The sequence below is a fragment of the Anolis sagrei genome, chromosome 1 (assembly GCF_037176765.1).
Source record: "Anolis sagrei isolate rAnoSag1 chromosome 1, rAnoSag1.mat, whole genome shotgun sequence".
Taxonomy (NCBI): domain Eukaryota; kingdom Metazoa; phylum Chordata; class Lepidosauria; order Squamata; family Dactyloidae; genus Anolis; species Anolis sagrei.
The window spans coordinates 134713459-134857637 of record NC_090021.1 but is presented as its reverse complement, the minus strand read 5'-3'; the positions used below and the strand labels follow the sequence as shown (position 1 = coordinate 134857637).

The 144179-nt window shown below is 39.2% G+C and overlaps 1 protein-coding gene and 1 pseudogene across 2 annotated transcripts; one reads left to right on the top strand and one right to left on the bottom strand.

Moving 5' to 3' along the window:
- Positions 1-62945: 62945 nt before the first annotated feature.
- Positions 62946-63376, bottom strand: LOC132762019 (small ribosomal subunit protein uS11-like; annotated as a pseudogene).
- Positions 63377-97736: 34360 nt separating this feature from the next.
- Positions 97737-139339, top strand: WDR35 (WD repeat domain 35). Of its 2 annotated transcripts, XM_060787288.2 has the most exons (28): positions 97737-97878; positions 101056-101173; positions 101947-102018; positions 103932-104024; positions 104771-104899; positions 106257-106387; positions 107414-107579; positions 107742-107887; positions 108416-108541; positions 110970-111155; positions 111928-111960; positions 112586-112646; positions 113977-114121; positions 115065-115134; positions 115288-115341; positions 117813-117922; positions 118917-119127; positions 120812-120892; positions 121014-121150; positions 122022-122225; positions 123187-123333; positions 125728-125860; positions 126813-126923; positions 128358-128522; positions 130453-130593; positions 131921-132077; positions 136377-136617; positions 137933-139339. In XM_060787288.2, the coding sequence occupies exons 1-28, from the start codon at positions 97855-97857 to the stop codon at positions 138084-138086; spliced, it is 3546 nt and encodes a 1181-aa protein (XP_060643271.2). In that variant the 5' UTR covers positions 97737-97854; the 3' UTR covers positions 138087-139339. The 2 variants fall into 2 exon arrangements, with proteins under 2 accessions (XP_060643271.2, XP_060643279.2); XM_060787296.2 differs by lacking the exon at positions 111928-111960.
- The last annotated feature ends 4840 nt before the right edge of the window (positions 139340-144179 follow it).

The window sequence follows — 144179 nt, the reverse complement described above, 5'->3', positions numbered from 1 at the left end:
CAAGGGTTTAACCAGAGGTGGCCCTAGGTAATTTTCAACGGTAAGCAAACAGTATTTTGGTGCCCCCCCCCTCCCCCAACCAATCACGGATATATATTTTTCTGTTCGTCGTGGGAGTTCTGTGTGCCATATTTGGTTCAATTCCATCATTGGTGGAGTTCAGAATGCTCTTTGATTGTAGGTGAACTATACATCCCAGTAACTACAACTCGCATATGTGCCCCTGGGCAAAATCAACTATACTGCAAATGCTTACTTTGCGTAATGGGTTGAGCCGCCCCTGGGTTTAACCCATTGTGCCACCACAGCTCCATAGAGTACAGCTTGACACGGTTCTGGATGATGAGTTATCGTTCTAAAATAGGGATGTAGCCTTCTAGATATTGTGAGACTGTAATTCATATCATGATCACTCACAATGGTCAGTGGGTGTTGCAGGCTGAATAAAAGACAAGATCTTGGATTGGGAGATGAATCATGATTTCCAAACAGGCACAACTGTGACACATTTCCACAAAACAACCACCCCTGAAGTTGCTGTACTCCCCATACATTTATTGGCTGGTGAATTTGTCCACCAAGGTTGGGAGTTTGGTTAATATGTGGTCAATATGGAATTTTGACCTCTGAAATGACTAAAAAGTGGGTTATGAAGGTATTTGTTGGTTAGCACCCATGAAAGTCAATAACAATATAGCAGCCAAAATCTGGTGGGCCTTAAGATATCTACCCTTGTAACAGGCTTGGTAAATTGATTAAAAAAAACAACCATATAGTTAAAGTCCAAGAAGAATGCTTCAGATTTTGCAGAATTCTCAGAATGTTTAAAAAGCCATTCATTTGCTTGTAAAATATTCACACAGTACACATGAGTATATTTAACCACAGAAATAATTTCATGAATTTTCTCATGTTTGGAAATTATAGGATGTGAAAATGCATTTCTATATATGTGTTCACATCATTTCCATAATAACCTAATAATGTGAAGTGGCACAAAAAGAGGTGGCTGGAAGTAGAGAAAGAGAGGGAGGGAAATTTCTGCATAAATCTGTGTATACATCCTGCACACTTTGCATACATTTATTTTATATTCTTTGAAACAAAATAGCCTTTTCCTAAAGATTTTAATACCAAATATACAAATTTGTGCATGCATCTCAAACCATTTGTAAACCAAAGTATAACTATGTTATAGCCCATACATTTGCAACCAGTGGAGTGCCGCAGGGTTCCGTCCTGGGCCCGGTCCTGTTCAACATCTTTATTAATGACTTAGATGAAGGGCTAGAAGGCATGATCATCAAGTTTGCAGACGACACCAAATTGGGAGGGATAGGCAATACCCCAGAAGACAGGAGCAGAATTCAAAATGATCTTAACAGATTAGAGTGATGGGTCAAAACTAAAAAAATTAAGTTCAACAGGGACAAATCCATAACACTCACTTAGGTAGAAAAAATGAAATGCAAAGATACAAAATCGGATATGACTGGCTCAACAGCAGTACATGTGAAAAATATCTTGGAGTCCTCATGGACAGCAAGTTAAAAATGAGCCAGCAATGTCATGTGGTGGTGGTGGTGGGGGGGGGGGGGAGCCAATGGGATTTTGGCCTGCATCAATAGGAGTTTGGTCTCTAGATCCAGGGAAGTCATGCTACACCTCTATTCTGCCTTGGTCAGATCACACCTGGAATCACACAATTAAAGGGAGATGTTGACAAGCTGGAATGTGTCCAGAGGAGGGTGACTAAAATGATTAAGGATCTGCAGAACAAGCCTTATGAGGAATGGCTCAAAAATCTGGGCATGTTTAGCCTGAAGAGTAGGCTGAGAGTAGACACGATGAGGGTCATGTATAAATATGTGAGGGGAAGTCATAGGGAGGAGGGAGCAAGCTTCTTTTCTGCTTGCCTGGAGACTAGGATGCGAAACAATGGCTTCAAACTACAAGAAAGGAGATTCCATCTGAACATTAGGAAGAACTTTGTTACAGTGAGATTTGTTCAGCACTGGAACTCTCTGCCCCAGAGTGTGGTGGAGGCTCCTTCTTTTGAGACTTTTAAGCCAGCACTGGATGGCCATCTGTCAAGGGTACTTTGAATGCAATTTTCCTGCTTCTTGGCAGGGGGTTGGACTGGATGGCCCACAAGATCTCTTCCAACTCTTTGATTCTATGATTCTAAGTAGAGTGCTTTACTTTAAAAAAAAAGTGGTCACATATAATCCTCACGTTTTTCTATATGGGATTTGCTGAGATCATTTAACATTTATTAAGTTCCATAGGAATATTTTATTATTTAATAAATGATAAATTCCAGCATTTGTGGCAAGACAAGAAGATTACAGCTTGTTTGCTTGTTGCTGTTCTTACCGTTTTCCGATGTGCACCAGACAGAAAGCACTGCAACCATATTTGATTTCCATGCTATTTCTCTAAGGCAGTTTTATCAGAAAGCCAAAACCACAACTTAAATTACATTGCTACTGTAACTGTGGAGTGCTGGGAGGAATAGCATGTGTGTGAAAACAGCTGCCTGCTGCTGTATTGAGAAGACATCTGTGCTACTTTGCCATGGATTTCCTCAAAATACTGGTCCAGTAATAACTGGGATTTGGAGAGCAGGTAGACAGGGAGCAGTAGCCACTCATGTCTCCTTGCCAACCCTGCAGAATTATGCCAAATCTGAATTATCCAAGCCCAGTTCCATATAACAGCTGCCCTTTTTACTTCTTCCTCAAATGCCTTCGTTTCAAACGTGTAGTGTCTAAGAGTGTGCATTGCACAAACTCACAGGAAACTTATGATAAATCATTCGAAGCCTCAGTGCTCTCATTATTTGCAGTATGGAGACACAATCCTACTGTACATATCAGAGTTGTTGCAACTGGATGGCCCCCCACAAGGGTCTTCCTCCAGGGACAAACCAAGAATGGGCAACTTGGAAGTCCCTGAATAGACTTAGAAGCGGAGTGGGCAGATCAAAAGACAACCTGGCAAAATGGCACTACCTAGAAGAATCCCAAAACTTGTGTGACTGTGGAACAGAACAGACAACTTCTCCCATCTTAGCACAGCAGTTTATTAGATAAATGTCCAGTTTTGCCTATGCCACAGTACCTGAGCAATGCTGACAGCCACAACTAGTAACCTTCTTGGCTGAAAAGGGATTGAAGCTCAGTTTTTCTTGATGCCTATCTGACAATTGAACAACTACACTATCCCCAAAAGATGTGCAAATGTTTAGGCAGTGTAGATAAATGTGCACATAGGAATTTGGGAGATCCAGGTTAGATCCCTCTGCGCCCATGAATCTCTCAGAGTGGCCTTGAACTAGTCATTCTCTCTCAGCCTGGCTTATATCACAGGATAGTTGTAAGGATAAAATGGGGGCAAAGAAAGCCATGAATCTTTAGCTCAATGGAGAATAGCCAGGATACAAATGGATCTAATATGGGTCTTCCAGATGCTTGACACTACTCCCACTAGCACTTCCCTATTCTTTGTTTTGTCAAAAAGGTGATTCTAGTGGGTTGATATAGAAAACTAGTCAGTTGTGCTTGTGCTAGGGCTTGGTAGATCACAAACATGGAAGCCCAAATTCGACAGCTACTGAGAAAAAGTGAGCTTCAGCCAAGTTAAGGGATAGAAGTCAGAGTTTCTGCAGCTTTTTTGTTTCCAAATTGGGAGTGCAGCCATTGACTATGCACCTCCTCAGATAAGACAAGGTGTAAATTTTACATCTCACTCTTCACTCAGTTTATAATCTCCATCTAGGGTGTTAATCTAACTGCGGACATGACCACAATATCTAGCCAGATATTTTTGTCTCTTTTTTTCTTCTCCATCTCCTAATTTTTTTTTTTGTACTGACAAAGCCAATGAAAAGTTGTCCCAAATATGAAAACTGACATTTTTGTGACATTTTGATTGCTCTTTCCAGACTTTTGTTGCATGTAATGGCATACACTAAAAAAATTACAGTTCAGAAAGTTATAATTCACAGCTCTGTGTTGGAAGACTGACCAGTTTCATTTTCTTTCCTCAGATAACAATGAAAGCCCTTCCAAGTTAGTCATCTTGAAAACCTTGCCTTCAAAAGAAAACAAACCAGGGTTGTTCTTAACCTTTTCTTCAGTCAGACAAAAGAGAGGATAAAATACCAGTTCTTTTCTTTCTATTTTGTGTTTTCTCTCTCTCAGCTGAACATGCTCAACAACTGGCAGTTCTTAAATTTAGACAGCCTTGGGGTAAATGTGAGAATAAGCTGCAAATTAAGCATCCCTTGACAGATGGAAGTTTGCGGAGTGAGAAAAACCAGATCCAACCCTTAGCACAGTGCTGACAGGTGAAGGATTACACCATCTTTGGGAGTGAGAGCCACGTGTTTTAAGTAGTCCATCACAAAGGAAAGGGGGTACATGCATCTGATAATCCCCAACTCCCTTCCACCAGAGTCGTGATTTATTACCAGACACACTGACTGAAGTCAAAATATTGACTGCATCTCACACCTCAGAGACTCAAGTCCTTACATAGGAAGCTGTTCGCTATTTTCTTTGAAGTTATTAGAAGTTTGTGGCTTTTTTGTACAAACTGTGGCCACGCAGCTTGGATTCAAGATGGTAGTTGTTATCACTACAACATCTAAAGACATCAGAGGTGTCCATGCATGTCACCTAGTCATCATGCTTTGGTAGGATAGCTATGCATTTGGGGATCATTAACAAGTCCTTCAACAGAGGGCTTTAAGCTGGAGTTTCAGGGCTTTAGTCAACAAAATGAGGCACCCACAGTACAAAGGGACAGAGAAGCAACACCTCAACAATATTTAGGGTGCATTGATACCATAGAATAAAGGCCATTTGACACCACTTTCATTGCCATGACTCAATGCTATGAAGTCCTGAGGAGTATATCCCTAACTCTATATTTTAACTGGAAATGTTGGGGGTCATCTTATATGCCCAGTTGTCTTATATGCTGGAATATACGGTAATTGCTATGCCAAGACTATTTGGTGGAGAAGCCTGAAGGCAAATGTCAATTTTACGGGGAAATACATAGTTACATTATTTAAATTCAGTAGTTTCATTTGATATGTTAAGAGAACAGAAAGAGATGAATGCTACTTTCTGATTGTCGGCTCTGCTTGCTATAAATTTAAACTGTCCCATATTACTGTTTTTAAAAACTGGCAACACTATAGACAGCCAAACTATTTCCTACTTGTCCTCATGATAAACTTGAAACGAAGTTTCCTGAATTAACTCGATGTCTCTGGTATAATAACCCACGTCAAAGAGGAGACCTGTTGTAAACATTCTGCTTTGTTTTGGCCATAAGGAAACTTGATGCCCAAAGTTGTGTGGCTCACAGAAGCAGCAGCATGTGTACAGAAACAGGACTGGACAAGTTGTAGCTATGGCTTATTTTATCATTCCTCTACGCAACTCATCAGCATTTTAGCCTGCAGATGATATCTCTCTATAAGTGGCTCAGACTTGTATTTAGGCCTTGAGATCTTGACATGTTATCCAAAAGCAATGGCAGAGTTCCTTTCATGCCACCCAGTTACATACAACAGCTGTTTTCTTCATTGGGACATGATCAGGATATTAAGATTTTTAGTTAATCATGTCATTCCCAGATGTGGTAACATGCATTTTTGGGATTAGATTTCCAGAATCCTCATTCTGGGAATTATTACAATTTTGTCTTTGATCTGGTAATGTATAGCAAGTAATTATTAATTTCATATTTCTGCACACATTTTTCCTTCGCTATCTCTAAGCTAGAAATGGGAAGAACATTTTGAAACCATTTGGAAAATGGTCAGAAAACATATTTTTCAGTTGTTAAGAAACCCTGATAAGAAGATAAAACCCTGGCCTGATTATTAACTTTGTAGATAAAGGTTTTCCCCTGACATTAAGTCCAATCATGTCTGACTCTGGGGGTTGGTGCTCATCTCTATTTCTAAGCCAAAGAGACGGCATTGTCTGTAGACACTTCCAAGATCATGTGGCCAACATGACTGCATGGAGCACTGTTACCTTCCTGCCAGAGCGGTACCTATTGTTCTACTCACATTTGCATGTTTTTGAACTGCTAGGTTGGCAGAAGCTGGGGCTGACAGCGGGAGCTCATGCCGCTCCCCGGATTTGAAACTTTCAGTCAACAAGTTCAGCAGCTCAGTGGTTTAAACCACTTTGTAGTCAGGACTTATTCTATGCAAAATTTGCATGTAAAGGTTTTAGACAGAAAGTATTTTTTTTCTGTAGGGGAAACAATAGCTTTGGTGCAGAAAATGCTATTTCCTGGTCAGAAAATGTTGTTTTCTAGACAAAAAATGCCATGAGTAAACTTTGCACAAAATGTCCCAAATAGCAAATAGTATGTGAAAACTGCCACAGTTTTCAAGAGTCTTCTCACAACAAGAAGAAAACTGCTAAAATTCCCCATTGCTTTCTTAAAGAAGAAAGTTAGGGAAGAGTTACATCTCTACCATGAGCAGCATCTTTGTACAGTACATTTACTTCAGCCTCCTCGTCCCAGATTCTGAATCACTGCATATCTTTTCATGCGCGGGTGTTCAAGTGCTGCAAATGTACAAGCTTGACAAGCTGGATTAGTAAGAGTGTGTCTCTGCCACAGCTATGAGAAATTCCATTCTTGTTTTAGAATTGCCCCCACCCCACTCAACCTGGCATTTTTGCAATGAGATCTATGGGTGTGGTGTTATAACATGTTTATGGGCTATGAAGTTTTGGCCTCCCCTTTCTGGTTTTGTGCAGAGAAATTGGAAACAGAGATGCTCAGTTTAACGGTCATTTTCACAAACCTCTGTTTGTATTTATATGTGTGCGTGCATGCATGTATTATAAAAAAGAGCGGGGGGGGGGGGGGGAACCAATAACACCCGGATCTCCTTCCATTTTAGCTCCTCTGTGCCAGAAAGATCAATTCATCCTGTTAAGCCGAGGAATATCCCATTTCAACAATATTGACTGCTATGCTTTGACTAAATTATGCATCCAATTACTTGTTTGGGGTGGGAGATTCTGCCACCTCCACACCCACATTAATGATGTCATCTTGCTTCAGTCAGAAGCACAGCCTGAATGCATAACTTTTTTGACTATGTTAGTTGGCTATTGTATGCCAAATGGAATATTTTTGGAATTCAGGTCAAAACCTTTGTTGAAGGTTTTTCATTAGTATTGAAAAAGATCCATACTACTTGTTTCTATAAGACATGTGATGAATTAACTGTTCCCCCAACTTCTGTTGCAATGGAGGGATTCCACTTACGAGCACTGCCCAGGTTTTGTACTGACCATTCAACATTCATAAAGCAATTTGTTACCCCTCCATTCCTTCTTCTCTGTGTGTGTGCATGCCTGCATACACACATGAATAACAGCAATATTACATGCAAAAATTAGAAAACTAAAATTTAATTTGCCTTAAAAATTGCAACAAACCATTCCAAACTGTGCAACAAATTCTCCATATCTTCAAACTGCTATAGCAACATGATGATATTGTGGCTAAGCCTTCCTATGGCAAACACCATGTTGCCATAGAAAAAAATATATAAAAACAGTGGGTTGTTGTAGGTTTTTCGGGCTGTATAGCCATGTTCTAGAAGCATTCTCTCCTGATATTTTGCCTCCATCTGTGGCAGGCATCCTCAGAGGTTGTGAGGTCTGTTGGAAACTTGGAAAATTTGGTTTATATATCTGTGGAAAGTCCAGGATGGGAGAAAGAATTCATGTTTGTTGGAGCTAGGTGTGAATGTTTCAACTGGCCACCTTGATTAGTATTGGAAGGCCTGACAGTCTTTAGGTGTGCCTTGTTACTGCCTGGGGGAATCCTTTGTTGAGAGGTGATTAGCTGTTCCTGATTGTTTCTTGTCCAGAGTTTCCCTGTGTCTGAGTTTTGTTCGTTATTTACTGTTATAATTTTAGAGGCTTTTTAATACTGGTAGCCAGATTTTGTTCATTTTCATGGTTGAAATTGTCCACATGCTTGTGGATTTCAATTGTTTCTCTGTGTATCCTGACATGGTGGTTGTGAGAGTGGTCCAACATTTTTGTGTTTTCAAATAGTATTATGTGTCCAGGTTGGTTCATCAGGTGCTCTGCTATGGCTGACTTCTTTGGTTGAGTTAGTCTGCAGTGCCTTTCATGTTCCTTGATTCATGTTTGGGCAATGCTGCTGCATTTGGTGGTCCCTATGTAGACTTGTTCACAGCTGCATGGTATACGGTACACATTCCACAGTTATATAAACTTCACTTGCCTGGTTTCCAACAGAGCTCACAACCTCTGAGGATGCCTGCCATAGATGCAGGTGAACGTCAGGAGAGAATACTTCTAGAACATGGCCATACAGCCCGAAAAACCTACAGCAACCCAGTGATTCCAGCCATGAAAGCCCCTGACAACACAATGCAAAAACAGTTTTCATGGCAAGAATACTGGGTTGGGTTACCATTACCTTCCCTAGGGATCGTATTTTGTCTGACCTCTCTTCCAAGGCCTTCCCTTCTTGGGTGTCCCTTCACAGTTCCACTCATGGCATCATTGAAGTGCTCAAGCTCCAGCACCGCAACAAGGCAACGATCCTTTGCTGGAGAAACAGAAGACACAAAAGAGATTATTTACACGTATGTGAATATTATTACACAAACACACACAAAATCACACATATAGCTTTACTCATAAGAAACTAAACAATAATCTGAAGAAGAAATTTGATTTTTAAACATTCAGTCAAAGAGGATGAAGAGGTAGAGAACTGTTAATTTTGGAATATTCTGAACATTGGGAGCCAAAGCAAATGGGAGTAGGTGTATAGCAAAATATGTTCCCATTTATATCAAAGAACGGGGTCTCAGTGACCATTCCATTTCTTTTAACCAGTCCCTTTGACAAGAGCTCGCTAAACAAAATCTGCTTTTCCTAATGAACCATTATGAATTGTGACCTGTGATGAACTTGTGTGATGAGGCCATAAAATAATGTTACCGCTGAACAGAGCCCCATACAATTCCAAAGAGCAGGACTACATAGTCGACCACTTAAAAGAAATTGGTGGTGCCTAGGCCATTTATAGACAAAATATGGGTATATATGACCAAGTAACTACATCTTGTCTTATTTCACATTGTTAAAGCATGTGATATTCTCTCCAGGAAATTAATAAGTTTATGAAGCAGCTGTTCCATCTCCTAGGTTTAAAAAATAATACTGCAGTTGTAAACTACAGATTACTGTTTTTGAGGGGCGTAATCCCCTTAAAATTGGCCTTTCCCAGTTTTAATGAGAGAGGCTGTCATTTCATGTTGGTGCATCAGAGAACAACAATATGTGCAATTGTAGACCATAGAAAGACATGTTAAAATGATAATTGCTGATATTGCTGACCATTTATTATTGGTTTAAAAAATGCAGAGCTGATGGCAGATCCCATATTGGGCATTGTTAGTACCTAGCAAAAGACAGAATCAAAAAAGCACATGAAAAGATAACAGTCTTTTAAAAGGATTCCATTCTCATTGGGAGCACAGGGACAAAATCCATGGCTAAGATCTTTGCAAAGTATATACCAAAAGGGTTGTTGTAGGTTTTTCTGGGCTATATGACCATGTTCTAGAGGCATTTTCTCCTGACATTTCGCCTGTATCTATGGCAAGCATCTACCTCTGAGGATGCTTGCCATAGATGCAAGTGAAATGTCAGGAGAAAATGCCTCTAGAACATGGCCATGTAACCCAGAAAAACCTACAATAACCCAGTGATTCCGGCCATGAAAGCCTTTGACAATATATATCAAAACTCATTCACTCATGTGCCCAAGGATTCTGTCCTAGATTAACATTGGACTACATAATTCTTGGACACCATAACACATTAGACCCTGAACTAAGGGCATAGTATGAAAAATTAATATAATATGAATAATTTGTCAGTCCATGGCATAGGAAGGAAATAAACAAACCTGGAAAAATAACAGCAGTAGTTAAAATTGTTAGTAATTCTGTTTTCGTACCAAAAAAAGATTGGGGTTTACATTAAATCAACAGCAAAAAAAAAAAAGAAAGAAAGAAAGAAAGAAAAAGGAAATAGCATATAGATTTTTTTTTCCCTACTAGCTTCCCATTCTTCTAGAACTTAATAAACCGTTCTGCATCATTCCAAACCTTCAGTAACCTTTTGTGCCACAGAAAACAAAGTGAAAAACCGAGAGATATTTCATCAGTAATGATTGAGGTGCACAGCATCATCTAAGGATTAATGGTTGCCCAGAAGTGGATGAGCTCTGGATGGATCTCTCAGACATTTGCTCCAGATACCCATTAATCCCCCAGAAATGTTCTGCACCAGGATAACTATTACGATTATAGGCGTAAAGCAAGTAAGTGCTATTGACTATAAGGGTTTTTAACTACGATTTTGGGACATTTCAGAATAACTTGTGCCTTAGTAGGGATTACATGAATCCCATTTCAGCAGTGTGCTTATCGTAGGCAATGTAATATAAATTTAATGTTTTCCACTGGAAGTATTTTTCTTTATGTTGCATATAAAAATAATGTTTAAAAAGAAGTGATGGTGGTTTCTGCTCCCTTGTGATACGGCCATGTTTGTCCCACCTTTATGAAGTCAAAAGCAAATGTATTGTTGAAGGCTTTCATGGCCGAAATCACTTCGGTTGTTGTAAGTTTTTCGGGCTATATGGCCATATTCTAGAGGCATTCTCTCCTGATGTTTCGCCTGCATCTATGGCAGGCATCCAGGAGAAAATGCTTCCCGACCATAGCCACATAGCCCAAAAAACCTACAACAACTCAAAAGCAGATCTTTATATTTTATGAGCAGTGCTGCTATGAGGATTGGTGTCACCAAGTGTTGGTAATTTATAATGTCACTCTTATGGACCTTTTTCCATACTAAACCATAGCATAATATTGTAGCTAAAATACTAGAATATGCAAGTATCAGTATCCTCCATGCCTCCTACATCCTGAGTTTCTGTACAGCATTTATTTATTTATTTATTTATTCACTGTATCTTTATACCGCTCTATCTCAAACTGGAAGGGTACTCAGAACGGCTTCCAAATTGGCAATAATTCAATGCCACATTAACATAAGACAAAAAATACAATATAAATTGTGTGTTAAATAATGAAAATCATAAACTACTAACATAAATACATAAATAAGATGTTAAAAATGATACATAGACTAAAAATCATAATCCAGAAGTCGTTCCAATCACATTGCTATTCACTTTGTAGCTATATATAGCCTTGCACTATTTTTTTCCCTAAAGGATAGGAGGGAGGGGGCCGATCTAATTTCACTGGAAATTAGATTTTATTTGGGTCTTTGCTCCTGATGTTGCCCAGTGAGTGCAGCAGGAGCAGCAGAAGTGAAGCACAGCCTGCCCACAAAATAACAGTGAAGGATCCAGACATTCGTAATGTTCAGTTTGTGCATTCAACAGCAGGAAATGTGTATCTCAGCAATCCTAACAGCATATTAAACCCTTATTTACATTCACAAAACAAACAGGCCACACAAAAACCACCCCCCACACACCAATTGCCCAATGCTCCACTAATGTTCAAGTGACTTCAAGACAAGAGCCCCTTCAAACCTTACTCCTGCATAGAAGAACAATAGGGCCTACACAAAGTCTGGGAAATTTTACTTTTGAGGGAAATATAACTTTCCCCATCGCTTAGCCAGCATGGGAACCAGCTATCTTGGCTACAGGATTCTAGGAAGTATAGTCCAAAAACTTTCTTTTCCAAGTTCTGAGAAGATGGAGTCAGCCTGTACGGTCCCATCCCATTACCAAATTTCCGTCCTCATATAATCTGCATAATGCCCAAACAGAGCGTCATCATGCTCCTCTTTTGTAGATTCACTCGGCTTCATGGTAGTACACTGAATGATTGAGAGAGCTTTGGATGTTTTGTTTTACAGAGTTGTTCTCTTTGCCAGGAATGAATGTTTCATGGATGGTCAAATGGGATTCAAATTTCCATCCATTCCATACTGTCCTGACAAGTTTCATGAGAGTTTACCTTTCATGCAAAATGATTAGAAATCGCAATAAGGATCCAAGTGGGAGTCTATGCATTTCTTTAAAACAATCATTGCTACTTCTTTAAGTAACATCTGCACACTTTGAATGACATGCCTCCGCCCTTGAAATCATAAAGAAACTCCCCTTTCCTTGTTTTATTGCCCCAGTTGAGGCAACGGATATCTCTTCCCCTTATCAGCATGTCCAATCAACTGATTTGTAAGAGGAAACGTCTGGGTCTAGTGATGAATGTAAATCTGGACAGCAATGGTAGCTCTGCATTCTTGCTCTAGACATTTCCCACTTTGACAACCTACAAGGAAAAGCAGCAAAGGAAATGCAAGACATCTGTAACAAACCCAGTGAACATGCTATTGATTTGTTTCCCTTGCTGGTGTGGTCCTGGTATCGGGCTGCTTTCTCTAGAGAAATGAGTTAAATAAACAACTCCAGTAGAGAACATGAAATTCCACTTCCATTCATCTTCTTGATTTTGCAAGCATCACATTCTGCAAACCCCATGCCAGCAAAGCTCTTGGATCAGGCCGTGAATTCTTTTGGATCCTTAAGGGAGGAGATATCCGAGCTGGCCAAGAATCTAAGTGGAAACCGATGACAGAAACTGACATTAATCAGCTCCACAGTATGTTCTGCCCAGCAGGTTTCTTCCAATAAATCAAAGCCCTTCAAATCTAAAGGGCATTTAACCATTAGAGAGCAACTGTTCTTTGTGGTCTGGAGCAGATACAAATGATTAAGTTAATATTTAATTTAAAAATACAAGCACTCTATTTATACCGTGCCCATGAGCATAGCGTGCACTTAAGCATATGCACGCACATACAAACAGTCCCCATACCCTGCTTGCAAAACTGGTGGCCTGATTTGAAATGCAGGGTCCGTTCATCAATATGGCTTGGTTCCTTAATCTCACCACGGCTTGCCACCATCACTGGAGAAGAGACATTTGTTTTTAAATGCATTTCTGGGTCCAACCACCATGACAGTCACAGTTAGTCAAATGCCAAGGTAACACATGCCATCAGGGCCCCAAGGACACCTGTCCCTTGAACTTGATCCTCCTTTTCATATCATAATATGCTTGTTCCCTAAACATTCAGACAGGCTGACAACAGGAAGGGAGAGTGAGAAGGAAGAATAGGGGCTCTTCCACATAGCCATATAACCCAGAATATCAAGGCAGATAATCCACAATATCTGCTTTGAACGCTGACATATAATCCAGTTCAATGTGGATTTTATACAGCTGTGTAGAAGACGCCCAGGAGATACTGTAGCCTGCAATTTTAGTGAACTGAATTAGCTGAAAATACTTTTTTTCATGTCAGGAGCAATTTGAGAAACTGCAAGTTGCTTCTGGTTTGAGAGAATTGGCCGTCTGTAAGGACATTGCCCAGGGGACGCCCAGATGTTTTTTGATGTTTTACCATCCTTGTGGGAGGCTTCTCTCATGTCTCCACATGGGGGGCCAGAGCTGACACAGGGAGTTCATCCATGCTCTCCCCGGATTCGAACTTGCGACCTGTTGGAAAAAGGGTTTAACCCACTGCACCATCAGTGGCCAAAACATCTGGGGACCCACAGGTTGAGAACCACTGTCATAAGCCTTCTCTACAAAGAGTGCTTCACAAATCCCAGGATTCAAGAGCTTTGAGCCATGGCAGCTAAAGTTCTGGCAAGCTGCATTAATTCTAGAGTGTATATGCACCCTTGGTCTTTCTTTAAAGACTACATCAATAATAATGTTGGCCTATTTTGTCCAATCCCCTTCTGGAAGGATGATACCTCTGTCCCACCTTAAACTCAATCCTCTAAAGTTGTATCCCATGTACGTAATTCCCTCCCTTAACTGTTATCAATGTGATTGCTAAAGAAAAATGCAAAAGGAAAAAAGAATGACAAGCCTGGATCCAGCCCATCAAGCAGTGGTGTCTAGTAGCTTCCATATCAGAGGGCCAAGGAATGTGATTCGGGTTGTGGTTTGAATCTTAAAGAATTGCTCCAAATTTTTGAACGCTGGTCTCAAAATAGTGTCTGTAGTATTGAGAGCTCACATACACATACACTCCATGTGTCTTGGGATTGCTCAGTTCTAGTGCAGAATCAGAGCCTACTAACATATATTTTAATGATTGTATGGAGAAGAATAGTTGATTTAGTAGAATTATTTTGTTTCCATGCCATACTTTCCCCCCTACTCAGCCCCTACAATGAGATTAGCGTGACCATTTAATCCACGAATGCAGAACGTCTGAAAGGTCCAACATGTAATCAACCCCTTGGGCCCCAGGCATTCTTTTCCCTTCATTGCCTTTCTCTGTGAAGTTGCATCTTGCATTGAGAAGTCGGGTGGAGGAGAGAATCAAAATACAAACAGAAGGCCAAAGTCATAAAAAGAAACTGACATTTAAATGCATGGGATTTTCTGCTGGGAAATGTCATTAATATTTGCAGATGTTCATTGAGAAATCAAATCACATCCAGATATTTATATAGTATGAATGTTTTTGGTGTGCTCTGAAACCATTCTGTGCCATAATAGGCTTGTGTATTGCAGAGGTATGATCCTACAGAGATGTTTAAATGTCAACCCCACAATCGTATCAAAATGGTTAAAATCATGCAAGACCAAGTGACTGAAAATACATGCAAATACCCTCCATCTAATCATTTCTTATTAGGTTTGTAACTCGGCAGTGTCCGAGTTACAAACATCTGACTGTCAAACGACCCGCAGTTAAGAATGGGGGGGGGGTGAAACAACAAAAAATGAAAGAAATCTACCCCTTGGAAGGAAAATTCACTTTTGTAAAAGTGATCATGGGGAAAAGATGTCTCCACTGAAGCTGTAGCACCAATCTTTGTTTCCACAACAAGCACAATTTTTCAAAAATCAAGTTATCACAGGGACAGAAAGTGAGGTGAAATCTTCTGAACAGGGGCACAGATAGCAAAACAAACACCACTGGGATGTTAACCCCTATACTATCCAAAGCTAATATATATGTATATTTGACTGGAGTTACACTTTAAAAATGTACAAATTCAACAGAAGAATGAATCTACCAAACCTATCTTATTCATAACTTGGGGACTGCCTGTATATTGGATGTGTTCAGTAAATAAATAAAATATATAAAAACTGGCAACCAGGACGTCATTTCAATATGCCAAACATTCTGCCCCACAAAGTGCTTGTCTACTGACAAGAATAATGAGGGTGCAAACCAGAGTATTTAGTCCCGGTGCAGCCCTGCCTTCACACTCCTGACAATAAAGCGGATTGAAGTAATGTTAATGTCTACAGATTTCCTTGCTCAAATCTGCAATGGCACCATTTTTGTCCCCTTCTTCCCAGGGTTGTCATCATCTTCATGGCAAAGCACCTACACAGAGCCTTGTTGGCTCTGATATCACTTGCTCTGGCACCTGAGTGAGGCATTCGACCATATGTGATCTGTAATGAACTGTATCAGTGTATTCTGTTTTGAACAACCCTCGTCTGGGATACTTTATTCAGTTCTGTCACCACTTTTCAAAAAGAATATTGACATGCTGGAATATGTCTAGAGGAGAGCAATAGAATAATAGAACATCTGGAAATGAAACCCTATGAAAGTAGCTCATGAAACTGGGCACATTTATCATGGAGAATAAAGAGAGATGTGATAAACTTCTTTAAACATCTAAGAGATAAAATTGAGCATTTTCTCTGTTTCTCCAGGAACTAGGGGCCTCATAACATGGAGGTTCTTAAGAGTGGGGGCGTCCATGGGACAGCAGAGCAGAGCCCTGCATTGCCCCCTTACCATCCCAAGTGAAAACCCAATTGTCCCTGCCTTTATCCCTGCTGTCCCTGGCTTACTATATGGGAACACAGGTAGTCTCAGGGATGTAGCTTTGCCCACTGCTGAGACACAGGATGGAGCCCCACTGGATGTAGCCCTGTGTCATGTGATGGGCTTTGTCCTGGCTGTGTCTCAACAGTCTCCTAGGACTGAGCTTTTTACCCATGTGATGACGTCCTAGGATGGACTTTATCACATGGACATGGCAAATCAGCATAGAAATGGGATCTTTGGTGATAGTTCCTATTGCATGTGATTGCACTTTCACTGTGCACTTTCACTGCTTCACTGTGATTGCAATTTCCTTAATGGAATTGTGGCAGCAGACCTCATATCATCAGAGTGTTGCAGTTGCACAACACTTAGTGAGGTATGATTTTGTGAGTAACCATACTATTAAGTTGATGTTTTAATTGCACCGATGATGAGGGAGGGCAGCATGCAATAAAGTTTGCTGTTTTCAAATGACATTCCAAATAAACAACAGGATAATAAGAACTTTTCAACAGTGAATAGACTGCCTTTGACAGAAGATGGACTAGAAGGCCCTTTCCAATTCTATGATTCATTAACCAATCTAAGTGAGTATCTATATTATTAGAGTTACTGCAGTTTGACACCACCTTAGCTGCTATAGCTCAATGCTATAGAATCATGGCATTTGGAGTTGAGAAATGCACCAGCACTCTTTGGCAGAGAAGGCCTTGTGGCACTATAGCATTGTGTCATGGCAAAGTGATGTTAAATTGTGCTAATTCTGTTGATGCACCCTAAATGATTTTCAGTATTCCATACTGATACAATATTTATATTTATGTTTTCTACAATTGTGTCATAATTCATTTTAATAAGCAAACAGACATTTTCTCTGTATATATTCAATAAATACTATAAGGTTACAGTTACATTTTGAAATTAAAAACAGATCTCATCAGAGTAATGTGATTTGCAGAATTCCAACATCTTCTTCCAGCATACTTATTTGTTATTAATGCTTTCCCATTTATAATTTAGGCATGGCTTGCCACATGTATCACTAGAATACAGGAGCTGCAGATACACTCCTTGGGTCATTGACATTCATTGGTCTCTGTAGCTTTTACAAAGAATCATAAGTACATAAAGACTGACAGTCTTCCGGACTGCAAAAAAAGTAAATTTCTTTGTGGTGCCAAAGTAGCAGATTGAATTCATGCAGCCCACAAGTCAAAGTCCTCCTCCTGTGAAAGAAGTTGCCTCCACAGAGCAAGAAACTGAGGAACAATAGGATTTTCAAAGCTCAAACACTGTACATCTGGAAGATATTGGAATCTCTTCTCAACCTGCACTAACAGGGCCAGATTTTTGATATAATATTTCCTGTAGTGATGCAACAATATAAGAGCATTCAATGGGATTAAGAACATGTAGCAGATGTCTCTAGCATTTTATAGAAATATATCTTGCTATCTACTCTTTGTGCATGATTTATTGGCATAGGTTCTACCTCACTACGGCTATGAAAATATATTTCTGGAAGAAAGCATTTTAATACTTTGGGATCAAATGAAGGAAGATGATATCTCTGGAAAATTTGGAAGACAATCCAGCTTCTCATTGACTATAAATGGAGACCTAAACAGAAAGAGGCTAAGTGTTTGTGATTTGGTACATATGCACAAGTCTGGATCAATCAAATCAATCAGTACCTGGCACTCAGGGTCATAGTCTACCTTGGGAATTTGTTCTATCCACAGACTCAGTTTCCCTTATCCAAAAATCCTTGGGGCAAAAAAGTTTTGGATTTTGGATTTTTTTCATATTTTGGAATACTTACTTACTTAGGCGATCCCTCGTAGTCCGAGGATGAGTGCAGTTTGGCACCACTAACTGCAAGGGTGCAATGCTATGGGATCCTGGGAGCTGTAGCTCTAAAAGATCGTTCACCTTCTCTGCTAAAGAGGGCTGGTGCCTCGCTATACTAAAATCTCAGGATCCCAGAGCATTAAGATAGGGCGGTGGGTCTGTAGGTGACAGTGGTGCCGTATTCTTGATCTGTATCGTCTCCCACAGTGAGGGTATCGGTTTCCAGGTGGAAGGTGGTCCCAGTCGGGGTTGACTTGCCACGTCTTCCTCTTGGGCACATTTCTCTCTTTCGCCCTCCATTCGTGCCTCTTCAAATTCTACAGCACTGCTGGTCACAGCTGACCTCCAACTGGAACACTCAAGGACCAAGGCTTCCCAGTTCTCAGTGTCTATGCCAGAGTTTTTAAGGTTGGCTTTGAGCCCATCTTCAAATCTCTTTTCCTGTCCTCCAACATTACATTTTCCGTTCTTGAGTTCAGAATGGAGCAACTGCTTTGGGAGACTGTGGTCGAGCATCCAGACAACATGGCCAGTCCAGCGGAGCTGATGGCGGAGGACCATCGCTTCAATGCTGGTCGTCATTGCTTCTTCCAACATGTTGACATTTGTCTTCCCAAGAGATATTTTGGAATATCTGTATTTGCATATACAGCCAGCCCTCCACATCCAATGGGGTTAGGGGCAGAGGAATCACGAAATAGTGGTCTTTCAGTGCAGCTCTGTGGTTAATTTCTGTTAGACATTGATCACAGAATCATGCTGGAGGTCCTAGAGATTCCTAGAGATTCCTAAGGAGAGCATGTTAATCAAATTTGCAAATGAAGAAATACACAAAAGTGAAATCCACAAATGTGAAGGGCCAACTGTACATAGTTAATGAGGGATAGAGGGGAAAGAGGGCTAGTGACATGTTCAGACCCCGGGGCACCTAACCCCAGTCTACCATTGCTAGGAGGAAGGCAAATACAAACATATCTTAGGCATGTGCTTTTGGTAGGGAATCCTCCTTTCTTTCTCTTTTCCCCTTCACTTCACATTTATCCACTTAAAAAAAATAGGGATGGCTACCTGGATCGTCTCCAAGTGGCTGCTTAAATATATGTCCGCCAACAAAATCCCTGGCATTCGGCATTTCATTTTAGTGAACATGGGATGGCACTACTGTCTGTTTGAGTTAGATGTGTCTTAAATAAAAGATCCCAGAGCTCGGAATATTAGGTTTGAAAAGTGATTTGGAAATGTTGTTTGTTGGAAGTTAGAAGGATGATGTACTAACACAAACACTAATAATGGAAGACCTTTCATACAGCGAATTAGCACTAAATTGTTTTGCAAAATCCTTTTATAATTGTGTTACTTTTCCCTTCTCCTCCCTGTGTGTGTATGTGTGTGTACCAGAGAAATTGAGAGTATGTGTGTTTTGAATTATGCACTGGCTTTTCTCCTGTTCTTTTATTTGCAAATTCCATACACATTGATGTGCAATCCTGGCCATCATGGTGCCCACTCAGACATCAGCATTGGTACCTGTATAACCAGCCCCCTCCTTCTTCCTGGCCACACAGGCACCTCTACTGACATTAATAAAGGATGTCTGGGATAGCTTGTGTGACTGACTAGGAGTGACAATGATGGTAAAAAAAGTGAGATATGATGATGATGATGATGATGATGATGATACCCCACTCTTTCTCTCCAAAAGGAGACCCAAAGCAGCTTGGGAATGTCTGTAACAGTCCAGCAGGGCCAATGAGGTCTCAGTTTTCTTCAGATTAATTTCAGTTTAGTTGAGGCATCATTTGGACAGGTCCTGCATTTTGGGCCTGTATGGAAGGGCCGCTAGTCTCTGAAGCAGCAAAAAATAAGCTTGCTTTATCTTCAATGTGATATTGAAAATGACATTTATTTGCTTTAAAAAAAATGTGTATCTCTTAACAGAGCTTTGAATATATATATACAATACTGGCCACTGTCATTTCTTTTATTTTATCTGTCTGATATCTGAAGAATGCAGGAGCAATTTTATCCAAAAAGCATTGACTCCAGTGAGACTGCAAACTAAGACCACAATTTACTAGAATCTTTATTTCATGGCATTACACAAACTGAGACCGGCTTAGTCAATGAGCAGGACAAACTGCTCACTGAACAGCTGCTCTCAGGGGACAGTTCCTGATAGTGAATGTTGGAGGGCTGCTCCACTGGAACCCACAGGTTTTTTTTCTGTATTGAAAAACACAGGGCACTTCCAGACAGCACTAAATCATGGATTTTAAAAAGGAGCAAAAAACTCCCAGGACTTCAGAAGAGACCTATTGGTCCCAAGATTTCTACTTCCATTGTCCAGACTTGATGCTTTGTTGAGGGATTTACAGGCTCCCAAGACGGCTGCCATGGGACTTCCACCAAAAATTTCAGTGGGCTTAAAAAAAACGTAAGATGCGAAGATGCAAAGATGTGAATCATTGTATAAGTTCCGTTCCTGGGCTATATAAGCTGCAGAGCCATCTCTGCAAACAGGGTGTTGTTCCTGTGGTATACATATCTGTTCCTGGTTGCTCTTCTTGTGAAAAGATGTACAACGTTGACTAGGGGGCCACAACTTTGTCTTGGCCAGAGAAAAGGTACCCTCCACATGTTTCATAAAGTTTCTGGCACACAAACAAAGTTCTTGCCTTCTACTCAAGTGTCACCTTCTTTCTAGGAACTGACTAATCAGGAACAAACATCTAAAACCCAGAAACAAACCCAGATAAAAAATCCTGTGATTTTTGATTGCAGGGACAGACATACATGCGAAGATTCGCATATTTGGCTCAAAACCGCAATATTTCCACACCTGGAAATGTCACAATGTTTGCCTTTTGTAGTGATGCTTCCAGGGAATGGCATCTGACCACCCTTCTGTTTGGAAGCTCCTGGGATAAATGTACTGTCTGGACAGGCCCACGACCATGTATATTAGAATCTCAGTCCTGTATACCACACACTAGTTTACAATTTTAGATGTAATCAAGGCTTAGAAAAGTTAATATTTACATTTCAAGATGGCAGTCTGAGTTATGCTATAGTTTGGGGTAATCTACAGGATTTTTTTTTTAAAAAAACTATTGTTTTCAAATTACATTTAATTAATTGAATTGATTTATGTCCTTTCTTTTTTTTACAATGGACCCAAGTTAAAACAAAATAGAACTACAAACCTGAAAAAAAAACACAATTTAAAAGATATATTAAAATGCCTTTGATTTTAAGATATACATTTTTTTAAAAAACTCATTTGATCATTTTCATAATTCAATATATATTTATAGTAGGAGCTATGGTGGCACAATGAGTTAAACTCTTGTGCTGGCTGAATTGCTGACCTGAAGGTCAGTGGTTTGGATCTGCAAGACAGAGTGAGCTCCCGTCTGTCAGCTCCAGCTTCCCATGTAGGGACATGAAAGAAGCTTTATACAGGATGGTACCATATCTGGGCATCCCCTGGGCAACGTCTCTGCAGACAACCAATTCTCTCACATTGGAAGTAACTTGCAGTTTCTCAAGTTGCTTCTGACACAATATATATAGTTATAGTGATATTATTTGTATTTTGTTGTCTTGTTGATAATGTAATAAGCTGATCTGTGGACTATGGATTTTTTTAAGGCAACCTAATATTTATCCAAGTAACATGGAATACAACACCACAGTAGCTGAACCCACATCACAGGAATAGTGCATGAATGAGTCCATCTCAGCACCTGAGGACTTTTCACTAGATGACTCCCAGCTGAATGAGCAAAACTACCTTTAGCAAATCTTGCTGAGCTGTTTGATCTGCAATGACTATTTCACACATGCAAATCATCACTGCCAATCCTAATTAAAAAGGCATGTGTGAGTTCACCTTTTGTCAAGATGCCCATAGATTTGGCATCCAGTGATCTTTTTTAGTCATCTTGTTGTGGAACTCTTAATAAAACCAAGACTTATGGATGTGGATTATGAAATGGCTCATCTACATCTCTGCATCTAGAAAGGCAAAATGAACCTCAGGGTATATCAAATCACATGCTCTGAAATTAAAGACCTATGCGTTCTTCGAGCCACAAAGAAGAGTGTTCTGGTACCTTATGTTTGATATCATTTCCCTACAGTCCAAAGGATCAGGAAAGAAAAACATGGCACAGGAAAATATATGTTCATATAAGACCATATAGGAGCCATGCAGTATCTCACCCATAGGACACCTAATGTGCAATATGATGGTTTGAATATGATGTAAACCTCAATATATAGAACTCAAATTTACTGAATGATTTCAGAAATCAGTACCAAATTTGATTCACACAGGGGCAACTTACCTCATCTATTTGCTTGATCTGTGCCCTTCTATGAATGTATAGCTATGAATGTGCGTAGCACATTCATAGCTATACATTCATAGAAGGGCACAGATCAAGCAAAGAGATAAGATAAGTTGCCCCTGTGTGAATCAAATTTGGTACTGATTTCTGAAATTATTCAGTGAGCTCCCCGACCACATAATCTATTCAACCTTTACCCACCTCCCTCATCACACACACACACACACACACACACACGTGAGTGACCACATATACAATCGCCTTACCTGGTCATTACTATGGAAACAAATACAATTTCCTACATCATATGTATATACCATAAACCTCCATGCACAGAATTATATGATGATGATGTTATCCCATTCTTCTGAATGCCAGAATTATGCAGGCAATCATATGTCTGCCAATCTGTGTGCCTATTGTTCCATTGTGCATTGAAGAGTGCAAAGTGGCAAATAATAAGACTGTGACAGTCTTATTGCTCTGTGATCTCAGTGAACTAAGTTAGCCGAAAGTACTAGAAAATAGTCAAATACTGCACAAGAATGGGAAACCACATATACAATAGTTATTCTGGAAGGCATCTAGTTGTCCAACTAGTTCAACTGTTATATAACAAGTAGACTAAACTTGTTATGTAACAGTTGAAAAAGGACAACCACATGCATAAGTGGGCATGCATGCATGCATACATGCCAACAGGATTTCAGCCCAAAATGTAGAAATATTTATTATCCATAATCCTAATATAGACAGTTCTCATAAAGATGTTGATTAGCTCTCGTGTGCATCAGCTCTGTTCTTTCATGCCTCTCTCTGATAAAAGTGGATTATAAAAGGAGACATCTACGTCACTTCATCTAAAAAGTCAAAGTGAATGTCAGGGTATATCAAACCATATCCTCTGAAAACAAAGAAAATATTTGTACGTATTCATGTTAAGCAAGCATGTTATGTTACAGAAAAGTTCTAATAAAAACCACAAAATATCATTTATGGAATATTTTAGACCTGGACTTGCTGTATTTATAAATTCCAGTTATTAGTTCCACACTTATCCAAACACTGGACAAAAGCTAGCATTCATTTTTAGTACATTGTTTTAAGGACAGCCTCAGTGGCCTGAGGCCCAGGGATTTTTATTGATAATGAGAAATGTTTTGTCGAAGGCTTTCATGACCAGAATCACTGGGTTGCTGTGAGTGTTCCAGGCTGTATGGCCATGTTCCAGAAGCAAATAAATGTTGTTCTTTATTATGTTTATTTTATATGATTTATGTAATGTGTTTGTGCAATGTATCTGTTTATTGTTTACTTGTTTGGGTTGGGAGGATGATGCTGTGCTTGTGTATTATGGAATTTCTGTTTTTTAACCATGTGTGCGCCGCTTTGAGTCCCATCCATAGGAGGAAAGTGGGATGATGATGATGATGATGATAATTCTTTATAATCAAGTTCAATTGAAACCAAATAAGCTCACCTCACTACCTCTGAGGATGCTTGCCACAAATGCAGGTGAAACGTCAGGAGATAATGCCTCTAGAACATGGCCATATAGCCCCCAAAAAACGTACAACAACCCAAATAAGCTGTATTTATAATCAATGTCCATTTTGTCTTCAATCAGGGGCTAAATCTGGTGAGGAGTCTACCAAAGGAAGCATCAGTTTAATCAGGAAGAGAGAAATCTCTCCCCTTATTTGCATTCTCCATATAGACAAAAATGTGCTAACAAGACCTCAAGTGACATCTTAAAGAAAGGAATTTCTGCTGTGCTTACCATGCTGCAACACCAGTACCATATTATATTTAGGGGTTAGGGTATAATAGCCAGATGTTTAAGGTGATAAATAGTTTGGTGGGAAGACAGAACCCTGCAGACGTTTTCACCCAGAAGAAGGAAATTTAAATCTAACTGCAACCCCATGTTCATATATTTAGAAATAATCCTACTTGAACATAATAGAACTTGTTATGTGCCTTGAAATCATTTCTATCCTATGGTGACCCTATGGTTTGCCTTTGCCTGAGGCTGGGAGAGCATGCCTTGCCCAGGGTCATCCAATGAATTTTCATGGCTGAGTAGGGAATCAAACTCTGATCTCCAGAGTCATAGTCCAATGCTTAAACCACCACATCATGAAGGTTCACTACAGCGGACTTACTTTGCAGTAAAATATGCAAATGAGTATACTATTCATTATGCAGATCTGCTTATTGGTTGGTTGGTTGGTTGGTTGGTTAGTTTCCTCTAAGAAAGTGTGCTAATTTCATGCTTTTGCATTTCCATGAAACAATTTGTTGCCTTGCAACCTGTCTCACAAAGATTGTTATTGTGTGCAGACAAGTTGTATCTCCTTCATGCAAATACTCCACATTTTCCAAAATTTAATCGTAGTTCTGTGCCAAAATATCTTCAGCCACTAACCAGTATTGCTGACATTCATAGCAATGTGAGCACAGCATTTTCTTCTACTTCAATCTATACTAGCCACAGAGTCACACTAGTTATTAACCATTGTGAAAATTCAATCATAATATATTGTTATCTAAAGCTCATCTCATTCTATCCTGGGTTGCAACAAGAATAGTAAAATGTCTCTATTTTCAAATGTCTGTGGGTCCTTCCACACAGTCTAGAATATCAAGTCAGAAAATCCCACAATATCTGCTTTGAACTGGGTTATCTGAGTCCACACTGCCATATATTCTAGTTCAAAGCAGAAAATGTAGGATTTTATTCAGCTGTGTGGAAGGGTCCTAAGTCAGTGCTACTCAAAACAGTAGTTTGTGGTTCAGTGCCAGTCCTTAAGCCCCAAGAATCAATAGCAGCCAATGGGCACAGATGTGATACCGGCCTCTGGCACATGGGATGGGACTGGTAGTCCCCCACATAAGTTGGTTTAAGAAACTCTGTTCTTGATCACTGTAACTCATATGTCCAATATCATCATCTAAGGAAAGATGTAAAGCCAATTACATCAAAGTTATACTAAGTGATAGCTCCCATGTGGAAGTTTCAAAAATATGCAAAGAGAATTTTGCAGTACATGAAAGTGAAGAATGGGACTGTTCCCTCTACATTTAAGAATAAATATTTTCATTTATATGCTGGGAGACCAACAGAGATGGAGCAACAAAATGAAAAATGGTTGGGCTAAACCAGCACGAAGCACTGAGATAATAACTCAAACAGTAAAGTTTTGGGTGTGAGAAAACTGCAAAACATACACATCAGGAAGTTATGCTACTTATTAATATTTGGCATAACTTGTGGTCTGTGGTTGGTTTGGAAAACATTACTATATGCATCATGTTAAATATTGCAGTGCCATCCAGAGTAAATACTTTTACATGACACACCCATGAAAATGTGTATGTGTGTGTGAGAGAGAGTCAAAACGAAGCAAAACTGTGTGTCTAAGAAAGAAGTATGATATATTCCATTCCAGGAGACTGGCTATATTTGGCCTGTGGCAATAAAAAAACAAAACAAAACACAAACCAACCTACCCATAATGTTAGAGACTTACCTTACAAGGAATTGGACTGATTATTGTTGTTGGCAGCATATTTAGACATTGCTCATGTAAGTGGAAAAGTGATAAATCTGGTTACTCTTGTTCAGTGGAACATGAAGGTATGGCATTTAGTTTTGATTGACAAATTGGCTGAACAAATAGGTATGTCTGATAATCATGGCCAAATACAATTGGACCTATTTATTGTTAGACAAGATGTGCTTATTGCTAATGTCAGTTTCTGAGTACACATTTTTCAGATCAACGCAGATGTTTTTGGAAGGCTTAAAATCCAGCCTGATTCTCGTCGTTGCTGTTGTTACTGCTTATTTTATTTCTTGTTGCTTCTGTGAGAATCTTTCTTAACAGAAGACAAATTGAGCCTCCCTTATTCAGAATTCTGAAATCCGAAATACTCCAAAATCTGAAATCTTTCCACATGGGTAGGTGAGATAGTGACTAGTTTGTTTTCTGACAGTTCGGTGTACACGGACTTTGTTTCATGCACAACATTATTAAAATATTGTGCCAAATTACTTTTAGGCTTTGTGAATAAGGTGTATTTAAAATATGGATGAAGGTCCTGTTTAGACTTGGGTCTGATCTGATTTCTCATTATGTAAAGGTAAAACGTCTCTCCTTGACATTAAGTCTAGTTGTATCCAACTATGGGGGTGGTGCTCATCTCAATTTATAAGCCAAAGAGCCAGTGTTGTCCGTAGACACCTCCAAAGACATGTGGCCAGCATGACTGCATGGAGTGCCCTCAGAAACAGTACCTATTGATCTATTCATATTTGCATGTTTTCAAACTTCTGGGTTGGCAGACGCTGAGGCTAACAATGGGTGCTCACCCCATCCATGGATTTGAACCTCTGACCTTTTGGTCAGCAAGTTCTGCAGCTTAGTGATTTAACCCCCTGCGCCACCATGACCCCCTATCCCATTATGTAAATATATGCAAATACAGATGTTCCACAATCTGAAAAAGCCAAACTCCAAAATACTTCTAATTCCAAGCATTTTGAATATGAACAAACAACCTCTACATCTTTTGCCCTGACTGGTCTTATTAGCATTAATACTTTAAAATTAATTTAGTGTCATTGTTATTATTTCTTTAGGGAAATGTGTTTCAGTAGAAAAAGAAAATCCTTGTGAAAATTATTAGAGACAGATCTGTTATAGTTATGTGTTATTTAGATAAGGCCTTACCACATTTGAGGTATCATGGAGATTGCAGAATTAATGCAGTTTGACACCACTTTAACTGGCATGGCTCAATGCTATGGAATCATGGGATTTGTGGTTTGCTGAGAAATCAGCACACTTTGAGAAGGCTAGAGATCTTGTAAAACTATAAATTCCATATTCCATAGCATTGAACCAGTTAAAGTAATCTGAATCTGTATTACATATTTATTATTTGACTTCATGTACAAGTCAAAGGCAGGTTTTGGGGCCAAATGATGTATTTTAATTTGACCCATGGATCCACAGAGAAACTACCAAAACTGCCTGAGGAAGCCACCTGCCTCTGGCTACTGCTGCCATTTTCTAAACTTATTATACAGTGCAGATGCACCCAGAGTCTATTTGATGAAGGAGCTACTAATTTCTAATCAAAGCAAGTCACAATCAATCCATTAAGAGGGCATAGTTTTTCTCCCATTAAAGTCACATGGAAAGACCGTTGCTTTTAAGTGAATGAGGGTTTTGTGTGTGTGTGTGTGTGTGTGTGTGTGTGTGTGAGTCAGGAGCGACTTGAGAAACTGCAAATCGCTTCTGGTGTGAGAGAATTGGCTGTCTACAAGGATGTTGCCTAGGGGATGCCCAGATGTTTTATTGTTTTACCATCCTTGTGGGAAGCTTCTCTCATGTCCCTGCATAGGGAGCTGGAGCTAACAGAGGGAGCTCATCTGCACTCTCCCCAGATTTCAACCTCCAACCTGTCAGTCTTCAGTCCTGCCAGTACAAAGGTTTAACCCATTGCGTCACCCAGGGGCAATTAGTGTGAAACCTACCAATTACAAGGAAATGGCCTTAATAGAGTACCTCTGATTTCATAAGAGACTTGTTTTGCAAGTATTTCTGGACAGGGTTGCTGTTAATTTTCCAGGCTGTATGGCCATGTTCCAGAAGCAGTCTCTCCTGACATTTCACCCACATCTGTTAGAAACTAGGCAAGTGAGGTTTATATATTTGTGAAATGTCCACAGTGGGAGAAAGAAGTCTTGTCTGCTTGAGGAAAGTGTGAATGTTGCAATTGGCCACTTTGATTAGCATTGAATGATCTTGCAGCTTCAAAGCCTGGCTGCTTCCTTCCTGGGGGAATCCTTTGTTGGGAGGCGATTAGCTGACCCTGATTGTTTCCTGACTAGAATTTCCCTGTTGTTCTTTATTTACTGTCCTGGACATTTCACAGATATATAAACACCACTTATCTAGTTTCCAACAAATCTCACAACCTCAGAGGATGCCTGCCATAGATGTGGGTGAGACATCAGGAGAGAATGCTTCTGGAACATGGCCAGACAGCCTGGAAAACTCACAGCAATCCAGTGATTCCAATTATGAAAGCCTTCGACAACACATATTTCTGGACGGTTTCTTGTTTTAAAATTGCACATAAGGTCTTATGGTTTCTTCTGATCAATATGTTTCTTTTTTATTATTTTCAATTTACATATTCATAAAAAACAGTGAAACAAATCTGTATACATGTATATATACATGAACCAATACAATACTTCCTAACATCTATAAAATATTTGTATTTGGTTATACCGTCCCCTCCTCCCACTCCTCCCAATTTAGTAACTTTCTGTTCCTTGGGTTGGAGACATTCATATATAATTCCGTTCTTCCTTCCTATTACATTGTTTTTTATTCTTCTTTCTGGCTTGATATTTATTACTTAAATATCTCCTAGCCCTACACAGATTCGAACAGGTTAGATTATGAAGCCTTCTATAGAAGTTCTTATGGTTTCTGTCATATTAGAACTTATGTGTGTCCTAAAACTTGTTGTGTCCCATAATTACTGGAAGCACTGCTGGAAGTAGCAGTAGGAAAGCTTGGGCTAATGCACACTGATTCAAAGACCCTGGACTGGTATTTGTATCTCTACTATCTGTGAATATTCTTGTCCATTACTTTTGTTAGACTGGAAGGAACAGGCAGTAGAGTTTTAAGGAATGCTCTGCTGACATCTGGTGGAGGAATATTGACACTTCTACATATTTACGGGCAGAGCTTGGAAAAGTTACTGTTTTGGATTACAACTCCCAGTGCCCTCAGTTACACTTCTTCTATTCCTACCTCATCCAGGGCTTTATCATTTTACCTCATCCATTTGGCCTGCCCATTCTGATCGATTTTATATTGTGTTAATTTGCTTTATTTTATTTTACTACTGTATGCATTTTATTTCCGATGCATTCTGTATTTTATTTTGCTGTATTGTATCTTTGGGCTTGGCCTCAGGTTATCTGCTCCAAGTGCCCTTTGGGGAGATGGTGTGGGGTATAAATAAAGATGACTATTATTATTATTATTATTATTATTATTATTATTATTATTTTACTGACACAAAAGCACAGTATGTCACAGCAAACGCTGGATTTCATATCAAAAAATCACAAGTTGAACACTTCCAAGCGTCTAGGACGGTGTGATGTATTTCCAAGTAAGGTGGCCTTTTGCAGTTGACAGATCGTGATTTTGTCGATGTTTATTGTTTCCAAATACTGGCTGAGATCTTTTGGCACGGCACCCAGTGCGCCAATAACCACTGGGACCACCTGAACTGGTTTATGCCAGAGCCTTTGTGGTTTGATTTTGAGGGTCTGATAACGGCTTGTTGTTCTTGTTGTTTTTCCTCAGTGCGAATGTCACCTAGTTTGGTATGGCGACATCAATAATCCAGACTTCTTTCTTTTCCACAATTGTGATGTCTGGTGTATTGTGTTCCAAAAATTTGTCAGTCTGGATTCGAAAGTCCCACAGTGTTTTTGCATGTTCATTATTATTATTATTATTATTATTATTATTATTATTATTTCTACTTAGTTTTTCTAGGAGTTGTAGTCAAATGCCAAGTTCCATTTGGAAAGAGAATGGGAGACTTAGAATTTTGTTTGGATTTCCAGACTTTTTTTAAAAAAAGTATTGGTTGCTATACTCTCTTGCAATCCAATTCTATTTCTTGGAAATCCTGCCAGTCCTGTTATGGTCAATGAGGCTTACTTTGTTCCAAGCAAGTAGGCACAGTACTGTAACTTTTGTTATCCAAGAACTTTGTTCACAATGCACAATTGTAGCACTTTGCTAACACTTCTAGGTGCCATGGCTCTATGAAATCCTGGGAGGCATTTAGAATTATTTACCACAGATGGCCGCTAGTAGTATAATTCACACTTCAGAATCATACCACTATTATTCCACTATTGTTCAATTTTAATTGCCATGCTTCCATTCAATAGAATCTTGGGATTTCCTGTTTAGCCAGGAAAGTCTAATTTGACTAATTACAAATTCCAGAATTCCGTAGGAAGTAACCATAGGAGTTAAGGTAGAATCAAAGTGCTATAAATGTGCACCTGCATTTACAAGATCTGAGCAAGGTTACTGATAACAGAGTGACTTGAAGAGTGGATTCTGTTTACAAAGGTGATCATGAGGATTAAGGAAAATCTATGAACTGCAGGAGCCCCTGGTGGTGCAGCATTTTAAACCGCTAAGTCGTAGAATTTGCTGACCAAAAGATTGGAGTTTCAAATCTGGGGAGTGGGATAAGCTCTCGCTGTTAAGCTCAGCTTTTAACAACCTAGCAGTTCAAAAACATGCAAATGTGAGTAGATCAATAGGTACCGCTTCTGCGGGAAGGTAACAGCACTCCATGCATTCATGCTGGCTCCATGATCTTGGAGATGTCTACTGACAATGCCGGCTCTTCAGCTTAGAAATTGAGATAAACACCACCCTCCAGAGTTGGACACAACTAGACTTTATGTCAAGAAGAAACCTTTACCTTCACTTATGCACTGCTATTTCTATACAATAGGGGTTTTTTTATTTAAAAAATCAGCCTTTGTCTCTCTTTGTCTTCTGACTGTGATTTCTCTTCCATTATGGACACACTTCTAAATATGGAAGAAATATCTCAATATTTTTTAAAGTTCTATTTGGTTAGTCCTAACTAGAATAGACCCATTCAATGAATTATTTAATAGTAAGCCAACACATAGTTACATCCCATTGATTCAATGGATCGACTTTAGAGAGGCCTAAAAACAGAATTTGAGACATTATTTCTTGGAACCAGAGAAACATTTGATTTTGGTGGCATGGGAAAGACAATTAGTGTGTGAGTTGTATTATTACTTTCTCTAATAATATTGTATATATTGTCCAGAACCCTTTATAGCTGCTATGACTGTAAAATGGAGAGTTATGCACTTATGACTATTACAAATTCACAATTTCTTCTTAGCTCCTAGTTTAGAAACTATGTGGGACCATGTAAGTCCCTCAGTCCTTACTTCCCAGGATGCAACTGCTGTAGTTGATGGGAATCTGTTTCCCTGTTAACTGGAAAGCATCTGTCTGATATTCCCACCCACCTTCGCATGAGCTATGAAAGGGATAAATGCAAGCGGTTAGTGTTTTTGCCTGTCACACTGGACATTAGTCATGGGAGAGAATGGATATATTAGATAGCTACTCCCCAAGCTACAGGGCAACAGACTCCTGTCGATCACAGAGGCTGCTTCTTGAAAAGTTGGGCTTGAAGTGGTCAGCTGGGATTCACTGTGTAGCATTGTAACTACTGTGTTTATGCATTATAAATCCCATACTGAATTCCTGCCAATGTTTTTACTATTACTTTTAAGTTGTGGGATTTTTAAATGAAATGGGAAAAGAAACACAAATATTTTAGCAAGTAGATAGTTGCACTGATATAATTAAATTTACATACCTGACTGTTAAGCATTAAAAAACCTATATGCAAAGTTAATGCTGCTTAGAGTTGTTTAAATGCTGTGCAAAACCCCTAAATAAACTGCTGTTTTAAGAATAGCAAAAGTGAGAAAACCCATGTGGCAATGGATTTAGCACAACAATCAAACAGTAAGATATCTTGAGTTATTTGTAGTGTAAAGGTGGAAGTGAAAAGGCTACATTTATTTATACAGCCCTTTTTAATTTAAAAAGCTCTATGTTGTGTCAATCATAAAATCAGATACTGCCACAGTAATTGTTACAAAGACTGTAATTGAGAAACATCAGCTGAGATTAGGTCAAGACAAGCAGTGTTTGCAGACAAAAGTCTGACTCTTGTTTCAGTGACAAGTTAAATAACACTCTGGCATGAGACAAATAAAAAACATAAGATTTCTTACCTGCTTTGGGAAAAGAATGTTGACAGTGAGCAGCATTAAGAAACATTATAGGTGGCATTGTTCAAACAGCTGGAGAAACAGAAGGAAGCAAGTGATTGATAGATCAAGACTATCGGAAGTGGAGATTGGGATTTGATAATGCATGATGGAAAGGGGAAGCTTTGCAAAATAACAGAAACTCACTATAAGAGCTGAGAAGAACATTGTGAGAGAGGATGTCAGAGAAGGAAAGACATATCAGAAAATGAGCCAGGAGAAACAATCTTTTTCTTCCTTTTAAATGCTGCATTATCTACAACAGCACATTATTTGAGAGACCTCACTCAAGATATTGCATTACCATCCCCTTTATTTCTTTCCGGCCTCTTTCTAAAATGGACGGGAGGGGGGCTGGGGGTTCATCTTAGGTACAAAACCCTAAAACCGATTCTTTGAACAGTGTCTTCAATCCACGGGCTATTTCAGCCTTTGATACTACATTTAACCATGTTTGTTTAATGATTTGTTATTTATTTACCCTATTTATACCCCACCTTTCTCTACCCTGAAGGGGACTCAAGGCGGCTTACATATGGCAATTATTCAATGCCTTAAACACATATGACATTAAGCTTGAAATCCATTGAATTTAAATTAATACATATTAAAAATTTAAAAATTACATTCAATATTAAAATCACATCATCTAAAAATCGTTGTCTGAATATATTATGCATATTCCTTTTCTCCTTTGAATAAAGAAGCTGACCTGGTTTCGGAGCAGAATTGTTTCACTGGCAGCTGAAAAAGATCAGGCCTACTTCTGCAAACTAATACAGAGCCTTTACTAATGATGAGAGGTGGGCATCTCAATCTACTGAATCTCATGAAATTAAGGGCTTTATCACATGAGATTGATAAAGCACAATTATGGCAGGATAAAAGCACCTCTGGGTGGCACTTCTCACACAGTGCCATGTCTCTCCCATAGTTACATTATGTTTGACACCTGATTGGAACATTTCTTTTAACTGATGGGAGAAACCTGTTAATGAATCCAATTTCACTGTTCTTCTGCCACTCTGATAATGTCCTTCCAGTACAGTCCTGATATTGCAAAGCAGAGGAAGACTTCACAAAAATACCGACACTGTATGACTTCTCAATTGCATCAGAATAGTTGAGAAGGAACAACAGGGGGGAAAAATAATGCACATGTGCTGGGGTGGTCACACACGGGTGGAACCGAGGCTGTGCAGAAGACTGTGGGAATTTGCGTCAACAAAGAGTCACCATTGCACAATTGTGGCAAGGTCCAAAAGAGATCATTCCAATCACACTATGTTTCCATTTGTTCGAACAGAGTGGCTCAACAGGCCCCCAAGACTCAAGATAAATTTTGGGGAGTGCACTGTGTTCTCAACACATGAGTTATCCTTTCCAGATCTTAACATAGTGCAGGCTTCCAAACTGATGCAATGCCAAAGAATGAGTGGAACCACAGACCTTTCTTCATCCAGCCAAAGATGATCTATTAATAAATAAATAAATCTTTCTATATCTAACATTTCAGCCACACAAACAGAAAATTTAACATGAATGGGAAAATTTAACATTAACGGAATAGCAACTGTTATACCTCTGTAAGTGACAGAAAAAATGAACAGGAAAACTTCCAAAAGATCCTACAGTGTGTTAGACATTTAGTAAAGAATAGATGAAGCTTATCGTCTTGTTACTGATATGGGCCAAAGAATTAATGGCAGTTAGTAAAGGGTACCTGTAGACTATTTTATCAAAGATTTCAAAAAAGAAGTTTGCAGGTTTATGCAAACATCAAAATTTTGTCACTACCTTAACATCCCAGTTAAGACTGCAGATGGGTGCTCACAGAAAGTTCAAAAAGACTGAGTTTATAAGGCTTCAGTAAGTTTTTGTACACAATCAATCAACAGGGTTCATACATTCTTGTTACCACACAATATTATAGATGCACTCCGATGATAGTAAGTACCTCATCAGATGGAGCTTGGTCTCTGTTTCTATACATTTCGAAAAGGAAATCCCATGGATCCCATCAAAAGACACATTGTGGAGATCCATATCTCCACAACGTGTAGAAATGGGTGGATTTTAAAGATGGGGAGGAATTGACTCCACTCATCTCCTACACATAGAAACACTTAAAACGGGTATATTTCTGTGGGATAGGAAATTGTAAATTTGCCCATTTCAGTCAATTTTCTGATGTTTCAGTGTGGGCATGCCCCCAATGCTCCTTCTGCCACCATTGCACCTTGCCCAGGGCTTTCACTAATTCAGCAGCACCATTGGCAGATACTCAGATACCTCACCTGTTCTTTACTGATTGCATATATTTTCAATGAGGCTTATGTCTAAAATTTGTTGTAGAAATCTTCCAAAAAGCCTGCTTCATTCTCTACCAGGCCACTGAACACTTCCTTCTCATACTGCAACTGAACAAAGTGGTTTACCTGCAAATACAAATGGAGGACCTGCCCTAACACTAGAAAAATTGATCCAGCTGCCCCATGGAAAGGCATACATTTTTACAAGTCTTTTATTGCTATAAATTTTACAAGTCTTTTATTGCTAGGGATGGGCAGCATTTGTGAGGTTTTTGGTTTGTTTGTTTTTTGCCACAAGAGACGAAATAGTTTGCCTAGCTTTGCCTGATGTGCATTGGTCATTGAGCTATTAAATATCATGGGATAGACCTGTATATCATAACAGTGTCCACTCTATTGTAACAGTGCTTATTTAAGCAAGCTACAATACTATACTTACTCTGCTATCAGCAAGGCTTATAGGAGTTATTTCTATGGAGATATCCTTAATGTTATATTGTTCAACCAGAAGCAGGAAGCACATGACCCACCAGATGTTGTTAGACTGCAAATCCCAGAAGCTTTTTTTGGAGGTTCCAGTAATGAAGAATGTTGGAAAGCACATCTACATCTGGAAGGCCACGTGATCACTACCTCTGTTTTTACCACATATCTAACTTCTCAGTGGCTGAATATGAGATAAATCCCAGCTCAGTATGAAAACATTACATTTGTACCTCGTGAAAATAAAGACTTCATTTTCCCAGTCAGTAAGTGATAGGAGACACATTTTTACTTGTGAAAGAATTCAATTTTGTCAGAATTTGGGGGAAAAACATGTGATTATTTTTCTGTCCTGCTTCCAAGTCAAAATGTTGCATTCTTTACCAATAGTCCTCCACTCCCCACTGGTGTGAATCCTAGGGGTGCATTAAATAAAATGCTCCCTGTTGTAAAACAGATGGGAAAGTATTTTAGAAGGTGCTGGGTTTATTTATGGAAGCATGAAATTGAATTTAGTAGGTGAATTTTGCCAGTATGAAATGTGAACTCTCAAAAGAGGAAGTGGATTTTTATTGCTTATTTATTTTATTACTGAATCAGCTGCCCAAAACTGTAGAATCCTTCCTCTTAGGAATTGTTTGCTTTCGAGCTCTGAACCACAACATCTTGACCATCAGTCGCACATAACATCTGCTGCCAGAATTTCAACTATAAGCATATGCTTGGTTGTCTATCGTTGCTGATCTTCCGCAGAGTTATACAAAAAAATGCTCTGTGTTTGAAATCAGTTTAAAACAATGTGAACTGATCTGCTTGAGCCAAAAGAAAGAACGTTTCTGTTCACTTCCAGCCGTTGACAGCAAGCTGCATCTCAAATGGGGTAAAAACTAGATGTCCAAAAGAGTTTTGTGGAGACCACAGATGAACTGAACTCATAGCTGACCTTATCTTTCTTGTTACCAAACATCCGGACAGAGGTTTCGGTTATTATGAGAGAAGGAGCAAGTCTTGAAAAAGCCACACAATACTTTTCCTTTGTGTGATGCCCCAAAGGGGGAAAAAACAGAGCAAAACAGGAATGCTGTTTCATGAAAGCCAAATGCACAGCAGTCCTTATGAATCAGGAATGAATCAACAGGTGGGACTGGAGTCGGATACTGAAGAAAGTCTACAATCCTGTATGTGTGTTTTTGGGAATAAATCCCATACTAAGTCAAGTGCAATTCCCTGTTAGTAAACTGAAAAATCTTTGTGAGGGCCAGCTCTCTTATTAGGCAAAGTACTGGAGCTGCCTCAGGCTGCTGATATTGGATGTTATGAAACAGCAGAAATTGTTTATTATTTGATCTATTATCATTTCATTTTTGCTGCCAGGAAGGAAGAGAAAGGCTCCTAGGATTTGCTGTCTCATGTGCCAAAATAATCTGACCAATGCAACATGATTTTTCCCTTATAAGTTGCTTTTATGAAGAGTCAATCTAATGACATGCTAAAGTCACCCATCCCAGTGGAGAAGATTGTGTGCTGGGCCTTGCTGCTCAGTTACAGATGGTTTCATCATGTCAATTTATTCAATTTCATTAAAACAACCTTCAGGCTCTGTTTTTTCTGCATGAGATTTCTTCGATGGCCACATCAGATATCTTCAGCAGAACTGTTTTCCAATAGCCTGCAAACTTAGAGATTGTGACGTTTCAGTACGAGATATTCTTTTCTGACAAGTTTGTCACATTTCCTTCCTTCCTATTTTTCCATTTCCTACATCTGGTGTGAGGTTGGGCAGTTGGACACATCTAAATAATACTGCAGGATTAATGTAGTTTTGATGACTGGACCATCAAATATCATGTATAGTATTTGTTTAATTATAGTTTTATAAATTAGCTTATTTTGCGATGGCATCCATATTATTTATGGATGTGGGGAGACTCAGGGCGGCTTCCAACCGGCACATATTCAATGCCTACAATTAAACACAATAAAATACACAACAAAACAGTAATTATAAATAGTTAAAAACATTGAGCTAATGCAATAAAATCTACTAAAAAAGAAAGCCAGCCTGGTGGCCATTGTCTTGCCGAGTTCTGTAATTAAAGACTCCATTCAGCTTATGACACTTTGTTTTAGTATATTTACATATGCAATATTGCCTAAGTTCTAATGCCTGGTATTTTTCCATGCCATAGCTGAAAAATCACTTGCATGGTGCTTTTGGATGGCGGTTTTTTAGAGATATCTTGTCATCAGCTCAGAGTCTACTTGAGAGATGAAGGTCACCAGCATGTACATTGTCATTTCACAGGTGGAGCTCAGTTTCTGTTTAGCAATCCCATTCTGCTCAGTAGTGTAGCACATATTTTACAATCTCATCAGATGCACTCTTCTCTGCGTCTTCTCCCCATTTCTCCTCACTGTCAAAATAGAGTTCATCACATGTGTGTGTGTGCTCTGGATAGCATAGGGAAGGGTTAACACCCCTGTGGTGTTTGCTTTGCTGTTTCTGTCCCTGTTCAGAAGGTTTCACCTCACTTTCTGAAAAATTCGGCTTGTTGTGGAAACAAGGATTAGCGAGAAAGCTTCAATGGAGACCTCTTTACCCCATGATAACTCTTCCAGGAGTAAATTTCCCTTCAGAGGGGTAGGTTTCTCTCACTTCCCATTGTCTCATCCCAGTTCTTATGAGTTGCCTGTGAGTTGGATATTTGTAACATAGGGAATGCATGTACATTGCTAACATGTAATGTGCTCTATTACTTTTTTTCTGGCAAGTAACCTGTAACAATTGCTTTGTATAAAGAAAGGCTGATTTGTTAGGTTTAAAATGAGTATCCCCATATTCTGAATCAAATCCTCAGTCAGAGCCATCAGCCAGAGTCATGAGGAAGAATGGAAAAATCATGTTGAATGTTTTTAACAATCTGAGCTATTTCTATTTGGAAGAATGTTTTATACAGATACAGGTTAGAAACTCACCCACTGCCCCTTCAAAAAAACAAAAAAAAAAAACAAGGAAGATTGATGTTAATCTTATCTAAAGATATAACTCCTGCCGCATCAGGACCAATTAAAACATATTTTGGACCCCCCTTTCTTTCCTTTTGTATAAAGTGCTAGTTTAGCTTTGATAAAACTCACAGCATCTTCCAAATCTGGTATTTCACTCCAACACTGGAGAAAGTTTCCTTTTTAGTCTGAGCCAAAAATACTTCAGCAATTCGCTATAGATGGTCTTGAAAAGTCCTGTGTTTTTAAAGAAAACCTTTTAAACTGAACCTGAAGTCCTGCTTTGTTTCATTTCTCTTTGAACTGATTATTACCACTTCACAAAATCTTGAAACATTAAAAAGAGCTTTATAAAAGAAAACATCTTGTTCGTAACACCCAGAAACAATTAGTTTTCCCTGTAGGAAAAAATGTTTTCAAAGATGAAATGAAATGTTCAGTCATTCAAAGTGCAATAAATTAAAGCATGCAACTGGGAAGAAATAAAATAAACATAGGCCTGTATCTATATATAGAAAATATGGACAGGTTGTGGAAACTTCGTGGCACAAAGGCAAGATATGGAAGCAAAATACGATTATTGGGTGAAGCAACATTGTTCAAGCCATGACAGCGTGATTGGATTGTGCTAATTTAATGAGGTCAAGAGAAGGTGGCGAGACTATACAGAAGATCTGTATAGGAAGGATAATAATATTGAGGATAGTTTTGACGGTGTGGTGAATGAATTAGAACCAGACATCCTGAGGAGTGAGGTTGAATGGGCCTTAAGAAGCATTGCTAACAACAAGGCAGCAGGAGACGACGGGATCCCAGCTGAACTGTTTAAAATCTTAAAAGATGATGCTGTCAAGGTGATGCATGCCATTTGCCAGCAAATATGGAAAATACAAGATTGGCCATCAGACTGGAAAAAAATCAACTTACATCCCCATACCAAAAAAGGGAAATGCGAAAGACTGCTCAAACTTCCGTACAGTGGCCCTTATTTCTCATGCCAGTAAGGTAATGCTCAAGATCCTGCAAGGACTCCAGCAATACATGGAGCGAGAGTTACCAGATGTTCAGGCTGGGTTTAGAAAAGGTAGAGGAACGAGAGACCAAATTGCCAATATCCGCTGGATAATGGAGAAAAGCAGGGAGTTTCAGAAAAACATCTACTTCTGCTTCATTGACTATTCTAAAGCCTTTGACTGTGTGGATCATAATAAATTGTGGCAAGTTCTTAGTGGGATGGGCATCCCAAGCCACCTTGTCTCTCTCCTGAGGAATCTGTACAAGGACCAAGTAGCAACAGTCAGAACTGACCACGGAACAACAGACTGGTTCAAGATTGGGAAAGGCGTACGGCAAGGCTGCATCCTCTCACCCAACCTTTTTAACTTGTATGCAGAACACATCATGCGATGTGCGGGGCTGGATGAATGCAAAGCTGGGGTGAAAATTGCTGGAAGAAACATTAACAACCTCAGATATGCAGATGACACCACTCTGATGGCCGAAAGCGAGGAGGAGCTGAGGAGCCTTCTAATCAAGGTGAAAGAAGAAAGCGCAAAAGCCGGGTTGCAGCTAAACGTCAAAAAAACCAAGATTATGGCAACAAGAATGATTGACAACTGGAAAATAGAGGGAGAAACCGTGGAGGCCGTGACAGACTTTGTATTTCTAGGTGCAAAGATTACTGCAGATGCAGACTGTGGCCAGGAAATCAGAAGACGCTTACTTCTTGGGAGGAGAGCAATGTCCAATCTCGATAAAATAGTAAAGAGTAGAGACATCAGACTGGCAACAAAGATCCGCCTAGTCAAAGCCATGGTATTCTCTGTAGTAACCTACGGATGTGAGAGCTGGACCTTAGGGAAGGCTGAGCGAAGGAAGATCGATGCTTTTGAGCTGTGGTGCTGGAGGAAAGTTCTGAGAGTGCCTTGGACTGCGAGAAGATCCAACCAGTCCATCCTCCAGGAAATAAAGCCCGACTGCTCACTGGAGGGAAAGATACTAGAGACAAAGTTGAAGTACTTTGGCCACATCATGAGGAGACAGGAAAGCCTAGAGAAGATAATTATGCTGGGGAAAGTGGAAGACAAAAGGAAGAGGGGCCGACCAAGGGCAAGATGGATGGATGGCATCCTTGAAGTGACTGGACTGACCTTGAGGGAGCTGGGGGTGGTAACGGCTGACAGGGAGCTCTGGCGTGGGCTGGTCCATGAGGTCACGAATAGTCGGAGACGACTGAACGAATGAACAACAACAACAATTTAATGAGGAAGAGGACCCTTGTGCTGGCTGAACTGTTGACCAAAAGGTCAGCGGTTTGAATCCACAAGATGGGGTAAGCTCCCATCTGTCAGCTCCAGCTTCCCATGCGGGGACATGAGAGAATCCGCCCACAGGATGGTAACACAACTGGGCATCCCCTGGGCAACATTTCTGCAGATGACCAATTCTCTCACACCAGAAGCAACTTGTAGTTTCTCAAGTCGCTTCTGACATAATAAAAAAATTAATGAGGACTGGATTTTAGTAGTGATGCTGTTCTTATTTAACAGCTGCTTATTAGTGTTGTTGTTACTATATTCATGCACCATCTTGAGAACTATACCATGAAAGTGCTGTGGAAAAGTGACAGAAATTTAACAGAAGAAAAGATAAGACACATGGACAGAAACTATTTGGGTTCTTCTCTGCAACTGTAGGGATGAAAATCATGGTACAAATTACTCTTTAAGACCATATGTTCTTTGGAACAGAGACATGTTTTTATTGAGTAAAGTGTCATGTGCACCACTGTCTATATATATATATATATATATATATATATATATATATATATATGCACACACACACACACACACACACTCAGGGGCAGCTCAACCCATTACACAAAGTAAGCATTTGCAGTATAGTTGATTTTGCCCGGGGGGCGCTCTTGGGGGGAAAACAGACCTTGACGTAAGCGTGTTGTAGTTACTGGGATGTATAGTTCACCTACAATCAAAGAGCATTCTGAACTCCACCAATGATGGAATTGAACCAAATATGGCACACAAAACTCCCATAACGAACAAAAAATATATATCAGTGATTGGTTGGGGGGGGGGAGCGCTTACCGTTGAAAATTACCTAGGGCCGCCTCTGCACACACTACACACACACACATACTGTATATATATGTTCAACTATTTTTATAATAGCAGTAACAATAAATGAATGGATAGCAACTGGTATTGTAGGTACAGGACAGGTGGGTATGCAGATAGATGGATGAATTGATGAATTATTTAATTAAAATACATTTATTCAGTTAAAATTGTGTTCATAGAAACTTACAGGAAAAGCATACATTTTTATTATGTTTTTATAATTTAATAGTTAAAAAGGAAGGAAGGAAGGAAGGAAGGAAGGAAGGAAGGAAGGAAGGAAGGAGGCTGTTGGATTGAAACTGGCTTCACACTTCCCAGCTTGGGGTCATTGGCTTTCTAGACTACAGTTCCCAGAAAACTCCAACCATGCTAACTCAGGGATTCTGGGAGTTGTTATCCAGAAAACCAGAAACACTCTTCTCAACTGATGCTATTATTTCTAATGCAACTTCCCCTCTTGACCCACAAAGGCTAGCTTTAACTTTCTTGGGGAGGTAAACTTGTGAGGAGTGACAGATCTATGATGGCCAGGAATGTGAAGAATGGGAAGGAGGGAAATTAGGGATGTATGATGGTTTGTCTTTGGAGCTCCTACAGATTCCACCTGGGATTCAAATCAACAAGAAGAAAATCCAATTTGTTTTGTTTTTCCCACTCAATCAGGTTTTAATTTGTTATGACTGAATAGCATGCAGCACAGTTGTTCCCAATGAACTTTTAGGCTCAATTCCATCTCTGGTTTGATTTTCCCTGGGATATTGCTGGCTTCTGTTTCTCCACTTCAGGAGTAAGTCCTAATGCTGGAGTTGCATGCAATGGTTAGAGATGGTGATTTAAGGAGTAAACGTGCCAGTGACTTGGGGAAAGAAACTAAGATTGGACATTAATTCGGGGTTCTGAGCTAATCTAGGACCTCATCACATTGATGAGGTGCAGCATTGTGATTTGCCAGCCTCTGTAGTGAATTTGGGGGGGAGGGGCAGTGGGGCAATCCTGGTGCCCTGGAGCCCAACTCACTGCCAACTGATGCTTCTCCATCGCATGTGGGGAAGCATTGCCATACGGCTTCCCCCAGCGCTAACCCTGTTGTTCCAAATGGAGCACAGGGAGGCTCCCATGTTGACAGCACAGTGTCCTACCACATTTCTGTCCCAGTTGACCCATGGAGCCCCACCAGAAGTGAGGTTACGTTGTGTGATGGGTGGTGTGGTGCTCCATGGGTCAACTGGAGCAGAAGCATCCTAGGACACTGAATTTCTACTGTGTGATTAGGTCCCTAGCTACATCTTAGAAGGCTGAGAAGACTAATGGGATGAAAAAGAGGTGGAGAAACATTTCTATCAGTTTATATCATACAAGGGCCAGGAAAAATAGAGGGAGGACACTTCAAATAATTCAAACTATATAACCCTATTACTACTGCCCATTGTGAGGGGTTCGTCATGTTGCAGTGTTGAGCATTGCTGCCAACACTAACTCTTGTGGGCAATAGCTATAGGTTTCCAAGAGTGTATTTTCCTTGTTCTGTCTGCTTTGCTTCCTCACTTACCACCTCATCATTTTGGGAGGGGAAAGCATAAGTGACCATCCCTTTAAGAGTAGAGAATCACTCCTTTTATATTGTCAGCAAACCCCTTTTGAGTTCTGCCTCCCCATCACACTCACATGTGGAAACTTAAGAGCTCACAATAGATTCATCTTACATTCATTACATCTCTCATCTATATTTTTATTTCCTACTTTTCTCTGCCTATATTGTTCTCCCACTTTTTATATAACTTCTTTTCCATTTTAGATTTTAATAAAAATAAATTGACAAAAAAGCGACATAGTGACATATTACTTATTTTAAACTGAAGCTATAATTGCATTTAGAGAGAAAGTTGGCATAATGTCATGAGTTTCAGCTATCACCTTTTCAATTAAACAATATCTTCTCAGTTTGTAAATATTTTCAAAAGCATTTATTAAAAGCTTTCATTTCATCTCACAGTTATCAGACTCTGTTAAAAATTGACAATGGCTCTGATTTATGTTACACATGCCTTTGTTTCATTTCAAAAGACTCAAAACAACACTGCTATTCTTATAGTGAGGATCAGCCCTACCATGTCGAGTGAGGCAGCCATCGAAATGCAGGGTGCCATATTGATCACCCTAAACATTATATACCACAGGGTTTTGGCAAAGGGTCACTCTTGAGGTGTGCTACACCACTGAATTCCTATGCTACTAGAAACAGGACCAAATAACCGTTGCAAATCTATGGCCCTATGAGTCTACTTAATTATAATTGCTACTGATTTGGACATATTGAGGAAGAATGCTTGATTGAGCAGATATGTGGTAAGGTAAAGGAAAAGTTATCCCCTCGACATTAAGTCTAGCTGAGTTCAACTCTGGGGGGTGATGTTCATCTCTATTTCTAAGCCGAAATGTCCATAGACACATCCTAGGTCACATGGCCAGCATGACATGCAGATATGTGGAATGTATTTTGAAAATCTATCTTTAAAAATCCAGGAAATGATTCTTCTCAAAATGTCCAAAAAAGCATGTTATCCCCCTGCATAATAAATAATGTTCCATATTAAACATGGAGTCAACAAAGTCATGTGGCAGCTAAAAAAGCCAATGGGATTTTGGCATGCATAAGTAGGAGTATAGTGTCTAGATCCAGGGAAGCCATGCTATTCCTCTATTCTGCCTTGGTTAGACCACACCTGTGTCCAATTGAAGGGAGATGTTGACAAGCTGGAAGGTGATCAAGGGTTTGGAGAACAAGTCCTATGAGGAGCAGCTTAAAGAGCTGGGCATGTTTAACCTGCAGAAGAGAAGGCTGAGAGGAGACATGATGAGGGCCATGTATAAATATGTGAGGGGAAGTCATAGGGAGGAGGGAGCAAGCTTGTTCTCTGCTGCCCTGGAGACTAGGATATAGTACAGTGGTTCTCAACCTGGGGTCCCCAGATATTTTTGGCCTACAACTCTCAGAAATCCCAGCCAGTTTACCAGTTGTTAGGATTTCTGGAAGTTGAAGGCCAAAAACATCTGGGGACCCCAGGTTGAGAACCACTGATATAGTACAATGTCTTCAAACTACAGAAAAGGAGATTCCACCTGAACATTGGGAAGAACTTCATGAAGAGAGCTGTTCAGTAGTGGAACTCTCTGCCCCAAACTTTGATGGGCTCTCGCCCTTTGGAGGCCTTTAAGCAGAGGCTGGATGGCCATCTGTCGGGGGTGCTTTGAGTGTAATTTTCCTGCTTCTTGGCAGGGGGCTGGACAGGATGGCCCATGAGGTCTTTTCCAACTCTATAGTTCTATGATTCTATGCAACCTGTTACACAAAAAGAGCATCAATATTTTCATTTGTGCTCTAATTTCCAGAAGAATTTTCACTATGACCTTGTTATCTTACTAATGAACATCTTATAGGCAGTCATTCCTTGCAACATGCTGTTTCCAGCTCTGAGCAAATATGCTGTTTTATACAAAACAGATAAGGCATTATTTGCCAGCTATGACCTTTATAGAAAACAGTTATGTAATGGCATAGTGGGCATTTGTTGTAGAACAGTCATGCTTTGTTCATTCTCATTTTTCGAGTTCAGGTTTTCCCTTGCATCACCTTTTTTCCAGTATTGAAAAAAAAACCTGATTTTAAACCAACAAGAGAAGAACAACTTTACAGTCTCCCCAAATGACCCACTGCACAGCTGTTCAATTTTTTTGGCTGTTTGTCATTGGTGTAGATTGCTTTAGTCACTTCTTTCTTTGTGGTTTTTATCCCTTTTTCACAGGAAGCAAGTATACTAGTTTACTCCTTCCCTTTTCAAATAATGTTGCCTTTACCTCTATCTCCCTCTTCACCGCTGCTTACTTGTAGACTCAAGGGTCTCCTTACAAAACTGACATTGCAGCAAAGGGAAGAGAGAGCATATAACCATTTTCCCTCTCACAACAACCAAGGTCCTGATAAATCTCTCTGTCCCTCTCTATCCCTGTCTCTGCCTCCCTCTGGCCTCATTATATGGTCAGTGTAGACTCATATAATGCAGTTTAGTGCAGTAGATGAGATCTGAAACTTCAGGGTTCAACTCTCATTCATGGAAATCCTCTGAGACTTTGGGCATGTTACACATCTCAGCCTCAGAGAACAGCAACAGCAAACCATCTTTTAACAAATCTTGCCAAACAGATCCCATCACATGTTGTTCTTTCTTGCCTTGTCTGCCAAAGTCATCAGTTTTCAAATTAATCACACAAGCAAGTACAGTTCCTGTCCACTCCATTAAAAAAATAACATTGGGGAAAAAACTTTTGGGATACTTGACTTTCTGCTCCAATCCTGCTACTCTCGAGGAGACACAAGGCACTGTTCTTAAGACAGACCCCCCCCCCCCCCACTTTCCCTGGGCTCCTCTCCTGCCCTCTCAATCTCATTATGCTCAATCATGAAAGTCCGAAAGAAAGTTTAAAAGCTAACAATAGCCCAATTTTGAAAACCAAGAAAACTATGAAGGAGGAATGACAGGAAAAATAAAGTGGCGATAACCTTAAAATGTTGGTATGACATCTTGCATCTTTGCTGCTTCATAATTATTGAAATACTTTTTAATATACACTTTTAAAAGGTAATTCACAATTGCTGGTGTGCCTAATGAAAACAACTGAATTCTACTAAAAAGGGAGAGGAGGAGAATTCTGCCCGCTGGCACCACTTCAGAAAGTTTTATATCCTGTAATAATCTTGTCCTATCTTTTCCATCACCATCATCCTCCATCACCATCCTATATTTTTATCCCACTGTTTCAGCCAATCACCTCCAAATTCCCAAAAAGAAAAGGGAACCATCAGCATTCCTCATAGTGTTTCGTGTTTTTCTTTTCTGGTTATTCTCAACATTGGGTGGGAAATATTCTTCGCTCCATACTCTGCTGTTCTCTCCCACCTCCCGAGCCCACTACCATTTTCTTTTCCACAAGCATTGTACATTTGACCAAATGGACTCCACATCTAAAGCATAACCATTTAAAATATTTGTGGGTTCTTTTGAACTTTGGCAGCAGTGGGTAGCTCAAAATAAAAGTTGTGTTACAGCACATATATCACTGCCATCAAGCAAAAACAAAAAGGTTTTGAAAAAGAATCTTAACAGTCAATTGATATTTTCACTGAAAATTCAGATTAATGGCTGAATTTAAGTAATGACAAAAAATACTGTATATACACACATACACATATCCATAAACTTCCTGGATGGTAGAGTGATGCATGATCTAAAACAGACCAAGACAAGACTGGGGTCATGTTTACATCGCCATAGTTATGTGAAGTCATGGCCTACATGCTGATTACATGTCCATCACACGGTGCCTTTGGAAATTGTCCAAACTGTTTTCCACTCCTGCCAAGGCAAACAGAAGCATTTCTGAATTACGCAGTCCCCTTATGCAACTGAAATAATCTGTGGGAAGGAAGAGGCACTGACTACCTGCCTTGCAATTGACTGCCAAAAAGAGAAGGAAAGGAAAGTCTCATCAAAGAAACTCGTTTGTTTCCAAGATGAAGAAGGATTTAAAATGTCTGTGGCAGGAATGATGGGTAGGAATGTTTAAAGGTGGACATGAACTTTTAGGCATATGCTACTCACAACACAGATAAGGATGCCATACACAGAGTTCTTATTTGTGGATCACTAGCTTTGTGCACCTTGACTTAACTCAGAAAATCCAGTCCTAGTTCTGGATTTGTGGTGGGTTCCCTCTGTAAGTGGCAGAGTTTGGAAATGTTAGACATTTGGACTACAGCCCCTAGCACTCCATGCAGGTAAAGTTACTTTTCCAAACTCTGATATATGGTCCTTGCATGCTTATCTGGCAGTAGCAGGAGACCTGAATGGTTCGACATCCACTCCAGAATGATGCTGTATTGGAGCCATGGCTATCAAAACAGCATTTAGATCAACTCAGCAGGGCCCTTTCACACTACACAATTATCGCTCTATGCTTCTACTTTAGCTGTGATTGTGGTGGCCTAGTCTGGTGATCTGGAAAATAAAGTAATGAGAAAATGTTGGGTAAACAGCATTTCTTGTTGTTTCTTTGTCAGTGTTGATCTAGAGATTGTCCGGTTTGCCTACTCTGGAACATGCAACATATAATTTTCCTTCTTTAGGAACCCCTTTCAAATCAATGATGCTGTATCTGTCATATACATGTGTGTGTGTGTGCACGCGCGCGCGCGTGTGTGTGTGAATCATATATATATCTATATATATAGCTGGATGGCTCTTTGTCAGGAGGGCTTTGATTATGTTCTCTTGCCTGGGTGAAGGGAGTTGGACTGGATGGCCTTAAGGCAGCCTTTCTCAACCTGAGGATCAGGACCCCTAAGGGGATGCAAGGGGGTGTCAGAAAGGTCTCCAAAGACCACCAGAAAACACAGTATTTTATGTTGGTCATGGGGGTTCTGTGTGGGAAGTTTGGCCCAATTATATCATTGGTGGGATTCAAAATGCTCTTTGATTGTAGATGAACAATAAATCCCAGCAACTACAGCTCCCAAATGACAATATCAATTTTTGAGTGACAATCACTTCTTGGGTTAGTAAGTGTCTTGTGGCCAAATTTGGTGGCAATTTGTCCAGCGGACTTTGAGTTATGATGTCACTCAAAACAAACAGAGTGTAGATCGATAGATAAATAGATAGATAGATAGATAGATAGATAGATAGATAGATAGATAGATAGATAGACAGATAGTTGGAAGGGGTGCTGGTTGAACAGGAGGGGGGATATCATGACTAAAGACAGTTTAAGAAGCCCTGCCATAGAGGACCTACACATTTTCAGAGACAACATATTACTGAGATGCATGAATAATCAAATCCACAAACACACACACACACACACACACTGCAAATTTACCATGAGAGCTTCAGGTCAGCTGAGAAGGAAACAGAAGAGAGAAGGGGGTGGTATATGATGTCCTCACCGCTGATAACCAAGAACTATGGCCATGCTGACCCTATGAAATCTGGTTCTGCTATAACACTGGGCATTGGTTTCCATTGCCTTTTCATACTGGACTATACAGTGATTAATTGGGCTATAAATAGCAAATTATCAACAGTCTAGATCTGCCTTCCAAAGAAATTGTGATTCCGTTCTGAAGTCTCTATTACTTTTTACAGCTGTGCTTCACTTTTTGTCATTCTCTTCCCCTGATGTTAATATTTGACAGAACCTGCAATGAAAGCACCAAGCCTATACTAACAAGTGTCAATTTGGGTAAAGGTGGAAAACCAATGCGATACGGGATGTTTTGTTTCCCTTCCATGAAACCAGATCAGCATGACCATAAAATAAGATTTCTCAGATTGCTCAGATCCAACCAACTTGGAATAAGGGAAGCTTTCCTTAAGCTCAGAGTCTATCATGCACATTTGTTCTGTGGCATCTGTAGTACCAAATATTCCTTAGAAAACCCAAAGAAGCCTCCAAATTGCCTATCCGTGTTTCTCAGGTAAATGGAGCAGCTGAGGATGTACTATAAATGGTGCAGACAACAAAATTTATGAAAGTTCGCTTTTTCAGCCTATTCTTCATTCAAAACATCTGGTTCAATATTGTGCCAAAACTACATTACTGGCTGTCTCGCTAGCAATTACAGGCACACCGTATCTGGACATCAAATATGAACCAGCTGCACTGCATCACTGCTGATCCATCTGTTGAACCTGCAATGCCAGGCAATGGTTTTGGCTAACAGTTTGATTTACACGCAGTTGAAGTCCAGTACATTTTAAAATGCTTCCATTTAGCCATGTTTTTGAGACAGGTATATGGGGGAAGGGGGAGAAGAAATGTTTCAATCAACACCACTACTTCCATTGGAACTTAAGACAATAAAAAGCTAGATGCTAGATGTGAGATAGATGTTTATAGAGATAGATGTGTGTGCACATGCCATAGTCAACATGCTGCTCCCACTGAGACTCCACCCCATTATGTTGTGGAGGATCTATGCATGAACACTTAAACCTGAACCTGAGTAGACATAGGCTTTTTTACTTACTCACTCCCACCCATTGTAAGCAATCTGCATGTCAAGATATCTCCACATCTTGCTGTATGTGTACTAGATGTGTCACTGCAATTTTAAAACAAGCCGTTTTACAATTCCCAAACAAGCAATTGGACCCTACATGTCAAGTACTACTGCATAAAACAGCAGTGGTCTTAGTCCAGTTATCACTCTGTGGAGAGGAAATGCCTGCTCTCTGAGGATTCAGAGATTGTTAGGTACCATCAGGCAGTCTTCAGTGGCTTCAGTGACCAAAAAGGCCCATTTAGGAATTCACCCATTCACATTGGAAATGCCGTGGCAGGTCAAATCAATAGTGGTCTCCAAGCTGTGTTGTCTACCACTATCTCTAATTTTCTTTTAATTAGAAATGCAAAGGATTTTAGCTAGAGCCAAGATTATTGACTAAATTACCTGTTTCCTACCTCTTGAGACTTATTCCAAAGCGTAGCGTACTCTTCATGGCTCTGGGATCAAGCCTCAAAAAAGAACCATAGTACAATAGATTAACTAGAATTGTGCAATGACTACAAAAATGACCTGGATTATGATTGCAGATTGCGTGGTTTTATAGTGATAGTTATGTTTTATAATATTTTAATGTACTTAATTTTGATTTTAATATTAATGTATTTAACTCTATATTGTTATTTAGGCATTGAATTATTGCCTATCTGTAAGCTGCCTTGAGTCCCCTTGGGGGTAGAGAAAGGCAGGATATAAATATAATAAATAAATAAATAAATAAAATAATTCTTCAGGAATTCATATATCTCTCTAGCTTGCGATACATTTCAGAGAATTAAAAAACATACAAGCCCACTTTACAATAATACATAGCTAAATACATACAGTTGAAAAAGTGCACAGGCTCTGTGTTATCACATGCTGGGCCTGAAATAATGTCTGTTTACAGGACGTGCTCTCTGTATGCCCAACAGGACTCCAGGGTGTCTCAGCTGAAGGGCCCTTTAGATTTCCCAACACAGAGTTCAATTGAGGCTTGAGATAAGTTCAACAAAGTTTTTTATTTGGGCTTAAATCTTCAAACAAATGAATTAAACACTTTATAACCTTGGAAAACCAGTAGCTTCCTCAATCTGCCAACAAGGGGCAGGCAACTGGTGGTAAACTGTTCCTTTTTTCCTTAGGGAAATCCTTTGACCCCTCCCTGGGCAATCTCTCTTTACCTTGCTGGCGTGAGGCCCCTACTCCCGGCACCAAGATGCTTTATGGATAGCCTGAGTGGTCCCTTACCAGGCAAGGTTCCTGTAGATTTGCCAAGCTGAAAGGTGTCCTTTAGTTTCTCCACGAAGGCTGTAGGAACTATTTCTTTAACCCCCAGCAAAAGTTGTGGAACTGTCCTGTTGTCCAGCAAAGGCTGTGCTGTATTCCCCAGCAAAAGCTGTGGATCCTTCCCCCCCCCCCCCCCAGCAAAGCTGTGAGAAATGAAGCCTTTGTGCAGGTGGGAGAGAGAGACCCACACGTCCTTCTGTTAGGCTTCCAACAGTGAGACTGAACAAAGGTCCTCCTTTCCCTCCAAAATCCTGGGGAAAGGGGCGGGTCTAAAGATTCTAACGATGATTGCCAAGCTGTTGGCCCTGTGATTGCAACCTGAGGGAAGCTACCTTATTGCAAAATGCATGGCTTAAATAGATTCAGGCAAACTAGCAGAGCAAGAAAAGGAATTCAAATCTCCTGGCACTACTGTGCCAGAACAGGCTCACCTTACCCAGTGAGGAAAATGTATGCAAAATTGTCTGCATTTTGGGAACAGAGGTGGAAAATGAATGTGCCAGAAGAATGTGCCAGAAGTGTTGCAACCTGAGATAACCAAAGAATAGAGTGACAATGTAGAAGGGAGATATGCAAAGAATGGACTTCTTCACATCCCTGTGCCATAATATAAATTCAAAACCAGTGTCCCAAACCATATTAGCCTTTCAACACCCCCCCCCCCCCTCTTCTTCAAGGATATAATTACTTTCATTAGTATATAAAAAATACTCATACACAATGTGCCTCCACAGGCTGGGTCCATCCACATCACCAGGATTCGGATTGAAATACCACAAGTATTAATAATATGGCTGGGCCCTGCATGAGCCATAAATATTACAACATAGACCATCCCTGTGTGCTTTCTAGTCCAGGGATGATAATCCACCCGCTCACCACCCCATTTCATGTCTTGGACATGTATCAAATGTGATTGTTCTCTTCATCCAAAAATGTAGAAGGTAATTCATCACCACTAGATTTAATTAATCAGCGCAGAACATGAATCATCTAACAGTGGGTCCTGATTCTAGACTCTGCATTCCTCACTGGAGTGGTAGATCAGATTTCTTCATGGGTTCCTGCTAAACTGAAAACGTTGCACACTCTGTGGATGGTGGTTGGGGAGGGGAAGGATTTAAATCTAGTCATGCTTTTGGGATCTTGGAGCAATAAGTCATTTGAATGCTAGTGCTTCACATCTGGAAAAACCGTATCAGCAGATATACCTTAACATGGTCAGCTAGTGTACTGTGTTGAAGAGCCATGCAAATTCACATAACAGCACCCCAACAAAAGAATGGTTTACAGAGAATGCAATATCCTCCCAACTTCAAGTGAATGGCATCCCCAAGAGCTGAAACAGCGCCTGAAGGTAACTGACACTCTATAAATACCAACTAGACAGGTCATAATGCATCTCTCACACTCCTGTGTGCAGTATGTTTTCCTTATCAAGAGATCCCTCAAAGGAAAAGTACAAGACAGAAACCGGACTCTCCATTCCTGCTAGGATCAACAGAAAGTGCATCCCCACTACCACTTTCTGCCTCTCCAAACTTTTACTCTCCTGCCTCTTCCTATGATCTGTGCTGGCTTCTTTCCACTCAGCTGTTATCAGCTTTCCTTAACAAATAGGCTCTTTTAGCAGCCTACATTTCTTCTGCTGTTCCACTTCTTGGCAGGTTTTCTCACTCCCTGAAGAAATGCTGCATTCTTATAGATCAGGTGACTTTACATGCACAATCTGTTAAGCCGTGTGCTCATAGAAATGTCAGCTTTATGTATATTTATGAATGATAATGTTTTCATTCCCAGTTTGTGGAAAGGGGTGGCATGTTTCTTCCGACACATGCTTTAGCAAGACAGATTGTAGTCCCGGATAGCCAAATCATTGGAAATAATTGAAATTTCCAAATCAATGCATGCAGCCAGAAAGGAAAATCCCCATCGCCACTCCAACTTACACTTTAGCTCTGCAGAGAATTTACTTGCCTTAAAGATATTTGATCCATAAACCAGGAAGTGTACATTTTATAAATAAATAAATGTCATGTAATGGGAGTGTAATTGACTAAAGCAAAAGATCTTTCAAGACACATTTCCATTTTCATTTTGAAGTTAAGCAAATTTCTTGATACTGTACATTGCCTGCATGACAGGCTGTTTGAAAGCCATCCTCAAAAGAGAACGATACCTTCATTGGCCAACCATAATGGAAAAAATCACAAAAGCCTGCATGTAGTATTTTCTTCATTTTAGTTGGTTGATAAAAGCAGTGTATGTGTGTATGTGCATATGTGTGATTTTTGGATTTGTTGGAGATAACATATAGACATCAGGGCCAGAAGCTCATCATCCATAAATTTGTCTAATCCACTTTAACTCTTTCAAAATGAGGACTGGATGTCTTGTTTGCTTAGCAGTAGATTAGCTAGTGTCAAGGGGTTATCTGAAAGATTTGTGACTATTCTTCTGCTTTTCTACATTTGAGGATAAATAGGTAAGGGGGAGGCGAAAACGGAATACATGTTGTTTCATCTGAGAGATGTGTATCATTATTGCTATGTGCATGGAAACACACTTCCAAGCAATGAAATATCTCAAGGGTTCCATATTTCTCAAAAAGAAGGTCACTTGTGATTTATAGTTTACTTACACACATTCTGCACATAGTTGAATTTCAAATTGAACCCTCATTCATGTGATGGCAGGCCTGAGCCTTTGGGGAAACTATAATGTCTGACTTTACTCCGGGGCTATCTGTATACCTTCTGTTAAGACTAAGACTCTTTAACACATAGAGGCACTTTAGGCAAGGTGAAAAGATAACCAAGATGAATAAAGGGTTAACTCCACCCGGGACTATCATAAGGTAACTTAAAACAATACATTACAAAAGGAGATTTTGCTGAGTGTAGTAATCTCTCTGGGGTCTTTGAAAGCTTCCCGCCTCTGCTGCAAAGTGATGGTTATAAACTGTCTCAATCTTTTTTTCTTGTGAAGCATAAGCTGGTCATAAGCTTCTGTTGTCCATAGGACTGGTGGTATAAAAACCCTACTGAATGCAGGTGCTAAGGATGCCTGTTTGAATTGCTTGGGCCTAGGATTACCAGATAATCCCAAGCCTAAATCACAGTAGCTCTGCTGTAGAAAAAAAGGAGTCCAGCAAAGAGCTCTATGCAGGATGTCTTGTCCAAACTACAATGACCCTATACCCTGAAGGCACCAGATCCTGTCTGACCTTGGAATCTGAGCCTGGTCAACCCTGGTTAGTCTTTGGATGGGAAAGTGCCAAAAATACTAAGTGCTGTAGGCTATGTTTCAGAGAAAAGGACTAGCAAAATCACCTCTGAGTGTTCTTAACCTAAGAAAACTCTACGTAATCCATGAGATTGCCGTTGTCAACAGGTGACTCAAAGGCACATACACACATGAATGAGAGATACATCTGTTGTCCTTTGGACTGGTGGTATAAAAATACTACTGAATGCAGATGCTAAAGATGTCTGTTTGAATTGCTTGGGCCTAGGATTACCAGATAATCCCAAGACTAAATCACTGTAGCTCTGCTGTAGGAAAAAAGGAGTCCAGCAAAGAGCTCTATGCAGGGAGATGTCTTGTCCAAACTACAATGACCCTATACCCTCAAGGCACCAGATCCTGTCTGCAAACTCAGAGCCAACCCTCCTTTTATTGACTCAATCCACTTGTACCAATATTAAGCTGGCCACCTAGTTTATCCTAGTTTATCTAGGATCATACATCTTTTTTTTTTTTTTTGCAGTATGGGAAATGACTGAAGACACCAGGAAAGAAAAAGACACTTGGGAACGTACACCGATAGAGGAGTTTGGCACCTATTCAACTAACCAAGCACATGATAAATAAAGGCATTGATCTCCCATATATTCATGCTTTCTTGAAAAGTATTTGGAAAGAACAGCTGTTTCACTACAAACTAGTGCAGTTTAGGCCACATCACTTTCTGGCAGTGCCTACATCACTTCCCTGAAATTTTTAGATTCAATGCTTCAAGATGGGTGGGGAATAAATCAGTTTTGACTCAGCACATAATACGATAAACTCCGAGTGTAGACAAGACCCAAGAGACCCATTTCAGCAATGCATTTGCAATACATAAACATCATGTGGATTTAGGATTTCCAGACATGTGTTCTAATTTTTATAAGTCATTCAGTGACACTAGAAGAACTCAGTTGAACAGTATGAACTCTGTTTTGTTTTCTTTTGTTTTTTCAGAGGCAACCAGAATTTACTTCTGCAAAAGGAAAATATTGTTCTGGGTATTAGTGGTGGTGGTGCTGATTGTGGTTGTTTTTGCTTTCATGGTGGACAAATTGGGAGGGGAAGGAATTTGCTTCATTGCAAAATAACCATAAAGTACTTCAATCAGAATAATTCAACAGAGACTGGACAACTGGACAATTGCTTCAATCTATGCTGCAGTGCACATTGGCAATGCACATTTTGTGAGCATCATGGTTTTGAGTAGTCTTGAAACCACATGAAATGATCAGTGTAGATGTGCCTACAGTTTCAGTGTAGATTTGCCCTGTTACTCTTAGCAATAGTTAGATGGATTTTCCTCTTGCTGTTCTGTCTGTTCTTGTCTAAGAGAAACAATAAAGATCTTGGAGTGGTGTATCTCATCATCACCAGTGATCACTTGTGTCTGAGTCTGACTGCCTTCCAAGTGTAGGATCTTGGTGGTGGGTCCATAGGTGGCTGTAGAGACCTATTCTTGACCTGCATGTTTGGGGGGGGGGGGTTGTTTGTTTGTTTTTTGTTTGTTTTTTTTTCAGCGAGGCCACCGATTTCCAGATACAAGGCAGTCCTGGTTAGGGTTGGCTTGACACACCTTCCTCTTGACACATTTCTCCCTTTTTCCCTTCATTTGTGCCTCTTTGAATTCCATAGCATTGTTGGTCACAGCTGGCCTCCAGTTAGAATGCTCAAGAGCCATGGCTTCCCAGTTATCTGTATCTATACCACAGTTTTTAAACCCATCTTTAAATCTCTTTTCCTCTTTACCAACATTCATAGAATCATAGAATCAAAGAGTTGGAAGAGACCTCATGGGCCATCCAGTCCAACCCCCTGCCAAGAAGCAGGAATATTGCATTCAAATCACCCCTGACAGATGGCCATCCAGCCTCTGTTTAAAAGCTTCCAAAGAAGGAGCCTCCACCACACTCCGGGGCAGAGAGTTCCACTGCTGAACGGATTTTCTGTTCTGAGTTGAGTGTATAGTAACTGCTTTGGGAGACAATGATCGGGCACTGAGACAGCGTGGCCAGTCCAGCAAAGTTGATGGAGGAGGATCACCGCTTCTATGCTGGTACTCTTTGCTTCTTCCAGAACATTGACATTTGTCTGCCTGTCATCCCAAGAGATTTGCAGGATTTTACAGAGGCAACGCTGATGGAATCATTCCACTTTTGAGTGTGACATCTGTAGACGGCCCATGTTTCACAGGGTTGGGAGGACAATGGCTTTATAAACAAGCATCTTGATATCTCTACAAATGTCCCGATCCTCAAACACTCTATACTTCATTTGGAAAAATGCTGCACTCACAGAGCTCAGGCAGTGTTGTATTTCAGTACTGATATTCACTTTTGTGGAGAGGGGGCTGCCAAGGTAGCGGAAATTGTCAACGTTTTAGAATGTAATAGCATTAAGCTCTCAGTAATGTGTGGGAAAGGAAGCCCTTAATCTACATCATTGTTCTGTTATTTGTTTAATCACACTCTGAGCCTCAAGCTGGTTCCAGGATTTCCTATGTGATCATCTGTAGCTTCCTCAAAACTGGTTTGAAACTGCAGTGTAGATGGTGCTTCAGTGAAAGATCTTGATGAAACTGGAAAATCAACCTCCCACAATTTCTTGTCCTCTGAATTTTGGACTCTATCAACCACAGAGCCAGACAGCAGGATGGCTCAATTACAATATTGCATGCTTTTGTTCATACAAAACATGTAAGGATGGATTTTCTAGAATGTCCTGGCTGGATATAAATAGCCCATTCTAGTTTTTCTGGTTGTTGTATGGGGAGGGGTAGAAGGCCATACAAAACATCTTGAGGATACTAGTCTGGGGAAAGCCCATATAACCTGAAATTAGGGTTCAGAGAGACCAAGGGAAAGGAAAATATGAAGCATGCTGCAAGGTAAAAATGCAGCTAACACTCACACACCTACTCAGCTATATTTATCTTTATCAGTACATTTCATAATCATATTCATAACGAATTAGTGTTGTCTGTGCCTTCAGATAATTTCCAATTCATTGTGATCCTAAGGTGAAGCTATCTCAGTGTTTTCTTGGCAAGATGTGTTCAGAGAGGCCTTTACCCTTGCATTCATCTGATACTGAGTAAGCATGACTTGCCTATGGTCTCTTAATAGGTTTCTATGGCCAAGCACGGATTCAAAATCCTGTCTCTTGAGTCCTAGCCAATCCTCAAACCACTGTACTATGCTGGCTCTCTGTAGGTTATTATTATACACTACTGAAATTCTTTGTGAGGTCTCATTTCTTTGCTACTGCACTCTTATACTAACAGTACCATAAAACAGGATGAAATAAACAGTGATGTAATGCAGAATGGAAGGTAAGGCTCTTTGGTGGATTTAGCTTGTCTGAGGATAATAGAAACCAAGAAAATACTGGCTGAGATCCTGCATCAGGAAATATGGCTATGGAGACAGAGATCTCCAGAAGATGCCAACTGAAGTGCATCCAGCTGGAAAAGAGCTGGACATGCCCCAGCCATTCTCCTGCTGTCCAACAACATGGAAATGAGTGTTTTGTGTGTGTGTGTGTAGTGCAAGTGCATTGCTTAAAAGGTAGGTTTGGAGAGGGCTTTGTCATTGTATGGTTGGAAGAAAACTACAACTAATGTAAGAACTATAAAAGTGAATTGCGATGGCATGAGTCAGATTTACACCGCAATAACTGTTGAACGGGCTGCCAGCTGATGAATCTTTGTCCTGATGTAGTTTTAGAAGTGCCATGAAGAAGCCAAGGAGTTATTGCTTTGGAATCTGAGGAGACAAAAGACCAAATTTTAAAGCACTTCCTTAGATTTGTTTTTGTGATATTGCTGTTGTTATTGCTTCTGCTGCCGCTTTTAAATCAATGATTTCTTATTCCTGAAAATGTATGGTGAAAGGACCATTTATTTGGACCCATTAGTCAAAAATAGATGAAACTCAAGTTATCCATTCCAACAAAGCTCCGAATCTAAACCTTTGTGTAACTCGCATCCAGCCCACTATAATTATCCTAAGAAAATGCAGGTAATGAAAAAATAATAGGAAAAAAGTCAGGAGTTCTCTAATCTAAGGAAATTATATTTTCAGTGGTGATATTTATTGCCATTTGTTGAGGCCAATGCAGCACGGAGAGAAATCCCCCCATATGAAATTGGGGTGAGGGTGGGGGGCAAGATGTTGCCACCACATGAAATCTAACTGAAACAAGTAACCACTGGTTTCCATCAAGACAAGGAAAATAATTCCATTTGATCCCTTCCCCTCCCTTTAATATATTATGAACAGTTTAACAAACAGTTGAAAGATTTGTTTCAACTCTAGGAGCCACAAACCAGGTCCGATTAAGCCTAAATGACTTTACTGTTAATTAAAAATCAGCATAATTTATGGCACATCCAAGACCCTTAGTTGGGCATCATTTACTGTGTGGGCCATTCAGTGCTCTCTGTTTATTCAAACATTCTTACGGATTACTCAACTGTTAAAGTATTTAATGTCAAGCTATTCCACAATTTAGTTGTGTTTCATGCTCGCTTGCTCTTCTTTAGCATATTTTCAGCTTGCAGTTTCTGCAACCATAAATATATCAAGATATATTAGAAGCAGAGACTTTATCTCCCTGAGAGCATTAGGGAGTACCTTTCCCTTAGTTCAGGAGACAAGAAAAATCATTGTGTTTTTTTCCTCCTTTGATTTTGAGATTTGATTTATTAGGGTTACTTTCAAAGCTTCTGTTTCAACTGCACTAACTCCCTGAGGTTTTTTTTTTCATGAATAACTGAGATTTACTCACTCTGTTTGTGGGCACAGATTTATACACACAGTGCATTTTTCCAACTCAGTTGGGCCTTTTAAAAAAACAGGAAAAGAGATATATTAAGTACATTTCTCTGAATTAACAATTAACTGGCTGGAGCCCAAATTAAATTATAGTGGTTTGAGGAATGGACTTCAAGTAAAATTAAAAATGACTGCATTCCAACTCTTTCCTAATATAATTTTGTAAGCAAAAGTCACTTTGCTAAATAACAGGTTTGACATTCAAAATAACTTAGAAGAAAAAGACAGATTTGAGTTTTTGCTTTTCTGGTACTGAATTCTCAGTCAGTAATAGTTGGGATTGGAAAAATATATAGGAGAGCAGCAAAAAAATTAAAATAATTACTCATCTTCAGATTTTTATGGCACATACAAGTGATTCTCAAGCAACAGTGAATAAATTTCTGATGCTCAGATTTTAATTTTCTGAGCAACTACCATTTACTTTACATATGTTTTCATAGAAATGTCATCCCTTTAACAAGAAAATGTTATTTGGTTTTCCCATTATCCTTTCTGATTCACATATCTGTCTTCCAATCCAGTTTTATGAGAGGCTCACTCATTTTGTCTCTGGAGAATACAGTAATACCATACAAAAGCTGACTGACACAACCTGGGGATCACAACCAGACACAGTGAAGACATCTGCCCTTGCATTTTGCTACTCTGCTGCTGAATATGCATGCCCAGTCTGGAAACCATCTCACCATGTTAAAACAGTGGCTTTTAATGAGACATGCTGCGTTATCACAGGATGTCTACGTCCTCCACTACTGGAGAAATTATACTGTTTAGCCGGTATTGCACCACCTGAAATCCGCCGGGAAGAAACAGGCAGCAATGAAAGGACCAAGGCAGTGACATCTCCAGCCCATCATCTGTTCTGGTATCAGCCAGCATGCATGCCAATGCCTTAAATGAAGAAATAGCTTCCAAAGATCTACAGACACACTCACAGAAACACCTCAGCAAGCGAGGGTCCAAAAGTGGCAGGCTAAAAACCGGAACCTCAATCAGTGGCTGAGACGGAATGCAGAATTCCCTCCCAGGTACACAGAAGACTATGCGTCCAGGAAGGTGCTGAACAGACTGCACTCTGGCACCGCAAGATGCAAAGCTAACCTTAAGGAATGGATCTATAAAGTGGAGTCTACAACTCACAACTGTGGAGAAGAGCAAACCACTGACCACTTATTACAATGCATTCTGAGCCCTGCCACATGCACAATGGAGGGCCTTCTTACAGCAACACCAGAGACACTCAAAGTGGCTAGCTTCTGGTCAATGGACATTTAGTATAATGCCAAGTTTTTAACTTTCTATACATTATTTCTATACATTATAACTATTCTCAATTTGCTTCTGACATGATAATTAAATTTTAATTTATTTTTTAGGGCCGAGAACAAATAATTTCATTGCAGTGTATTGTTCTCTTTCTCTAGGGAGTCTTCAGGACCAGTCTTGACTTATTTGATTGTTTTATGACCCACCATTCTCCTAACAGAGGACCCATGAATTCAGACCTGGGGTGCATCTACAGATTCTGCGCTGTAGAATTAATGCACTTTGACACTGCTTTAGCTGCCATGGCTCAATGCTATGAAATCCTGGGATTTGTAGTTTGGTAAGACACCAGCACTCTTTGGCAGTGAAGGCTATACTACTTGTAAAACTACAATTCCCACTAGTCCATAGCATTTAATTATGGTGTTTAAGGTGCTGTCAAATGGGTGTTGATCTTTATTATTTAAGTTTGAAAGTGGTTAAATAAGATAGACATTGGTCTACTAGTGACTTCAGCTATAAATAAATTCCATCATCCAACCACTGTATAGAATTCTGCTCTCAAACTAGTCTCTTAAGCTGAAAATAGACCTCATGAATTTTCTTAACTCAGTCAAAGGCACGGAGCCCCAAAACAAAGATGACTTGCAGAGTTAAGATGGAAATCCACTTTCATGGGGCATAATGCAAAATAATAAACTTGTGTCATTTCTTCAGTCGCACTCAAATCCAAAATCTCTTTCTCATAATCAAGGTAGCCAATTGCAACATTCACACTTGCCGCAGGAAGACAAGAGTTCTTTCTCCCACCCTGGACATTCCACAGATATATAAACCTCACTTAGTTTCCAACAGACCTCACAACCTCTGAGGATGCTTGCCACAGGTGTGAGCAAAACGTCAGGAGAGAATGCTTCTGGAACATGGCCATGCAGCCCAGAAAACTCACAACAGCGCACTTTCTCAAAGCTTCTTTGAAACATGCTTTGCATGCAGAAAGTCTCAGGTTGATTCTCTACCACTCTCAGCAGGGTTGGTAGAGATTCTTTCGTAACTGAAACTCTGGAGCATTGCTTCTTAAACTATGGGTCCTAACCCCAAATGGGGTCCCCTTCACTCAATGTTGGGGCCGTGAAACATTTGGGCAACAGTAAATATATTAGCAACAACTTGCAGTGTTTACAGTGGATTCTGCAGAAGATGTTCCAGCTGTACTTCATACAAAGAGAAAATCACTCAGTTTAGCAAGCCTTGCAAATGTTAATTTATTATCAGTAAATGTTTGGTTTTATATCTATTTTATAGACCTGTGTACACGGTGTCACAAAAACTTTATTTAGTGGAAAGGGGTTGCAAGTGGCAAAAGTTTAAGAAACTTTGCTCTAGAGAACTAACTCCATCTATTGAGCTACACTAACATTGCTCTGACTCAGAAGAAGGCAGTGTTTGTATGACCCTATTGTTTCTTATTGTTTCTTGGACTGCGAGAAGATCCAACCAGTCCATCCTCCAGGAAATAAAGCCCGGCTGCTCACTGGAAGGAAGGATACTAGAGACAAAGTTGAAGTACTTTGGCCACATCATGAGGAGACAGCAAAGCCTAGAGAAGACAATTATGCTGGGGAAAGTGGAAGGCAAAAGGAAGAGGGGCCGACCAAAGGCAAGATGGATGGATGGCATCCTTGAAGTGACTGGACTGACCTTGAAGGAGCTGAGGGTGGTGACGGCCGACAGGGAGCTCTGGCGTGGGCTGGTCCATGAGGTCATGAAGAGTCGGAGACGACTGAACAAATGAACAACAACATTGTTTCTTTGCATTTGCTTAGCCAGGAGGCAAGCATCCATGTTTCTATCTCATTCTGTACCTCAGATCTGAAAATATTTGTCTAAAGTTGGACCATGGTAGAATCTTCTCTAAAACCATGCAGAACCATTGCCAGCCAATGCAGGCAGTGCTAAACGAGTAGACTTGTTATCCAATATGAAATAAAGCAAATTTAATAGTAGCCAGGGCTTAGTAAAGCTGCTTTTTGGGGTGAGAATCCCCAGAATCCCCCAGTGAGCATATGTCTGCTGCCGTGAGATTCTGGAAGCCATAGTCCAAAGAGATATTTTTAAAGTCTGGTACTGGCAGTCTGGCGTCCTTGATTGTCGCTTTGCAGTTTTTAGAAGTATTCAATTCAAATTTTCACAAGAAACTATATTTTTGCATTTTGCATTTTTTCTTGAAGAAAAAAAAATGAAATTTCCTGAACAAAAATATCACATACAAATTTTGTACATGTAGTCCCAAGCTGATAATAAGTTTTTGAGGACTTTCTCACACCAAGAAAAAGAATTCTAAAATTGTTGCAGAAATATATTTCCCTGCTCCCTACTTGCATTTTACTCATTTTTGACATCAGAAAAGGGCATATGTAGCATATCAAAAAACAATGTCTGTCAATTCATAAAATATATGCTCCTGAGAGGTAAATGCACATATAGACATCACTTAGCCAAACTATGCAGTTAAGCATATGGATTTACACCTGACTGCATAGCAATCTGGAATGTGATTCACAATTCAAGCTTCATCTTTCTGCGATGAGTTTCCACCTGCCTTCATTTTCTTTCTCCAGTGTCTTACTCACAGTATTTCTTTGCACAGAACTACTTCAGCTTACATTCACAGTTTTCCTTTTGTTTTTCTTTTTTGACAAATACATCAAAAATCTGAAGTACATACAGTTTTCTTCTTCCATTTCAACTTGCAGAACAGAACATCAGCAATCAGCACAATTTTCCAGCAAACCTCTTGTATCACAAGTTATACTCAGGCAAAAGAGACAAGGCAAGAATAATACTTCCACCTAGTGGTATTTTCTGAACATATCACACTAGAAGTTTTCGTCAAAGTAAATGATTTTGTTTACAGTATGATCATAGTATTTAGTGATGCTGCTATTCCTAATATGCTGTTAGTCTCCTTCTTTGTAGTTGTAATCAGAAGACACATCAACAATGAATGAGAAAGATTAAGGATGGAAACAAGAAAGGCACTTTCTCAGAAATCTTTAATGATGAAAGATAACAACTCCTGTTTACAGACAACGACCATGGTGACTGCCCTTTTGGTGGGTGCTGTCTGAAGGAATGGGGGTGACATCCTCAATACACCCAATTTTCATGCCAAGGGCAGACTGGGTTCTGGGTTCAGGAGTCTTTGTTCTATTTCCTCTTGTCACCCTCAGCTTGATATGAAAAGCAGTGATCCCCAGCTGCTTGCATCTTTGGGCCACATCCTGGGCAGCCAACATGGCCTCATAAGGAGAAGACTAATCTCTGTCAGCCACTTTCATCCCACCAGTGATCCGACAGATTGCTTCTTTGCCAGATGGAGACAAAAGTGTCGTCGAAGGAAGCAAAGATATGGCCGACTCCAAACACATTCTCTCCTTCAGTAACCTGGGCTCCCAAATTGATGACCTGCTCTTCCTTCTTTTCCTTGTCCTTACAAGGTGCCATTTTCAAGATCTTCGCAGGCGGCAACCAGCACTGGAAAAGCACTTTAATTTTGTAGGTAACAAAAAGCAAAGGTCTTGGCCATGAGAAAAAATTCAAAGCACTAGGCCAGCTTGAAGTCAAAAAAATTGCATACTGTTTTGTGACCTGGGTTTGGCTTAATACAGGTTTTGGAATGGTAAGGATGGCTTTTGTCTCTGTCTGTATTCTTTTCCAAGGATCACCATTTTGTTTCAATCCATTTTGTAAAAGCACAATAGTTGCTTCTGTTTACTGAAAACAGGCTAGTAGTGTTTGTTGAAACCATCTCTTGAATTCTAGACTCAACTTGTTCAGGGTATATTTATATCTTTACATGGAAGATGCCAGCCACAGATGCAGGTGAAATGCCAGGAAAAAATGGGTTACCATAAGTTTCCCGGCCTGTATGGCCATGTTCCAGAAACATTCTCTCCTGCTGTCTTGTCCACATCTATGGCAGGCATCCTCAGAGATTGTAAGGTCAGGGGGGAAAAAACCCTACACCAAGACCATTTTTCAAGATCCTTAATCACCCCATGACAAGTATCCTTCCTACAATACTCCAGGTGTGGTACCTTACATATTTGGCAAATGGATAAAGTACATAAGAGTGATCATGGGTAAAGATGTCTCAATTGAAGGTTTCTCACCAATCCTTGTTTCTATAGCAAGCCAATTTTTTCAAACTCCAATTCCCACAAGAGCAGAAAGTGAGGCGGACTCTTCTGAACAGTGTGGTTAAGGCTCCTTCTTTGAAGGCTTTTCAGCAGGTGCTTTGCATGTGATTTTCTTGCTTCTTGGTAGGGGTTGGACTGGATGGCCCATTCTATGAGGCGCAGACAGCAAAGTGAACACCCTTCCCTATACTGTCCAAAGCTTAGAAACATTTGGCTGGAGTTACACTTTAAATATGTGCCTGTTCTCACCTAGTAATATAATAATAATAGTAATAATAATAATAATACCCAACTTTATTAATGTCCTGCCCCCACTCCAAAAGGGCTCAAGGCAGCTTAAATTAAATCATCACACATATATAAGCAAATGCAACAAGACAGGACTATATATACAGGACATACACATACACATACACATACACAACAGTTACAATTCCCACCACCATCAAAAGGATTATTTTCTTTCACATATTAATCCTTTTGGAGACAAGTCTTCTATATTTCCATACTGCATAACATTTGTATTCTATTTCATATGGCCTGATCTCTAGACTTATTCATAATATAATTCTTGACCTGGTTCCATCTTTCTTCAGCTTCTTGCATTCTATTTTCATTACATTTTGAATCATTTAATTTTACATCCATAATTTCAAACTCCATTTGGTCCACTATATACTGATACCATTTATTTACTATCCACTTTGATTTGTCTTTCTATCGCAATACTATCACTGCTTGTGTTCACTCAATTATTGCTTCCTTTATTTCCCTGTAATTTCCCATTCCCTCTCTTTGTACTAGGACATAATATATAACAACTATCATAAGCAGGTTAAAATTAACAATACAGTATCACAATACAGACACAGTTTAAAAATTTGCACTGGGTTTAAAAAGCCTAGAAACAATTCAAGTAAGAACAAACCTACAGAACCTACCGTGTTTGTAAGCTGGGGACCACCTGTACATAAACGATATGTGATGCAAGTAATAAAGAAATTGCTATTGTTTTACCTTGTGATGACACCTCTCTACAAGTTTCTGCCTCTTCCAACATGATACTGTGATCAACATCTGTGGGAAATTGACCAAAGAATCACACTGGAGGACTTAGAAATTCCTAGAAATTCCACGAAGGCTTTCCTAACTCTGCCACCAAATGAAGAAAGAAACAGTGAGTCAACTCACCTATGAGAACTTTTAAAATCCTACCACTATAATTTGATGCTTCAATAAATATAGCAGCAGGTGGCAGCAGAGTACATATCCCCTTAGAATTATACAACATTAAATATTGGGCCATTTCATATTCATAGTTTTCTATCTTACTTGAGTTATATAGTATACAATGCACTTATGTCTCTTGTGTAGAAAAACAAGATACAATAAAATAAAATTGCACAGCCTATGGATAAGAGGATGATATCAGAAGATTAGAGAATCTTGATAAAGAAGTGTAATATCACTCCATTAATTCATATTTAAATGCCCACAAGAACAGCATTAGGACATCTAAATACCTGAAAGATACCAAATCTTGTATGATATTGGAAGTAAGGAGGGTCAGCTTTAGTCAGTAATTGGATGGGAGACCCCGCAAAAATCTTAGGTGCTGCAGACCCTTATTCCAGAGGAAGAGACTGAGAAAACCACCCATGAAATTCGTGGGGTTGTCATAACTCAATAGCCAACTTGAAACTTACATATAAACTTGGCATTAGGCTTGGCTTAAAAGGCAGAAGGGACATTGGACATTGTCTACAGGGATTTTACTGGCTAGTGCCAGCAAGTTCTTGATGTATTGTCGAAGGCTTTCATGGCTGGAATCACTGGGTTGTTGTAGGTTTTTTCGGGCTATATGGCCATGTTCTAGGGCAGTGGTTCTCAACCTGGGGTCCCCAGATGTTTTTTGCCTACAACTCCCAGAAATCCCAGCCAGTTTACCAACTGTTAGGATTTCTAGGAGTTGAAGGCCAAAAACATCTGGGGACTCCAGATTGAGAACCACTGTTCTAGAGGCATTCTCTCCTCTAGATAATGCCTCTAGAACATGGCCATATAGCCCGAAAAAACCTACAACAACCCAAGTTCTTAGTCTATAGCTGGCATATGGGACTCAAGGCAGGACTAAGACTGAATATCAAATACTCTAGTATCTCATCAAGGACTTCATCACATGCAACAAAATCAGCATTTCTACACATTTAAAAAATGACTCTCTACAAAGCCCATCACATGACAAAAGCTCATATCGTTGGTTCAAAATATTTCACCATTTCAAAAGTGTGGCTTTCCCCTACACTTTCTAAGTCAATTGGCAATTTACTTCTTTTTAAATTCCCCATGTAGATGTGTAAAAACATGACATCCAATGGAATTCCCCATTGTCTGCTTGCAAAGGTAACAATGATGTTGTTCTGGAGTGAGGAGCCGAGATGGGCAGTATAGGATTCTTTCTTCTGCCATAATCTTTAGGAGGAAGGATAATTAACTTTTATCCATTTTAAACAATGTAAATCCAATAGAGTTACCTTTTGAATTGATAAGTATCTGTACTTATAGAATAGAAGAAATCCTGTTTAATGATCTTATGTTAAAAAGTACTTCCGTGAGAACAAACACAGAGGATTTCTTCAAGTAAAAGAAAATGATGGAAGAGAGAGTGGGACGAGATTGTCTCTGGATGATGGGAAGACAAATGGATAATTTGAAAAGAAAGTTGAATGAAGGAAAACATGTGGTGGGGGCAGGCCCGTAGCCAGGATTCCGTTTGGGGGGGGGGGGGCTAAAAAAATTTCAGGGGGGGTTTCGGGGGGGCTGAGTTTCGGGGGGGGCTGAGTCTGAGTGAAAGAGGGTCTAGCCTAGCAAACCTTTAGTATCATTACCCCAATACCCCCATACATATGGGATATATTGAGAATGGTGATCAAATCATGATATTAATAAACATAACAGTTTAAATAATGCACCAGTAAGGCCTTTTCGCGAACCACCATGAGAATTTCGGGGGGGGCTGAAGCCCCCCGAGCCCCCCCCCCCCCCCCGGCTACATGCCTGGGTGGGGATAGGAAAATCATTTGTTTAATTTCCAAACAGGATGTTGTGAAGCTTAAGGGAAAAACAATGATTCCCAATACTTTATTTATTGTGTGGGATAAAGTCCTGCCCAAGCTGTCTAAGATGGTATTGTTTACAACTCTAAGGCTTCAGGTATTGGTGTGATTTACTCAGGTGACATCTATCTTGTATGAAGCAGTTCTGGACTTCATGGAATATATAACAGTAGTAGGACTGTCTCAAATACTATCTGCTTTTACATAAATACAAATCATACCATGGGATTTGTTCTGGTATGGGAGATACAGATGTCCTGGGTGGATGCTTATTTTCTCAGGCTTGATCTCTGGAGCTTCCTTAGCTTATTCAGGGTACTGGAAAGATTGCCTTTGTTTAGAGGATTCAGCTATCAGCGAATGCTTAAAGATATTGTGAGATTAGAGCATAAAATGTTTCTGTACCAGATGCACTGGTTGGTGGTTAGTTTCTGGGCCTAAACTGAAATCCTGCCAATTAAATTTAAAATCTAAATAACTTGAGATAAGATCATATGCGCTCACAAATCTATCCAACTGTGGGATCGATTTTTGGGACAGTAATAAAGTCCACCAGGTTAGCAAGCACAAATATCAGATCCTCTTCAAAGAAGTCTTCGCACAGCTGCATAAAACCTACATTGAACTGGATTATATGTCAGTGTGGACTCAGATAATCCAATTCAAAGCAGATATTGTGGATTATCTGCCTTGATATACTGGGTTATATGGCTGTGTGGAAGGGCCCGCCATAAATTGGAGACTTGTCCCGTTTCCTCCCTATATTCACCCATACATGAGTTTTGAAAACTATATCAACTTGATTGTTCATATCTGCTTTTTCACAAGTTGGTTCTGATGTTTAAAATGGAATTTGAAAATTGTCTTATTAATAATTTTAGATGTTACGATTTTTATGTTGATTTATCATGACTCACCCTTTTTCATGTGTAACTGTTTAAGGCAATGTGTTATTTTTTTATTAAAAAAACAAATAAACAAGTTAAGTGGAAAGACTTAATTCTTACTTGGAGCACTGTTTTCCTTCTATCCAGCCCTTGCGGCAACGATAGATGAGACCTCATTTAGAATTGTTATTATTGTTGTTATTTTGCAGCTGAAGCAGTAATTAATCCAATTGTTTCTTCACATGACACACAGCCCTTACAACCTAGATGTGCAACTCAGACTGGATGCACTGAGGAATTAAACATGTATTTTCAAAATCCTGTCTACCTCAGCTATTTCTTGCTGAAATGTAAGATTGATGGTACAGATTTGCTTACTGGCTGGCAGAAGTTTGCAAGAGAACAACCCACGATGTTCACTTGAGAAAGTATACCAAAGAAGCACTTTTTCTTAGTGCTTGAATTACATTGCTTAGCTAGATACCACATTGTGACTGATTAAAAGCCTTTGCCAGCATGGGATGAGTTGTAGCAACACCAACACTTCCCCAAGTTCACATTGGTGAGTGCATGAAATTATCCAACCTATCCCATGAGAGAATTTTCGTGTTATGATTATCCGACATGCATGGGCAGTTCGGACAACAGAGTCTGTAGCAAATGCTTGAATTCAAACTTTCCCCTTCCTTTCTTCCTTCCTTCCCAGCTCATTATTTACAGCCTCATCTACACTGCACAAAAATGTGGTGTAGGAGTCGCATTATCATGAGGCATCCAAATGACGCCTCATGATAATGCAGATTAATCTGGAACAAACCTAGAAATCCAGGCTTATTCTAGGTTTAGAAAAGATCTACAAAGGTTTAGAAAAAAATCTACAAAGATCTTGAAATAAAGTCCAAATTTTTGCAGGTGTTTGGGTGTGTGAAGACTGCCCTTGGGATTGCCATCCGCAATCCAAAGGGCATGCCACATGGCCATTCTGTCTCTGCAGGCTCAAGACGCCCACAGAGGAAAGATAGCAGAACAATCCTCTTTTTCCTCATTCCTTTTTTCCTTTAAAAGTATAAAAACAAGGTCCTTAGCAGGCCTTGAGGCTCCTCTTTGCTCTGTCTCCTGAAAATGATGCAAATGAGCTTTCCAGAATTCCCCCTTGAAAGCTCAATGAATCCTTTAGCCGCACTGTGTAGTAAAGAGTAGCCTCCAGACCCGATAAGGGTCCTGATTTTATACTTTTGAAGGCAGGAAAGGGGGCAAGGGAGGGCAAAGGGTGAGTGTCCATAGCCCCCCTGTACTGATTTTGGTTCAGCACAGAAGGGAATGTGGCCACCTCCTTGCCAAAAAAGTGAGGTTTCTAGCCCCTTGTGTGGGCAGAAAATGTGCAAGCAACCAGAGTTTTAAACTCTGGTTCCCTGAGCATTTTCTGCTATGTAAAAAGTCCCTGAAGCTAGTTGTAGCTGTTATCTTGCCCCTGAAAACTACCTTCTAGGAATTTCAGATGTAAAGGAGAGAAGGAGTATTAGAAAGTATGAGAAAACTTTTAATCTGAAAATAAACCAGATAGAATAATAATACTGTGCATTGAATCTTAACAACATAACTTTAATGAGCTCTCAATATAGTATTTTGAAGATATTAACTGAGAGACCAGGATGATATTTTAATGGAAGAGCAGATGAGAACTAGAGCCCTTCTACACTGCCATATAAAATCCAGATTATCTGCTTTGAACTGGTTTATAAGGCAGTGTAGACTCATATCATCCCGTTCAAAGCAGATAATGTGGATTATCTGCTTCAATAATCTGGAGGATGAGAGGTGGCCCTAGGCAATTTTCAATGGTAAGCAAACAGTATTTTGGCGCCCCCGCCCCCCAACCAATCACTGATATATATTTTCTGTTCGTCGTGGGAGTTCTGTGTGCCATATTTGGTTCAATTCCATCATTCGTGGAGTTCAGAATGCTCTTTGATTGTAAGTGAACTATACATCCCAGTAACTACAACTCGCATATGTCAAGGCCTATTTTCCCCCAAGAGCATCTCAAGAGCACCCTTGGGCAAAATCAACCATACTGCAAATGCTTACTTTGCATAATGGGTTGAGCCGCCCCTGAGTACATGGCAGTGTAGAAGGGGTCTAAGCAGCATCTTTATGATTCCAAGCAGGTCTGAACTATAAGGACCTCATCAGATGGGTTTTTCCCTTCCTTTTAGCACATTGCTGGGATGGATTCCACTGGAGCCTATCATATGATGCAGGGATACTTCTGGCGAGGCTGTGTCCCGGCAGTCATAGAATCATAGAATCATAGAATCAAAGAGTTGGAAGAGACCTCAAGGGCCATCCAGTCCAACCCCCTGCCAAGAAGCAGGAATATTGCATTCAAATCACCCCTGACAAATGGCCATCCAGCCTCTGCTTAAAAGCTTCCAAAGAAGGAGCCTCCACCACACTCCGGGGCAGAGAGTTCCACTGCTGAACGGCTCTCACAGTCAGGAAGTTCTTCCTAATGTTCAGATGGAATCTCCTCTCTTGTAGTTTGAAGCCATTGTTCCGCGTCCTAGTCTCCAAGGAAGCAGAAAACAAGCTTGCTCCCTCCTCCCTGTGGCTTCCTCTCACATATTTATACATGGCTATCATATCTCCTCTCAGCCTTCTCTTCTTCAGGCTAAACATGCCCAGTTCCCTAAGCCACTCCTCATAGGGCTTGTTCTCCAGACTCTTGATCATTTTAGTCGCCCTCCTCTGGACACATTCCAGCTTGTCAATATCTAAAAGGTGTACTAAAAGGAAGAAAAAACTACCCGTATCCTCATTGAAGAAGTATGGGATAGTGTGCAAGGATAGCAGGCCACAACCAACCACAGGAAGAGGAAGAAGTTGGGTGCTGCCCCATGATGTCTTCCACTGTTCCCCAGCTTCTGGACCTCCATCTGATGAGGTCCTAAATCCCCTAATCTACTTGTGGTTGCAAAGGAAGCAAAGGAATTTGTTAACACAGCACATGATGATGAAAAAGAAGCATGAGAGATAGAAGGAGAGAGAAGCAGACACTAACTTTTAATTATTTTTATGCTAATAGGTTTACAGCGTCTTTTTTATCACAGTGTTATTGGCTTGCCAGTTGTAAAAAATTAGCCATAAAAAATATTTATGTGTACTTTTGGTTTCAGTGAAGCTGCTTGCGTAAATTGAACTAATCAATGGGAGAATGAGAGGAATTTATTATAAAATTTTATTATAAAATTTCAGTGCGACAAATGAACAATCACATTTTAATTTCCACTCACATTTTAATAAAACTTTTACAGGTTCAAATTAAAGGATTATTGGACTTTACTTTTCAATAGCATAATCCTGTGTTTTCTGAAATGAATAAATACTTCACAGCCCTGGCAAACAATGTTAAAATGGAGTTTTTATTATTACAAGAGCTCAACTGAAGTTGCCTCCTGTAAAAATGATTCTCTTACTGATGAGTAGTACTTGCATATCTTTCCTTTTCTATATTCTTCATATTTATGTGTATGTGTGCGTGCACTGATTGCCAGTGTGGCATAGTGATCTGAACATTGAAGAGCAGTGTTAGATTCTAGTGTAGATGAGTCACATACTCTCAGCCCTGAAAACCTCCATGATATCCATAGGTCAGAATCAACTTCAAGTCACACAACAACAAATACATGCACAGACATCTGTGCCGCGATATATATTCACAATATAAATACATACACAATGCTTGAACTCAGTGGCCTGCTGTCCAGGATAACTATGCTAGCATAGATGGTGGCTATAGCATAAGTAGAGGTCTATGTTAAAGGGAAGTGACATAAAATATAAATAAGAGAGATATTTTGCCTGCTAGTGCGTATATATATATATATATATATATATATATATATATATATGGTAGTGCATATCAATGTCATAAATAAATAAATAAATAGCTTTGTCTGATGACAGATATGGTTTTCCATCTGTCCAAGTGCTATCATTATGTGTGGCTTCAAAAAGTGATGGAGACTGTATTTTATTCTTGCATTACATGGATGTAAATCAACAACAGAGTGTTGCAACTGAGTGTTGTGGTGGCACAATGGGTTAAACCCTTGTGCCGGCTGGACTGCTGACCTGAAGGTTGGGTTTGAATCTGCGAAATGGGGTGAGCTTCCACCTGTCAGCAATATTTTGCAGGGACATGGGAGAAACCTCCCAACAGGATGGTAATACATCAAGGTGTCCCCTGGGCAACATCTCGGTAATGCCAATTCTCTCACACCAGAAGCGACTTGCAGTATGTTCTCAAGTCACTTCGGACACGATTAAAAAACAACAACAGGGGTTTCTTTGTGTTCACCCGAGCTTCTTTCAATAGCTCCAAGAATAGTTCAGTAGTTACAAGCATGGTTGCTGGGGCAGTCTGAGAGTTATAGCTAAAGAAAAAAGAGCATCTTTCCCAAGCTCTACTTTTCATCATTTACTATCCTGTAATTATCTTTAGAAATGATCAGGATAGTAGAGAGGAAAAACAAAACAAAACAAACCAGGTCTCCTTATATAACATCTTAACCAATGGCCACACTTAAATGTATCCTATGACCATCCCACAGACATTATCTTTCCAATGTTGAAACCATTTCATGATGAAATACAAAGTCCAAATTCTTTAAGTAATATCAATATAATACAGTGGGCAAGAGGATTTGGTTCCAGACTGTCCTGCCCCCCCCCCCCCAAAAAAGAAAATCTGTCCAAGTCCCATTATGTACAGGTTTTTTAAAGTATGTTTGTAAACCATGGATGATTGATTCTGTGGATACAGAATATGGAGGGCTAACTGTACAGTATATTGCAAGACAAACAGGCAAAATTGCAATGTGTCAGTAGTTTCTAGATTTTAGACTCTTCTGCTGAAGTGCACAGAATATTTTGGGAGAGTGGCAGGGATGCACAGGGAAGAGGGATTGTGCCCCTTGCCACTTAACAGTAATTCTACTGTTGCATGAGCAAAAATTGAACACTAGAAGCAATGTTTGGTGTTATTATATTATGGAACTAGCTGTACCCGCCATGCGTTGCTGTGGCCAACCTTCCCTCCCCCTTTCTCTCCTTTATTTCTCTCCTTCCTTCCCTTTTTTCTTTCCTTCCTTCCTTCCTTCCTTTCCCTCCCTTTTTCTTTCTCTCCTTTCTTCCTTCTTTACCTATTATTGGACTGCAACTCTCAGCAGTTCTCCTGATTATCTATCTATTATCTACCTGTATCTAATCTATATATCAAGCATATGTATGCTTGAATCTATATTTATGTTGTTTAACCTATGATCTCTGAATACGTCACTACTTGCCTCAACTACACATTTTAGTTATGCAACACATTACTTTTAAAGCTTCAAATGGGCTGATACCCCTTCACCGCAATGCAACAGTTGAAACACAACTGTCATAGTTTAATTCAATATTGGCCCTGAAATCAGCCTGACAATCTCCATTCTGGCAAGAAGCCTCAAAGTACATGCAGGCGACTTTGTGAAGAAAAGGATTGTACACATGAATCCATCAGGCAAAAATGGCTTCTATCAAAATGATGAAAAGGAAAATTTCCATTGAATGGGAAATGCCAAGGCAGACAAACATCATTTCAAATGCTGTAAAGGCTGCACCGCATGATCACAAAGATAAGTGCTGGGTCTTTGAACTTCAAATGTGCTTCAGAGCTGACTACACTGGGGGGAAAGACCCAATTTAATCCAAACTAAATTACAGCTCACCTCTTTTATTAGAATGGGGTTTTTTTTCAAGTCAATGGCCTTACAAATCTTTACTAAGAAATGACTTGATATATTGTCCCAATAGGAAACTGACTGCAAGCTGCAGGCAGATTTCTTGGGTTCAGCATTTGATGGTGTTTTCAAAATAGAATGGGCTAACGTCGTATTTATAGCCTAAAATCAAGTGTCAGTTTACAGAAAAGTGATTTGTGTGGCATTCAAAGCCACAATAGCCTTGATGTTTATATTTTGTCCTTTAGCCAAGTACAGTGCTGAGAAAAACTCACACATTCCCAACCAAAGTGACATTGTTATAGTGACCTGTGCTGTCGGTCACGGTCTATTATTCTGAAAGATGATCTTTGGTTTCTCTTCAGCATGTAGCCAATAAACTGGAAAAATCCATTCCATAAGTTACACCCAAAAGTCCTGTGAAATTGTAAAAATTAACAAATGGTAGTTTGAGTACTATGGCCCACTTCATCACTGATGGTTTTGCCTCAGGTAAGATGTGGTGGAATGAAAATCACGTCTTTACCAATCCACACTGTCTTGCTAGAGAAAAGATATGCCACGCAGATGATCAGTACAGAATAAGGTGTTTACTTTTTGTTATGCAAAGCAATGTATGTGAACAATTGCATAGGTTCACACAATGTCCTTTGAGAGAGATTCAAATGGTCTTCATGTAAAGAGTCTTCTTCTAGCAGCCAAGAAACACAAATATAAAACTGTCTTGGTAAGCTCCCTGCACAGCAAACCTAAACATGTTAGTGTTGCCAAAACTACCAGGCTCAGCTAGTTTCTGGGCATAGCCCAACCAGTCAGCTTCATGCTTTGCATTTTTCAGTTAACACACCGATTTTTATATGCTCCAACAAAAGATTATTTTGCCCATGTGTTTCATTTTCCTTGGTCAACCCACTGACTTCAGCCTTCTCCAAGCTCTTCTCAAGGGCTAGACCTACAGCTCAGGCTAGAGCCACTCCATACCTGGCCAAATTTAAATGTAACGTGGGGATGGAAACTTATCTCTCTTTTATACTTCCACTATATATTAGAAAACTTTTTACCCAGGCTAGATTTGAGCAGCTCAACATTAAGTCCAAGTTGAGATGACATCAGAATATTCCCTACATGAGAAGAACCTGTGGGTATCATGAGGTAGATGCAGAAGTGGAGGACTCAGAACATTTTTTCTTAAAATGTCCCTACTACAACAGGATCTGGTCTTACTACCTAGAGCCTCTGCTGGAGAATCATACTTATTTAGAGAATAAGGAGAAACGGCACATCCTCCTACAGAGTTCAGATAAAAACTCTATTTTAAAATTGACCCTTTTTATGCAAAAAGCGCTGGCCATCCGCGAGAAGATGGAAGCAGAGAGAGGTGACCTTGCTGCCACCAACAAAATTCAAACTTAAAAATATGGATATGCCACTAGTTTTACCTCCCTGCGCCCCCGCCCAATCCTTCTTTAAGGAATTAATCAATTTTTAAACTTGTAATTAAATGATTGTAGTTGCACAATCATTTAGGAATGGGTCGACAGGCCAGCAGGCCAGGATGCCTTGTATTTATATATGGTTTTACTGTATGTATGGGCACGTGTGTATGCTTTGTATATTTTGCATGTTTTGATATGGTCAAAATTGACTAATCAATAAAGAATAGTTGTCAGTGTGGTTTTGTGGTTTGAATGTTGGACCAGGACTCTGGGAGACAAGATTTTGAATCCACACTGGGTTATGGGAATCCACTGACTGTCCCTGGACAAATTACTCTTTTTGAGCCTTAATGGAGAGCAATGGCAAGCTCTGTACAAATTGTGCCAGGACATTCAGTAGGGTCAACATAAGACAGGACATTCAGTAGGGTCACCATAAGCCAGGATTGACTTGAAGGCATATAGAAAGGAAAAGTGTGTGCATGTTGAAAATGATGCTTATGATTCTGCAATAGATTGACATCTCTATCCTCTTAGGGAAAGATGCCGACCCATTTTGTACACAGAGAGTCCAAGCCATTTCCTGAAAGGCTCAATCAAAAGCTATGAAAAGCCTCATGTAGTCATTGTAGAATCCATTTGAGGATATAATTCTGTATACATCAACAGCATCCTCTTCCATTTCCCATGGTATCCCTTTTCATAAAATGAACTGCGTCTCAGAGACAAAGACAAACAGCACGCGTTGCTCTATATAGAAGTCAATAAATGTCAATGTATACGCAGGTAAATAAGCTTGGTGCCTGAAACACAGACCCTTCTACACTGCCCTATATCCCAGGATCTGATCCCAGGTTATCTGCTTTGAACTGGATTATATGAGCCTCCACTGCCAAATAATCTGGGGTAAGCAGATAATCTGCGATCAAATCCTGGGATGTAGGGCCAGTGTAAAAGGGCCCCCAAAAGCATGTCACATTCAATACAGAGATTTCAAAAATCTCAATGCAATCCTTGTAAGAAGTCCTGTGGTATAAGAGCAACATTTAATTTTCTTGTCTTGGAAACTATAATCATTTTGTTCAAATGTACTGAATAATTAAACATTTGAAGAGAATTGTGTGACATGATGTAGGTTGTTTGTACACCGATAATACTTTTGTGGGCATTGATTTTCTCCAAATGTTTAATAATTCAGTACATTTGAACAAAAGTATAATTTCAGATTAGACATGCTGTAGTGCACTTGTGATGAAATTGTACAGAGAGGCAAAAGCAGAGTTTAATTGTTATTCTCATTCTTCGGTTATATACTCTCAATTTTTACTATTTATCTTGCACTGGCAGGTGTTGCCGTACTAATAGTACTGGGACATTAAGATACAGTGCAGAGAGATGCAACATGACAGGGCTCATCATGCCATATTTCGAAGCAGCAAGGCAGATGGCTAGTTACAAAATAGTGAGCTTTTCTGACTGTTTCTCAGTATTTTTCATTTCCAGGCAAATCTGAGTGCTTTGGATTGGCCAGATGTGAAAGAATAGTCACTCCTTGCAATGGATTGGATTAAGAAAAGGCCTTGAAGCTCCAATCTGCAACTATAAATTCCAGTTTCTACGAATCCAGTAGAGGTCATACAATCATAGCATTGGAAGAGACCACAAGGGTGATCCAGTCCAACCCAATTCTGCCATGAAGGAATACATAACCAAAACATTCCCAACAGAAAGCCATATAGTCTCTGCTTTTAAAAATCCAGAAAAGGAGACTTCAGTACAATATGAGACAATGTATTTCACTATTGAACAGCTCTTACCATCAGGAAGTCTTCTGAACATTTTGGATACATTCTCCTCTCTTGAAGTTTGAAACCATTGCTTCAGATTCTGGGGGCACATCTATACTGGCCACTTAAAGCAAAGCAAATCGAGTCCATGGCAGCTAAATACACAGAGCCGATCTGGACTAATGGGGTTCAACGCTGCTTAACACAGCCTTGAACCACATTAACCAAAGCTCAGGATCACTCCAAATTCTCGCCCAGAACCGAGAATACACTGTAACTTTGGGCCCATATAAACAGTTCAGCCAGTTCCAACATGGAACCTATTGCAACTATTTTCATGATCATCCTGTATTCCTTAGGCCCAGTGGCCCCAAGAACAAGGTATGGTGCTTCCCACCACCATGATCTCTGTTCTTTTAGGAGAAGCCATTGGGTACAATGTGGGTTGCTCTTTGCCTGAAGACAACTAGTTGGAGCAATGTGCCAATCTCTTGTCACTCTCTAAGTAATGAATGCCAGCATGACACATGTTGTACCAGCTGGCTGCCACAACAGAAGGAAGTTGGTAAGAATGGTCATCTGGTGGCACTGAACAGTGTATGACACTCCTGCTTGGTCAAGACTCCTTCTTGCCCCTGTACCAACCAGGGGGTAAGGCAGTCTAAATAATCTCAGGACCAAGTTGGTGTTCACCACTCCAGCCCCAGGATAGATCTGCACCTACCATCCTGGGGCCATTCTGGTGTTCACCACTCTGGATCAGTTTAGATCCACCCCTAGTCTCCGGAGCAACAGAAAACAAGTTTGATCCATCTTCAACATAATATCATGTTCCCTCTTTAGTGTGATATTGTTGGGGTTCAGCCTCCATGCAAACCAGAACCTGAACCTGATTCTTTAATTGTATTTCCGGATGCAACTGAACAGGCCTCTGATCATGTATCTTTCCCTGATGGTGTTGAAACTGTTGATTATAAGGCCAGTGGCGAGGAAAGTGAAACTGAACTTCCTGATGAGAATGTTTTGGAATCAAGCAGTGATAGCTCTCCAGTGGGACTCACACCTGGGTTTGTTAATGAGGACCGAAGGGAACAGATTTGGAAAAATAGGAGTGAATAGCAGTTTCTACGAAGGTCAAATAGATTACGGGAGAGGGAGGCTTCAAAGTCTGGAGGCGTTTCAAGAAAATAGTTTCTTTAGTTTAAGGGGCCTCTTCCCGGCTGTCTAGCTAGATCAAGCATCGTTTTAGACTGAGGCAGTACCTTGGCAGAATTCCTGTGTTCCATGGCCTGCATTCCCAGAGGCTCCTAGTTTTCAAGTACGGTTAGTGATTTGCTAACAGGTTCCTGGTTTTTGTATTGTGGCTTTTGGAATTTTGCTCAAGTTCAGATATTTTCCTGACTGTTGTGTTTCTACTGTGGCATTTTGACTTTGCATTTACCTTTCTTTTGTAACCATTTTTCATCAGTAAAGAGGATTTTTTTCCCACAGTCCAGTGTGGTGGATTTAATCTTATGGCCTCGTTTCCTGATCTGGGATGCAACAGATATATACATTTGTATGCCCTCTGTTCTATCATCCAAGACATTAGTACTGGGACAAGGACAATCCCTGTGACAGCCCACTTGTCACTTTTTTCCAGAATGAAGAGAGGTCATTGGTGAGCATCCTTTGGGTTTGGCAACTCAATTACAAATCCATCCTAAAGTAGCATTACCAGCTTGTTTGCAAGAATATTATGAGGGGCATTGTCAAAGACCTTACTAAAATCAAGGTATGTAATGTAGTTATGTAGAAAATTTCAAGGAAGCCTATTTTGTCAAATTAATAAGTTAAATATTTCCATTATAGGGAATGCATAGTTCAAACAAAGCATATGTCTACTAAGTAAAGATGGAAAGACATTTCACCGTTGCTGGTATTTTAGCCAGAAAATGTCAAATTGGCACAGCAGGACATCATTTTGAATATTCTCACCTATCCTCCAAGGTTTTACTTCTAAGTGACTGAGTGATCCCATTTTCCCCACTGTGGTTTCTGCAATATGCTCAAAATACATTTTGCACAAAACTACTATCTTTAGCATAAGCACAAGAGGTCAGGCTGATCAACCACAGAGACAGAAACATTGTCCCCAATGACACGACTTCTGTTTCAAAGCAACAATCATTCCCGTTTCCAATTGTGCACACGCCACAGGTAATGTGCAAAATCACTTCAAGACTTGCACAGTGTGAGAAAATGTATATTTCACAGATGCTTATGTCAAGCTGCTCTCTCTCTTAGTTTTTCCATTACACCATTAAGCCATGATGGTTAATGTGGTGTCCAATTGCTATAATTCTGCAGTGTGGACACAGCTGAAGTCCTAAGTCTCTTCACTTACAAAAATTGATACAAAAATATGTTAAGTACAGTACTTGTGATAGTTTTAGGAATTGGGACATAATTTTATCCTGTAACTATAATTTGGTAATTAGGAAAATTAAACATATAATTAAGCACAATAAATTAAACTTGTCCCTCTTAAGCTGAATAAAAACAATTAAAACAACACAATTTCCAAAACTACTATATCCTTTTCAGGTGATGCTACCAATCCCCACCCCTCAATAAGATCCTAAATAACTGGCAAACATGGCCATATAACCTGGAAAACTCACAACCCAGTGATTCTGCCCACGAAAGCCTTCAACAGCACAATGCTAAATAAATTTATATTAATTTTTATGATCATTTCGTCAATATATTAACAGTGAAGACCCAGATACTAGCATTTTAGAGAGATTTGTTCCTCTCTTGCTGACAACATGAAAGGTGTTATATTCTTTTATGTTGGAAGGTTGAATGTTAGATTTAGAAACGACAGAACACCCTCAAAATGTAAAATTAAAATCCTCCATATGTATGCATACGCTTTCTTGTGTAAACTGGAAACAATTAAATCTTTGCTAATCCTTAGAACAAAGAAACTCATGAAAAGTTAAGCTTGATTTTTAAACAGACTTAGATCTGAGGACCTTTTTCCTTACATATTTTGTGTCTGGTTGCAATCGAGAAAGATTAAAAATCACGGAGAAGGTAAAAGCATGAATTACTTTTTATCAAGCAAAGTTACTTTTTACTATATTTTCACATTTTATTTTTCTGAAGGAAACTCAAACGTGATATCTTTAAATACAACATATTTGTCAGAACAACTTCGGAATTGACTGCAATTGGGTTTCTATGGGATTACGAATTTTATTTAAATTGTTGTATCTTGAGAAACATATTTTAGAAACTGCTTAATGGATTAGATTTGGGCAAAGTCTCTGGAACTAATGCCAGACTGCACACGGGACAAGAGTCAAAAGCATTCTTAATTATTTTCTGTTCATTTCACAGACTGTGTCTGAAAATTACTCAGACAAAGGTATAAAGAACCACATTTTGAAAACATTGTTTTTTTTTCATTTCACATGAATACGGCTTTAAGACCTGTTGTGTGTGTCTGTACATGTGTGTGCGTGATGAAATGAAGAAAGATACAAATAAATTACTACATTTGCTTCATCTAGCTTCCTCTTCCTTCCCTCTCTTTCCTTTTCTAGAGAAGAGATTAGTTAAACCTGTAGAAATTGTCTGGTTGTCCAGTTATTACTGTGAACTGTGATTCCTCACTATCAAGTATTGCTGACAATTGCAATTCAACAGCATCTAGATGGCTGCATAATTCTCACCCAAATCTGAGCATAAAGGTAAATGTAAAGATCGTTGAAGGCTTCCATGGCTGGAATGACTGGGTTGTTGTAGGGTTTTCGGTATATATGGCCATGTCCTAGAAGCATTTTCTCCTGGCATTTCGCCTGCATCTATGGTAGGCATCCTCAGAGGTTGTGAAGTCCTCACAACCTCTGAGGATGCCTGCCATAGATGCAGGTGAATCATCAAGAGAAGAGAATGCTTCTAGAATATGGCCATATAGCCTGAGAAACCTACAACAACCCAGTAAATGTAAAGGTTTCCCTTTGACATTAAGTCTAGTTGAGTCTGACTGGGGGGGGGGGGGGGGGCTTATCTCCATTTCTAAGCCAAAGAGCTAGCATTGTCCATAGACGCCTCCTACGTCCTGAGGCCAGCATGACTGCATGAAGCACCATTGCCTTCCCACCGAAGTGGCACCTATTGATCTACTCATATTTGCATGTTTTCAAAATGCTAGCTTGATGGAAGCTGGGGAGCTCACCCCATCCTACAGATTCAAACTACCAACCTTCTGATCAGCAAGTCCTGCAGCTTAGTGGTTTAAACCACTACACCACTGAGCATAGAATCATAGGATTGGAAGGGATCTCACGGGGGCTGTGGAGTCTAGCTCCCAGCTGAATCCCCAACTGAAACATTCCTTGAGGATAGTTCACCAGGCTCTTTTTGAGATCTCGAGAGAAGGAGATCTCACTTTTGCTCTAAATCAAGGGTCCTCAGTGCATCCAGGAAGGGTGGGTGGCCACTATAGTTTGATAAAAACATGAATGAATTCTTATGCATACTGCATACTTCAACTCTGATTGCTTTGCAACCAATCTATATAAATAAAAATGTAATGTTCGTTTGTGGGATTAACATAATTCAAACACCACTGGAGGAATTGCCACCAAATTTGGCCACAAGACACCTACTAACCCAAGGAGTGACCATCACTAAAAAAAATGATTTTGTCATTTGGGAGTTATAGTTGCTGGGATTTATAGTTAACCTACAATCAAAGAGCATTCTGAACTCCACCAATGATGGGATCAACCAAATGTGGCACACAGGACTCCCATGACCAACAGAAAACACTAGAAGGGTGTTGTAGTTCACCTACATCCAGAGAGCACCGTGGACTCAAACAATGATGAATCTGGATGAAACTTGGCACGAACATTCCATATGCCCAAATATGATCACAGATAGAGTTTGGGGGAAATAGACCTTGACATTTGGGAGTTGTAGTTATTGGGATTTATAGTTCACTCACAATCAAAGAGCATTCTGAACCCCACCAACAACAGAATTGGGGCAGACTTCCCACACAGAACCCCCATGAACAACAGAAAATACTTAGGGCCACCCAGTCCAACTCCCTTCACCAGGGCAAGCAAACGTAATCAAAGCCCTCCTGACAAACAGCCATCCAACAATAGATATAGATAGATATGATTCACACAGAGAGATATCGTATCATAGATTTGAAAGAGACCCCTAAAGAAGGACAATTATATGTTGCATGTTGCAGAGTAGGCAAACCAGACTATCTCCACATCAGCACTGACAAAGAAACAGCAATAAATACTGTTTACCCACAAGCATAAAGAAATTACATATATTAGAAACCAACACTTTCTCATTACTTTATTTTCCAGTTCACCAAACTGGGCCACAGCAATGCGTGGCAGGGGACAGCCAGCATGGAATAAAAATGCAGCTGCCCATCTGATTTATTCCACTGCAGGCCTATTTCATAAAAAGGTACTGGTAAAGAGGTACTTCTGCTCCATTAAAACTAAACCAACGTCAGTCTGCTGTTTCAAAGGGTTATGATAGCTCCATAACTTCAATTAAGTATTGAGCTCACTGGATGACCTTGGAAGGGTCAGTCTCTTGGCCAGATTTACCCTCACAGGGCTGCTATGAAGCAAAGGAGAAATTGTGTATACTGTACTTTTTGTTTACTGAAGACTAGGCATGAAATAAATTATTTAAAAGAGCAAGAATTATTGCCGTTTGATGGGTGAGATATGTGTATGTGCTGCTTCGGATTTTTGCTAAATCTGCAAGCATACCTGTGGAATGAGGATGTTATTAAACTAGACATACTTTTGTTCCAGTAATAAACATTGCATATTTTGAAACATCCAAAGGGAACTCAACAGTTTGTAAGAAAATTTGTGAGAGCTCATTGCAAGCTGTGTTCTAGAACAGAGAAAACTTATGTAAGATAATTTGGCACCTTGCATTATTTAGAGTGCTCTGAAATACATTTCCAGCTTTTGCCCACAACTAATTGGTTTTAAAGCTGAGTTGCCACATGCTCAGGGAGATGTGAAAGTATATTTGACAGAGACTGAAGGTGCAGGAAAATGAATATAGGATTTCTCTAAGATATTTACATTTTATAACTCCAATTATGCAGGCACATTAAAGTGTGCCTTGTCCTTGTTCATAGATTTGACTCCTACCAGTACGATTGCCAAATTTCTGGTAACTTCTATAGATAAATCAATATTGCACAGACCACAATACACAATTTAATTATATATAAAGTCGTTGTAATCAAATGCAGGGCAGTACAATGTTTTATACAATTACATTCCACTGACCTAGGTTTTGTTAATACTAGCAATGGGAAATAAATACATAGAATTCAACCAAGAGGACTTCTAAACTAATGGTCAGCCATATACAAAAGCTTATTTCCTTCTTAACTTTATTTTCCTCAGCAGTTGGTATTTAGAGAAACGTCCAAGCATTTTTAGAACTATTTATCTGTTATCTTATTATGCCACATTTTTCACCAATGAGTTCAAGCTGGTATATATGGACCTCTGAAGTAAGATTGAGAACTAGAACCATAGCGGCCTCATCTATAATGCCATATACATTAATGCAGTTTCAAATGGAATTATATGGCCATGGAGATGGGCATAGCATTGAAAGAGACCACAAGGGCCATCCAGTTCAACACACTACTATGCAGAAACACCCATTCAAAGCACTCCTGACAGATGGCTATCCAACCTCTGCTTAAAACACCCCAGGGAAAGAGACTCCACCACACTCCAGACAGTTCTTACCAATGTTTAAATGGAATCTCTTTTCCTCAAGTTTGACTCCATTGCTCCATGTCCTAGTCTCCAGAGCATCAGAAAACAAGCTTGCTCCCTCCTCAATGTGACATTCTCTGATATATTTAAACATGGTATCTTATTCCCTCTCAACCTTATTTTCTCCTAAATAATCATTCCCAGCTCCCCAAGCTGTTCCTCATAGGGCTTGGCTTCCAAACTTCTGGTCATTTTGGTCCCCCTTTTCTGGACACATTCCAGCTTGTCAATATCCCTCTTGAACTGTGGTGCCCAGAACTGGACACAGTATTCCAGGTGACATCTTACTTAAGAGGAAAAGAGGGGCACCATTACACCCCTTCTTCTTGACACTATACTCCTTTTGATGCAGTCTAGAATTGCATTGGATTTTCAACCGTTGACTCATGTTCAGCTTGACCAGCCTATATCTGTGCATTTGATTTTTATTGTCTCCAGCAATACACTGGAGAGAGTGTTGCCAGATGTATAATCTGGGTTTAGAAAAGGCAGAGGAACGAGAGACCAAATTGTCAATATCTACTGGATAATGGAAAAAGGCAGGGAGTTTCAGAAAAACATCTATTTCTGTTTTATTGACTATTCTAAAGCCTTTGACTGTGTGGATCATAATAAATTGTGGCAAGTTCTTGGTGGTATGGGCATACCAAATCACCTTATCTCTCTCCTGAGGAATCTGTATAAGGACCAAGTAGCAACAGTAAGAACTGACCATGGAATAACAAACTGGTTCAAGACTGGGAAAGGCGTATGGCAGAGTTATATACTCTCACCCAACCTATTCAACTTGTATGCAGAACACATCATACCATGAGCAGGGCTTGACCAATGCAAGGCTGGGGTAAAAATTGTTGGAAGAAACAGTAACAACCTTAGATATGCAAATGATACCACTTTGATAGCCGAAAGCGAGGAGGAGCTGAGGAGTCTTCTAATCAAGGTGAAAGAAGAAAGCACAAAAGCTGGGTTGCAGTTAAACATTAAAAAAAAAAAACCAAGATTATGGCAACAAGAATGATTGATAACTGGCAAATAGAGGGTAAGAAAAGTCCAAATAGAATCTATAGGGGTGCCTGGGTGTTTTTGTATCCTGTTTTGGGGAAAACAATCCCCTTCTTCAGGAGTTGATATGATCATCAGCTCTAGACTCATATATAAAATACAACACAGAGCAACAAGTATTTTGCCAGCAAAATTACAGAAGTAAAAATAATCCATATATCAAATATATACTCACATAGTGCCTGATAGCTTTACAAAAAGTGACTCTGCTTGTAGTAATTCAAACTGCGAGTAATTCTGAAGGTTCATCCACAGGTTTATAAAGAGTAATTAGAAACTTAAAGGAAACAACTAAAATTAAGTGACTCATTAAGTCTCTGAGTGGAAAAGGTTTTAAACTTTAAGATCCAGTACATTTCTCTTTGGGATAATAGTTTTTCTAAATCAGTAAAAGGTTTTGGAGTGATACATTCCAGAGCACAAAATTTAAAACAGTTAGAGAGTGTTTGTATTGTGTAAAGTGTAATATAGAAAGGACTCTGTAGATAAATATTTGATTCTGGATTTATGTTCAGAGATTCTAATTCTCAGAGGTGTTGTATATGCCACATATTGTTTGTTTGCTTGATTACGGATAATTATTTATTATTTTATTTGATGCATTTATTAACCGCCATTCTCAGCCCTTTAGGGCGACTCATGGCGGTGTACACACATGTAAAAGACAATTTACAAAGAGGCAATTACAACAACATATAAACTACATAACAACTACAAAACTACACTAAAAATCCGCTTCGTCTCATAGTGGAATCATAACCAATCTCATATTCCTTGTTCCATTCCAGTCATCTTTACCACATTGTTAAATGCCTTCTCGAACAGCCATGTCTTGAGGCTTTTTCGGAAGGACATGAGGGAGGGCGCCTGTCTGATGTCTGCAGGGAGAGTGTTCCACAGCCGGGGGGCCCCACCGAGAAGGCCCTCTCCCTCGTCCCCGCCAGACGTGCCTGTGAGGCAGGCGGGATCGAGAGAAGGGCCTCCCCAGACAATCTCAAGGTCCTCGTGGGCTCGTAGGCCAAGATGCGGTCCGAAAGGTATTTTGGGCCGGAACCGTTTAGGGCTTTGTAGGCCAAAACCAGCACCTTAAATTGGGTCCGGTAGCAGATCGGCAGCCAATGGAGCTGGGACAACAAGGGCGTTGTATGTTCCCTGCCACCCGCTCCAGTTAGTAACATGGCTGCCGCCATAATGTAGCAGTAGGTGTTTTAATAGCCATGAAGATGTTCTTGGAGAAATAATTCCATGTGGATCAGAACAGTGTACATTTCCGATGTTCATGAAGGACAAAAGATCATCAGTTTTACATATTCATTCTCTGCCAACTCACCAGCGCAATAAAACACAAGCCATTTCACTCGCTGATGTTAATCAAGGTAGTTTTATGCATTCCCACTCCCTAGCGAAAAGTCATAAATACCTTCATCTGAATGGTTTATTAACACTATCTTTATGAAGACATTAGAAAAAACAAGTGCAATGCTACCTAAGGTAACTTGGCTATGGCCCATAACATGTGTCCTTGGCCCATTTTTGTGACCCTCTCAGCCCTCAGACTGTTGGAGAAAAGAAATGCTGGTATGCTGTTAAAACAGGAATAATCACACTCTTGCAAGCTTCCAGGGAATACGATTCTCTTTTAACACAATCTGCATGGCTGCACATTACTGAAACAGCTTTCACAGTTTTAAAAAAGAAATCTAAGTTCCAGTCATTGCTAATTGAGACAAAATGAAATTGTACGGGGGAGATGGGGTCCACAGCACCCCATCTCCCCCGAACCTAGGGGAAAAGACCCCTAGGTTCAGTTGTCTACCCTAAATTAGTAGATTTGGTATAAAGCTGGTATAAAGATGGTGGAATTAAAAACTTTGGGACTGATTGGAAAGAACAAAGGGGAAAATAAATGGTTTGGTAATAAAAACTCAATAAGAATGTTAAATGTTATAAAGAAGAATATTATCTTAAACTTGGTGACTAAAAACTTGAAAACTGATACACATATATGTTAAATGTGGTAAAGGTAGTTAAATCCTTCACAGAAGAGAAACTGGATAGTAGAAAGATTGTGTAATGGGAAGAAGAGGGGATGGATGATAAATATATATAGCAGATATAATAGATTTTTGGTTGGTTAAGTATATATAACACTAACACATATATAGCAAGAGAACACTGTGGGGGTTGTGGGGGCCTACGCTGTGGGGGCCTGGGCCTCCTGCTGCCACTTAGGTCCCATGCCGCCTCTGCCGCCGCCTCAATCGCAGCAGCAAGAGGCCCTGGCGGCAACCAAGAGGAAGAAGGTAAAGAGGGTGAGGGGACAACTGTTCCTCCCTCTTCACCCTCTTTACCTTCCTCTTCCTCCTCTTGGTCACCACTGGGCCTTCTTGCTTCAAAAGACAGGAATAGGGAGCAGGAGCTCAGAAGAACAGCTACAGCATTGATGACAATGGTATTGCCACCTAGATGTTGTGGCGCTGCAGCACCCAGCATGTCATCTAAAACTGGACCCCAAAAGGATGATCCCTAGAGGTCATGGTTCCATAGGGACTAACAGGGAGCCTGCATTGACCTTTTCCCTAGTTTCAAGCCATCTTTCATTGAACGTCTCTATAACATTGTATAAGCACCACACACACAACCCAGGACTCAGGGCAAAATCCCTACACAATACCCTAAAAAAAAACAACAACACATAGAACACATAATGGGCTTTAGGAAGAGTCTCAGAGTTTTCCTGATATAATCAGATTTTATCCCTGGGAATGTTTCCTCACTTCTATTGCTAAATCAGACCCCCTCCCTGGGAACTCCATTGAACTCATCAATACCCTGACCAGTCCTTTGTCTACCTAACTGGCACCCATTCTATTGACTGAAGCAGAGACATCAAAACCATTTCAACCCCATCTCTTGCCCCACCACATTCTTTTTTGCTCACACCCTTCTGCTGGGCAGATCAATAAACAGTCACAAGACTTCAAATATACCAATGGCCGTTTATTAAATTTCCTGCCAATCAGCAATGAGGTCGAACTGAGTTTCCAAACCTACCAGACAGCAATTCCTAGTCAGCACCATTTTGGCCCAACCAGAAGCCAGCATGGCAGAGTGCCTTTCCTTTGAATATTTGTCAAAGTGCTATAAATAAACCTGTATGTTCGCAACTGCACTTATGTCAGTTTTTGGAGTGATGTCTCTGCTGACATCCTCTTTGGCCAAGGAGAATAAAGACTCTGGTCATTGCCTTCATCCCATCTGTAATTCGGTCAATCCTTTCGCAGCTTGACACTCTGGGCTCTGAACCCACAGTCCTTGTAGTAGCTGAAATCACATAATAAGGAGTCAAAATCTGCACAATCATTGGCAGGAAATGGTGGCATTTCTCGTTAAACAACATCTGAAGTTTATTTCCCATTCAACAATTTCTGCCCCAAGAAGCTTTTGCTCTTTCCCCAAACATCTGCATGTGAAGCAATCACTTCACTTTGCTAGATGATGGGAAGTGTCCTGATGCGTAGATGCAGGCAGAATATATACCTTTAATGAGAACTTTTTAATCTCAAAGAAATGTTCATTGATTGGTCCGAACTATATTACAAAACCATTCAACCAATTAGCTTTTGATCTTATGAAATAAGATACATCCGACTATTTAATTCCAAACATGTGAAATTTGCCTAAGGGGATATCTAAAATGAAGTTTCCCCATCCAATAAAAAAACCAATTATACTTAAGTTAAATAAATGTATTGCAACTTATTAGATTCATTCAGGAGGTGAATATAACTGCATTTAATATAGTATTGGGGGGGGGGGGGATAAATTAAATCTTCACTATGAGGTAGCAATAGTTGGTTTCAGGGCCCAGAGAAGGTGGGGCTATCCTCTTTTTTTCAGATATGTTAGGGTTGCCCCAAATTTACCAATAAACTCAGTTTTTGAAATTTAACCCTATTTTTTGCTGCTGTTTTTCAATGCAATTCCTACGCGGGTTTATTTCTTTAAAAAAACATACTATTCGATTCCATTCCGGTTTTTCTTGTCAGCGGAAACTGTTTTGTTGGAGAACTGTCTTCCCTGGGAAGTTCATTTGGCATCTATATTACAGCTTGGTTCAGTTCATGTATTTTCATAAACAACCACTACTTGTATTCAGTGAGGATTGCTATCAGGCAGGTGGGTACAAAAGGCACTTATTATATTTGCAACTTTAATATATTTCTCCTTAGGACTGTTGCCTTATACCACAACCATGTTCTACTATTTATTTTTATTCTATTTATTGTATTCTAAGTGATGAATAAATAAATATAAAAACATTTTAACATACATTAAAATACTGCTTAAAACTCCTATATGTCCTCTGAAAAAGCCACAAAGAGGTCCAAAGGAACATGATCCCCCATCTAGTTCTTGGCATAGGTCATAAACCTGGTGGCTAAAGTTATCTCTGCCCCATAACTTGGTCTGAAATCAGACTGGTGTGGATCTAGATGAGTGTCTCATCCATCCAAAAGCCTCTGGAGCTGTGAGGCTGCCATGCGCTCCAGATCTTTGTCTAAAAATGGAATGTCAGAGCCTGGCCAAGAATTATCCAGAATGGTGGGATCTAGGGAGAATTTCACTATGGCAAACTTCCTGTACTGTAACTAAAAGTGTAGTTAATAGAATACATCCTTCTTCCCTCTTTCAAGCAGCCTGGTTGGTCTTTGTGTTCCTCTGAAGTGGCTCCTCAAAAGAGATAATCATCCCCACTGGATTCCTGCTTTTATGTGCCAGCGCCCTCATTCCTGCAGCAGCATCAGTAAGTGGGTGGAAAGGCACTCACTTCTTGTTGACCCTAGTCTAATTTATGTTGCCGTATAATGTGGTTTCAGAATGCAGTTTAATGGCATTGAACTGCATTATATGGCAGTGCAGAATCATATAATACAGTTCAATACAGTTAAACTGCATTCTGAACCTGAATTATGTGGTCATTGTAGACGGGGCCGTTGCTGGGCAGGTGTTTTTGTGGCTTCATTTTTTGGCAAAAAGTAGTGGAGACATTTTCCCTGTCTCCCCCAATAGTATAGTATAACTGCAATAATTTTTTTTTTAAAAGCTTGCCATTTTCTGTATATTCCTGGCACCCAAAATCTGCTGCATGACGCTTCCGGCTAACTCTGGCTTGCCTCATGTAATCTAACCTGGCCTCCTGCTCTCCAATGATTTTTCTTTTTCCTTTAGTTTGGAATGGCTAAGAGTTCTATTACCTTTCACTTACCCTGATTCCCTTAAACAAGGTGAAATCAGTCTTGACGTGTACTTGAGAAACTGATTAATGTATCACTTCATGCTTCTACATCTTCATCATTTTTCACTTTGTTCTTTTATTGCATGAAGCGATGCTGCTGAATATTTTCACTCTCCAGGTTGATTTAATCATGTTCAGAAGGCAAAACTGTTTCAATTCAAGCCTTCCCAACATCTACCAAACTGTTAAGAAGCCATTTTCACAATCTCCATTTTTTGAGCAGGGCTACACAAGATTATATGGGAAAGTAAGATTAAAAAAAAACATTTGATTAAAATAATAATGGTGATAGTTTCTGTATGGGGACATACCACATTTGTAAACTTCCATTTTTTAAATTGGATTTTCTATTGAAAATCTACACATAAACAGTTGTGGTTTTTGGAAAATGGAAATCTCCATAACCTTTTGGAGATTTTATGATTTTTGAAAGATATGACCTTGTTAGAAATCACAAACTTTTGAAAAATGATGCCATAACCTTTTTGGTTAAAATGGCATTCATGCAAGGCAATTAGGTTTCTGAGCTGTTAAACTGATGTACCTAATTATGTCTTTGAACTGTTAGGTACAAAGATATGCAATGCACAAAACATACATAAATATAGCAGGGTTTTTGAAGTGTTCACTGAAGTTCCCCAAAAACATCTACTCTCCCTTAAAATATTTGCCTTTAAATCATGCTCTCAGGAGACAAAAATAAGCATAATTCTTTAAGAGTAACCTTGTTGGTTTACTCGCAAACTTCATGTATTCAGCATACAGGTACTTTGCATATCAGTCCAATTACAGATAGGATTTGAAGTAGTTTCTCTGTGTAGGTAACACAGAGAATCAAGTCCATAATCTACAGTATCTTTCTGTTCTGAGAGTCCAATAGAATCTCTATCTAGTCTGAAAGTCCAATGGAATCTGTACAGCGTGAAAGTCTGAAAACATACATCTGTTCCTACTGAAGTCTATAAGCATAACGTTCTAAAATGGAGTCTGAGTCCCGAACATTCCTACATTTACTGTGGAAGCAGGAAACTTATAATAAAAGCAATCTCTACTGAAATTAACAAGTTCTGCCAGAAGCTTTGGAGGACCAAGAAAATTTAGCTAGGTGCTTCAGAGAAATTTTATGGTAACATTGGGCAGAAGCATACCATAGAATTGACTGGAGGATGTTAACAATTCTAAGAGGGATTTTTTTGTCAGACATGGGTAGATTAAATCACAGATACTGGTTCCACATGTCATACTATACTTTGAGATCTTTTTTTGTCAGATGCAGAAGTGTTTCAGCTGGCCCAACAGTTTTGGAGCAGAGAGTGAGAGGTGATCTTTACTTTTTGCTCAGGGAACAAAAGGTCCTTGCTCGCTTGTCTTTTCATCTTTTTCTTCTTAAATAGATGACAGGTGGAAAATGAGGATTGTAAGTGTTCTCTGTGTAGGCAGTGGGACTATTTTTCATGGAAAGAATATATCCCAACACCTGTAAGCTAATGAAGTATTTATTGCTAACTTCTTCTTACTGTGTGCCTTCAAATTGCTTCTTACTTACAGTGACCCAAGATGAAACTATCACAGGGTTTAATTGGCAAGACATTGGGGTAGAGGGAGGTTTTTCTTTTTCTTTTTCTGAGAGTGTCGTTTGCCCAGGGTCACCCAGTGGAGTTTCCATGACTGAGCTGGGTTTGGAACCCTAGTCTCCAGAGTTGTATGCCAATATTCACATAGAGGGCATATGCCATGACTTGTTGAGCCATAAATGAACTTTTAGCATTTAAAAAATCCTGTGTGTCATGGACATCTGCAAAGTGTTGGATTTCTTGAGCCTTTTTTGTGCACCAGATGTTCTCGAGTTCTTTGGTCCTTCTTTAGACCTCATCTTTTTTGCTAGCTTAGATCTTTCTCTTACCAGCAGAGTTGATGTTTCTTTGCTCTATTTGGAAGGCTCTCCTTTTCTTATCTATATGTTGGATCTCGCTATCATTCTCATCAAACAGTCTTCATGTTTCTTAGTTGATATCCAATGGTGGATTTTTAGGAGATATGAAAGAGAACAAAAGGGAGAAACATGCCAAGAGGAAAGCGCATCAAACAAACCCTTGTTGGGACAGCCTTCCATCTGGAGACGTATGTCCTCACTGTGAGAGACTGTGCGGATCCAGAATAGGTCTCTGTAGTAAGTTATCGACCCACCACCAACACTATACCCTTATAAGACAATCATACTCAGCCATAAGGGGTCACCTATAAAAGTAGTAATAGCCAACATTCAAACCATTACACCATGCTGGTTCTTGCTATCTTATTGCTGACATATTTTATTAATTACATTTATATCCTGCCTTTCTTCTTGTGAGCTGAAGGCAACTTACATGGGACTTTTCTGCTCTACTTCACCCTCAAAACAACTTTAGGTTGTTTTAAGAGTAACTGGTTCAAGAAGTCCGATGCTCTAAATAACCAACCTGGAGAGTCCATGGTTATGTGCCTTGAAGTCACCTATTGACCTCATATATTTCATTGAACTTTCTTATGCAAATAATATTCAGTAGGTTTGGCAGTTCCTTCCTCTGAAATACAGCCTAACTGGTATTCCATAACAGTCCTCTATCAGCTGATATTCAATTGCCTATTTTCCCTGGGAGTGTAGATTAAGAGTGAATAGACCAGTGAGGTCTATAACTGAGTGCTAATGCCACCTTTGTTTTACATGTGTTTACTCAAACATTATGAATTGACACTTTCCTACAAGGCAGTTGCTTCTGTAGCAGAAAAAACTCACAAAACTAAAGGTTGGTATATTCTTATAATTCTGTCCTAAGAAACACAGAAATCCCTACTCTGTATAAATTATTCAAATTAAGAAATTTTGCAAAGTCTGCTTATTTTTAATACTATATTCTTAAATTTTCAGCAATAACGAAGAGTAAGAACTACAAAAGTATTCTGAAACTCTCCTTTGTGGCTGTAATGAAAAGTTGTTCAGGAGAGATAGCCAATGAACTATTAGCATGCTTTACATAGAAGCTATACTTACTTTTAGTTGTCTTCAATCTCTGGAATCTTGTCCTTTCTTTTGGACTCAAAATAAAAAACATAGCTATGATTATTACCATTGTCAAAGTGGTCATGTTGTATCAGCGGTGCAACACTGCAGAAAATATTCCCAACAGCTTGCAAAGAGCATTATTAATAGACTTACTGGTAGGTAGTGAGCATGACGTGAAGTTGTTTTCCCTTCTTGGTTAACTACAGTGAATGACATATCTGCACTGCAAATTGATACTCTTGGGGACATTTTCCTCATGCCAGCCATCAACTTCAGAGTGCTGCCACCTTTGCATACTACCCTAAGCAATTTTTCCTATCTTTGAAATAAACTTCCAATAGCATTGTTAAGAAAAAGAACTTAAATTTGCTCCTCAGCAAGACTTCCAGTGCAGATTTACAGCATTCACCTTCCACTGGGCACACAGTTGTATAAAATCCATATTGAATTGGATTATATGGCAGTGTGGACTCAGATATTCCAGTTCAAAGCAGATATTGTGGATTATCTGCCTTAATATTCTGAGTTATTTGACTGTGTGGAAGGGCCCTGAGATTTCACATTTTATTCCCCAGATTTTTGGGAAGCACAATTTCATTCCTGGTAACACATGCAGTGAGTTTTCTAAAATATATGCATGAGTGCGTATTATTTTCATTTATCCCCAATGACCTCATATTAATAGCCAAACCAAGGGCTCTGTGTTCATTTGTCACCGTGTATCTCCCTAAGAGTTCACACATGAACATGAAAAACAGAAAGATTTACACAAGCTCGTTTTTCAAACTGAAAGCAACAAAAATTAGCTATGCCGAACCTTCTCATAGATCACAGTGCTCATTTTAAAATGGTTAGCAAAGCAAAATGACCAACCCAGAAAAAGGAAACATAATTATTCACCAAGTGGTAGCAGTTGAAGTCCTATAAATTATCAGCATAGACTAGCCACTATTTTAAAATGTACTATAACATTACACACATCTAGATTAATTATTTTAAAATTACAGTTCCATTTTACAATATAGCCGAGGGAGAAATACTTGACCATTGGGTAAAATGCTTTGGGTAGAATGCATCGTAAAGAACAAACACATATATACTTAGAAACTTCAGTGGATCCAGGGAGTGCATGGAAATAACCCATTGCCCGTGATATAAAAGTACTTAATTCCATTAAAACAACAATATTCTATCTGAATTACAAGAAAAAAAAATGTTTCAAAAAGCAACACCTTTTGAAGCACAGTTGCAACTTTTATCATTATTTGTAATAGTCAAATGATGGAGGAGGAATACCACATAGTTCAGGTGCTGGATTATGATGTAAATTCTATAGTTGAGTCATGCTCTGCTGTGGCTTTTGAGGAAATGAAAATGTGAAAGGAACAAAGAAGGCCCTGTGTTTTATAATGAGGGTCTACAGCATTCAGATGCTGTCGTTTTAATAGCAGAAGGGCGCCATTTGAATTACTTTTGATGAACAGGGAACTAAAAATAATGAATCACAACAACAAAAGCACAGCAAGCTTATTATGGGAAATACATCTATATCTTATTAGTTGTAACTTGTGACTAACAACTTTATAGGCTCTGGTTCTAATCAGCCATGTGTAGCTTCTGGCTGCTATACACCAAACATAACCTCCTGGTTTTTGTAATGCTTTGGGAATATAGAATGGTCAGTTCAGCATACATGGCACATCAGATCACATGTGGTTAAAGTACTGTTAATTATATGTCTTTGGAGATCAATCTATTCTTGGCTCTTCTCCTGAGCTTAAAAAAAGGAGCATAATCTTAACACATCTAGTTTTGTCTGATTCTAGAAGCCAAGCAGAATAAGAGCTGGTTGATCCTCAAATGAGAATCTGCAAGGGATTATTACAGATCTCCATATAGAAAACCCTGTGACAGGGATGTCATAAGTCATAAATTTATGTATTTTGTGTCAGGAGCGACTTGAGAAAGTCAGGAATGACTTTAGGGCACATAACAAATGTCTTCAAGTCACCTGTCAACTTATTGCAACCCTATGAATTTCACAGGATTGTCTTCGGCAGGAAACACTCAAGGGTGGTTTTGTTGGTTTTTGCCTCTGAAATGTGGAAGATACATGATGGATGCAAGTGTCTGAAAAGGAACTTATTGGAGGCACAGTTTCAATCAGTCCAATGAGAGGAAAAATAGAGGTATCTAAGGAAACCGGGACTGGAGATGAGCAAACTTTCACTTGTATTCAAAAAGGGAAAAGACATCCCGGTGAACAGTCCAGCCCATCTGACTTCAATACTTGTGCCAGGAAAAATGTTTTAACGAATTGCAAAGAAGAATGTTTGCAAGTACATCGATTAATCAGTAGGAACCAGCATGAGTTTGTCAAAAACAAATTTTGCCCTAAGAAAGAACCTCTACCTCAAAGGGAGGGAAAGAAATCTGAACAAAACACTGAAGTAGCGTCTTTATTGTTATTATTTAATTGTATTATGTTATGTTTGTCTGGTTTAATTGTTTCTTTTTTCTTGGTCTTTTTTTTGATGATGTATGTTTTGGTATGTTGAAACTTAATAAAAGCACTTAAAACAACAACAAAAAACTAATCCTGCTCAACTAATTTTCTATCATTTTGTATTGGGTCACTAGTTTAGTAGTGTCTTTGCTGAGACAGAGACTAGGACACGAAGCCATGGATTCAAACTGAAGGAAAATAAGGCACCTTCTACACTGTCATATAAAATCCAGATTATCTGATTTGAACTGGATTATATGGCAGTGTAGATTCATACATTATTTTTATTGGGTTGTTGTAGTTTTTTCTGGGTTATATGGCCATGTTACATCCCAAATAGATTACTGCAACGCACTCTACGTGGGGTTGCCTTTGAAGACTGTTCGGAAACTTCAATTAGTCCAGCGGGCAGCAGCCAGATTAGTCACCAGAGCGTCATACAGGGAGCACATCACCCCTCTGTTATGTCAGCTCCACTGGCTGCCGATCCAGTTCCGAGCACAATTCAAAGTGCTGGTTTTGACCTACAAAACCCTATACGGCTCCAGCCCAGCGTACCTGACCGAATGCATCTCCCTCTACGTCCCACCTCGGAGTTTGAGATCTTCTGAGGAGGCCCTGCTCTCGATCCCACCTCTATCACAAGTGAGATTGGTGGGGACGAGGAGCAGGGCCTTCTCGGTGGTGGCCCCTCACCTGTGGAATTCACTCCCCGGGGAAATTAGGTCATTGACATCCCTCCTCTCTTTCAGAAGGAAATTAAAAACATGGTTATGGGACCAGGCTTTCGGGCAATCTGGTGGTTAGATAAGGACAATGATGACCAGAATCGGGAGTACTTGACAATGTGGAATGAATTTACGGACTATGAGATGGCGAACGCTGAGAATTAGATTGTTTTTATTGATTTTAATGTATGTACTGACTGTCTTAATTGTTACAATTGCTGTTTACATGTTTTATCCATTGTTATGTTTATATTGGCATCGAATTGTGCCTTTTGTAAGCCGCCTTGAGTCCCCCCCCCCCTCGGGGGTTGAGAAGGGCGGGGTAGAAGTGCCCGAAATAAATAAATAAATAAATGTTCTAGAGGCATTTTCTCCTGACGTTTCGCCTGCATCTATGGCAAGCATCCTCAGAAGTAGCTCACTACCCGGTGCCCCCAGTGGCGCAGTGGGTTAAACCCTTGTGCCGGCAGGACTGAAGACCGACAGGTCACAGGTTCGAATCTGGGAGAGGCGGATGGGCTCCCTCTATCAGCTCCAGCTCCTCATGCAGGGACATGAGAGAAGCCTCCCAAAAGGATGATAAAAACATCAAATCATCCGGGCGTCCCCTGGGCAACATCCTTGCAGACGGCCAATTCTCTCACACCAGAAGCAACTTGCAGTTTCTGAAGTCGCTCCTGACATGACCAAAAAAAACCCCGGAAAAACCTACAACAACCCTGTGATACCGGCCATGAAAGCCTTCGACAATACATTATTTTTATTTATATAGTGTACAATTATATTATTATACCACAACATATACAATACACTACCAGTATATTATACTATTAGTATATCACACTCTTTCTTTGTTCTTTCCTTCCTGCCTGTCTTTCTCTTTCCTCCAGCCTTGAATGCTTCCTTTCTTCCTTGTGGTTTTCTCTTCTTTCTTTCCTCCTGGCCTTCCTTCTTTTCTCTTTTTTGCTCCCCTTTCTTCTTTCTATATAACTTGAAAGGTATTTGGAAATCTTCAACTATATTTCAACAACATAATAAGAAATCCAGAACGAAATCTTCAAAAGAAAAACTTTTAAAGGGAAGGAAATGGGGAGACTTGGGAGAGAATCCTGGGGATGAAAACAGCAGCAATGCAAAGTTTCCCTAACCCGGAAGCAAAACCTTCGGAGCTCTTCCTCGCCTTCCGGAGCGAGGGCTGTTGCCAAGGCAGCCGCCACGAGGCCCCCGTTGCCATGGGGACGGTGGCCGCGGCCTGCTGAAGAAGAAGAAGCCCACGAAGCCCAACGCCGGGCAAGATGTTCGTGTATTTGAGCAAAAAGGTGAGCGGACAAGAGGGAGAGAGGAGGCGGGAGGGCTGGGGACCCCCGAGCGGGGACGGGGCTGCCTTTTGGGGTCTGACCCAGGGCCCTCCCACACAGCCCTATAACCCAGAATATCACGGCAGGAAATCCCACAAGATCTGCTTTGAACTGGGTTAGCTGAGCCCACACTGCCATACAGAATTGTAGTTTGCTGAGGCTCCAGCCCTCTTTGGCAGAGGAGGCTTAAGATCCCATAACCCTGAGCTGTGGCAGTTAAAGTGGCGTCAAACTACTTTAATTCCACAGTGAGGATGCACCCAGAGAGAAAGAAGATGATAGCATACACTTTCGTAGTAGGCCTGGGCAATGCATGGTTCTAAAGAACTTGCAAAACTAAAGTTCTGGTGGTGAAAATTTCAAAACGAACAAAACTCTCAAAATTTCATTATAAATTCCTAATAAGTTCCTAATTGGTTCTGTCATAAAAATCGCCAATAATGAAATAATAATTAAATTTTGAAAGTTTTGTTAGAGTTCTGAAATTTTCACCACCAGAACTTTAGTTTTGTTAGTACTTTAGAACAATGCATTGCCCAGGCCTATTTCGTAGTCTTGGTGCTTTCTTCATCATGGGACAAAGTCGACAGAAGCCTCCCAAACTTATGCCACTCACCTGTTCCTCTCAGGCCCTTTCTACACTGCCATATACAATCCAGATCATCTGCTTTGAACTGCCATATAAAATCCAGATTATCTGCTTTGAACTGGATTATAAAGGCATGTAGACTCAGATAATCCAATTCAAAGCAGATAATCTGGATAATCTGCTTTGCATTATATGGCAGTGTAGAAGAAGCCTAAGGTCATATTACCCCAATACCCCAGGATCTGATTCCAGGTTGTCTATTTATCCCAGGTTATGTGGCAGTGTAGACTCGGGGCCCTTCCAAATAATAATAATAATTATAATATTATTATTATTTGGAAGGGCCCCGAGTCTACCCTGCCACATAACCTGGGATAAATAGACAACCTGGAATCAGATCCTGGGGTATTGGGGTAATATGACCTAATTATTATTATTATTATTTATTATTATTATTATTATTATTATTATTATCAGGACCTAAAAATCGAACTGCAAAGGCTCTGGCATAAACCAGTACAGGTGGTCCCAGTGGTCACCAGCACACTGGGTGCCGTGCCAAACGATCTCAGCCGGCATTTGGAACCAATAAACATCGACAAAATCATGGTCTGTCAACTGCAAAAGGCCTCCTTACTTGGATCTGCGCGCATCATTTGAAAATACATCACACAGTCCTAGACGCTTGGGAAGTGTTCAACTTGTGATTTTGAGATACAAAATCCAGCATATAGATCTCGTTTGCTGTGATATACTGTGCTTTTGTGTCAATAATAATAATAATAAACTCCTGACTTCACAATCGTGTTAAAAAACAAAGTATGGATTGTCAATGTTGCAATCCCAGGTGACAGCAGGATTGAAGAGAAACAACTGGAAAAGCTGACACGATATGACGATTTAAACATCGAACTGCAAAGACTCTGGCACAAGCCAGTCAAGGTGGTCCCAGTGGTGATCGGCACCCTGGGTGCAGTGCATACAAACCTTTGCCTGCACTTAAACACAATCGGTGCTGACAAGATTACCATCTGCCAGCTGCAGAAGGCCACCTTACTGGGATCTCCACGCATCATTTGCCGATACATCACACAGTCCTAGACACTTGGGAAGTATCCGACGTGTGATCCAATACAATAGCCAGCAGAATGGTCTTATCTGCTGTGGACTCATCTTGTACTATTTCTAATAATAATAATAATAATAATAATAATAATAAACTTTATTTATATCTCGCCCCATCACCTCAAGGGACTTGGGATGGCTCACAACATAAATAATACAGTAAAATACAATACAATACATAAAATGGAATAAACAATTAATAACACATCCAATCAGTATAAAGACAACAAGATACTACACAACCAAGTAAACAAAATTAACAATAAAAATTATAGAACATTAGATCAAAAACAGAATAGTTTCTATGAGCTAAAAGAAATCTACCCCAATCAAGGTATATCCATATCACAGAGATTGACTAATCTTTGCCAAAAGCCTATTTAAATAGCCATGTCTTCAAGTCCCTCTGAAATGTTGTAAGGGTGGATGCTTGTCTAATCCAAACAGGCCTTATATCCCAGGTTTTCCGTTTATTTCAGATTATCTGGCAGTGCGGGCTCATATAATCCAGTTTATGCAGAAAACCTGGGATCAGATCCTGGGATATAGGACCTGCCTGGAAGGGTCCTCATATAATCCCATTCAAAATAGATAACCAGGGGTCAGATCCAGCCTCAGTCTACACTGCCATGTAATTATAATCTGGATTTTATATGGCAGTGTAGATCCAGCCTAAGGCACTAATTCACGGCAAAGCAAGAGAATAAAACCCATTTTAGCCTGATACAACATTTATATCATGCTCTTATCCTGCATCCACCATGTGCCGAGTTTGACAGGGATTTAAGCCTGTTCGTTGTTCTTTGTCTTTCCATTGTCTTCTCCGTGTTTCATCTATTTCTACTCTGAAGAAATATCATTAAGAACAAAAAGGTGGAATAGTTTTCACATTGTCTTCTCCATTACCAATATAGAAAGGCCTTATCAGAAATGTTTCTTCTGTAGAAACACTCTTTGCTGGATTTTAATTATATATGGCACTACATGTCTGTCTTATTTCAGTTTTAAATACAGTAATTCAAAAAGGTGCATTGAGTTTTGCAGTACACCTTAATTAAAATTTGGTAGAGCCAGAAATTGGACAGGATTGCCTCAGGGGCTGCAGCTGGTTGTAACAATAATGTATCAGTACTACTGGTCAGAGTTGACAATGAGTCAATATGTACTGTATGACATTTTCTTCTTTACGCCTCCACTACCTTTTATCCAGAACATCATTATTTTTAGTGATGTGGTTTAAAAGGCAATTGGTTCTTTGAGACATAGAATTGACTTTTTTATTACTATGTAAAATATATTAAAGAAACTTACTGTGTGATTGTTTATATACTGTACCTAGAATGCTAGAACAATCCATAGCCCATGATGAGCAATATCCAATTCAATTTTGGTGTTCTTTCTTAACAAAACTGTGTTTCTTTCAGATTACCATTCCTGGCAATGTCAGACTGAGATCTATTTCTTGGAGCAAGGATCAGGGTTATATTGCCTGTGGTGGTGAAGATGGTCTGCTGAAAGTTTTAAAATTAGAGACAAAAACAGGTAGATTATACTGCTAATGGGGGTACATCCATAAATCTTTGAAAATGCCCAACATTATTATCAGCACTCCTTAATATTCTGGCCCTGCAAGGGACTTCATGGGATTGGAAATATCTTTGTATGTTTGGGAGCTCTCCACATGATTCTCAGGGAAAATATGCCTGAAATACCATTTTTAAATGGGAAGGATGGATGGTTTTGGGGGACTGCTGGGGATTTTAGGGACTGCAGAAGTGAGAGCCAGGCGTTAGGAAGAAGAAAGTCCATTCTCCTGTACATTTAAACCCAGTCAATGTGGAAATATAGAAGGAATTTGAAAAATACTCTTCTTACAGCTTGATAATGGCACAGCTGATCAATTTGTCACATCCCTGTTCATATAGAACACATGGTAGTTGTATCCTTGCAAGCGAATTGCAATGGCAGATATCATATTATCTTTACCAAGTGTACATTCTCTGCAGAATTGTGCATCAGAATATGCAGATTCTCCATCAGTTGAGGGGTGACAATCATCACTCTTCAGTATTATATTTTGACGGCTGGTGTTCACACAGATGTGCATTCACCTTAGAAAGGATATAAAACACCTGTTGCATATCGAGTTGGCGTGATATCTTAGAAGATTTTCCCACCTTCCTGTTTTTCTTGTAGCCCCGTTCATGGAGATAGGAATGTTGGGTATATTGACTGAGGGTGGGGTGCCATCAGGGAAGGGATTTGCTTTTCCAACCTCTGTTTTCAAATCATTTTTAAATTTCATTTTTTAAAAGATGAAGCTAAATTAAAGGGACTTGCTGCACCTAGCAATCTATCAATGAATCAGTCACTTGAAGGACATACTGGTAAGCATTTCTATAAGTGTATAATTTTTCACAAGATTAAAATGTTTTTGGAGTAATACGTTCATGAATAACAACAACAACAACAACAACTTTATTCTTGTAACCTGCCTTCATCTCCCTGAAGGGGCTGGGGTGGCTTACATATGGCACAAAGTACCTAAGACAAAGCATAAAATAAACATACAGTACAATGCAATAAAATAAAAACTATAGCATATAAAAACAACAATTTTAAACTTACGTTAATTGGTGACAATTATCGTAAGACATGCCCAAACTGTAAACAAGACAAAGGAATGGGATAGTGCAAATTTAACAAAGGAACAGGGCATGGGATGAAAGTGCAGTTCTATGTCATTGACTGAACTAAATTATTTCACTGGAAAACTTCACATTTTATGATTACAACACAATTCAAATATATACATTATTGAAAGATCTGTTTTCCTCTAGTAGATAATTGTTCAGGAAACAATTATTAGAGTTTACTGTTATTTCATATTTGCTGCTTCCAGCTGAGTTTTTCACTGGCAGTCTGACATCACACACACTATTCTTTTCTCTATATCGAAATAACATGCTTGTACTTCAGAGGGTAGTGGTGCATGGTATATGATGCGATAAATGTGATTAATATGCTTAATCTTTTGAGTAAAATATGTTATTTCCTCTTTTAATCTAAGTCATTGTGAATCCGTTTAACAGTTCATTAAATAAATACTTTTTAAAAAAAGGTTGTCAATGCTAATTAATAACAAAAGTATTAAAGTATTTATAAAAATTCAGAATCCAGGTTCTCAGAGAAAACCTAGATTTATACATCTGTGATTCTGTTGTCCTCAAATTAAAGGGAGTTCAAAATATATTAACCTATTCAAATCCTCACAGTTAAATGTTAAACAAAAGTATGATTTTGATAACTCTAGATACAGTATCTTGAATTCTTGAAATATCTATTATTTCATTTATGTAGGCAATTCCGCACCAAGGCAGATCACAAGTATTTCATCACGTATAATTATTATGGCGAACTTATTGCAAAGGGCCCTTCGAAACAGGCCCCAGGATCCGATCCCAGGTTTTCTGCATTAAACTGGATTATATAAATCCCCACTGCCAGATAATCTGGAATAAACAGAAAACCTGGGATCAGATCCTGGGATATAGGGCCTGTCTGGAAGGGCCCTTAGTGGCCATCCTTCTGGTGGTATGGCTGTAAATGCACTTCAGATAACCCTTTAATGATAAGCACACAGTTTGCCTCTGGTACCATACTCAAAGCCCTCCCAGCCTGCTAAAATCTGTCATTCTACTGTCATATATATAAATCAAAGACTATATATATGTTATGGGATATAGCTAAATTAATATAATTAGGCACATACAAACAGTAGGTGGGATCATTCAAAAATAATTTTCATGCTAGTCGTGGCTATTTTGGCAATATAGTGTGCTCAAAAAAGCAACTTGAGTGATAATGTTGGGAAGATATGTATTACTGATACTTGACACATTTGGGGTTGAATCCAGTTGTTCAGTTCCATTGGAAGTTTCCTCCAATAGAAAGGAAGAAGAAGATTTGTCATTTTACCTTGCACTTTCTAAAATCAGCTTCTCAAACCAAATGGGAATGTGGTGAATCAGCAGAAATGGAGATCCCTTCTGCGCTTACAGTTCCTTACATAGAAACCTCAAGTGAACTAAAGACGCGTTTCCCATAAATAGAAACTGACCATTATTTATTTAGATGATTTTTGGCTATTGGTGTTTATATATGAGTTTATAAATGCTACAATAGAGTTGTTACATGTGTGTTGTTTGATTTTAATGGATTTGAATTTTTAATAACCTTTTAAGTAGACACAATTAATTTGTTGATGTGATCCAGCACTGTAAGATTCTGCATTTTCTAGGTGCTGTGCAAGTAGTAACATGGAATGAGCAGTATCAGAAACTAACTAGCAGTGATGAGCATGGTCTTATTATTGTCTGGATGATGTATAAAGGTAAGATATTTGCTGAAGAGTATTATCTTGCATATCTTTGATATTTTATTGTTTCTTTAGATTTAAATTGCAACTTTTAAAAAGTAGGATTATGTATGCTTTAAATGCCTTTTCTGAATATTGGTTCAAATAGGTGACCCCAAACAATTAGAATGCTTGTGAACATTCTTTGTGATCATACCTGCCAAGTCCAAGCTAGTTCTATGCACTTTTCCAGCTATTTTTAAATCTGTATGAATCAAGTAGATAAAACATAAAATATTAAAGATGAATACATCCAAATATTTAAAAAACACCAATAGAGTTATATAATCTTGAGCATCATTCACATAATATTATAGGCTGAGTGAACTATTAAATAATTTGTCATAGGCCCCTTCTCACTGCCATATAAAAACCAGATTATTTTATTTAAACTGGATTATATGGCAATGTAGACTCATATAATCCAGTTCAAACAAAATAATGTGAATTATCTGATTTCATAATATGAATTATATGGCAGTCTAGAATGGGCCATAGTTCCTGACTTTTTGTCCTTGGGCCAGGGGTGGATTGGAGCCACATTTGTCCTTTTGCATATTGAAGCACTCTTTTTACAAAGGAAATGACTCAAAAACACAAAATGTAGAAAAGGAAAAACAGTTTTCATCTGTTCCCCTTTCCTCTACCAGCTCAACCTGCTAGCATTTTGCAGGAAAGAGTACCCAACAGAACTCTTAATTCAAATGAATACTGAATTTCAGGTGCTTGGTATGAGGAGATGATCAACAATAGAAACAAATCTGTTGTCCGAAGTATGAGATGGAATGCTGATGGACAGAAGATCTGTATTATATATGAAGATGGTGCTGTTATCGTTGGTTCTGTAGATGGTAAGGTCGGCTTATATTCTTAGCACATACAAGCAGTCCCCAAAGTACAAACAAGATAGTTTCTGTAGGTTTGCTTTTAAGCTAAATTTGTATGTAAGTTGGAACAAGTACATTTTTAAAGTTTAACTCCCCCCATATAGATAGATAGATAGATAGATAGATAGATAGATAGATAGATAGATAGAGATAGATAGATAAAAGGAGAGAGAGAGCACATGGTTTGGATAGCATAGGAAAGGGTTAACACACCCCCCACACCCCCCATGGTATTTGCTTCACTGTCTGTGTCCCTGGTCAGAAGATTTCACCTCACTTTCTGCCCCTGTGAGAATTGGATTTTGAAAAAAATGATGTGTTGTGGAAAAGGGAATTGGTGATAAAGCTTCAGTGGAGACGCCCTTTCCCCATGAAACTTTTCCAGGAGTGAATTTCTCCTCCTATAATAAAGTTTGACACTGTGTTATATGGTCAGGGTACGGTAGATGGTGGACTCCTAAAATGCAGTTTATTGAACTGCTTTATATGTGTCTACACTGACCATGTAATGCTTTTTGAAACTGCAGTGTAGACAGTTTCTAATTATGTAGGTTTCAAATTGCATAGTGAATTCTAAGCCATTTGAGATGTATATGTTGTATATGTGAAGATTTCCTTTCTGCTCAACAGGCAGAGGTGGATGGACCAAGGACAGGTTTTGAGTGCACAAAATTAGCCCTGTATGTTCTTGCTTTAACCAAACACTTGTCATGGATTTTTGTTCACATTAAATGATGATTCACAAACATTGCAAATTACTTAATATCTGACTTAGGCTCCTGTTCTGTTGTTTTTGCTAAGATAAAGGGTTCCCTTTGCAAACATTAAATCAGTGAGAATTATCCAACCACAGGAAAACTGAGGTTTTGATCTGCTGATATTTTACATTTTCGAAGTGTGATTTAAAAAAATCATCTTTTTAAAAGTAATAAATGACATTTAAAAATAGAAAGTGAATAAAACTTGATATTAGGACATGCATAATGTCAATGTCCTTCATAATTGGACTAATATAAGTGACATTATAAAAATAATTAGAGTAGTTTTAATGGCTTGTATGATGCTAAATAATGATAGACCTGTAATTCCTTTGTTAATAAATGAGCATGTAGATTGTTGAAAGAATTACATAGCCAGTCTTCATACTTACAGTGATTTGAAGTATTTTTTTTCTTTTGCTCCATATATAGAAGAACCTGTAGAAACCACCATTTTGAATTTTATCTACTATTTCAGGAGCCTTCCTATATAATTCCAAGTGATGTAAAGCTTTTTTTTCTCCTTAAATGTGGGCTCTGGTAAACATATTTTCTGTTGAAAGGGAATCGGATCTGGGGAAAAGATTTGAAAGTCCAGCTCCATCATGTTGCATGGTCTCCAGATGGCAGAACGTTACTATTTGGAATGGCAAATGGAGAAATACACATTTATGACAAGCATGGGACCTTTATGGTGAGTTTAAGGAGCAATGTAGGGTGCTGTGCTGCATAACCTCATGTAACTTTACTGCCCACATGTTTGTAGTATATCTGCATGATCGATGCTGCTGCCCGCTAAAGTTGTTGACATGTTTCATTCTGTAATGACAAAACTGTTCAGCAGTCATCATTGGAAGTGAAGTGAAGACATATCAAGTCATGTCTTCTGCGCAAATACAGAAGCAGCTGATTACTGTAAATGGTGAAAACAATTTAACTGATAGAAGTTTTAATATGTTAAATTGTATCTTGTGCCCATACTGCGCCATAAGTGATTTGTGGATTGCAGCCAATGTCTGTAGGCATACTTTCTATTCTGTCATGTTGTACTTTTGCTCCAGAAACATTTCATACTCAAGGTTGCTGTGAGTTTTCCGGGCTGTGTGGCCATGTTCCGGAAGCATTGTCTCCTGACGTTTCACCCACATAGATGTAGGCAAAACATTAGAAGGGAATGATTCTGGAACATGGCCATACAGCCTGGAAAACTCACAGCAACCCAGTGATTCTGGTCATGAAAGCCAACAACAACACATTTCATGCTCAAATCCTTAGTAAGCAGAAAATTATTTTGTACTTGATTTATAAAAATCAATCTTAGTTTTTATCAGAAAATTTAAGCAGGTGCTGCCTTCCTGCATTTAAATTTATTACATTACTTGGAAGTAAATACTGTGTTTTAACTTTTTTTCTCAGATATTTTAATATGTGCATATTTTAATATATTCTTTTATAGTTGCATTTTAAATATGTTCTAATATTTGAATTTATATATGTATTTAACTATGTTGTGCCCTGCATCGAGCCAAAAGGAGAGATAAGTAATAAATTACAAAAAGATGATGATGATGATTATTATTATTATTATTATAAATATTTAATAGAATTAGTTTTACATTCAAATTCAACATAAACAAGATCAGGAAGCACCTTTTTGAGTCACTTGTGTGATGGATTTGTTATGTTCAATTTACTTGCATATATTAAATTACTATTACAGATGAAAATGAAAATGAACTGTTTGGTGAATGTAACTGGAGCATTCAGCATTGCTGGAATACAGTGGTATCCTGGAACAGAGGGCTATGTTGAACAAGACTGTCCTTGCCTTGCTATTTGTTTTGACAATGGAAGATGCCAAATAATGAGACATGAGAATGATCAAAGTAAGCACAACCTTCCAATGCCTCTAAAGAAATATTATAAGTTCATAAATTCAGTTGCTTGAAGTCCTTGTTGAAGGCTGGTATGTGGAGCCATTTTTCAATTAAGCATACATGTGTGTTTTCCATGTCACTTAATGTACGTATATATTTAACAACTACTAGATCCTGTCTTGATTGACGCTGCATTGAATGTTGTGAGTGTCCAGTGGAACCACTGTGGAAATGTACTGGCTGTTGCAGGGCTTCAAAAGATAAACACACAAGAGAAAGATGTAAATGTTGTGCAGTTCTACTCTCCATTTGGTGAGGTAATTTTTTTTTGTTCTCCTATGCAATGGTTGAGCTAAATAAAGATTTTCCACTGAAAGCAATGTCAGTGTTTCTCAAGCAGTTACTTCTATAAGCAGATAGTTTGTGATTCAAGTTGTAGTGTCTCCTTTGTGTTAGTTCTGGTTTCAAGCATGGCAGGAAAAAAATGTAACAGTGTCCAAACAAAATATAATATAATAATATATAATATATCTTTGTCTTATCTGAAGTGCTACATTAATTTCAAATTACAAGGACCACTTATATAGTAACTATAAATAATTGACTACCCGCAAGTGGGGGAAAATGCCCTAAAATATAATTTTGTTAATAGTGGAATGCAAAATAGAATGATAAAGGCTTTTCCTAAATCCTTTTATTTATACTGTCAGAAGGATGTAAACCTTTGAGTTCATTTTCTTTGTTCAGATCACATCCAGATATTATATTCAATATATGATATTCAGTTATTCCTGAGCTGGAAGTAGTAATATTATGTAATCAATTACCGTGTGATGTCATTGCAGCATTTGCGTACACTAAAGGTTCCAGGCAAACAAATGGCAGCTCTCTCTTGGGAAGGAGGAGGTCTGAAAATAGGACTAGTTGTTGACCAATGCATTTATTTTGCAAATATTAGACCAGACTATAAGGTGAGTAGTTACTATTAGTGCATGTCTAAAGTGTAATTTCCAGTTCTATGAAAATATGTGTCAGAAGTGCTGATACTAAAAGGGTATCATATCTTGAGTTTTAAATGAAAAGTCAGAAGAATAATTCCTGCTCAATGCATGTCTATATCTAGAAATGGCTTTCATATGTGAAGGTTGTAGGAGTGTGATGGGGGCCACTTAGATTTACATGGATCTGGATCAATGATTGTACAACTTTCAATAATAGCATATGTACTAATGTAAAAACAGAATTGTTTAAAAAGAAATCCTTTATCCTGTTTGTTTTTAATTTCACTGTTAATGTGTAAATTATTACATGTGGGGGTGGGGGGGGGGACACAGTATTTCAATAAGTAAACAATTATTTTTGCTATATGCCTAGGGAATATAGGTTTATAACACCATAAATAAGGGATGACTGATCATATTAAGACATGTTGGGCATGAGGAGGTGTGTAGGGAATGGAGAAAACTATTTAGGTAGCAGGAAGGGGGAACCTACAAACATACAGCCTTATCTGATCCAACTTGGGCCCCCTCTACACAAGTTAATAAAATCCTACATGTTCTGCTTTGAACTGGAATATATGGCAGTGTGGACTCAGATAACCCAGTTCAAAGCAGATATTCTGAGATTTTCTGCCTTGATATTCTGGTTTATATGGTCCTTGGAGGATGCCCGTTTTCCTACCAACAAGTTGGTAAGTGCTTGTTTGATGCTACGATGATCCATAATAAAACACTATAGCTCATGAGTTGGTGTTAGAAGAGATTTTCTAAGGTGAAGTTGATCCATCTTTTCCTAGAGATGTATGGATCAGGTGCTTTCCTGAGATCCCTTAGCAAGTTTTTCATTGGCATAGCTCGTGCTCCTTCAATGTTTTATTTTTAAATGGGGAGATTACTTTGGTAGATGGCACAGTGTTTCTGAAATTCCTTTTTGACAACCCTTATATTTTTGTACTATTGCCCAAGCAATGTGAAGCCTCATCCTGTTTTCCCTGTTGAATTATCCCAGGAAACCTTTGGAGATCTGTTATAGGTTGATTATGAAACCATTGTAAAAGGGAAATCTGACACGCCAGGAAGGCCAGTCCATGCAAAGCTAGACTAGTGGAGTGCCGCAGCCCGATGCCTTTCAACATCTTCATTAATTACTTAGATGAAGGTTTAGAGGGCCTCACAGTGGGAGCTCACCTCGCTCCCCAGATTCAAACAGCCAATCTTTCAGTCAGAAAGTTCAGCAGCTCAGTGGTTTAAACCGCTGCGCTACCAGGGGGCCTTTAGGGAGCATGCTTACTGCTCATCAAGTTTGCAGATGACACCAAATTAGGAGGGATAGCTAATACTCCAGAGGACAGGATGAGAATTCAAAATGACCTTAACAGATGAGAGAACTGGGACAAAACTAAGAAAATAAATTTCAACAAGGACAAATGTAAGATACTACATGTAAGCAGAATAAATGGAATGCAAAGATACAGGAAGGGTGATGCCTGGCTTGACAACAGTCCATGTAAAAAAGATCTTGGAGTTTTAGTTTGCAGCAAGTTGGACATTATCCAACAGTGTTATGCAGCACCTAAAAAGCCAATGGGATTTTGGATTTCATCAAAAGGAGTGTCGAGATCAGTGGTTCTCACCCTGTGGATCCCCAGATGTTTGGGCCTTCTGCTCCCAGAAATCCTAACATGTGATAAACTGGCTGGGATTTCTGGGAGTTGTAGGCCAAAACACCTGGGGACCCACAGGTTGAGAACCACTGTTCTAGATCAAGGGAGTTCATGGTGCCTCTCTATTCCACTTTGGTTAGACCTGACCTGGAATACTGTGTTCAATTCTGGACACCACAGTTTAAAAGAGATATGGACAAGCTGGAAGATATCCAGAGGAGGCTGACTAAAATGATCAAAGGTCTAGAGACCATGCCCTATGAAGAGCATCTTAAAGAACTGGGTATGTTTAGCCTGCAGAAGAGAATGAGACATGATCACCATGCATAAATATATGAAATGATGCCGTAAGGAAGAGGGAACAGGCTTATTTTCTGCTGCCCTGGAAACCAGGTCTAGGAACAATGGGTTCAAATTACAGGAAAGGAGATTCCACTTGAACATAAGAACTTCCTGAATGTATGTATGAGCTGTTAACAGTGGAATTCTTTGCCTCTGAGTGTGGTGGAAGCTTCTTCCTTGGAGGAATTTAATCAGAGGCAGGGTGGCCGTCTGTCAGGGTACTTTGATTGTGATTTTCCTGCATGGCAGGGGGTTGGACTGGATGGTGCATGTGGTCTCTTCCAACTCTATTATTCTAATGATTCTATGACTCAGTTTGTGTAGTATGTTTTCTGTTATGCTATATACTATTAAGATTTGTTTGTTTATGTATTTATTTATTTTATTGACAGTGGGGTTACTGCACCAATACAGTGGTCTATGCATATACCCGACCTGATCGTCCAGAATACTGTGTGGTCTTCTGGGATATAAAAAACAATGAAAAGTATTTGAAATTTGTCAAGAGTCTGATTTCCATAACAACCTGTGGGGATTTCTGCATTTTGGCAACTAAAGCAGATGAAAATCAAATGCAGGTATAACTGGCTATCTTTATCTAGAGCACGTTGAAGTAAAAAATGGATTTGCTGGTTTACCATTGTAGTCATGATGAAAGGCAACTTAAAACAGATTCCATTTTATTGAAAAAAATCAGGGCCTTCACACTGTTCTTCTAGCATGAATTGGTATGAAGCTATTGTTGAACCTTCAACTAGGATGCTTTATTAATATTTTGAAATATCAAAAAATCAAAGTGATGTAAAACATGAAATTAAAACTAAGCTTGACAAAATCATACCTGCCAGATTGTGGCAGAAATCAACTGTCATGTGAAGGAAGGACAGTTGTGAGCACAGGGGGATTATGGGGAAAGTGTGATAAATATATTAATACAAACTGGTCACCTCATATCCAGAATTCTGCAATTCAAAATACATTTCACTTACCCATCCCTGTGCAACTTTCAAGCTCCTCTCCCCCAGCTACAATAATATGTAACCAGCACGTCAGTCAAGCAGCAAACCAAAAACTAAAAAAGTGTAACTGGGTGGGTTAAACAAGAACTTGAATTCCCTTCATAAGGAAAATAAAAAGGGCCCATCAAAAAGTGTCATTTTTGAAGAAGGCAAATCAGCCAGAAATTGAACCAGGTCAGTTGTGAAGGATATGGGGCACTCTCTGATTAGATAGTCCCTAGTTATCTTTGATTTCTTCTTGATAATTGTGTATGCTTAATTAAATTGGTTTCGGTTTCCTTTGGAATGAATTCATTATTTCTTCATATCTCTTGTGCAATGCTTGCAAAAGGAGGAGCATGAGACAGAAACTTTTGGTGCAATGGTAAATAATTTCTTTTAATATTTTCATAACTGGTGGCTTGATCTTTATATGGTGTGGTTTGCATTACCTTTTATGTATGTTTGGTTTTATTGTCATGTGTTTGGTACAGAGATTTGATTTAGTTGTTAATGTAAGTGGATCTTTTCTCTGCTGCTCTAAAGAGAGTACGTGTCAGGTTTCCTGAAGGAATTATAACAAAATGTCTCCTCCCACATGGATTGTGAGAGGCTTGCCAGTTCCCCCTCCTTCCCAATACATGCATGTGCCCACACATATGCACATACAGAAGTTCCAGAGATCTCCAGAAACTTTTTTATTTAGAACCCCATTTCATAGCATGCACACCTGAATAGCCTAAAGTTGTTTGCAGGACAAATTACAAGCAACCAAGCATAAGCAACATTGTTACTGACGAAAAACACATTACTTATTATTAAAATAATAGGGATACCGTAGTCTAAGGATATTATATTCTAAAGATAAGAGCTACTATATAATTTCTGGTCCAAATTCTGAATCTATCATATATATTCTTATCTAATAAATATATGTTGAGTTTTTTAACTGAAATACAGAATTTCGGATTTTCTTTTTGATAATTATATGTGTTTTAATTTTTCTACAGTATGTCCTTGTTCTTTGCAATTCTATTGGTACACCGTTGGATCCAAAATACATTGACATTGGTAAGAATATAGTATATCCCTGTATCATATATCATATATATATGTGTGTGTGTGCGTTTTTAACAAGATGACACTGATGATTATATGCTTTAACCGTTTGTATTTATGTTTTATATTATAATGTTGATGGTTTTTAATGGCACTTTTATGAACGCCTGACATCTAATTGTGCCAATCTGTAACCCGCCCTGAGTCGCCGTATGGCTGAGAAAGGCGGGCTATAAATATCGTAATATATATATACGGGTTATCCCTATGCTATATATTATAATCCTGTATGCTTATAATGGCTTGCTGCATCTTTCCTTGGCGTTTGCTGGAACTTTTTGGTGACGAGATGTTTGCTTTTGAAGAATTACCTTCAAATTCTCCTATTGCAGTAATTCTTGAAGAACATGTGCTTACCAGTATGCTTTGTGCTTTCAAATTATTTTTCACTGTATTGGCTGATAGTGCAAGAATTACATTACAGAGGTGACAAAATGTTGATATAAACGCCACCAAACATTTTTTAAGATGGTAAATTGGCCTGTTACTGGATTTATATTGACTGCTAAATCCATTTCTTTTGAAACTCATTGCCAAGATGACATAGTGTATGTCAGTAACTAGTCAATTATGTTCAGTACATTTTTTAGGCAAAGTTATTTTACTTAAAATATAAGAGAGGTAAAAATCAATTAATTATATTTTGCAGTATCCCATGTGCTGCCACTGCAGTAGTCTTTAAGATAGACCATTATTTTTATATTCTTCTGTAAAATGGGAGTGCTGAGACTGTGGCATAGTATTTAAATTTAACAAGCTGCTTCAAGCAATTGTATTTGTTAGATAGTGAAAACACAATTCGCTCTTGATGTTTTCATTTCAGGGTTCTTAACTGTTTATTTAGTAAAAGTTATAGAGTGATATAAAGACCTCCATGCTCAGTGTGCAAAAGTTCAGGAAGTTGCAGGCACATGCCATCATTTGGGAACTGCTCACATTCACATGTCCATCTCCAGTTTAGTCCCATACAAAAGCATGTGAATACATATCCACTTTGCTTCTGTTGTGGTATTACATTCCCTCTGTGTCCACATACCATTCAGAATCTGATCCAAAAAGATGACATGGCCCACTTGAATTGAGTCCATTCCATACAAAAGCAAACAAACTACACAAATGCTACATTTGGGCGCCATAAACTGCTACACAAGGTGTACGTGTCTCTGTGCACACAATCTCTCATATAGAGATCCAATAATATTTTGCACTGTGCAAAATAAGGTTATATCAAAGCATTCAACGATCTATTTCAATTGTGTTTCTTTTTTGGATTTTATAACAGTTCCATTGTTTGTTACAATGACTAAAACCCAAGTGATTGCAGCTTCAAAAGAAGCATTTTATATTTGGCAATATCGTGTCGACAAGAAGCTCACAGCGATGGAAATTAACCAGGTGGCACGGACTAGAAAAGAAGGCAAAGAGAGGTTTGTCCCTGGTTTTATAATTCTATTCCCCTGTAATGCTTACCCCATAACATTCTCATATAGGCAAGTTATCGTTCCTACCTCTGGGATAGCAGCAGTACAAGAACATCTTCAGCTCATTTGGTGTTGCCTTAGCAGATAGCAAACACTCAACAGTTGCTAGAAGCAATGTTTACCGCTAATTCTGTGTAATGGGTATTCTATGCCAGCTCAGACACTATGTTTTCTGAACACTTGGAACTGGATCCCGACTACTTTTTAATGTGTCCCTTTGCTTGTATTGGTTTTCCCTTGGCCTCTTTAGATTGCTGATTACTTCTCTCCTCTCTCAGTGAATTACCACACAAGTTTTAATTAGTCACTTTCCTAGAAATGTGAGTAATTCATGTTTATAGTCCTGCTTTCCTGGCACAGATCCCTGTTGTCATCAACAACTCCTGAATGTTTCTCTTCTACCATAATTGTTCCTGCATCTAAAATTAACATTATCATAGTACTCAACTTGCATAGTGATGCAAGGGTCCACATGCTTCTCCCCTCCCTCCTCCCAACACACAAACACACACGCACACACACTTTCAGGCCTATCTGCAGCCTGAAAACTAGCTTTATTTTTTTTTCCAAAACTTCTAAGTCAGGTTTCAGGTTATTGGGGGGCTGCAAAGAGGAACTGATCAACTACGTCAAGGTTAAAGATCTTTATGGTTAGAAAATGGCAGAATAATTTTCTCCCATGAATGAAGTTGTTTCACATTACAAGACATACCTTTTTGCAGAAAGGATACTGAGTTAAGGAATAATACTTGCAGATCAAAAATGCTTTTCCCTTATAATTTCTTCCAGTCATATTACTGTATCTCTTTTCAAAACAGCAAGTAGTTCTTCACCTCTTTCTTCAAAATCCAGTCCTCTTTGGGTGCAATATTTATTTGTTTTCTTTCAGGATTTATCATGTAGATGATAACCCTTCTGGAGCAGGTGATGGAGCCCTTGATTATGCTAAAGTCCTACAAGTAAGCTCTGAAATTATATCTTTTTTATTTGACGGTAATTATATTTTAAAGATTACTCCTGAAGATATATTTTCCTGGTGGTTTTTCTCTGCAGTTATTTTTGGGGAATGGCTGATTTTGGTGATTAAACTAATGTCATTTACATGGTTTCAGGGAACAAGGGACCCAATTTGTGCAATAACAGCATCTGATAAGACACTTATTATTGTAAGTACCAAAATGAAATATTTTTGCAATATTTTTATTTTACTTTTCAAGCAGAGTGACTTTCAAGCAAGTCACTTGAATAAAACTGGATGTATGGGAAGGTGATATTACTCTGCCAATGACATATACAGCAGATTCTCAGTTAACTGATTCCAGTGGGATTTGTAGATGCCAGATAACTACAGTTTTTGGTTGCTTGAGCATTGTTATTAAAAATAAGCCTGACTAATACTATATACCAATACCATGCTATACTATAATCTCTGTATTGAATTAATGTTAATATTGATATACAGAAATCAAAAGCAAATTAAGACAAAGACACAATTCAGTTAATGTAACATAATTTTACTCAATTATATAAACAACTTTGCGAATGCAGAAAACAATTTTAGCTAAATAGCAGTCTCACAGATTGGTCCTTTTCCCTGAGAAGGAGAACTTGAAAAGTCTTGGCTTGCATCTTATTTACTCACTCTTTAAAGAAGAGTCTTGTAAAGGAAACAAACGGCTACTTCTTCTTCAGCCGCTCTGGCAAAATTAGAAACGCCACTTTATATAAGCACTAGGTAAAGCTAGCATTGATACTTCTCTGATTTCTTCAACAAATAACACCTGACAGGCTTGTAGATACCCACAGAATAATAATAATAATAATAATAATAATAATAATAATAATAATAATGCTTTATTTTTATATCCTGCCACCATCCACCATCTCCCCGAAGGGACTAGTAGCAGTTTGCAAGCGGGACCAAGCCCAACAACAGAGTTTATCACTAAAAACACATTTCAAACATAATAAACATATAACAATCTAATTAACAATTTGAAAACAACATATATAAAAACAACTGTGAAATGAATCAAAACAAAGATGTATTGTTTCTTCCTTGCAGATATGTTCAAGGGTAAACAGCCATTTCTAACTCTTCCAGACTTTTATCCTCATGACCAACACCACCCTGGCTTGGCTCTTGACATTCTCCTTTACAATCCTTTATCCCTAGTCCCATCTTCTGATCACACATTTTTCTGAATTATTCAATTGTTCGTTATATAAAAAATTTCCTGTACCGCTGCATTCTTTCAGCCTCCCACAGCCTTCCTTCAGTGTAGAAGCAGATGGTTTAGTTCTTCTCATAGTGGGGCCCTCCTTTGTTACAGATAGTGAATAAAGTTGCTGAGAGTTCTGGTTGCTTGAGTCCTGAGAGTCTACTGTATAAGTGTTCCAAAGTTCTTCCCCATCATGCCGCCAGTATTATTGCTTCATTGCTTCAGCAGTAATTCCTTAAACGTTTCTGTGAGCAATATGTGTATTTGCAATGGAGTGCTCCATAATGCAATGTACCATGTGCAGTTTGCCATGGATTGGGGTCAGGACTGTTTTGGATTGAGAACAGAAAGTCAGATCAGCCAAATATTGTAGCCTAATAATATTTTAGTACCATATCTGGATCAGTTCCATATATGAAGACAGAAAAGGCAATGCTACATGACCTTATATATTACATATAAAGAAGGAAAGGAGTTAGATTGCATTCTGGAGAAGATGAGAGAAAAGATGCCAGTGAAATTGTGATATAGAGCAAAAACAGGTGGTAGTTTCATAAACATTGAAATAAAATAATTGGGTATGGTAACTGAGTTAACTCTATCTGTTAAAGCCTATATCTTGCAGCATGACAATAAATATCAATCATGGAATCATTGCTAGAAGAAGTGACATACCATTTAGCCAAGTGCTTTAGCCACACAAATTGCCAGCCTTACGTTTCTCTTTCTCCTATGAAAAAGATGCAGTTCAGAAATGCAAAGGTGTGAATCATTCGCATTCATATTGAAGTGATAGTGGAAGCCCAATAGAGAAAATCAGTAGCAGTCAGATTGCTGCATTTCAGAATAAGAAGCTGAAATGTAGCCAAGCCTTTTGTCAACAGTCACAGTTGCTTCTCTCCTCCCTTTGCAGTGTACAGCACCCAAATCAGAAGTATCTTGTTTAACAGCAGTTTACCACTTCATCCAAACCAATAAATAGATTCCAAATAAGCAAGAACCTTAACGCATCTTCAACTGTGGTTTATCATTGTAGCTTTTCATTCTGGAAACTATAGTTGGTTAGGACAAAAATACGAATGACTTGAAAAGGATATCATAAAGGGGGAGAGAAGGGAATGCCTCTATAGGCAAAAGCCTTATTCATACATTCATTATTTGATCCAGTTGAAAGACAATCAGCTGAACATAACCATTGATACATGTTATCTTGTTTATTAAATCATAACATTCAAATAAGACAGTTTTGAAACTGAATAATTCAATTGTGATGCCTTTTCCTTGCATCCACTGATTCTTCTGCCATGAGTAATATTTATTAGCCTAACTTGTAAAGAAAATCTCTCTTAAACGATTTCTATTATGTAGCAAAGAATACTTCTACTGCCAAACTGAAAAAGTTGCTTGTTTTCTAGGGACGAGAATCTGGCACCATCCAGAGTTACAGGCTTCCTAATGTTGGCTTAATTCGAAAATATCTTCTAAATTGTCGACCTTATCAGTTGTCCCTTAATTGTACATCCAGGTAAGGCAGGATAAAATTACTTCATGGGTATGGTAACTGAGTCTCCATGGACAGTTCTTATAAACTAGATTACTTGTTGTTGTTTGCCCTCATGTAATTTCAAGTTTATGGCAACCCTAAAGTGAACCTATCACAAAGGTTTCTTGGCAAGATTATTCAAGAGGGAAGTTGCCATTACCTTGCTCTGATGCTGAGAGTGTGTGACCAACCTAAAATCCCGCAGTGGGTTTCCATAATCAGGTGGGGATTTTAGCCTTGGTTTCCCAGAGGCCTAGTTCAGCACTCAAACCACTATGCTAAGTAACATCAAAAGCAACAATAAATGTATTTGTTACTTGTCTCTCCTCACAATGGCTCTCTGGGGTACTATCTATTGGCTAAGTATTAATAAATATAGCCAGACTGATTTAATTGTGTGTAGTATATATACTGTTCTGAGGACAAGGTTTTTCATAAGCTAAGGAAAATGGGAAGCAGGACAGTAATCAGAAGAGAGATTATAGATGAGTTCGAAGACAATGGAAGATGGAATGAGTACAGGCAGTCTCAAGCAAGATAGGTTCTGTGGTGTTTGTTTTGCTGCCTGTGCCCCATTCAGAAGATTGAATAACTGGATTTTCAACAATGTGGCTTGTTGTGGAAACAAGGCTTGGCAATAAAACTTCAGTGGAGACACATTTTCCCCATGATAACTCTTCCAGGAATGAATTTCCCTTCTGAGGGGTAGATTTCTCACGTCCTGTTCTCTCACCCCCGTTTGTAACTATGAGTTGTTTGTTAATCGGATGTTTGTAATTCCAGGACTGCCTGTACTGTTGTTCTATTTTACATTGGCTTTGCAAAGCAAATTTAGTGCTGTCAAATTTTGTTGCTGACATTCCAAGAAAAAACTTCAAAGCAAGTTATTTTATTTTTAATGTTTGACTCAGTGTTGGTAAAGAGCCACTCTTCTGTTTTTATGTTTGTTTGTCCTACCTTTTGCTCTGTTTTTTAGTCGTCTTGCTATCATAGACATGTTAGGAGTGCTGGTTTTCTTTGACTTGGATACACGAGTAGCAGATGGTTCAGGAAATCAAGGAGTAGGTGAACTACTGAAACTGGAACGCAGAGATGTTTGGGATATGAAATGGGCCAAAGATAATCCCGATTTATTTGCCATGATGGAGAAAACAAGAATGTATGTGTTCAGAAACCTGGATCCTGAGGTAGAGCAATAAGCAGTAAATATAAAAATATATATACTTTAATTGGAGTAGAAAATGTTCTTTGTTCTTTGTATATTTAGGGAACAGTGAGAGAAAGAAGACAAGTGGCAAAGCATATGTATATCCAATTAGGAACACACACACATATCATTATTTGTCAGAATGTGGTTCTCAGAAGAGCTCATAAAGATTAATACTATAACAGTCCTTTTTCTAAGGCATCAAAGAATGAGAGAGAAACAAAAATCCAGGAATTTAGTTACAAAGACCTAAATCTAGAGACATTAAACATAATCTTTATCATCCCTTTAATTATAATAAGTATAATCAACAGTATAATCAATATCATATGTAATAGTCAATGTATTAAAGTCAGTTTAAGTACATTTCTGGTTCATGTGTATGTATAAACAGTAGCTAATTTTATGTTGCTTTTGTTGTTTAAATATAACTCATAACATTGCCCTATTCTAAGAATTCAGCCCTTGAGCTTTTGGGCAATCTGAAAAATGGCCCATGGCACATTTTGGTTAATTACAGTTTTCAACTCTATGACCACTGTGGTCATTTTTTTCCAGCAAAGATTGGAAAAGCTATTTTGGGAGGGTTACAATATTTTGAAAATTGAAGTTCAAAATTAATGTTTCAGACAAATAAAATTATGTAGTGCTCCATCCCCTTGGACATTTCTGTTGTAGATGTAGAAAATATGATAACATAGTGAAGTTTACCGTAATCAGCAGTTTTCCTCTCATTCCTCAATTAAAGAAGCATGGAATTATAGTTATGCATGCCTTCTTTATTTGAAGAATGAGGGCTGCAGAAGGATAGGCAGACATCCAAGTTCAGTATAGGAGGCAAGAGAACCATTGATAATGTAGTCCGTGTCTGCAGTATGTTTACTCTGACATGGACATGAAAGTTCAACCCTATCAATGTTTTCAATAGGATTTACTTTCTACTAAGCATTTATAGATGTGTAGCCTAAATGCTGTTGAAATCAGTGCAAGTTACTTCTGAGGATGGGTCTACATTGACTATTTCATGCAGTTCAAGCTGCATTATATGGCAGTGTAAACTAGCCATAACAGGAGCTCTGATTTAATATAAGTAACATTATTGAAATATTCCATCACCAATGATCAGTGGTTAGTAAGTAATTACACTGAGTGAAAATGTGAACATGCAGCATAAGAGTGGATTACATGGATTAGTACCTTAGTAAATTCAATTTAAAAAAATTGAGAAAGGAGAAAGATCACTATTTGTTTAGTACTTAGAATTACAGTATATACTTTTTTTTCTAAATGTTTTGGTTGAAGCTCATCTTGCTTTTATACCTTGCTATATTTGAATAACATACAGAAAGGTCCTTTGACAATGATCTAAAAGGACATGTGTTGTTCCATCCCACTACCTCCCCCAACCCCTTTTTATTCCTTGCTTTTCCAATACAAGAGCATTCAGCATAGCATAACTGCCACATACATGGCACATAGAGATGCTCTTCGGATCCTAGCCTCAACTAGAAGAACTAGGGAAGTCAGCCTACAATTAAATAATATTGATTTTTGAAACAATCTTCCTATATTCCACATTCAGATTCAAATTAGGTTTTTAGGAGAATATCTTCAATGCTAATAGTTTGATTTGATTTGCTCACACACGTTATGTTTATTTTAAGGAACCCATTCAAACCTCTGGATACATTTGCAACTTTGAAGATTTAGAAATCAAATCAGTGTTATTGGATGAAATTTTTAAGGTAAATAATGACCCTGAACATTTTCTCTTTGCAGTTTTAAAAACAATGCATTTAACAACAACAACAACAACAACAACAGAAATTAACAGTAGCTTTTTTTTTCCTTTGGAATATTTTGTAGAATCCAGAACATCCAAGTAAGGATGATATGCTTAATTTTGAAATTAGATCATTACGGGATGCCCAAGCAATTCTTAAGGAAGCTGGAATTGCAGAGTCCACCCAGTTCATTGAAGAAAACTCCCATCCAAGACTCTGGTAAAATGTCACTGTTTCTAATTTCCATTTATGTGAATTATATGGGCATTTATTCATATTAGTTTACCGATTTAATTTGGAGGTTAATAACACAAAGTTTTGCAGCAAAACTATTTCAATCAATAGACAGCAGGTAGGAAAACAGACTAGGCTATGTATTGTTTCAATTGTAGTTCCAAGAAATGTTAGTTAGCTATCTCAACTATGAAGATCTGGCTGAATATCTGTTCATTATTATATAAAATAGGTATAAAAATAAAACATTAGCATTAGCAAGCCTTGCTAAACAGGCTTATTTATTTATTTCATCTCAAAAGCATTGCATAAATAAGTATAAAACTGATAAAATAGAGGGAGCACAAATGGCTAAGTAATTTTAGACCAAAATCAGTCAACAGTGACTGCATTGTCTGTAGCTTTAAATAATTCTTCCCCTGTGGGACAGGGCATTGTGGGCAAGCATATAGATGCTGAGTTGTTCTGCTCCGCAATTGCATAAGGTGGAGGATTTTTTAGGCAGTACCATTTTGCCAGATTGTCTTTTGATCTGCCCACTCCACTTCTGAGTCTGTTGAGGGACTTCCAAGTTGCTCATTTTTGGTTTGCCCCTGGAGGCAGACCCTCGTGGGGGGGGGGGGGCATCCATTTGGGATTTAGCTAAACAGACTGATCTTCCTTTTTATGGAGTACAGTGGAAGAGTCCCCTGTAAACACTGCCCCTTGTTGCTAATAGATTTGTGTAATGTCTAAAGTAGCCACTAGGTAGCATTCAGAAACTTTTTACTTTTGCCAAATGTTTCATGACCCCTACAGTGAGCTGACCCACAGTGTAAGAAACACTGTTCTAGACAACAGTTGTGCTTTTTCTCAGGCGTCTTTTGGCTGAAACAGCTCTCCAGAGACTTGATCTCCATACTGCTGAGCAAGCGTTTGTGCGCTACAAAAATTATCAAGGCATTAAGTTTGTGAAGCGCCTTCAAAATCTACAAAGTGAATCACTGAGGCAAGCAGAAGTGGCTGTTTACTTTGGGAAATTTGAAGAGGCTGAAAGAATGTATCTGGATATGGACAGAAGGTAATTGCTAAACATTTGTTTGAATGACTAGTAAAATAATGCAACATGCTGAAACAGTCTAATAGTAGAAATAAGTTTGTCTCTTGAATTGATTGATTTAGAAATATAGAATCCTAGAGTTGGAAGAGACCTTATGGGCCATCCAGTACAACCCTTGCTAAGAAGTAGAAAAATAACATTCAAAGCACCCCTGACAGATGGCCATCCAGCCTCTGTTTAAAAGCCTCTAAAGAAGCAGCCTCCACCACATTTCAGGGCAAAGAGTTCCACTGCTGGACTGCTCTCACAGTCAAGAAATTCTTCCCCATGTTCCGGTGGAATCACCTTCCCTATAGTACAAAGCTATTGTTCCATTTCCTAGTCTCTAGGGCAGCTGAAAACAAGCTTGCTTCCTCCTCCCTATGACTTCCCCTCACATACTTATCCATGGCCCTCATCTTATCTCCTCTCAGCCTTCTCTTCTGCAGGCTAAACATGCCCAGCTCTTTAAGCCGCTCCTCTTAGGGCTTGTTCTCCAGACCCTTGATCATTTTAGTCACCCTCCTCTGGACACATTTCAGAACTTGAATAGTACACTAATCAAACTCACAATACAAAAGTGTTCACAATACAAAAGTGGAAAGCAAATATCTACTGAATATATTGATAATTTGCATGTAAGAATGTTCAAAATATTTCCGAACATAGGCTGGCAAATGATGAATTACATAGGCAGAATCGAGAGTTATGTTTGCATCTGTACCTTTTTTGTTCATGGTGAATGGAGGGATTCGGCATCTCCATCCCTTGCAGTTCCTTCTCCAAGTCACTTAACTATTTTATGTTAGGCTGCCCTTCCCTGCAAGCATTCAGTATTCTCCAGAGCTCAGTCCTTCAACAAATCAACCCTACTGGCTATCAAGAATTTTAGAAGTCAATTTCTTTTGTGTCTGCTAAAGCTTTGTGTTTGTGATATTTGTAGAGATCTCGCAGTTGACTTGCGACTCAAACTTGGAAATGGATTTCGTGTGGTGCAGCTACTGCAGGCAGGCTCAGGACATGGCGATGATCACCTTCTTGAACAAGCACACAATGAAATTGGGGACTACTTTGCAGACAGACAAAAATGGTATGGGCAAAACGTGGAACCAGAACTGATTACACTGGCCAGCATACATTTTGGTGCCTCAAATGTTAGCCCTGTTTCTTTTGGAAAGGCATGACCTTTTAGAAACCATAACCTTTTGGAAAACCAGAATCTACATAACCTTTTGGGAAAAAATGGCATTCACAATAATTTGAAAATCAAAACCTTTTGCAAACTTATTTGAGTAAAATCTTCTCTTCGGTGGTATTTAACCACATGTACTTATGCAAGGCAATTTGGTTTTCAGGTGTTAGACTGATAACCTAGTTGTCTCTGATCTGTTAGGAGCAGAGATAATGCCAACGCTCAAAACCAGCAGAGTATCAGAAGTGTTCTTTTTTCAGTGCCCCAAAACATCTATTCTCCCTTAAAATATCATGTTTTTATATCATTCTCTCAAGAGACAAAAATAAAGTAGACTTCGTTAAAAGTAACATATCTGGTTTACTGAAAACCTTCATGTATTCATCATACAGGTAAATAATTTGTCAATCCAGTTAAAGATAGATTTGAAGTGGTTTCTCTGTGCAGATAATAGGGCATCTTTCTTAAAATCAACAGCAACATGAATTTGCTCTTAACAGTCCAAAGTCTAATAATGACTCTGTGTTCTCTAAAATGAAGTCAGAGATCAGAGCAGTCCCAAATCTGATCATGTGGTCTGCAGCCCCTCCCACAACCTCGAGAAACATAGAATAAAGGGAAAGCTGCATACCAAAGCATTCCTATATAATACAGTAAGCAAATAGAATCATATACAAATCATATACTTGTGAAATTTGTGAGTTTCTGGGTATATTTGACCTGCTGATTCCAAAAATATCACCGGTTTCCCTTTAACACTTTTCATTTTTGACATAAAGAAAACATGGCATATACCAGTCTTCATTTGCTTGTTCATAGAAAATCATGTTAACAATATCTAAGAAACTAGTGCTGATGTGGTCTATCTAATGCAATTTTCTGAATCAGCGCCCCAAATAACCCCAGGAACAGTCCCAAAGAACAAGGCATGAAGATATATATATTTGGTTTGGCTGTGTTATAATGTTGTTGAAACTTCAAATATGATGTTATGTGACAGATGTATACTTCTAAACACAACAAAGAGGAACAACTTCTCTTAGTCATGGATAAATGTCCATATTCATTTAGATAAACATAATTGTCCAATCTGTCTGATTATTTAAAGAGTCACTTGTAGATCTTTTTGAAAGACTATTTATGGCATCCAAGTTTGTACACAGTGACCAGGTTACAAGGTATCCCAGGTGTAGTTCCTTGTTTTGGTGTTGGTGATGAAAACACTTTCTTCAGGTAATGAATTCTTCTTAATATTTCAACAGGAAACAAGTCTCTGATACTACAATTACATGTATGAAAGTAACAACATACATAAAATAGATATGCTATAGCACCCCTATTGTAGTATTAACATTAAATCAATACATAACTAATACAGATAGTCAAAGTAATGTTCACATGACTTACATTTCATTAAGTAATCACAGGCTCTGCTGCAGGAGATTCTGTTGCGAGCAAATGCTCTTGATCCTGATGAACCTTAAATACATGCTACAGATAACAAGTGAAATCAAGCTTGTCATTAAGGCCCTGAGAGAACAGGGTTTGAAATTTAAAAGTCCAGAAAGCTTCCCTTTGGAGAAGTAGTTTCTTCATATCTAAATGAGGTCTGGTATGTAGTTTTTCCAAAGCACAGAACCTGAAACTGTGACTTAAATGTGCCTTCGCCCTAAAGTGCATGGATAACCGAAACAAGGAACTACACCTGGGATACCTTGTTGTAACCTGGTCACCGTTTACAACCTTGGATGCCATAAATAGTCCTTCAAAAAAATCTACCAGTGACTCTATAAATCATCAGACAGATTGGACTATTACGTTTATATTTATGGACATTTATCCATGACTAAGAGAAGTTGTTCCTCTTTATTGTGTTTATACGTTTAAATCTGTCATATGACATCATATTTGAAGTTTCAACAACATTAACATAATACTTTGTGTATCTTAGCAATAGATATCTGTGTTCTATATATTGGCTATGTTATAGGCATCTTGCATAATGTTAAACCTTGATGTAGCTGACTACGTTTGTTTGTAATTTGAATAAATGTATTGATTTGAAAGAGATTCAAAGAATTATGTCTATTTGCCAACTGAAATATAAACATCCACTGTTTTGCAAGTTTGTCAATAGTGCAACATTGTTTTCATTGCAGCACTAACATTAGCAAATCAAACAGACTGACAGTTTCCAAAAGTTGCACAGCTATTGACATCTATGTCTATATCACTGTGGTGATATTAACATATTTTCAGACATCTCTACTTCTGTCTTCCTTTTCTCCTTAGGGTAAATGCTGTTCCTTATTATGTACAAGGCAGAAATCATGAACGTTTGGCTGAATGCTACTATATGCTGGAAGATTATCAGGCGTTAGAGGATTTGGCTAGCTCACTTCCAGAAAACAATAAGTTGCTTCCTGTGAGTATATGAATTCCTCATTGGGATAACTGATTTCCAGCTTTATCCTAGGTGGAGCTAAATGCTATTAACTCCATTGGGATTAGCTTGCAACAAGAGATATATGTGAGATTGCATTGTATCTGTTTGGTTAAATAAGCAAATTGATTGCTACCCTTCATTTAATTCTTCTGAAGGTAACAATGGTGAGAATATCCATAGGAAAATATCCATTTGCCTCATGATGGAATGAACCCCTCCTCAGTGTAAGCTAGGCCTCTTCTGCACTGACCTATATCCCAGGATCTGACCCCAAATTATCTGCTTTGAACTGGATTAGTTCAAAGGACATAATCTGGATTTTATATGGCAGTGTAGAAGGGACCTCAGTGTAATCCAGTAACAAATCATTCATTATACAAATCAGATCTTAAATGTTACTCATTCCAAACTATATTTCAAGTTTCACACAAAAAGTGAAAATACAGATATTTCTTCAAGAATATTATTTTTATCACATATGGTCTTTAAGACAAAAATAACTTCAGACATTTCCTTTCCCTGAGCTTTTTTGAATGCTAAGATTTCAGAGATTAAATACCAAATTCAAATCAAAGACTGCCAACTGCAAATCGGATAAGTGGTGAGGGTTGGTATAAAGAAAAGCAGCATTTAGTACATCATATGATCAAATAGCATGTCACAGTTTACCGTCTGATGAATATGATAAAATTATAAACAATCAAGTATGGAGAAGGTGCTAAAGATATTATAGTTTCCACTAGCTACATTGCACATCAATATCTTTTTGCTACATGCATCTGAGAAAGTTAATGTATGTCAAAGTAGTCAGCACATGCCATGGTAAATATATTAGTATTGAAGGTTCAGAATAATTCTGTTGATTTTATACTTCTGACCATGGATGACACTCTTCTGGAGATTCATGGTCCATTTGCTATCTCTCTTGCAGGATATAGCCCATAAGTTTGTTACAGTGGGCATGTGCGAACAAGCTGTAACCGCTTTCCTCAAATGTAACAGACCAAAGGATGCAGTCGATATCTGTGTAAATCTCAATCAGGTAAAAGTATAAGTCCAGCACAAGGGATGTTGCTCTGGAAGTGTTTTCCATGTTACTTTGATTCTATGATATTTTAATATCATAGAGTTGGAAGAGACTTTGTGGGCCATCCAGTCCAACCCCTTGCCAAGAAGCAGGAAAATCGCATTCAAAGCACCCCTGACAGATGGCCATCCAGCCTCTGCTTAAACCCTTCCAAAGAAGAAGCCTCCACCACCATATCATTTTCTCTCCTGTGCCCTTCTGATGAACATTTGTTTGGTAGCCAAAACAGCTGCTATAAAATAGCAACCTAGGAGTTTTTAGTGCATCCTAGCCATTTATGTCCCCCTGTGCTGCATTTGAGAGCCAAACCACAAAGGATACGAGAGGTCTGTAATCAGATCTCCCAGTGTCTTTTTATTTTCCTAAAAACTGAGAGTATGTTGGGGTGAAATTTGGATCACAGCCACAAAAGCTATTACTTTTGCCCCCTGGGCTCCATCCCGTGTGGAAGTCACACATATTTTGAAGTTGCTATTAACCATGCCAGATAAAACAAGCAGTAATTGGGGAATAAATATGGGGAAGGGGCTGAGCCATTGCGCTGGGAGGTAAATTATTAGGTCCATTTCGCATAGGCTGGAACCATGGCAATTGAAGTGAAATCATAGTGCTATAATTGTGTCCTGCGAAAAAATTCTAGACAGAGGATGTTCTATAGAAGCTGGAGGAGGATATGGCAAATGTTTGATCAGTTTTTCTTCAGTTACAAGCACATCTACCACAAATTTAAGAAAATACAAAATAGTATTTATTATCATGTTTACTCAGTACTCTGTTTGCAGCAACATTGGGTTGGATCTCTGCCTCGGAATGTAGCAGAGGCTCCTTCTCTTGAGGCTTTTCAACAGAGGCTGGATGGCCATCTATCAGAGGTACATTGATCATGCTTTTCCTGCATGGCAGGGGGTTCGACTGGATGGTCCCTGCAGTCTCGTCCAACTCTATTTATTTATTTATTTATTTATTTACTATACTTGTATCCCGCCTTTCTCAACCCCGAAGGGAACTCAAGGCGGCTTTACAAATGCAACAATTCAATGCCACATGTAGATATACATCAGTGAATAAGCAAAAACATTAAAACCAAGCAATTAAAACATATCATTAAAACCTCAATTAAAATCACATAATCCAAGTCATATTATTCTGTGATTTTAAGTTATTTCCTATTTACTTAAGGGGAAGGATTTCTTTCTGCTCACAGTCTGTCTGCAAGCAGGTTTGAATATCAGTATGTTGGCACAAATTGGGATTTATTGGCAGCTTTGAAATGTTAAGGGTAAATTGTTCTCTTCACTGGGAAAACATTTTAGCTTAAAAGACAAGGCCCTTTGTTTTTATATTTTAACTTAAATGTAATTGACTAATGCTTACTGTCTTTTCTTCTAGTGGAGTAAAGCTGTTGAACTTGCTAAGCAACACAATATGAAAGAGATTGGTTCCCTTCTAGCTAGATATGCCTCTCAGCTACTGGAAAAGAACAAACCCCTTGATGCTGTTGAGTTGTATCGTAAAGCCAACTATTTTTTTGATGCTGCTAAACTCATGTTCAAGGTATTGATGGTTGCGCTTAGGTAGATGCGCTGTGTCTTTTATCCAATGAAGAAGTTTTATATGTAGAAAATGCCTTCTAATTAAGTATATATGTTTGTGCTTTCCCAACATTAGCTGCCCAGTCTCAGGAGGTCTGTCTAAAATTTTCCTCTTAATATTTCAACAGGAAACAAGGGTTCTTTCTCCCACCCAGGACATTCCACAGATATGTAAACCCCATTTTCCTAGTTTCCATGGATTTTGCCATATACCTGTTTAGATGAGGTTCTGAGAGCATACTTACTGATGCTCCAAGTCCGTACAATTGCAATTAATCAATTAGTAGCTAAATCAACTTTAAATTCAAGTGTAGATTAAAATGTTGCTCCTGCAACTGAATATATGCCATTAAATGCTAATCAAGGTGGCCAGGACATTCCACAGATATATAAACCCCATTTTCCTAGTTTCCAACAGACCTCACAACATCTGAGGATACCTGCCATAGATGCAGGCGAAACATCAGAAGAGAATGCTTCTGAAACATGACCATACAGCCCGAAAAACTTACAGCAACCCAGCCATTGGAGAACTTAGTGTTCTGACAGAAACAATGCAGACAGTTGTGCCATGTATTTTTATGCATTGCTATAGACTCCAACCATACCAAATTTTTGGAAGACTGGCCATACTCTTATATGCAAAGGGATCTCGTAGCATCTTACAGACTTACTGAGAAAAAGAAATTGTCAGCATAAGATTATGTAATCTGTGGCCCAATCTACAAAGGGACTGTAATCCACTTTGAAGTGGATTAAAAGGGGGCAGTGTCATGATGACATTGTCTCCCCACCCCAATGCAAAGGGAGGAACAATTTTGGAAAGTGCAGCACAAGCGTAAACAACTCTGTGGAAGCGTAGAGACAATAAGGCTGTTGCACAGCCAGCCGAGGGAGGGAAAGGAAGCCTCGCCTTGTTGGTAGAGCTTGCCTAAGTTCCTGCCTTGCCTTCAGGAGCTGCTAAAGCACTCATTGGTGCAGCTCTTTGCCTGGAGTTAAGGGGAAAAACAAAATAGAATCCTGGGCTGTGAGAGAGGAATTTAATCCAGATCAGAATGTGGATTTAAAAGATCTGATGGGTTTCCAGATCTCTTAAATCCACATTCTGATCCGGATTAAATGGCTATGTGGAAGCAGCCTAGGCCCACTTACCCAGGCCCCACATTATCCAGATCTCTTAAATCCACATTCTGATCCGGATTAAATGGCTATGTGGAAGCAGCCTAGGCCCACTTACCCAGGCCCCACATTATCTGCTTTGAACTGGATTATATTAGTCCATATTGCCATATAATCCAGTTCAAAGCAGATAATCTGAATTTTATATGGCAATGTAGAAGGGGCCTCAGATGCAGTAGGTTGCACCTCAGAGAATCCTCAGTCCAAACTGAAGGAAGGTGCAACCCAGCATTGTTCTTGGTCTCTCAGTCTGCCTTCCAGTTCCCTTTAAAGGGGGAAATGATATATTAACATATTCCATTTATGTAATCAGACTGGGTGATTATATAAACAAAACATGGGTGTCCAGGGAGCGGGGTGAGCTCCTGCTGTTCGTACCAGCTCCTGCCAACCTAGCAGTTTGAAAACATGCAGATGTGAGTAGATCAATAGGTACTGCTTCAGCAGGAAGGTAATGGTGCTCCATGCAGTCATGCTGGCCACTTTACCTAGGAGGCGTCTACAGACAGTGCTGGCTCTTCGGCTTAGGAATGGAGATGAGCACCACCATCCAGTCGGACACGACTAGACTTAATGTCAGGGGGAACCTTTACCTTTACTATGTTGTTTCTAATGTTCTATTTTATGAGTCTCATGTTGTAAAAAGAAAACTAAAATAAAGATATCCCTTTCCCCTTTTTTTAACATAACATTTTTTTCTCTCTTATTGAAAGATTTCAGATGAGGAAGCTAAAAGAAGAACCAAACCCTTGCGTGTTAAAAAACTGTATGTCATGTCAGCTTTACTTGTGGAACAGTATCACGAACAAATGAAAAATGCACAGAGGGGAAAAACAAAAGGAAAAACTTCAGAGGTACTTTGTTGAAATGCATGATGTGTCATAAAATATGCTTGCTCACTCACAGATATGGCGGAAAGTCAATTTTATGAGGTGATATTAAAGAAAATGGCAACCATTTTTCTCAATTTCTTTCTTACAAAAATGAGTTATTGAAATGTTTATACTATACCACAAGGCTGAGGCAAAGGTTTTAATGGTGATAAGTAGTAATGTCACAAGTTTCCCATAATTTCCTCTTTTGCTTGCAACTTGTAAAAAAGAAGAAAAAAATCATTTTAAATCCCAAGAGTCAAACTTGGAAGCAATATGTTACAGATATGATAGACACCCTCCCCCGCCCCCCAATATGCTAAAGAAGGGGCTGCATCATAATTAGGAGCTCCCAGTGGCACAGAGGGTTAAACTCTTGTGTCAGCAGGACTGCTAACTGAAAGGTTGGCGGTTCGAATCCGGGGAGCGCTGTGAGCTCTCATCTGTTAGCTCCAGCTTCTCATGTATGGACATGAGAGAAGCCTCCCACAGGATGGTAAAACATCTGGCCAATTTCCTCACACCAGAAGTGATTTGCAGTTTCTCAAGTCGCTCCTAACACAAAAAAAAAATCATAAACATTGCAAAATATTGTTAGGACAGAGTTACAAAGAAAATAGTTTCTGTAGGTTTGTTCTTAAGTTGCATTTGTATATAAGTCAGAATAAATACACTTTTTAAATGTAACTTCATCCAAATAGATGTATGTATGTATGATTTGGATAGCACTAGGAAGGGTTAACTCCCTATGGTGTTGATTTTGCTGTTATTGCACTTTCTGTCCCTGTAATCATTGGATTTTGGGGGGAAATGGCTTGTTGTGGAGGCAAGGATTGGTGTGAAAGCTTCAGCAAAGACCCCTTTTCCCCATGATAACGCTTTCAGCAGTGAGTTTACATTCTGAGTGGCAATTTCTATCACTTCCTGTGGTCTTCCCCCCCCCCCCCCCCGCCCCCATTTGTAACTAGTATTGCGTGAGTTGAAGTTTAGTGATTCGGCACCTGCCTGTACTTGCTTTTAAGAGCTCTTCCCATTATGTGTACCCTTGTCGCAGTACAATTGACTCTACATATCTGAAAGCAATATATTATTACAGTTTATGACATTCAGTCATTTTTCAACTAGCCAAAGCTCTTAATGGAGGGAAAAAATACCACAGTGCAGAACTAGAAAAAAATAACTTTTGAATCTTCCTAATCAGCCAGTCCAAAAAAATAAAAAAAATCCAAGCTCTGCTTAAAAGTAGAGAAACCTACTCTACTTTTTAAAAAAACTTGCATGTTTCTTCTCTATTGTATCTTCTTTCCAGGCAACTTCAGCATTAGCTGGTTTGCTGGAGGAAGATGTTCTTTCTTCAGACAGTCGCTTAATCGATCACGCTTGGCGAGGGGCTGAGGCCTACCATTTCTTTATACTTGCCCAGAGACAGCTATACGAGGGTTATGTTGATACAGCCATGAAGACAGGTAGGATTATTTTGTGTTGCAAACTGACTGACTGTTTTGGCTTCAGCCTCAAAGCCCAAAGTTCAAACACAATCTTCATAATAATAGGGAATGCTGTAGTTTTAGCTATGAATATGTTTTTGATAGGTTTTAATTGTTTATTTTTAATACTGTTAATAATTAATTCTAGTTTAATGTTTGTAATTTTTAGGTTTTAAATTGTATTAATTTTATTATGAGATACTTTGAGTCTTTTTAGGAGGAAAAGCAGATAATAATGCTGCTGCTGCTGATGGAAACTCTTTGGGGAGAGGCAACACCAGTTTGAGTAGCACTGAACTTCTTCAGTGAATATATTCAGTTTCCATGTTTGATTTTCTAACTCAAGGCCCTTCCACACAGCCCTATATCCCAGAATATCAAGATAGAAAATCCCACATTATCTGAGTGTGGACGCAGATAACCCAGTTCAAAGCAGATATTGTGGGATTTTCTGCCTTCATATTCTGGGATATAGGGCTGTGTGGAAGGGCCCTCGGGGAATATTGAATGCAAGTTAGGAAACTGGATGCTGCTGCTTGAGCCACCTGAAAAAATTGGGCAAAACTTGCATCTTTTATCATGAATACATTTTCCTCAATTTAAAAATAAATAAATAATAACTTTATTTTTAGACCGCCTATCTCCCACAAGGGGACTCAGGATGGTTTACACATACAAAGCTAATATTCAATGCTCAGCATATACCAAAACATTACAGCACTAAACATAGTATGGAATAATAACAGCATTGTACTAATCAAATTAATGTAAGTATCAAAATAAAAACATAGAACAACTAATCACTAAACAAGTACATTTAAAACCATGGTCTAAAACATCTAACCTAGTCAGCACAATTAAAAATGGGTAAGCACTTAGCTAGTTGTTCTTAACTGTACCATAATGGCCACGAAGTACAGATAGGACAGCCTGCTTTTCAATGGCATTACTAAAGTGCCCTAATCTTCCTCCTCCCTGTATGCCAAAATGCAAAGGTGTGTTTTAGTAGCTTTTTGAAAGAGAGGAGGGTGGGAACCATTTTTATTTCTTTCGGGAGTTCCAGAGCAATCACGGAGAAGGCCCCCTCTCTTGTCCCCACCAGCCGCACTTGTGACGGGGGTGGGATCAAGAGGAAGGCCTCCTCCACAGACCACAGTGCTGGGATGGTCTGTATAGGGAGATGCGATTAAACAAATGAATGAATGAATAAAGTTTATTGCACTAGCCATAGGCCATGACATCAATAACATACAACCTTTATAAACACATTCCAATATGAACCAAAAGCCATTCAAAATTTAAAAAACTAGATCTTTAAAATTTTGCTGGCAGAAACCTAACAGTAGTATGTGTCCTCCTTAACCTTCTCCCTTTCCCTATCTGGTCTCCAACGAGGATTTTGCTACTCTGTCTCTGATCTTTTGGGCTGCAATTGCAAATGTGGCTACTTTTAGTGTTATATTTTTGTCATAATCTGCTAGCAAGTCACCGATCACGGCCGATTCTTGCCATGCTGCCCTTTCTTCAAGGAGTGTTCCCAGGAGATTTTTTCTGGGATCATTATACAGAGGGCAGTGTAATAGATAGTGTGTTAGATCTTCTTTATCCCCAGAGCCACAAATGCAAAGCCTTTGGGCATGGGGGATCCCTTTGTATCTCCCTTCTAGCCAGTTTGAGGGCATTGTTTGGAAGCGCAGAGCTGTAAAGGCTTTCCTCAACACTGGTGACGTTAGATCTTGAAGATATTGTTGGCAGTATTGGTCACTCTTTAGTCTGGGATACCATGTTGAAAAACCTTGCTTTTTACTAATCTCCAAATTGCCAGCTGCATCCATCTCAAAGATTTTATCACTAATCTCCTTCTTGTCCAGCTGCATTAGAGTTGTTATTGACCCCTCAAAATACTGATGGAGCAAGGCTAGCCAGGATTGCACCCATCCTCCCCGTTTGTACTGCTCCCTCAAGCATTGCTTTGCTATGCTCTCCTCCTCCATTCCTAGCAATCTCTTCCCATACGAGATGATGAGTTTATGCATTCTGGCCTTAAGTGAGGGAAGATCTAATTCCAGTCTTAACAGGGAAGCTGGGGACCCAGGGGGAAGGGCTAGAAGAGCTCTTGCGAACTTGTTCTGAATACGTTCAACCTGTTCTGTATTACCTTGCCCCCAAATTTCCGCTCCGTATAACATTTGGGGTAAAATTTTAGCGACAAAAATCTTTACTGTGGGACATACCAGGGAACCTCCCTTTGTTTTTCCAAAGGCTAGGATTGACTTCGCTGACCTCCAGGCAGATAATTTGGCTGCCTCTATGTGGTTCTTCCAGTTTCCATTATGAGAGAAGTGTAAGCCCAAGTATTTAAAACTATCACACTGCTCTATTAAGTGACCATCCAATTTCCAAGTGTGTCTTTGCTTCCTTTTGGAAAATACCATCACTTTGGTTTTTGAGTGATTGATTGACAGCTTCTCTTGTCTACAAATTCTACTTAATGACCTCAGCAGTCTCCTGAGACCTATTTGCGTAGATGACAGGAGCACCATGTCATCCGCATATAATAGGATCTGGATTCTCCTATTACCTACTAATGGCGGAAAGTGTTCAGGGGAACTCAACTCGGCCACTATGTTGTTCACGTAGAAGTTAAACAAAAAAGGTGCTAGCAAGCATCCTTGCCTAACTCCTCTTTTAGTTTCAATATTGTTCGATAGCTTGCCTGATAGCCCTAACCTCACTCTTAGATCCGTTCCCGAGTATAGCTGGCGCAATAATAACAGCAGTCGTCTGTCCACATTCGATTTTGCCAACTTTGCCCACAAACGCTGTCTGTCAATTAGATCAAAAGCTGAAGTAAAATCCACAAATGCTGCATATAGGCAACCCTTTGGTTTCCTCAGACTATTTTGGATTAAGTGCGACAGTACAAAGCATTGGTCTATTGTGCTTCTGCCATGTCGAAATCCCGCCTGTTCTTCCGCAATAATATTATTTTCCTCCGCCCAACTATGTAATTTGTTTAACAGAAACCTACCATAGATTTTTGATACTACATCCATCAGGCTAATTGGTCTATAATTGTGTGGATCCGTCCTATTGCCTTTTTTATATAGGGGAACAATTATACTAGTTTTCCACCCATTTGGAATGATTCCTGTCTGGTTGATATATGTAAACAGTTTGGCCAGGATGGGGGCCCACCAGGTGATGTTGCATTTGAACAATTCTGGGGGAAGCATATCCTCTCCTGGGGCTTTTCCAGTTTTTAATTTTTGAAGTAGGCCTTCCATTTCCTCTAGTGAAACTGGAGGCCAAACAGGAGCATCAACATGTTCGAACACCTCCCCCACAGCCTCCGGGTCGCCAAAAACCTCTCCAAAATAGGCTTCCCAAGTAGGAGCTGAAATTTGGGAATCTAAATGAGGTTGCAAGGACCTTAGCCCGGAATGCACCATGTTCCAGAATTTGCCCTCATCCTTTTGTCTAACTGCCAGATCCAGTTTCATCCAGTTTTGCCTGTTGAATTCAATTTTCTTCCTTTTTAGTAGGGATTTATACTGTGAACGGATTTCACTCAGACTTTTATAGGATTGTTCGGTCCCAGTTTTGTTGGCTACTCTGATGGCCAGGGCAAGGGTCTTTTTTTGGCTCCTGCATTCTGCATCGAACCAACTTCCTTTACCGTGCTTGATGCCTTTAGCTGGCTCTGAGTGAATCAGATGAGGTTTGAGGGAGGTAATAATTTGCTGATAACCTTCTATTGGGTCAATAGTGCTTTTAAGTATCTTGTCTGGCCTGGACTCGAACCTTTAGGGCTTTGTAGGTAGCGACCAACACTTTGTATTTAGTTCGGAAGCAGACCAGCAGCCAGTGGAGCTGTTGCAACATGGGAGTGATACGGCGCTCCAGTTAACAACCTGGCTGCCGACCTCTGGACTAATTGTAGCATCTGAACTATCCTCAAAAGCAATCCCATGTAGAGAGCATTGCAATAATCCAAACAGGATGTGACTAAGGCGTGGACTACCATGGCCAAGTCAGGTGTCTCAAGGTACGGGTGCAAATATGATTGCTTTGGTGTACGCAGCAGCCACTTCAGTCATTTTCTCATCCTTTTCAGTTGAAGAACAAGGCATCTTCTTTTAACTGCAGTAAGCCAATTATTTGTGAGTGGGCAGAACTCTGTGTGCCTGTCAATACAGATAAAAGTGATTGAGTGTAATACATTGATAACTGAATAATGTAACAAAGTAGTGTATTGTGATTCCCTCTGCCTTACAGCCCTTCACTTGAGGGATTATGAAGACATTATTCCAGCCGTGGAGATCTATTCGCTGTTGGCCCTCTGTGCCTGCGCCAACAGGGCATTCGGTACATGTTCAAAGGCTTTTGTGAAACTGGAATCTTTAGAAAACCTGACCCAGGAGCAGAGGCAGCCATACGAAGAACTTGCTCTGCAGATATTCACCAAACACTACCCTAAAGATAACAAAAAGTCAGAACTAGATGGCCTTCTTGAAGAGTAAGTGTATTAATTTCATTCTAGTTATGACTGTAATTGATTTTCTCTCACTTGGATCAAATCCAGTGTTGTCCATCTGGCAGTGCTGAATGAGATCACCCCCTTCCTAGACCATCCTAAACCTCTCCTTCTGGAGGTTTGAGGAGTCTAAGGAGAGGAGAATGTGGGAAAGATCTGGGTTGTCAATTTTCGTTATTATGGGTGTATAGTCAGGCAGTGAACATTTTGCCTTTTATGATTGGAATCCACTCTTGAGTCCCTTTAGGGAAAGAGACTGGAATATAAATAAAGATTATTATTATTATTATTATTATTAATGTTAAACGTTTGTTCATATTTGTGGGTCAAAGTGAGGTACAACATTGTTAAAACAAGAGATAAAATACTATTAAAACTTGCACAACAAGACACATAGAGTTAAAATACAAGTTAAAACCCACTGGTAAAATTAGAATTTTATTAATTTTTATATAGATTACAACAAAAGAGTGAGAACAATAAAGTATAGGAAAGTGAGGAAATAAAAAAAAAGAAGAAACACAAAAATTTACTAAAATCCCAAATAACCCCTAAAAAAAAAAATCTACAAAAATACACAAAAAACACAAAAAAAAGAAAAAGAAAAAAATGACTTCCATTCCATCTTCTTGGATCATATCTTCTTATTATTCAAAAATATAAAATAAGTTCAAAAAGAAATTGTCTCTCTTGTTTCTTATTTTCCCAAATTGTCCAGATATTCATGGAGATTATCCCAATTCGTTCTTCTTAGTATCATACCTGTATTTTTCTTCAACAAAAAAGTCAATAATTCCATGTCCTTTATTTCTCTGATTTTTTCCACCCATTCCTGTACAGGTGGTACTGAGTCTTTCTTCCATTCTCTAGCAAAAACAATTCTAGCGGCAGTCGTAGAAGGTTGGCTCCTTCTACCATATGTGGTGGACTTGCAAAGAAGCAGTAAAGTTTTGGAGGGTAATTCATGAAGAGACACAAAAGATTTTAAAAAGAACATTTATAAGAAAACCGGAGTACTATTTGTTAGGTTTTACAGATCTAGATCTACAATTGACGGAACCCACTGGTAAAATTCAGATTAAAATTCACAGTTTCAAATTGACTTCGTATTGCCTATGTAAACTGAATGATGCTAAAAATAACTATCATTGTGCATTATGCTTAGCTTTACCATATTTACGTGTTTAGATCTTTAGGAGAGACTAAATATTCTATAATTCTTAACCCTAAACAAAACAGGTGTGTGGGCACCCTAAGAGGCACTTCTCAAACTGCTTTTTTTGCTTGTGTTTAATAGGGGAGAAGGGAAGCTTCCAACGTGTGTCGCCACTGGGAGGCCCATTACCGAGTATCAGTTCTGGATGTGCAATATCTGCAAGCACTGTGTTCAAGCCCAAGAAATCAGCAACTACAACTTCTGCCCTCTCTGCCACAGCTCAGTAGCCTATTAGTCCCAGGAGACTGTGTTCATATCAATATGCATAGCAAATGCAATGGGTGAGGTTTGAAATGTATAGAAAGGAGGAAGAATCCCTGAAATAAAGCCCATTTAATGTGCTGCCCATTCCTATATAAAGAATCTGAATCATTTCTTCAAAATAGCCTCAGGGCGGAAAATCGCTGTTTTCAGTGTAAAGAAGGTCAATGACTTAGCACAAACTCAGTCTTTTTGTGTACATTACAAACAGTCCTCTCTACTTAAAAAAGTTGGCTTCCTTCAATTTTATATATGCTATATACATGGAATTATTTTTGGATACTTTGAAGACAGCTTTGAGCTCTTAAAGTAAAATATATTGTGTCAGCAACCAAATTTAATAAGCATTGGTTTCACAAAAACCTAATTTCTCTCTTTGACACTTTACACTGAAGAGGAAACTCTGCCTACATTATGCGTAAAATAATTATGCAGATACTACTTTCGAAGCACAGTACAGAAAAAGAGGATGCCGAAAAATAAGCTCTAAACGCAGATGTTCTGTTCAAAAGACATGTGCATAGATCAGTGATAACACCATGTAAAGCTATTTTTAAAAAAGTGTCCAGTTGGTTGTTTTTCTGGAGAAAGGGGTTTAGGGATCTGAATGCAAGCCCATACTCCATGCTCTGACCAGATGTTTTGGTCTTCAACTCCTAGAAATCCTAACAACTGGTAAACTGGCTGGGATTTCTGGGAGTTGTAGGTCAAAACACCTGGGAACCCACAGGTTGAGAACCACTGAACAAACAGGACATGAGCTTTGAAGAGCTTGCATTCTACTTAGCTCCATATTTTGTATCAGAGAGGGGGCACCTGCTAGATTCGAATCCAGTGTGACATCACAGTGGCTCAGACCATCTCACACATGTTGTGGCCTGTGAGTCTTCATGATGTGAGCAAGGTGAAGGCCTTCCTCCCAACAAGCTGCAGCTCACCTTCTTATGTTAGTCTGTGGGATCCTCCAATATTCCAGAATCAAATAGAGGTGACTTTGATAAACTTAGTCCTTCTGTCCAGAAAGAAGTGATTCTGGTGCTACAAAATCTGTTTGAGTAGCAGTTGGCTTTAGGATTCACGAGTTTTTGTACAGAAAAAAATGTAAAGAAGCATGTATATTTTTATATTTAATGATAGATGAAAGCATATCTTCTTTCTTTTGTCTAATAATTACAGTTACTGAAATAACACTTCTGGAAGCCAAATAAATATTTCATTTGTTCAGTCCTCTAGTTATATATCGCCTTTTTCCCAATATGCACTCAAGCAAGTTTCCTAGGAGTCTCCGGTGACGCAACGGGTTAAAATCTTATGCCGGCAGGACAGCTGACTGACAGGTCAGTGATTCAAATCCAGGGAGAGTGGGTTGAGCTTTCTCTGTCAGCTCCAGCTCCCCATGTGGGGATATGAGAGAAGCCTCCCGCAAGGATGGTAAAACATCAAAAACATCTGGTTGTCCCTTGGGCAGCATCCTTGCAGACGGGCAATTCTCTCACAACAGAAGTGACTTGCACTTTCTCAAGTCTCTTCTGACATGAAAAAATCAAGTTTACTAAACAAAAAGTGAAACAACAAATGCAAAAATATGACAGCCCTCTCAATTCTCCTTAACATACACCATAGTTTCTCAAGCTCTGCTCTTCCAGGTGTTTTGGACTTCAACTCCCACATTTCCTAACAGCTGGTAAGCTGACTGGGATTTCTGGGAGATGAAGTCCAAAATACCTGGAGGAGCACAATTTGAGAAACACTGGCATAGACTAACATAGACTTACAGTAAGACTACATATTCTTATCAATCCTGGAGGAGCTGCAGATCTGTGACTCTAGGTTACAAATCTATAACTGCAATACAGAATGATGGCCATATTAGAAAAAGTTGAACAAAACGTAAAACTGGATGAAGAATATTACACGTATCAACATTATTGGTCTTGTTTTATTGTGTCTTGTTTTCAAAAATATTTTATATATTAAAAGTGAAAATATGTTTGTGGGTGGATATGTATGTATCTATCTATGGAGATTTCTGAGATAGCTCCCACACCCAGAAAGCCCTGTGACTCTCACCAGTGATGGATTAGGACCAAACTTGACTCACAGACACCCACCCACCCACCCCCATGACCAACAGAAAATATTGGTGAGGTTGGGGGCGGGGGGGGGGGAGGGGTTGACCCTAGATTTTGGGATTAATAGTTCACATCCAGAGAGCACTGTAACTCCCACAAACAATAGATCTCGGCCAAACTCAGTACACAGTATCCAACATGATCAACTTGAAGTCCTAACGGGGTTGGGTTTTTTTTGGGGGGGGGGCAATGACAGGGAATGGTGGTAGTTGATGTCCACCCACACCCAAACAGCATGGACGATGGATCTGGACCAAACTTAGCACACATACCCATCATGACCTGCTTTATATCCGGGTAAAGTTTGGGAGGGGACAATGACAGAGGATTATGGGAATTTCAGTCCACCTACATCCAGAGAGCCTTGTGAACCCCACCGGTGATGGATCTCAACTGAATATGATACACAGACACACACACACCCATGTCCAACTGAAAATACTGGTGAGTGGGGGACGACATACGATTATGGGAGTTGCAGGCCCTCACATCTGGAAAGTTCTGTGAACCCCAACAATGATGGATCTAGGCACAAAGAACCCCCCCTCCCCATGATCAACAGAAACTACAGGTGTGGTTGGGGGGGGGGTAGACATGAAATGATGGGAGTTGCACTCCAGCCACATCAAGACAGTCCCGCAAACCCCACTGCCAACATCTGAATCAAACTTGGCATACAGACTCACTCATGATACACAGAAAATACCAGTGAGGTTGGGGGGTGAGGTATAATACACCTCTAATATGCCCCTAATGCACCACTAATATAGGTGGGTATAAGGAGATGGATCCAAGGTGATGGGAACTGTAGTCCACCCACATCAAGACACCACTGTGAACCCTACCAACAACAGATCTAGACCAAATTTGTCACACATGTCCATCATAGCCAACTTTAAAATACTGGTGGGAGGGCAATGACACCCTAATTCAGAAGCTATGGATGGATAATTATTATGCGTATCCTGACAAAATCTCTGAAATGAGCATCACATGGTACCTAAGCTAATGTATCATATAATCTGACAAGGGTAGCCATGTTAAATGAAACAAAAAGTGATCCACAAAAAGAAACGCAAGGGTAACCACGTTAAATGAAACAATCCACACAAAAAAGCAACCCCTTATTACTAAATCAAAATGCATAAAATAAACTGCAAGCTTTTGAAGCTCCACTATTCTCTTCATTATGCAAAACGTTTTTTAATCATTAGGCATGGATAGATACACGTTGGATAACTCATTATAAATTCATTTTAATTACCTTTTTGAAGCAATTTCGAACTATTTTTAAAAACCGGAAGTCTCTTTGCCCTTCTGAAGCTTTTTTTTTTTGCCATTTTTGTTCCGACTCAGGAAGTAAGTCGGAAATTATTCAGCATATTTTCAGCCCTCTAACCTGCTGGGAGGCAAGCAGCTTGCTAGCTGGGAGGCTGCTTGCCTCCCAGCCAATCAGGGGAGAAGTTTAGGGGATGGGAGGGGTTTCGGCAGCCATTGCTCTATATAAAGGGGAGCACATGGCTGAGAGGCTCATTCGGAGCCCGGGAAGGGAAGGGGGAAGGTAGAACAGAGAAAGTGGAACACAGAAGAGAGAAAGGGAAGGGAAGGGAGGCTGTTTTGAAGGGAGGTTGAAAGAGGAGCAGGGCAGGGCAAGCAAACAGAGAAGAAGGGCTGTTGCCTCCCAGGCTGTCTGCCTTGCAGCTTGTGTGTTGTTGCTGTTGGGGTTTGGGATGGGTGGGCACCGTGTGGTTATTGGGGTGTGTGGGTGCATGGCGTGTGTGGAAGGAGCAACATGGGTGGGCACTGCAAGAGTATTGAGGTGTATGTGTGCTTGGTGTGGGTGGAAGGAGCGATATGGAGGAACCAAAGCACTCCAATGTTTTTAAAAGCATCAACATTTAAAAGCCTCTCCTTCCCTTACTTGTGAAATCAGCTTCCAAGGCCCCAAAAGGTATCTTGGCTGTTTGTTCTTAACACAAAAGACACTACAAATCCCATATATTCAATCCTCTCCTTCCCTAACTAGTGAAATAATCTTCCAAGAGCCCAAAAGGCCTCTATGTGTTCTGTTTTGATTATTTATTTGCTGTGTGTTGCCACAAAAGACACTACAAATCCCACACATTCCAGCCTCTCCTTCCCTAACTTGTGAAATCAGCTTCCAAGGCCCAAAGGTCTCTCTGTGGTCTGTTTGATTATTTGTTTGCTGTGTGTTGCCACAAAAGTCACTACAAATTCAGAAATTTCGGAAAGTTCCAAATTTTTTGGGAAAAATTCGGAATTCAATTCTGAATCGAACCACCAGCACCCTCTACATCTGAAACAAGTTTTGAACCATTTTTAAATCAACCAAGCCTATTAATCATACAGGAGAAGAAAAATGACTGTGTTAGAAGTACAAACCTAAATTTGATACTGAATATTCTTAATGCAATTCAATTTATTTGGAGGGATCGGGAGTTTAAATGTTACTGTCCTTTGAAGTCATGTACTCCCAGCCACAAAAAAACCCTGTGATAGGGCTGCCATAAATTGAAAACAACTTGAAGGCCCACAACAATAAAGGATGTGTTTACAGTGTTCCCTCACCACTTCGCAGTTCGCTTCATGCAGACTCGCCATATCGAGGAAGAGGGAAGGGGAGCCAGGTCTCCTTCTCCTCGCCGCCACCACTGCTCCCGGCTTTGGAGGCCCCTTGGATGCTGTTGATGGCATTGCCAGGCTGGGTTGAGGCCTCAGCCCAGCCTGGCAGCGCCATCAACAGCAGCTAAGGGGCCTCCGAGGCTGGGAGCAGCGGAGGTGGCGAGGAGGAGGAGGCCATCGACGAGTGGACAGAGCATCCCTATTTCGTGGATTTTCACTTATCGTGGGGGCTCCTGGAACAGAACCCCTGCGATAAGTGAGGGAACACTAGATGTCCTATGCTGGTGTGATACTTCTAACTATAGTTCCTAGTGTGGTAGGCTTATATGAAGGTAACCAGCATGATGTTTTCTCACCACGGCAGGAGACTGGACTCAATTACTCTTGTCTCTTCCAACTCTATGATTCTATGTTTTACTCTGCCTATTTGGTTTTATTTCTGTTAGCATCTTGTGCTATGTCTCTTGATATCATGTGGATTTATGTTCTAAGCTAATTGACTGTATATTAGATTGTACCTAAATATAATGCAATGACCACAAGGCAATCAACCAATAATAAAATAACTTTAAATTATACATACATTAGGGGAGGAGGAAAGAGCAGACAGACAAAAGGAGACCAAAACACCAGGAAAAATCCACTCCTTCTACATAGATAATCTCCCATCTATTTCGTAGTGATGGTTTGTTTGCTTTTTCTTTTCCAAGGCAATAGGGAAAGAGTATTTATGTACTCATAATTACAGTCGCTACCATCCAAGCTGAACGCTTTTGGTTTACTGTCTGTCAGCATTTCCATTATACACTCCCATTTTTCAGAGGTCAATAACTTAGCCATTAGAAAGCTGCATCAGCAGGAAATGTGATATACAGGCTACCTCAACCTCTTAATTTGTTTTCATCCAGCTCCGTGAGGAGGAGAAACATTTCCATGCTCAGTAATTTACGACAAAGTTTTGTCATCTCCTATCTTCAAATGGGCTCGCTTCCCAAAATTAAGATGTTTCAGGCTGGCTGTCAGTAGAGAAAGCGCTAAACATACACAGAGAGAAATATGTGCACACACACATACACAAATAATTAAACACTGAAAATGTAACAGTTGTTGAATGGGCATTCATTAATTACATAGGTTGCATATCCTGTAATCAAAAGATTTGAATTAAGCTTTCATTTAAAGGCTCCAATTAAATCTAGATAATAAAGGAACCATTACTTTCCCCCTTACACTTCACTGAATAGATTTTCTACTAGTTAATTTAATTGTCTCCACTGAAATTAAACAAAACC

Bases quoted from the DNA above. Each gene is read 5' to 3' on its own strand.
- WDR35 (XM_060787288.2), top strand. From the start codon at position 97,855: ATGTTCGTGTATTTGAGCAAAAAG. The intron at 97,879-101,055 runs GTGAGCGGACAA...TGTTTCTTTCAG, and splicing joins TCGTGTATTTGAGCAAAAAG to ATTACCATTCCTGGCAATGT. The intron at 102,019-103,931 runs GTAAGCATTTCT...TGCATTTTCTAG, and splicing joins GTCACTTGAAGGACATACTG to GTGCTGTGCAAGTAGTAACA.